The sequence below is a fragment of the Periplaneta americana genome, chromosome 12, assembly GCF_040183065.1.
Source record: "Periplaneta americana isolate PAMFEO1 chromosome 12, P.americana_PAMFEO1_priV1, whole genome shotgun sequence".
NCBI lineage: Eukaryota > Metazoa > Arthropoda > Insecta > Blattodea > Blattidae > Periplaneta > Periplaneta americana.
This window is the reverse complement of record NC_091128.1, coordinates 90,316,475-90,460,653: the sequence shown is the minus strand read 5'-3', so window position 1 is coordinate 90,460,653 and position 144,179 is coordinate 90,316,475.

The following is a 144,179-nucleotide window of genomic DNA, read 5'->3' as shown; positions in this document are numbered from 1 at the left end:
TAGGAGGTGAGTCCACCCTCCCCTCTTTTGACATTGTTTGGGCGCCCATGATCTATACCATTACTCCTATTACTTCTACACTATTACACTACTACTCAGTGATTTAGTTGTGAAAAAATGTTGCAAGAAATTCACCTTATCAATTTAGCTATTGTTTAATGGACTCGTACTGGGTATTATTATTATTATTATTATTATTATTATTATTATTATTATTATTATTATTATTATCTCGAATATGCATCTGTACTTTGAAACTTTATTACAACTACTGATTTGGCAAAACTGAAAAATATTCAAAGGAAATTTATATCACTATGTTCGTACAGATTTCTGCGTAATAACTCCGGGTATAACTATGGGGGAAAATGCGAGTACTCGAAAGTTGTATGCTAGACGTCATGAACTCGATTACTTATTCTTATGTAAAGTCCTTACAGGTGACATTAATTGTGAATCTTTTGGCGAATCCTCGGACCTCACCTCATCTCACTACATCTCGCCAAAATATTGTAAAAATTGCACAAAATTGTAAAAATTGTAGAAAATTACTGAATTGTAAAACTATAAAAATTTGTAAAAATTGTAATTGTAATATTGTAAAATTTTGACTTGTTCCACACCTTAAAGCTTCATTGCTCATGTAAGATTTATGGAATAAAATGAATGAATGAATGAATGAATGAATGAATGAATGAATGAATGAAACAGGTCAGCTTCCGTATTCCGATAAAGGACATGCACGAGACATCACAAACTCTTCTATGTTAGAAATTCTAAATCTTTCTCTTCGATCTCCAGATGAATTAAAAATGCTAACTTGCATATAGGTGATTTCGATCGATACAATGTATAGAAATATTAGCTTATGGCAATGTCATTTGCTTTTATATTATTTGCATAATTTTTCTACACAAACTCGTAATACTTTCTGTAAGATTGAAATCCTTACTATAAAATTTAAGAGTATTAATTGTGTAAATTAACCATTGTAATCCATGTTCTTCATTTTGTAGTTATTGTCACAATTATAGCTATGGTTATTATTATTATTATTATTATTATTATTATTATTATTATTATTACCAACTTTAGCACTTATATTTACAGTACTGTGGAGAGGTCAGATGTTCTGAAAGATTTATTACAATCTTGCAATTATTTGCCCTCCTCGATATCGACACATCTCTGCAATATTGCTCCATCTGACACTCTCCCCTTTGTTTGCGTCGCCTCTTGGAGAATCAACACTGGAAGTGTCCCCACTAGCAGCAGCTTCGGGTGATAATGAAATTACATTACTGGTAGAAGTGGGCTTTTAGAGGCGGCATCACTTGTGGGGCGCAAGGGGATTTGGTGCGGCAGAGAAGTGATGATATTGAGATAAAGTGGGTTACAGTGGCGGCGCCCACGCCTGCAAGGTTACGAACCGCGGCAAGTTGTGACTTTGGAAATAAGACTGGGGATCAGGCGTTCAGTTAAAATTAAAGATGGTTAATTAGTCATGGAAACCTCCGGGGATTAGCGACTCATCAAGGAAGAGACAAAATACTTTGTTTGAGGAAATAGAGAAAAAGAGGGAGAGAGAGAGAGAGAGAGAGAAGGAAAATGAAAATCGGACAGAAAGAAAGCGACAGAATAGGACAGAAAGAAGAAGAAAAGCAGAAGTGGAAGAGTGATCTTAAGTAATGACGAAAGTGGGAAAGAATTATACAGGGTGATTCAAAACCTCTGCGATAAAGTCTGAGGGGTGATAGATCTAATAATAAGGAATTCTTTTTGTTAAACAACCTATGTCTTTTGACGCATCGTTTCGAAGTTACCGTTGAAAATGTTTTTGCGCGGGCTTATGTCGATGTATGCGAATGTGTGCATCCCTGTTTGTTTGTTGAGATGTTTGTAAGAGACGAGAAGGGTTGTTGTTGTTTGTTTACGTTTAATGTTCAATACCTTTTCCTTTCAGTTCAGTCTAATAATCAATTGAGAATGGATGTCTACACTTTTCCCGAGTTAGCCGACATGGTAATGTGTTGTGGAGAGGCTCGCGGAAACGGAAGAAGAGCTCTCCACATGTACCAACAACAGTTTCAAAACAGAAATCACCTTCACCACACAATGTTTGCTCGACTTTATCAGCGCCTTCGATACGATGGGTCTCTTCGTCCCCGACGCATTGGTGGAAGACCGCGTAGACATCCATTCTCAATTGATGATTAGACTGAACTGAAAGGAAAAGGTATTGAACATTAAACGTAAACAAACAACAATAACCCTTTTCGTCTCTTACAGACATCTCAACAAACAAACAGGGGTACACACATTCGCATACATTGACGTACGCCCGCGCAAAAACATTTTCAACGGGTTTTGAATCACCCTGTATAGGTTTTGGACAAGGAGAACAAAATAAATATCTTAGACGTTATTTATACTTCCTCTATGTATTGTTGTTACTGTAATAAAAATGGTAATAATGACAATAATAATGATAATGATAGGCTTAATAATAATAATAATAATAATAATAATAATAATAATAATAATACCGTCTTTATTTTGAACTCATCAGCTTACATCCATTACGGTACAGCAGAGTCAATTGAACTGAGTAATGAGAAATATGAGTATATGTCCTAAAATATCCCTTGTTCATTAGATGGGGTAATTAAAGTAACTAACATAATTAAAATTAATATAACTGCTAAACAAATTGAGCAGCTGTCGAAAGTGCTAAAAATGAGATTAATTATGTACACGTAGATTGTCTGTTGTCCATATTCAACAATTATCGCTTTGTCTCCACTTTTGAGAGTAAAGTTAGCCTCATCTGTACACAGTATTCGAGAAAACCATTCCGGTTCAATTTTTTATTTGAGCTGGTACACAGAGTAGCGTATAAGAAATTATAAGTGTGGACAGTGCGAATCGCTACCTTTGATGTAACAGTGACTTATTTCAATGGCCTTCAAACCAGCTGTACCGGCATCAGCGTGAGGTTCTGCCTCTTTTCCCTAGAGTGTAAAATATAGGCCTGCTTTTGAAGAAATATTAGCATACTGATACTTACTTTGAGAAAAATAACATAATATTTCAATAGATTTTCTTACATAGATTTAGTGGTGTTTCTGAAAGTTGAAATAAGAATGAAGGTTCAATTGTTCAGCTACATTTAGAAAATTTATACGAGGGAAGAAGGATGAAGTTGAAAACCAAACAGAGAGAACATATTAGGATCTGGTACACTGTCGTTTAATGTTGAATAACTTCTCTACTCTTATTTACTTTGCTTGAGGGATCTAAACACTCGTTCTTGTTTCGTAATTTTAAGCACCTTCATCCTCTTCTCCTATTTATTGTGTCTTTAAGTATTTTTAAATACGGTAAACATTAATCGATAAATAACACTATGATTATCAATATATGTTGTTTTTTAAATGTTGCACATGTAACCGGTCCAGAGATTATTTCAAACAATTCTTGTAGATATAACTAACCATTTTAAAAATATTATTTTAGAATCACCATTTGTGGGCGTTTCTATTGCTCCTTCTGTGTTACATTCTTCACTTTTATTGTACATAAAATTTACAAAATATTCTTATTAGGCTATATATAGTAAAAAGATAAGAACGTAGGCCGTATAATTAGGCCTATTGTCATTACGTTAAATAATTACAACATATATAAAAATTTACAAAGTGTCCAACATTTACAAGTTGTTTAAAATTGAGAAGTATGGAAATATTTCTAAAAACCTACAACAAAAATTTGCAAGATATTCAAAATTGTAGACTAATAATCTTATCTAAATATTTTTAAGGTATCTAAAAATTTGTGAACTGTTTAAAACTTTTTAATACATTAAAAATTGTGTAAGATGCGTAAAACTTTGTCAAGTGCCCTAAACTTTGCATGATACCTAAAACTTTGTAAGACATCTAAAACTCTGTAAGATGTCTAAAACTTTGCAAAATGCCTAAAACGTTATAAGAAATCTAAAACTCTGTAAGACGTCTAAAACTTTGCAAGATACCTAAAACTTTGCAAAATGACTAAAAATTTGCAAGACGTCTCAAAATTTGTAAACGTCTCAAACTTTGAAAGACGTCTCAAGCTTCGAAAGATGTCTCAAACTTCGAAAGACGTCTCAAATTTCGAACTACTGTACGTCTCAAACTTCGAAAGATGTCTGAAACTTTGAAATAGGCCTCAAACTTTAAAATAACTTACATCTCAAACTTTGAAATACGTCTAAAGCTTTGAAATACGACTAAACTTTGTCAGTACATTTAAAATTCTGCAGTGTGTCTAAACTTTGCAATGCTTCTAAACTTTTAAATACGTCTAAAACTTTGCAGTGCTTCTAAACTTTTAAATACGTCTAAAACTTTGCAATGCGTCTGAAACTTTGCGATGTGACTGAAATTTTGCATTGCGTCAAAAACGTTTGCGTTGAGTCTGAAATTTAAAAGACGTCTAAAATGTCACAATACGTCTAAAATTTTTCAATATGTCTACGACTTTGCAATATGTTTAAATTTTTGGAATACGTTTAAAGCTTTACAACACACCTAAATATTTTCAATACGTTTAAAACGTTGCAATGGCTAAGCATTATATTTTACAAGCTGTCCAAAGTTATAAATAATATTCAAAACTCAGAAGAACATAAAATCGCAAGCACCTGCAATAGAAATCTTGAACATTCCGATTATGGAAAGCTTTCGCTACGGCATGACCTGATCTGTTTACACCTCGCTCTTCCAGATTTAGCTCTCCTTGTTCGCAGACATTTATAACTCCACAATCTCGCAGGATTACTTTCAGGTGAGTTTTTCTGACTTGTCTGTGCATCTCCATTAATAGAATGATTTTTCGGTGACTGTACTGGAGTGTGAAAGCCCGGCAGCAAAGCCAGTTCAAACACTCAAATATTTATCGGTGCGAACCAGTAATGTCATAATACCGGGGATAATTTGGTAGAACCAAGTGCCCAAGAGGGAAAGGGATTCCGAGATATTAGATAGAGCGAGTGCTGTGTGTCTCTGCTGGGTTATAACTCTTCCAGCTCCCGCCTAGCGCCGCCCTCCGAGGCCACGAGAACTCAGCTACATTCCTGCAAGAGCGGTCCAAGGCGCGGACCGGTTAGTCGCCGCTTGCACAACTTACTGACGGTTTCTACGTAAAGAGGCCCGAGCAATTGAAAGAGATTTTTTCGAAGCGACGTACTATCTCCAAGATTTGATGGTTTTGAGTTTAGTCTAGAAATTCATTTGGAAGGCCTTCCTTCGACATACTACAGAAGGTTCATTCCCAAAGCGAAATTAATTTCAGTTCCGTTCAGTTAACAGCCATAGGAAGTTACATTATTTCCGATGTGACGAATTTTGCCTTTTCTTTTTTTATTGGTTATTTTACATCGCTTTTTCAACTGCTATGGTTATATAGCGGCTGAATGAGGTGAAAGTGATAATGCCAGCGAAATGAGTTCAGGACCCAGCACCGAAAGTTACCCAGCATTTGCTTTTATTGCATTGAGGGAAAAATCCCGGAAAAAACCTCAACCAGGTAAAGGCTGGTTCACGATAAACCGGGAATGGAAAAGACAACGAGAACGAGAACAATTTAAAATAAATGTATTTAAATGTGAGCATTCACAATTAACTAATTATATATTTATTGTAACAATCTTTCCGTTCTCGTTTTCGTTGTCTTTTCCGTTCCCAGGTTATTGTGGACCAGCCTTAGCTTGTCCCAACCAAGATTTACGCTGTGTATAGTCACGTGATCGCTTAATGTCTCATGGAGGAATACTGCTTAGGTCATAAGAGAGAGAGCGAGAGAGAGAGAGAGGGAGAGAGAGAGAGAGAGAGAGAGAGAGAGAGAGAGAGAGAGAGAGAAGAAAATGGGAAACTATTTGATGTGAAGGAAATTATAAGGAAATTTGTATGAGTGTTGGCCATCCTTCCATGACATTATATTGTAGACCAGTGGTGGTTCTTCGGGGGAGGGAAGGGAGGAACGTCCTCCTCACATTTTCTTCTTTTGAAAGTAAATACCAAATAAAATATGTGCCTTGAAATTCGAGGAAGATTCGATAATTTTTAAGTTCACAGCTATAAGAGAAACTCGGTTGATCGAGTTTTAAATGACGCGCGCTCATGTGCTGTAGAAAACTGTGAGAAATATGCGAGATTGTCTGTGTGGAGGAAATGCACTCCATTCCTCTTCTACTGCAGTTAACACACATAGACAACAGCGCACTAGCGGCCAGAGAAAGAAGCAGAGTTTTAAAGGGAGTAAATGAACGGAGACGGAGGAGATCCTCCTCTGAATCAGCGCATGGGGGGGAAATATAGAAACCGACTGGTCGTGCAGTAAGTTCGCTACTGCTGCCGCCTAACGATGTTACATTCAACCGGACTATAACACATCTAGGAGGAGACACAACAAAAACAGTTTTAACGCAACGCTATGAAAGACACCATGTAAACTTTTTTTTTTAAATTATAAATCAAAAATATTATTCATTGCACTTTATATAGGCTATTATTCATGGTTTGAAACTTTCGTGGATATTTGAAAATGAAAGTCGGGTTTATGTAAAACAAAGAGGAAGTAGTTCTACGTAGTTGGCTCCTGAAATTCACTTCTATTCATTTTTACTAGACAGGGCAACAGCCAAGCTGTCAGTTTTGTACAAATATATTTGAAACTGAAAGTAGGTACTCCAAACTACATCATTTTAACATAAAAAATTAATCAGCCACCGGCAGCTTTGAACAATAATGATAGTATGACTTTACAGGAACTGATATTCTTCAAAAGCATGTGATACTGAACTTGTAAAATGTACATGTGGCAACACAGACCACGTGGGTGGGTGTAGTGTTCTCGCTTTCCTCAGATTATTTCCCATTCCCATTTCCGTAAAACGGTTCCTGTTACGAGTTAGTAGCTAGTCTCTTCCAACACATGTGATGCTGTAGTGTGCTCGAAAAATGCTACGAGGTTGTGAATTTCCTTGTAATTGTTAATTTGCGCAATTATCCAACAATGAATGGAAGTGAAAACATAATATATTTTGGACAATTTAGGAAACTCAGTTTACAAGAAGAGATTATTGCTATACAGAATGGAAGGCCAACCCCAACACTACCTGGTCTTACATGTATGCATGTAGGCTAATTTGTAGCATGTTTCATTCAAGAAGGTGTCATTTAGTGCTATTAGCTTCGTTTCTCCTCTTAAGAAATATGCAGGAGCCGCCACTGTTGTAGACTATGTTATTTATTTTTTTTGTTTAACTTTCTTTCTTTATTTTTAACAATGACAACTGTAAAAAGTGTTTCTTCTACAATGAGAATCTTAAAAAAAAAAAAAAAAAAACTCTGATTGAGGTTCTGGCTGATATGTAACATATCTACTGACAGAGGCAGCGAAAAGTTACCGCACTATGCAGGGGACGTCGGAAAACAGATTTCCGGCAATCCATTGCTCGACTGACCGATAAGCTGTAGCAGCGCGGGCGGGCGTTCAATTCATTACGGTAGGTCTAAATTATTAGTTAAGAGTTACCTAATGAATGAATGAATTAAGTTGAAAACTGATGTAGATCTTACGTTTCATCAAAGCAGCCGTTGAAAATGATGTCCAGCATTCTCGACACAAACGTTGCATCATGTTAAAACATTTAGAAACACTCGTATCTCCGCCTCTGAAATTTCAGATATTACTCGTCTGAATAACTTGGTTACGTATTGTCTGAAAGCAATTGCAGCGTCACGGAACTGACGTAGAAACTTGCGAACGGTACTGTCATACGATTTCTTCTTTAGGAGAAATGTCTCAACTAGAAATATCCGTTGTGCAATACTACACGTCACCGTACTGATAGCGAACACAACACAAATAATGTTCAATAACAAGTGTAGTAGTGCAACACTACGTAATAAAGTGCGCTCAACAAACAATCAACTCGTCAACTAAACACTCCGTACGCTTCCCGCTGTCCGCGCACTTCATCCCCACAACTCGGGAATTTTAGGCCTATCATAATGAAACTGAACGCCCGTCCGCGCTGCTACAGCTTACCGGTGAGTCGAGCAAGGAATTGCGGACAATCTGTTTCCCGATGTCCCCCGCATAGTGTGGTAACTTTTCGCTGCCTCTCTCTGTATTATAAGGCAGTACATCTCACTTCTCAGAGGAAGAACAATTGTTTGTATATATCCGAAGTCTGATTAGTGTAATATGTAGCTAGTAAGCGATGTATGGAATGGAGGGGGAAAAGAACTGGCCATCCTACCCCATTATCTCCTGGCTTACCTGCCTCATGAGGTTCAGACCTGTCTTCGGAGACAAAACAAGAATAACAACAATATTTAAAAACTATCGGTCTCAAATCGGCCGCTTACCGATGCGACTCTCTCACAACTGTCGGCGTCTACTTCCGTGAACTCACGGCGCCACTACACTTGATTGATTTTCTCCTACGTTCCCCTCCGTAATGTTACGGCAAACTACACATTAAATACATTTATTTATTTATTAATTCTGTACTCTTGTTACAGAAGATACTGAAAGTGTTGCCTATTTTGTGTGATGCATAGTCTACATCTTCTTGTTTCAGTTCGTTATTTTACGACACTTTATCAACTGCTATGGCCATCTGGCGTTGAGTGAGATGAAGATGATAATGCAAACGAGATGAGTTCAGAGTCCAACACCGAAAGGCACTCAGCATTTGCTCTTAATGTCTTGAGGAAAAACTTCGGAAGAAACTTCAACTAGGTACAGACCGATTATTTAGTCCTGACAGTTCAGCGACGCAAAAGAGGGGAAGTAATCGGAGGAGTGGGAAGAGTTCCGGAGAAGAGATAGGGCGAGCAGTCGGTAAAGGCAAGCGAGTGAATAAACCGAACACCCCTTGGCGTAACTAAATGGACTCGCCTGTTCCACGCGCACATCTCCGGCGACTGTCAGGACTAAATAATCGTACTGTAACGTGGCCCAACCAGGATTTGAACCTGGGCCCACTCAGACATGCTAACCGTTAGGCTTACTCCACAGCGGTGAACTGCATCTTCTTAAGAAGCTATCATATACACGCTTAAATTCCTTTACATTTATGGACCTTCTTTCATTTAGTTCTTCTAGAGCAGGGATACTCAACCTATCGATCGCAATCGATCGCGACAACTTTTCAAGTCGATCTTCAGTTGTCGAAGTTCTCTACCATCCTTAACTTTATTGTGTAGCAGCTAGTTGCTCTCGGGCGCGGGTTCGATTTCCGCTTGGGCTGATTCCCTGGTTGGGTTTTTTCCCAGGTTTTGCCCAAACATAAGGCAAATGTCAGGTAATCTATGGCGAATCCTCGACCTCATCTCGCCAAATATCATCTCGCTATCATCAATTCCATCGATACAGCGTCGTTAAATAGCAAAGTAAAAAAATCGTGCAGCAGCAAATTCCTTGTGGACAAACTATGAAAATGATATGAAGAGTCCACTGCAAGAATGATGGATGTCACTTTCTTATCGAAAATGAACCAAGACTGTCAATGCATAGCTTAAGACATATATAATGTACATAGAGAGTTATATGGCATTAACACTGATAGTCATTGTCCAGTAATGATCGGAAAATCACAGTTAAGCTTTGAGCACTAAGCATTTCAAACTTTCAATTGCTTCTCCTGAAAAATGTATTCCAAATGACATCCATCATTCTTGCAGTGGACTCTTCATATGCTATGAGTGACGCCATTAAAAATGTGAATTCAATTCGCTCTAGATCACTGCAAAGAAGGAAGTTTATTCTATAGTAGGCCCTATTATTAGAAGAGTTGAATATCCACTGTCGCACACTGAAGTCCGATGGCTGAGCAGAGGTGGGGTTCTAAGCAGAATCATGGAACTTCTACCAGAGATAAAAACATTTGTGTCTGAAATACAGGAAGAATACCCAGAACTGTATGACTTGAAGTGATGTCTGGATCTTGCATTTCTAACTTACGGGATAGCTAAATTAAATTATTTAAACAAGGAACTACAAGACAAAAACCAAACTACAGTATATCTTACGTCAACTATGAAAAGCTTTATACAAAATCTCGATCTTTGGGTAGCACAAGTATAGAAAGTTAATTTGAAACATTTCCCTCAAACTACTGTTGAGCTCGTACATCAGGATAAATCTTAGAAGCATGGAGCTGCAAAGGAGTGTGGAGCTAATCTCACTGCACTGAAACAGAATTTGAAACCAGTTTTTCTGATTTCAAAGCAACGGAAACTGTTATATCTTTCATAGTCCAGCCTTTCCATCAAATGGATGTGTGAAATCCCTCAAATAAAATTAAGTCTCAGTACTTCTGCAGTAAATCTGAACTTGAAAATGAAATAATTGGACTACAAACCGATAGAAATTTCATTAAAACCAGAAAACAAAGAAGACAACTTCTGAAGTTTAATGAGTGCAGAAAAGTATCCTAACATTTTGCAAGTGGCATCATATGTGTTGTCATTTTTCAGGTCAACTTTTCTTGCAAATCGACGTTTTCCGTATTAAACATTTTTAAATCTAAGTGTAGAAACAAATTGATTTTTACTTTTCAGACCGCGTTAGGTTGGCCCTGAGAAAGTTTTCACCAGATTATAATAAAGTTGCCTATTCTAAGCAAAGCCAACCATCTCACTGAATTATGTAGTCTGTGTTATTCAAACTGCAAATGGGTAAATACTCGGTGGCAGTAGTAACTAATTACACTCAATAATGTTAGTTAATAATAAACACAATTAATAATAATAGTAATAATAATAATAATAATATTAGTATAATAAAATTAATAAGGAGCAACCTAAATTAAATGAAGCACGATCCCTTAAAATAACATTTAAAGTAAATCTAATTTGTATCTTAACCCTAAGTTCGAACTAAAACCCACGAGTACGGGTATGATATGTTTATATATGCACAAGTACCTTTCAGCACTACACTCATTTCGCTGTTAACTCACTCACTGCACTGGTACTACGACACATTTCACTGATACTATCCTGATTTCACTAATATTTCAAAAACATTTCACTGTTCAAAGACTTTGTTCTACTACTAGAAACTATAAAACTTCACTGACATAAACACACTTTACTGACAACACATCAAATAACAAAACATCAATTACACCCTTTAAATAGTGTGTATAATATACTACCGTCTATTAGTAAAGTCTTTAAGCCTATTTTTAAATACATTTTTGGTTATTGGTAAAGCCTTTAGTAAGTCTGCAGGTAAAGCATTCCAGTCCCTGATAGTACGATTGAGAAAAGAAAATTTTCCAGTGCCCGTCCTCTGTCTTCTTTCCCTCAATTTATGTGAGTGGTCGTTCCTTGAAGAGTAATTTGGCGGCTGTAACCTATTTTTTATTTCTCTCCAGGCAGGCTCAGCAGATTATCATGGAATTTCATTTCATTTTGAAAAATGTGTAATACAACTACATCACATTATATTTTTCTGTTAAAACAGTTTGTAACATTTTAATATTAACATTATATTTGTATTTTTAGTGTGCTTAATTTTAATACATTGTAGAAAATTCCATTAATATTACGTTGGTGAAGCAACCTGTAAGCAGTTCCGAAACTCTGGGAATATTAAATCACAACACACGATAGAATAACGCAAATAATAATTCTTGTGGACACAAGTAGCCTACTGTCAAACGCTAAAATTTTGCTTGCTTTGAGTGAATATCGGCTAATTTTAACAGCGTCGTTAAAGAACCAACGAAAAATTAACAGAGAAACTTCAGTTCATAAGCTAACGTTGGATATCGTTATGTAATGTAGGCCTATGTATTAAGGCTGATTCTCAATAAACCGGGAACGGAAACGAGAACGAGAACGAAAATAATGTTAAAATATATGTATTTCCGTTCTCGTTCCGTTGCCGGTTTATTGTGAACTAGCCTATAGTGTATGAATGTTATGAATTTTATTAAATATTGCAATATATTATGTATTAGCGCATGTAGGCTACTTAGCACGCTTGCTTCCTGCTAACATGATATCTGCCTTTGACGTCAGAGCGGACTACATATGAGCTTTCAATATAACAAAGTTTTATTAACAAACTATACCAAAAGCCTTAAACCATGAAAGTTACCTAAAATCTGAATACAGATTTGAAAAAATCGTTCTTACTAACCCATTTCACTCTCAATATGTATTGACACAATTCTTGTACTTTGTAAGCGGCAATTGATTAAAAGATGGGGAGATGGGGAGTGTTGCGTGTTTTCAGTAATTACGTAACATTGTATGAAAATAATAAGATATTAGTTATGGAATAATTAACATCGGTATCCTTATGGATCCCAGATTCTTTAAAGTTTCCGTGGCTCTACGCCTCGATTGCAAAATCTGTCACATTCATAAATGTATCTGTGGCAATATTGTAGATTCATATGGCCACCATGCCTTAAGTTGTGTCATGACAGTCTTCGGTCTTGGGCACAGAAACGCATGAAGTTCAGAACGCACGGACGATAGTATTCTGTTGGTCGAGCGGAGTGAGAGATGAAGCGCGTCGTTACTTCGTGTCTCAACATGTAAACAGTCCGTCACAGTACGGCACAAAATATATTTTACCCTGTACAGATGCAGTACATACAATACATTCCTAGTGTAGACAATAAATGTCTACCATTAAAGTATTAACGTGAGTTGTAACCTTCAATCAGGTGTCCCTACGCCGAAGCCTGTTACACGTATCACAGCCAAGCAGCAATAGGCCTACACACAACAGTAATGCACATTACGGACCCACCTGTGCTGTTGCAGTGGGTGACTGCATACGGGTCATGACGTCATTTATACTCCGTGTACTCTAAACCTCATACTGGTTACTCTGTGTCCCTAGGCCGAAGCCTGGTCATGAGTAAGGGGCGTCTCTCTCGTCATTCATCGCTTAATGATATCATTAAAAGAGCATTAACATCCTCAGGGGTTCCATATCTTAGAACCTTCCGGGATCAGCCGTTCAGACGGCAAAAGACCCGATGATCTGACTCTAGTCTCGTGGCGTGTAGGTAAATCCTTAATTTGGGATTCCATATGTGTGGAATATCTTACAGATAATTATATTTTTATCCCTTTTACGGTTGAAACGTTTGGACCATGGTGTAGTGAAGCCAAAGCTCTTATTTCCACCATAGAAGTTTAGTGCAGCTTTCTGGGGACCCTCAAAGCTGTCAATATCTACGTCAGCGCATTGGTATCGCCATTCAGCGCGGTAATGCAACAAATATTCTTGCATCCTTCCCCGAGTCCTCTTATTTAGATGAAATTTTCTTTCTTTAATTAATTAATTAATTTACATCAATACACCATATTGTATTTTATTCTATATTGATTCTGTATACAAAAAATATATAAATGTAAATAGTAAGTGTAAATAATAAATGCTAAGATTTATAAGAATAAAATTAATTAAATAGAAAGCTCTTTATTTACTTTTTAATTTAGCCTACCCGTAGGTCTGTGTTGTGTATCTTTTCCTACTCAATTATTGGCATTTAACGGTATTTAACATTAAAAGTCTTCACGTAACAAGGCAATCTTAGTTCCTCGGTACAAAAGTGGTCAAATGAACAACTTGAATGAACACAAGAACGTAACTTATGTAAAACGTATTCTATGCAACTGATATTTTCAAGAATTTGAGAGGGAACACAACACAGATACATAGAGCAACTGCAGTGTAATTATTCGTGTTGTGAGCAATGTAAAAGCATCGTTTGGACAAAATTCAAATAACAGCCAATCACGACCAGAGATAAATTTGTAAGACTGATTTTTGCTGGGAGTATATTGGCAAAACTTGAGGGAGAGAACTTGTCCTTAAATCAGTTGTGTTTCTCTGACGGGGCAACTTTCTTTCTGTGAATTTTTCAATGGAAAATTCCTAGCCTGACCGGGATTTGAACTTGGACCGCCTGTATAACAGGCCGATGGTCTAGACCACGTACCCACTTCAGGAACTCCGACTTTATTATCATTCTTCTCTCTGATGACGAACTCTAAATAAAACTAGTCAGTTCTGAAAAGTCAAAAGTATTAATCATGAAATGTTACGAGCTCAGCTATGTGCCATGTAAATAACTATACCAGAGTATAAATATTATACAGTATGGACACTTCGCGTCGGTCGGTACCATTGATGTAGCAGGACTGATTTCAATGATCTTCAAACCAGTATGAGCGTGAGATTCTGCTTTCTCCCAGGAGTTGGCACTGACATCACACCAGCTAGCAGCCGACACAGCGGAAATATAACACATAGGGGAATTCGGGAGAATATGGGCACGTGGGCAATATGGGCAATATTACGTTTTCATGTCTAAACTCTAGCAACGAATTATGTTTCTTCGCTAATAACGGTTAGTATAAAGCGAGAGTATCGTAATGGTTGCTGTGGGAAGCGCGCTGTGCAGTATTGTCTCGTATTGTTGTTGAAATAGCCATCTAAAACGTGAGTATTGACTTCAAAGTATACTAAAATTTCACAATACTTATTTTAGATATAATATATGCAATAGATTACACATGAACTTTAGAAAATATTTAAAATCTAATAGTATACATACAGAATACACATCTTGAACTGCCGTTCTATTGCGTCAGACATTGTTTTGTGAATAGCTTACGGTAGAGCCAACTGTTGAAAGTAAACCCTACATGTCGGGGTAATATGGGCGCTAATGTTGGGGGGGAATATGGGCAAGCTTCACACTTCATAAAATGACTCTTCAATCTTAATGAAAATGGCCTACAAATGATTACAAGAGCGAAAGATGTCATTGCACCCAAAGAACACAAAGTGGTGCATTGTATTTACCCTAAAGATAAGGGAGAAACCATTACCCTTGTGGCCGGCTTCAATGCAGCAGGGAACTACTTTCCTCCAAGTATCATTATAAAAGAAATGAGGACAATAATGACTGAAAGAACAGCTGCCTGCTGTCAGTAAGGTTTACTTAAACAAGCATTCTGCCAACATTAACGGAGATACGAGGTGTGATCATTAAATTCTGAGTCCTGTCCCATAAGTGGAAATAAAATTACCTCATTTAAATTTGGCTGCCATCCCCTTCAAGGTATTCCTCTTGGGCAGCTATACACTGATCCCAATGTGTCTGCCATTTTTGGAAGTCTCGCTCTTGAAGCCTGTCAAGCACCTTTTGCGATTCGCGTTGGATCTTCTTACAATGCCAAAACGGTGACTCTTTAGCTTGAATTTCATCTTCGGAAACAAAAAAAGTCGCAGGTGGCCAAAGCTGGTGAATAAGGGGGTGAGGAACGACGACTATCTTATTACGGGTGCAAAACTGGAGTGTTGTGAGAGCTCTGTGAGCTGGCGCAGTGTCGTCGTTGCATTTTGTCTAGAGTTGTGGTCGTTCATATTCAAAATGGACGTGAGGATCATTATGCACAATTTGTCAAATTTTTTCGACATTTTCGCCAGTGTTGCACGTGTGTGGTCGACCTGGCCTCTCGTCGTCCTTCAGCGATGTTCTGCCATTTCTGAAACGCGAATGCCACTCAAAACACCTCGCCTGACTCTCTGCTTCGTTCCCGTAGGCTTGCTTCAACATTCCATGGGTTACGGTTGCCGATTTCCCAAAGAATTTGACGTTGGCTCTCTGCTCCAGTTTCGAGTCCATCGTGATTTCGCAAATGCGCGGATGCACGTGCTAACAAAACCTTGTGTAACACAGGTCTCAATGAATATAGCGCTTCGAAACTTTGTGTCGTGTCTCTTGAAGGTCGTCTAGTGTCACTGCTGCGCACGCGTGTCAATCACGTGATCCCTCGCCCACAGCAGATACAATCTCGTAATTTAATGATCACACCTCGTATATTTTTCTTATTAATCAAGAACTTCGTTGTTTATTTCAACATCAGTAAGTATGCACCTGCAATTTTGATTCACATAGTTGTAATCCTGACACTCTTAACTTTGCAGTAGAAAACGGATTATGCATGTTTTGTTTTCCTCCACACACCACAGGGCTGGCTTCAATCAGCAGATAGGGGTCTGTTTGGTCCTCTGAAGAAAGCTTATAACAGCGGTGCTACAGCTTTCTTCAGGCAACATAGGAGACTTTTTACGAAGGACGAGTTTGCTTCCATTGTCTAAGAAGCATGGAACAGATGTGTCAATGTATGTCTGGCTGTAAATGCCTTCCGAGCTTCAGGCCCTTTTCCACTGCACATGAGTTTCATTCCCGATTATGTTTACATTGGCACTGCAGCATCAGGTGACAAACCTACAATTCATACAATTTCTTCCACTGATTCAAATGTCTTAGAATCTCCAAACGTCATTCATCGCCAAAGAGTCACATATCTGCCAAAGGTCTTACGCAGTAACCATCACAAATTGCATATACAATATATAATATAGTTAATACAGTTATATTTTCAAGTATTTTAAATGCTATTTCACTTCTTTCAGTTGATTGTGATTCACATCGTTAATGCCCATTTTACCCCCACACTCGGGGGAAAATGGGCAAAACACATTAACTTGCATTTTCCAGTTTTACTTGCATACATTTAGGAGTAAGCAGTCAGGATTCTTATATAATATAGCTAAATTGTTAAGAAACGTATCACAGCTGTAAAATTAATTATTAGAAAAAACCGAGAGATATTGTACCCGAAATAGTACTAAGGTGCCCATATTCCCCCGACTTCCCCTACAATTAATACATCTAGGTACATTATGTACTCAAATAAAATAAATTGGACCGATGAAATAATAAATCCGTCATTAACTGTAAGGTCTAGACTCTATAGAGTTCCTTTATAATGAGAGTTGAGACGTTGACTCCCATCAACAATTAAAATATGTAATGATTTAATAGCGCTGAAAATGGAAAAACAAAACCCCTATGGGAAGTAAAACTATATAGGCATACCTATATTTTATTGTATACAAATATTAAACGAATTTAATGCATAATTTTATAATGTATTATATTATTTTATAATATAATTTATTATATATAAAATATAAACAATTATTATTACAACTAGTTTGTCACTCAGAAATAACGAAAAGCTATTATTAACTTGAATTTATTTGAAGCAAAGCGTTACTGGATTATGCAATAATGTAGGCGATGTTTGGATCCTGTGTCTCAACTCTATTCTCAATTATTATCTTAGCGTGTGCTCGATTACACTAACCTCTAACGCTTGAAAGTGGAACTAATCTCCGGAGCACAGAGAAACAAAACATAGGAAAATTCGCTCAGTCAGTGTCCATTCTTTGTAATCCCTATTCGCTGGCTATACTGTAAACCCACGATTTAGCGGACTATTAGGCGAAGGGATGTCCGTTAAGTTACTAATTAAAAGAAAATACTACTATACCTTTAAATTGGCAAAACTTTATTTCTCACACTAGTTTATTAAACCGTGTCGGACTGTAAAGAAAACAACTATCGCAATTTTCTGTAGCGATATTTCGTCAGCATCTTTATGGTGTACATTCAATTTAAATTACACTTGGTTCTATTTTGTCTGAAACCTGTTTATATAATTTTTCATTTGAAATTTTATTGTGAGCTATTCTGTGTCGCAGGGCAAACCCAAAATATTGGGTCAGACTACTAAATTAAAATTAAAATTTTATGTATTTGTGGTCTTCTGGCCTCCATGGATTGAGTTGTCTCAAAAATTCTCGACGATTTTCCAGACACGTCATGATTAACGACATCATTAAAAGGGCCCTAATTTCCGCTGGTTTTCCTACCATCCTAGAACCCAATGGCATAAATCGTTCCGATGGCAAACGTCCAAATAGCTTAACTTTAACACCATGGTCCAAAGGCAAATCACTTTTATGGGATGCCACTTGTTATAACACTTTCGCTTCTTCTTATTTGCCCAAAACTTCCAAACTCGCTGGGTCAGCAGCTGCATCTGCTGTGACAATTAAACGCAATAAGTATCTCGATCTTCTGGATCGATATAATTTTGTTGTTTTCGCCGTAGAATCTATGGGTCCATGGTATTCCGAGGCGAAGTTGTTAACTTCTGATATCGGCAAGCATTTATCAGCACTTAACGGTGATTCTCGCTCTACGGCTTTCCTCCGCCAAAGAATTGGTATTGCCATTCAACGAGGGAACGCTATGAGTGTTATGGGGACTTTTCCAGAATCTAAATCGTTGGAAGAAATATTTTATTTCGTGTAGAGCTGTAGACAGTTTTTCGCATCCTTTAGTTTTGTTGCTAATTTCTAGTTTGTTTCTTACTCAATTGTTTAATTTAATTTCAAAATTGTTGTACAATATTATAGTATTGTGAAATTTTAATTTTCGTACCAATTTTTTTTCTATTGTTCTATTAAAATTATAGCATATAGCCTATTAACCTTTTGTATCCTATAGGATACTTTGTGAATTTAAGGTTAAATATAACTATAATTTGAACATATTAATGTCAGGCATTGCAGTTTTGGTGTTTTGCTCAGTATACAACCACTATCCTTATTCCCAATCTCTGCGGTTGTTGGGTGGTCAGACCTTCAGCCTATGATGCAGGCGTTCCAGGTTCGAGTCCCGATCAGATAAAAATCCATAATGATACTTGTGGCGGACTAGGTCGCCGTTAGAGTTTTTCTCGGGGATCTTCCGTTTCTTCTACATTATTCCGTCTGCAGTGCTCCAGTTTTTCATAATTCCATTGCATACCCTGGACACCGGCTGCCGACTCATGCTAGAGGCTGGCCTAGGGACGAGTGGGTTGGCTTACTGGAAGCCTGGGTACGCTGCGAATTTTAGTGTAGTCAGCCGATGTGAGTTTGGGAATGCACCTAGCATGAGGGTTAGTGAAATAGATCGTAAAAGGTCGCAATGCTGGTTCACAGTGCCCCCTTCCGAAAATTCCATTCCATCAATAAGGTACACGTATCAAATAATGCCACCTTAACATTTAAGTCACTGTTGCTCTGGAAATAAATTATGTACAAACACAAAAATTATGACAGAGAAACTTTAATTTTATCTTTAGAAAATAGCACAATGAAAGTGGTGACATTATTTATACTGGAGAAGAAATACAACTCAAACAGGAAAACTTTGTGCACTGGCGTTATTAGGAACAGCTTGTTTAATTAACGCCACCTATTTTCTGGTAACCTATACACTTATAATTATTAATGAATTATTTCTCCTAAGCAACACAAATTGAACTGAGCAATTAAATTTGAGTTTATGTTAATAAAAGATACAAAATCACTCAATACTAATGAAATATTTTTGATCTGAAGCTGAAACATCAGGTGGATTAAGAAAATATGTTTTCCGGTAACTTCTTATTTTCAAAAAAAGAGACGAGACACAGTAGAAAGTTATAAACACAAAAGCATTAACCTTAGTTAAATATGAATGTTTTCCCAAAAGTAAAACAAAAAATTAAGAGTTTGATAAGCTGTTGAATCAATATCATCACTGTGCACATTCTGGACATTTGTAAGTTGAAAGGTTAGTGTTTTCCCTGATGTTTCCACACTAATCACGTAAATACCTCTCGCAATATGAATATAATAGCAATGAAAATACTATTATACTTTAAAGCCAACTGACGTTAAAGCGTTACTGACTACATTTTCAAATGTTATAGATAGCAAATACTTTCTCTGCATAAAAGAATGTTTAAGGATCACGAAAATATATAGTTTAATATAGATATTATTTGCTCAACACACAAAATAAAATATTGCCTCTTAGTTTGATATAAGAACAGCCTTTCACTATCATCACACAACAGCAAAATGGTGGAATATCATGTCACTCGTAAAAGTCAGCGGAGAGCTAGTAACTCATTTCATCACTGCATGGCAAGCGAATGCAGGCTACAGTAGTGCACTACCAAAATCTGGTCTTGTTAACAAGAATTAATAGGGTGGCATTAAAGATATACATGGAGTTGTTTGTCTCAGGGACCTTATTACTGTAGTTCTTAAGACATCCGTGAATTGATTAAATTTATATAGTTCTGGATATACTGTGAAATGTTAGTCAATTACCTGAGAAATGAGAGGGCTCATATTTCCAAGAAGAAATTCAAATTTTACTGTCCTGCATATTGCACAGTTTTAAGTAGGTCAACTCTATTAAAAATAAGTTCTACTATGCCAAGATAATAAGAAAAGAGAACTTCACTACACGATAAGTTACAATGATACCGGTTTCAGTTCTAAAACTTGTAAAATCTACTAATATCACGCATATCCAGTCAAAGTACAATAAACCAAGGATGATATGTTATATTTCATGACCGAAAAGAAAAGCGTAACTCACATTTATGGTGTTTATTACTTTCTGTGAACGCAAAACACGAGTTGAAGCCACGAGTGTTAGTCGGAAGAGACTTGAGGGAAAAAGACCTTTGGGGAGGTCGAGATGTAGATGGGAGGATAATATTAAAATGGATTTGAGGGAGGTGGGATTTGATGCTAGAGACTGGATTAATCTTGCTCAGGATAGGGACCGATGGCGGGCTTATGTAAGGGAGGCAATGAACCTCCGGGTTCTTTGAAAGCCATTTGTAAGTAACTAAATAAATAAGAATACTACACACTTACAGCTTAAAAAGTTTCAATTTTCTGCCCCGTAGAGGCTACACACTGTTTTTTTTTATTTATAAAATGTATAACTTTGAGCTGCAGCAACTCAATTGTAGGAAAATAATATCTATTTAATGAAATTAACTGTTGTCTGTAAGCAAATCAATCACCCTATCATCCTGTCCATTTTAGATGCATAAGTTATTGTATATAGGCCTACATTTTACAGGTTAGGAAAGGTGCCAAAGTGATTACTCTCAGATAATTAAAATCATTATTTCGAGTGTGCTGTTTGTTATCTTTTGAATAAAGGTTTATCTCCGGGAAGATTTCGACACTGTGTTTTGGGGAGATATTACTGTGTCGAGTTCTCCCTGATTTCGCTTGTGATCCTTCTTTTGTGTTTTTAGTCTTTGATGTCAGAGAAATAGGAAAAAAACACAACTTTCGATACAAACATGGGGAATCAATTAATGACTTACAGAAATCCTGATGTGCTGCAGGATAACATATTTGGGTGCGATCTTGTTCTAGAACAAAACTGATGTGAAATTCGCGTTGAAGAAGACATCACTCCCCACAAGAACACCAAGACACCATCTGCACAAGGACATTCAGGCTTGCCTAATCCCTGTTCTACTGATACTTCCTTTGAAGAATTGTCGCCAGTTCCGCTGCTAACACTTTCATCTGGTGGCAAAAGAGTAAGAAAACTGCAAGACTCAGACGTAATAACGTCTGAAAACTATAAGAAACAGCTGAAGGAGACTAAAGAGTAAAAATAAGTTAGGCTTTCCCACAGAAGGAAGCCGTTTAATGCTCGGCATGTAGGTGTAGGGAGCTAGTTCATCAAACAATCTGGACAATACAATCTGTTGTGCCGCGTGTAGTGGGTATTACTACAATGACAGTGCTAGAGAAGTTTGTGTGTTGGAGAATACCAAAAATGGTTCACAAGGGATGTGTGGAAAATGGCACCGATGAAAAATTCACATGTGACCAACGCGAACAAGAGTAATATTTCAGGAGCAAAATTTATTTGTAAATGTTGGGTTTTAAAGTGTTTCCAAGGTTTGTCATACTGTGTCGAAATCTCACCTGTTATGGGAAAAGTCGACACTTCGGCATCAATTTGTATTTTTTTAATACAGTGATATAACCAGATATGTGTAATGTACGGAAAATATATTAGGGAAAAGAATTAGAATAAAATTTGCATAAATTGGTCCCAAAATTAACATTTTTCCTTAGCGTTTCGAGATATCCCTAAACGACCTTATATGCATTAAACAATGACGAACATAAAAAAAAATGAATTTACCCGCATATGAGCAACGCTGGTATTGGGAGTTCAATATTGCACTGTAGATAGCAGAAAGAAGAATAAAAAGTAAACAATACATTTAGGTAACAGAAAATAGCGTAGATTACAAACAATCTCTATATATAATTTGAACTGGTAATGGAAATTACGGGAAAACGGCTGAACGGATTTTAATGAGTGACCCCTCATTTTCATGCCTGGCATCCAAAGTTTTTCGGAAAAATAGTAGTTTTCAGTGAAATGTCAATTTTCCTACATAATTTTCCTATTTTCCAAAATCTATCTGTTGTCAGTTTTGAGAACTAATTGTATTGAATCACGGCCGACTTGATTGAATTTCAGAACAAAACACACACTACAATAAAACAATAGGCTATTACGCGAAGGCCATGACCTGCAGGATTGCCGAGATATTTAGAGCTCAATTCAATTTGTTATTAAAAACTGATTCTGCAGTGTATAATTTTCTGAGTACAGCTGTGTATTGGATATTCAAATCTACGAAACTTGAGGTGGTTTGATGACATTATTACTATTATAAATTAAATATTATTATAGTTAATATCATGATGTGTCTATTTTTCATTAATTGTACATAATAATGATGCTATATTGATGACATGAAAGTGAAACGTTTTGAGGTTATGTAAGTAAATGTAGAGAATATCTTAATTTAGATCTTCATTTCTATAATTTACTGAGTGACTGCTATATATAACTACAAAACTTAAATAAGATAATAATATTGTTATTAAAAATCAAATATTTTTATACTTATTAACCCAGTGGGATTGGATCTTTTTCATATACTTAATGGCGGTGTAGTGTAGATATTGATATGTGTCACTGTCTTCAGTATTGGCTCGAGAGAGCGCAAAAATTACAGTTCCTAAGGAAAGATAAAAAGGTATTACTTACTGATAAAATGAGAGGCCTAGAAAATTTTGTAGTCTCCAGATAATTTCAGCAAGATCTCTTAGTAGGATAAAATGATTTTACGCTCTACATTTCAAGTTCTACATGCAACAGCTATACGAAAATCCTATTGTTCGAAAGCTTAGCAAACCTGACATTTTTTTAACTTTTGCCTACAATCCACAATGACCTGAAATAGCTACTGCTATCGTCCTGACATTGATACTTGCGTTTTCGCGTTGAAACTCAAAAACTGAAGTTGGATAGGTTCAAGAAAAAGTATTTGGCCTAAAAAAATCCACTCAGAGGGAGTATGTTTCATTATTATGGAAGCAAATAACTATCAAAAAGACAAGTATTCTTCATTGAAAATAAATCTGAAAAATTTTTATTTGAACGTCTAACGAACTTAGTTTGCAGCAGCATTTGCTGCACAAACCACTAGTAGTCTATAATTATGATGAACTAAGTAATTACAATTGGAATAGTTTATTTATAACTAATATTAAGGGAAGGCATAGGTGAAATTACTAAATCTTACACTTTTCAATCTATTGAGCTGAAATTTTTATCACATGTTACTTTTATATGTCAGTTACATTGTGCAAAATCTCTTTTATCTAGCTTTGATGGTTTTGTAGACATTGTAATTTTAATCAATTTAATTAATTAATATATAAATGGCTCCACACGTCGAAAATTAAAGAAAATCACGTTGAAAAAAATTCCTGCCATTTATTTCATCTTAATAAGGAAACGTGTCACATAATTTTATTCTGGTGTCCTTGCTCTTTGAGAATCGCATTTTTGTCACATTTTTGCCAAAATTTCACCAATGCCTTCCCTTAATAAGTAAATTAGATTAATAAAATACTTGTGCTATTCAAATTATCACGCCGTAATGACCAATAATATAAATTAAGTGCATTTATCTTTAAACGCTGTTTTCCGAAACCTACATTTTCCAAGTTATTAGTAAACTTTGTAGCAAAACTATTTAAACTAGACTTAATATGACATTCTCAGGCTATCTTATCTAATGCTAGAGAGAGAGACAGTAAGTAGCCTATATCACTTTGACTTGGGGGGCATTGCCTCCCATACATCCGTATCTCCGCCTGTCTTATCAATGTACATTTCACTGTAGCTATATTTATTAGACATGTTACGGTTGTTACATGGACTGAACATTTCATTTCTACCTTTTATTACTGTTCACTAATTTACCGCCAGAATATTATTTTATTCATGTAAATAACATCCGTTGAATTTCACTAAATTTCCCAAATATTGCCAGTAACACGACGAAACAGAATTTGTAATTATGAACAAAACAGCTGATTGACACATCTGAAAAGAGATGAACTATGGGTTATTTGACGGCCATAATACTACAATCTTTTATTCCACCATTTTAAGCTTAAGTTATCTTCTGTCTTTCTATACATTGGTGTATTTCTAAACAAAAAAATTGCCCTGGCTCTGGGATTTCAGTAGTACCGGTAGTAGTCTTCGCCGTCTTATCACCACCACCACCACCACCACCACCACCACCACCACCACCACCATTACTGTTTCCGCAGAATATTAATGGAATCTCAATCGAAGATACATGAATTCGAATCTAGATATAGAGATTGTTGGGTCTGCGGAGAATACATTATTATGAAATTGTTTAAGGGGAGAGGATAGTATTTTTTGGTAAAAAAAAGAGTATATTTTCAATTTTTTTTTCTTTAAAATACTGTGTGATATGTATGGAATACATTGCATAACATTTTGTGGGTATTTGTGACCTTATCGGGTGTTGAGACGCCATTTTTAAACTTCCTGCGCTCTGGATTTTTAAATCACATGCCCCTTTCGATTGTTGTTTCCGGTAACTTCATTTTTTTGCTACACTGCCAGACAAAAATGGATGTAATTTCTGAACTATTGAAGATACATGCATGAAATTTAGAACACACATTCTCTAGACTATTAGGAAACGTTTTTCTGTAACAGAATTTTTCTAATTGATTTCATTTTAAAAATATGTCTGACTGTTTGCAAAAAAAAAAAAGGAAATAAAAAAGTGTTATTAAATTTTAATTGTTTATTTGACAAATTTAGTGACTAATAGGCCTACCAAAATTCTGTTACAGACAACTTATAGAGCATGCTTTTACAAGTAAATTTAAAAAACTGTTGGAATTTATCTTTAAAATGGCTTAGATATAACGGTTTTAGTTAAAACCTGCATTAGGTACTTTTTTTTTTTCAAATCTGGGTCTCCAAATATTTTTTTTTAGTTACTGAAGTCATGAGCTCTCTACATAAAAAAAATTATTAGTTTACATCAAATAGGAAAAAAGTTAAAAAAATACCGTCCACTTCTCTTAAATATGAATAAAATATGACTTCTTATAAAAGCAAAATTTGACGATAATGTGAAAATCATAAAAGTGCTCTGGCACCACCCGGCATCGAAATATAGTACTATGGCGCCACCAGGGCCCGCCAGGCCGGAAATGCAGCCCTATTTCTATACTCTAAGGGCCGTATTCATAGACATTTTTAGCGCGGGCTTCCGGTGGATGATCAGCGTTTTTCGTATTCATAAACCAGTGTTAGCGATAGGATATGATTTGAATTCTGTACTAGTAACCAGTGGATAGCCGGGGCTAGCTTAGTACGCTAGTAGCGCGTGCTGCGAAATGTCTATGAATAGCACCCCTAAGGTTTATTCACTTCGCCATAATACTTGGAACAGTTCAATAGTAGCCTGGCAACAATGGGTATCGAACCCCGAGTCTTCCTAATATGAAACCAACACGCGTCACCACTCGACATAACAAAATTCTAGGCATAAGTGACAAGAAGTGATTATTGCAGTGACCGGAAACCAAGAAAATTATGACGGATATTTCAAGACGAGTGTCGCTTGATACTTTACGGTGTAAGAGCCGTTGGAAACCGGCAGACAGTTCAAATTGGCCCAGCTCTAAAAAGAGAAACGATGACAGCATGCTATAAGAATAGAAGGTTGATTGAAAGACGGAAATAATGGGAGCGTATAAACGGGGAGTGAAATGTTTATAGAAAAATGAATGAGTGCTGCTACTGAATAAAAAAAAGAATAACTATATATTGGAGCAAGCTTACCAGATGGCGGTAGTGGGCAGTCAGCCATGGTTGGAAGTAGCCTGCACGGCCGACTTCCGGCGGGACTCTCCACGATATTTGTAGCGAGTTGTACCAATCCCTATATACGTTAAGAGGAAGCTGTCACTCAAAGCTGCGGGTTCAGATTGTGGCCACTTAGCGGCGCCACTGTTTGGGCGAGCTGTCACTCAAACGAGCACTCTTATAAACGTGACGAAACAAACGATGCCTACCTTAATTGCGGGCCAGGTTTGATAATTCTAGGAAATATAACGGAAGAGAGGACATTCCACTGAAGTTCCGTAATTCTGATACCAGTACAGAGTGAAGGCTGGTTCACAATAAACCTGGAACGGGACGGGAACGAGAACGAGAACGAAAATATTGTTAAAATAAAATAATGTATTTAAATGTGAGCATTCACAATCAACTATTGTGAATGTTCACATTTAAATACATTTATTTTAACACTATTTCCGTTCTCGTCGTTTCCGTTCCCGGTTTATTGTGAACCAGCCTTGAACCGTAAGTAACGTGATTAATTCCAGAGGGTTATTCTTTAAGATATTTCAAACAAAAAAGTTCAGTACAATTTTGTTCGTTTTTGTTTCCTTTTCGAGTTAAAAATTGTTTTATATTAAACATTTCATAGCGTGTTTTGGGAAAGCCATTGATTTAATTCCCAATATGCTCAGTCAATTTAAGAGTACACTGTATTATGATAATAAATTATTGAAAAAATAATAATTTTGTCCTTGAAATGTGCAGAAATTTTATCCAAACAAATGTAACTTTTCGTTCTGCAAAGGAATTTTACAATGTTACAATTGTTCAGATAAATTTCTGCATATTTAAAGGGAAAAACTAAAATTATTTCAATCATTCGTTATCATAATTCACTGTTCTCTTAAATTGACTGAGCATAGGCTATTGTGAATTAAATCAATGACTTTCTAAAAACACGCTAAGCCCTATGAAAATATGTTTCATATTACAAAAAAAAAAAAAAAAAAAAAAAGTTATCTCGAAAAGGAAACAAAAACGAGGAAAATTGTATTAAATCTTTTTGTTTTAAATGTCTCAAAGAATAACCCCCTGAAATTAATGACATCACTTACGATTCACTCTGTATAGATGATCATTGGCTATATTGAAAAAGTGTGTTTTCATCTTAAATTATACTAGGGTCATTTCACCGTCACTCACATTACAATGTAACAACTCTCACCACACGTCCTTAACTGTACAGTTTCTGTTTTTAATTACATATTTTCATTTCATAGGTATTTCATTGCCCAATAGAAAGACTGAAAATAAGTGTATATTTATTTGCATTTATTAGTAAGGAAAAAAAAAAAATAGATGTACTGTCTCTCACATTACTAGACAAGGACATGGATACTGTATGCATATATAATAATGGCAAACGCTGCTCTTCTAAAAACTGTAGAAATATGGTTTATTCTGTTGGACATCACAATATAATAGTGCTCATTCGGTAGGGATATAATTCTTGTAGAATATATTTAAATTATGAAAATTCTGCTATATTTCTGTCACTCACATTACTTGGTCAGAATTACTTAGTAAAAAAATGATTTTGAAGTACAATTTCTGCAAAGAAGACATTACAATTTACAATTATACATTATAAAAATGAAACGTAAAGAAAAAAATCATACAATTTCTACAAATTTAAAAAGTTTATAATGTCTGTTTTAGTATAAAATTACCGATTATATTTATACCTCAGGGCTTTGGAGATACCAAATCTTAAAAGAGTTTACTTATATTATGATGATTAGAGCCCATTGTTAGGTCACACTGAACTGTAAGTTTATGCCTAAGTTCCCCACTGTTTTGTGTAACAAACGATGCGGCAGGGACCGAACTACTAATACTGGGCATATATAAACTTGTACAGTCAGATCACGAAAGAAACTGTTGCATTGATATGCAAGACACTCTTTTAAGAAATGATGATTGTTTATATTAGGGGCCTATAAGAAAAACATACATGATTGTTTATTATTTTTAAAAAGAAATAGGCCTATATAGTAAATTATAAATGTAATCTATACTAATAATAAATCTGTAGCCAAAATTTTTCTGGTAATTTTCGATTTTCCAAAAATAATTTGTGTTAACATGTATAATTAACCATCCTGAAACCGAAAATCGCTTTTTTGACATTTTTGTTTGTATGTCTGTCTGTCTGTCTGTCTGTATGTTTGTTACCTTTTCACGCGATAATGGCTGAACGGATTTCGATGAAAATTGGAATATAAATTAAGTTCGTTGTAACTTAGATTTTAGGCTATATGGCATTCAAAATACTTTACTACTTTAAAGGGGGGTTATAAGGGGGCCTGAATTAAATAAATCGAAATATCTCGCTTATTATTGATATTTGTGAAAAATGTTACATAACAAACGTTTCTTTAAAAATGATTTCTGATAAGTTTTATTATTTGAAAAATTTTGATAGGACTGATATTTAATGAGATAAATGAGTTTTAAAATTAAAATAACTGCCATCTAATGCGGTGTATTGAAATAAAAAACAAATGACTTCGTCTATAAGGGGCCTTGGACACAACAATCGAAAGCTATGAAACATAGCCTACAGAGAATGTTTCTGTGTTAGTATGAAGTAATATCGGAAGTTAAATTAACCGATTTGTATAATTAATTATTATTTCATCATTGGAAAGTGTAGTTTCTCTGGATGGACATAATGCTATAATGTTATTACAGTAACTTGTGAGTGAATTGAGGACAGGTAAGATTAAAATAGCTTCTTATGCTCAGAAAACTTGATAGGTTATTCTGTATATTCATTTCCTGTATTTCTTAAAATAATGTTTATGAACATATTCATTTTTATCTCAGAGAATTAACGAACAACGAGAGTGTATTGATTTAGTATGCAGTAATAGTACGTTAGCTTAGCAATCCATTATTTTATAATTCAAATTTTAACTATGCTCAATTGAATCGTGTTAAAATACATAAAATATATATGCAATAAATGCAATGCAAAAAAATTGGGTAATGAGCCAAGCAGATTATGTTGCGCTGTTGTAAAAGCTGTTCCTCCTGAGATGCAAGAGCTTCCACAACAAATTAAAAACTTTCTAATTCGAGTACATCCGGTATCAACACACTTTTTACATAAGCTTAGTATAATATAATATAATATAATATAATATAATATAATATAATATAATATAATATAATATAATATAATATAATATAATATAATATAATATAATACAATATAATATAAACATAATAATAAATCTGTAGCCAAAATTTTTCTGTTAATTTTCGCTTTTCCAAAAATAATTGGTAATAACAATTAAGAAACATGTTAAAGGAATTTTCATTGCACCATATGAGTGGTCTCTGGATCAAAATGATCGCATTTTAATATTTTAAATACAATTTAAATTAAGTAACAATTAAACGATTTATCCTTCTATCAAACACGAATGTTCCCTGGATCAAATGTCCTATTTTAATTATGTAATTACTTTATATTTATTTCTAACGGGTGCAGCGGAGCGCACGGGTACGGCTAGTAAAAAACAATAAATTTTACGACTGTAATATCCAGCAGTCCTCTTTGAATCCATTAAGTCTACAATGAATGACTATTTCAATCGAAAGCAATGTTTCTTCTTCGGGAAACTTATTTCAATTTCACAAGATGTTACTGGCGCACATATAAAATGTGATAGACTACATCTATGTGTGAATTAGTAATTTGGTAGGATCCTTGTACAACAAAAAATGCAAACCTTTACTATTGCAATCGAGTCAGGTCGACAAAAAGCAGTTTCAATGAGACTAATAATCGAGATTTAAGCGTGTTACCATCGCCACTCTTTGTCTGTTATCTTCTGCGCTGACTATACTGAAAGTGTCGTGTGCGTGTGCTATCATCTATACTCCATAGCACAGCTAACCTATTTTCTTCACTCGGTGACCAAACGCTGGCCTTTAAACATGATATAAGATAAGGAAACTGACCTTAAAATCACTGAAATTTTCATGAAACATCAAGCAGCAATAATTCATGACGAGAACTTGAATAAGGAAAAACAGTATCGCACCAAAATATCCTTGTAAATTGAAAGTACACAGTATAGGCAATGGTTAGCCTGAAATAAAAATTCCACCTCGTCTCATAATTTAAAAACTTTCATTAAACGTTCCACTCCTTATAGAATGACCCACAATGAATTAATAGTAATATGCGTTACAAGAGCGGTATGTTGAAGTTTTCATGTTCGAGGAAAAGTTTGAAAAAGCGAAACGTAGTTGAGCTGTTTTTAATTTCCGAGAATTGAAAGAAAACATACCGCTCGTGTATCGTACATTATTTTGTGCGAAGATCATTTATTACATACCTGAAAGAGGAATTTCTAATTAGTTGCAATGAAATCTCCATCTTGGTTTCTGTTCAATGACGGAAAATTTGCAAAACAAAAATATCTATCTTCAACATTGTTGCTTTACAATGTTTTCTGTGTTTACTATACTCCAGCAGGCCGTGATACACGTTTTTTTTTTTTTTCCCCCAGTCTATAAATGCGAACTTAAAACAAACGGTAAGGTTAAGTAATGATTTAGAGTTTACTTAATTTTTGCAAATATTTAAAAACAATAATTAACAGTGCAATTTAGGTGAAATTGCAGTGGTAAGTTTCCAAATTATAATTGTTACTATATTGAACGTCTCTAAAAATAATATGTTAAAAGCCTAAAGCAGTAAAATCAATATGTCACTTAAGCGGTAAGAAGAGGGAAATTGTTATGTGTGTTAGGTTGGGAATACTGAATGTGGAATTTTAGACTTTCCGCGGATTGGTTTTGTGCGGAAACCAAGCAAATACGCACGATCTCGCACAAAAGTATGTTTTGTTCTTAAGTAAGATAATAGAAGAAAAATTTTCCTATGTATGGAAGATTTGTATCTCAGGTATCTTCTTCTATTGTTCAATTTCTTTTTGAATAAATAAATAAATAAATCGATAAATCAATAAATAAATCAATAAATCAATAAATAAATCAATAAATAAATAAATGAATGAATAAGTGCATAAGTAAGTAAATAAATCAATAAATACATAAATAAATAAATAAATAAATAAATAAATAAATAAATAAATAAATAAATAAATGAATAAGTGCATAAGTAAGTAAATAAATAAATAATTACAACAGTGACTGCAACTTGCCGGTTTCATGTTGTGTAAGTTGGGTAGAGAGTCTTTTTTGTCCCAAAACTACGACGTTAAGTGAACATACACTGCATTCAACTGAAATAATATTGAAGGTGAAGCAATCAATATGCAACGATACTTGCAGGTTCACTGGGCTTAACAAACAATAGCTCAAAAGCTACTTAGGAAGATATGAATCTAAGCATTGTTCATGCTGCAAATGTAAATATACTGTATGTAGCTTATAATTATTTACAAGATACAGAGTGAGCCGTAAGTAATGCCATTAATTTAAAGGGTTATTCTTTGAGATATTTCAAACAAAAAAGTTTAATAGAATTTTGCTCGGTTTTGCTTCCTTTTCGAGATACTGTTTTTTTTATATGAAACACTAGCCGTACCCGTGCGCTCCACTGCATGTTTTTCATAATCAGGGTATCGTTCTGCGATCCTGAATGGCTTGAATTCTTCCCCATTTAGATCCTGACTTGGATGTTCAGAAGGACCTTCAATTATAAATGTTTTATCTGGAGTTAGGTTATTGTAGCATTGCATCTTTTGCGCTTGTCGCATCTCCAAACAACACTGGAATCTCGAACTTTATGCCTGGTATACATACTGAATACCCTTGATGTATTAGTTTCTCAAAGCCCTTAATACTTCGAATGAATCAAATTTGCCCTTCGTGATGCTCTTTCAGTACAATAAATTTGATAATAATTAAAATAAGCAAGAACATCATCTTACACATAAGTTAATTTTTTTTTTTTGCCAAATACTTATATGCGTAACCAAGGAATCAATCTTACAATGACATTTAAATCTCATTAAATAAAAAAAAACATTATTAAATGTAATCGATGACGAGACGCCGGTGACTAAAGTGTAATCGGTGGCCAGAACGCCGGTGACTAAAATGTAATCGGTGGCAAGAAGATATAATGACGACATCTCCCGTGACGAGAATTCTTAGACCCAAATTGTAAGGAGTGGATCAGGACAGCACGTTTGCACATCTCCTTTTTATGTTAGGTTAGGTTCTTTCCAAACTGAAATGACGAGTGAAAATTTTGTCACAGTTAAAATTACTCTAACCTAACCTAACCTAACCTAACCGTTTAATATGCATATGTTTTTTTTAACAAAGCAGGGATATCCGGATTGTATATTTTAAATTCTTACATATTTTTCAAGATGCTCAAGAACACTGGAAATATAAGATAAAATACTTTCAAAGCTCCTTTTTATGTTATGTTAGGTTAGGTTAGAGTAATTTTAACTGTGACAAAATCTTCACTCGTCATTTCAGTTTGAAAAGAACCTAACCTAACATAAAAAGGAGATGTGCAAACGTGCTGTCCTGATCCACTCCTAAGTTGTACTGCTTGCAGAATGAAGTGCAAGTATCCCTGTTGCATTTACGGCGAATCTATTACCGGAACCTTTATTCGTCTATTGATATTCAGTTCCTATCTACTACTATTTTCATTATATTATTCTGCACATTTTCGTAGCAAGTAAAATATTATTTCCGAGTACTTCCCTACTGATAACTGTCCATGAAAGCTGTAATAAGTTTACAAGTATTTTTCAATTTCATATTGAAGGTATACCGATAAGCTATCACAATTTGACTATAATTATGTGTGTGTGTTCCGCCTTTGCTTATCATACAATTAAAATGGTGAAACTAATAAATCATATTTTCATTAACGTTTTCGGTACCTATGTACCATCTTCAGATGTATATATATAATGCTAATTGATAACCAAGCCTCTAGGTGCATGTGTCGTAAACTTAAATAATCAGTGTTTTTGTGCGTACTGTGTTATATCGATGAAGTGTTGCCATGATTGAATAAATAATATTTGTTGGTGCAACATACTATCAGAATTAAAATTAAAATTAAATGTTTCAGTCAATATTTAAACACTATTTAAAACACTATTTAAAACTGTTTAAAAACACATGGTTTGTGCATCACTTTAAATATATGCAGTTGGAGATCACTTGTTGTGCGGTGTTTGCCGATGTGAAGTTGAATGCGGCAGTTGTGGTGATCTTGTTTATTGGCGTTGAGCTGGACGTGGTATCGTTGACATGGCTATGTTGAAAGTGATGTTGTGGCACTTCTATGATAGTTAATGGTATTGCTGTAATTTGTACCCATAGATGTATTGTTAGAACAAATTGAAGGTTGTCAATTCCATGGATTTAGTATCGCCTGGCGTGTCTGTAAACAATGATTAAGTATTAATTTTTGAATTTGAAATTGAGAATATTTGAATATATTTAAAATTGTTAATTAACAATTTCAAATATATTCAAATATTGTTATTGTTAATTAACAATTTCAAACATATTCAAATATTGTTATTGTTAATTAACAATTTCAAATATATTCAAATATTCTCAATTTCAAATTAAAAAATTAATACTTAATCATTGTTTACAGACACGCCAGGCGATACTAAATCCATGGAATTGACAACCTTCAATTTGTTCTAACAATACATCTATGGGTACAAATTACAGCAATACCATTAACTATCATAGAAGTGCCACAACATCACTTTCAACATAGCCATGTCAACGATACCACGTCCAGCTCAACGCCAATAAACAAGATCACCACAACTGCCGCATTCAACTTCACATCGGCAAACACCGCACAACAAGTGATCTCCAACTGCATATATTTAAAGTGATGCACAAACCATGTGTTTTTAAACAGTTTTAAATAGTGTTTTAAATAGTGTTTAAATATTGACTGAAACATTTAATTTTAATTTTAATTCTGATAGTATGTTGCACCAACAAATATTATTTATTCAATCATGGCAACACTTCATCGATATAGCACAGTACGCACAAAAACACTGATTATTTAAGTTTACGACACATGCACCTAGAGGCTTGGTTATCAATTAGCATTATATATATATATACATCTGAAGATGGTACATAGGTACCGAAAACGTTAATGAAAATATGATTTATTAGTTTCACCATTTTAATTGTATGATAAGCAAAGGCGGAACACACACACATAATTATAGTCAAAAAGTATTTTTCAGTTTTCAAAGGGAGTATCAGCTTGAACCAATATGTGACCACTCTCGATCAAGTTTCCGGTTTATTTCTTGAAACTGAAGAAGTAGACGGCATAGCATCTCTTATTCTTCTTTCGGGCTTGACAGTAATTTAACCTGGACTTTCTGCTTTCTGGTCTTATTTTTGTAATTGGTTATTTTAAGACGCTTTTTCAACTGACATGGTTATCTAGCGTCTGAATGAGATGAAGGTGATAATGCTAACGAAATAAATGAGTCCAGGGTTCAGCGCCGAAAGTTACCCAGCATATGTCTTTAAAGGGTTAAGGGAAAACCCCGGTAACTTGTCCCGCTCGTTTAACGGTCAGGCACAGTAACTTTGACTGAATTTAATGCCATCTAACCTGCACTGTGGTTAAGATTTCTGTGTGTGGAAAAATGTTAATAAACAGTCTTTTCTGGATGAACACTAGTGACGGCTTGTGTACGAAAAGGGATTGTACTGTGACTAGAGTTCCATTGCTTGACGTCATTGCTATAGTAGATTATTTATGTTACTAATATGATTCCTGTGTTTGGGTATAAAAATTTGCTTTCTAGAAATGAGATAAATCTTACGTGGCTGAAGATGTAAGTTATGACAGTGAGAATAAAATACAGTGCATACATTTTATTTCCCCTCACTTTCATGTGTAGCCTACAGCTATGCTGTGCACTGCTTTGTCCGCCCTACATCCGCGAGCGAGGGAAGACAAAAATTATGCATTGTAGCTACCTTAATTTTGTGAAAGAGTGCAAATGGGAAGATTATACAAATTGAGGATAAAAGATCAGAATTTAATTTCAATTACATTAATGATAAAATTAAAGAAAATAAATAAATATAACTGGAAAGAAGGAAAAAAGAAGTACCCGAAATATTATCAAAGAAGAAATGCAGGTATACCAAGATGTACAAATTTAAAAGAAAGTCATAGAAATGGGATGTAAAAGAAAGAAGACCCCAAAAATTGAAAGTTACAAGTTAAAAAAAAAACACCGCAGAAAGAAAGTGCCAAGGGAGGAATATAAAGGAAAATGGCAATCGAAGAAAGAATGTAACGGGTGCTATCAAAAATGTTATATATGTGAAATATACTTTCTTATTATACATATTGTACATTTCGAAATAATGTAATTTCCTATATTATCAGTTACATCTTCGTGTACTTTACGTTCCCACATTCTTACATTTTATTAAAGCTTATATAGCCCTACTTATATTTGATCTCCGATTCTTCACTCAACAGGCATACGCACGCTGACAAAATTTCGAAAGTATACGCACGCACACATAAAATCACATGGAACAGCAATTTATATAAAAAAATAAATAAAAGGGAAAGGAAAGAAACTAAAAACGAAAGTAGAGATGGATTCTTAACAATACAAATAAGACGTTCGCTTATCAATTTGTTTCTTCTCTAGCGAGGTTAATTAAATTTTAAAAAGTAAAGTAAGGCTTGCGTTTATTAGAATTATTTATTCTCTAGAAGAGTTGGCCATTTTTTAAAATACAAATAAGACGATGCGTTTATTAGAATTGCTTCTTCTCTAGAGAGGTTTCTTAAATTTAAAAAGACAAGTGAGACTGTGTGTTTGTTAAAATTGTTTCTTCTCTAAAAAGGTTGTTAAATTTTAAAAAGACAAGTAGGTCTAAGACGGTGCGTTTATTAGAATTGCTTCTTCTTTTGAGACGTTTGTTATTTTTTAAACAGTAAAGTAAGACATGTGTTTGTTAAAATTGTTTCTCCTCTGAAAAGGTTGGTTAAATCTTAAAAAGACAAATAACACGATGCGTTTATTAAAATTGCTTCTTCTCTAGAGAGGTTTCTTAAATTTAAAAACACAAGTAAGACGGTGTGTTTGATAAAATTGTTTCTTCTCTAAAAAGGTTGTTAAATTTTAAAAAGACAAGTAGGCCTAAGACGGTGCGTTTATTAGAATTGCTTCTTCTCTAGAGAGGTTTATTAAATTTTAAGAATACAAGTAAGACGTGTGTTTATTAAAATTGTTTCTTCTCCTCTAGAGGGGCTGATTAATTTTTAGAAAGATAAGCACGACTTGCGTTGTTAATAATTGTTTCTTCTTTAGAGAAGTTGGACAATTTTAAAAAAAGACAAATAAGACCTTGAGTTTAGCCTATTAAAATTGTTTCTCCTCTAGAAATGTTGGTTAATTTTAAAGGTAAGCAGGACGTGCGTTTATTAATATTGTTTCTTCTCTATAGTGACTGGTTAATTTTTAAAGAGAAAAGTAAGTCGTGAGTTTGTTAATCGTTTGTTATTTAGGATAATTTTATAATTTTTTAAATAGAGAAGTAAAATATTCGTTCATTAATTGTTTCTTCTTTGAAAAGGTTGGCTAATTGTTAAAAAGGGAAATGAGAAGTGTGTTTAATGTTTCTTGTCTAAGAAGTTGGATAATTCGATAAAAGATAATAGAAATGTGCTTTTATTTTATGGCTTCTTCTGAAGGGAGTTTTGGTTAATTCTTAAGAAGGGTTGAAAAATGCGTTCGTTAATTTATTGTTTTCTCTTTGGAGAAGTTGGCAAAATATTGAAAAGAGAACTAAGACATGCGTTTATTGTTTTCTCTTTGGAGAAGTTGGCAAAATATTGAAAAGAGAACTAAGACGTGCGTTTATTTTTTTCTCTTTGGAGAAGTTGACAAAATAATGAAAAGAGAACTAAGACATGTGTTTATTGTTTTCTCTTTGGAGAAGTTGGCAAAATATTGAAAAGAGAACTAAGACGTGCGTTTATTGTTTTCTCTTTGGAGAAGTTTACAAAATATTGAAAACAGAACTAAGACGTGCATTTATGGTTTTCTCTTTCGAGAAGTTGGCAAAATATTTAAAAGAGAACTGAGATGTGTGCCCGCCTAGTGATATTTGCTAATTGATAAAGAGATAACTGAAATTTTCTTTTATTAATTATCATTTCTCTAAAGAGCTTGACTAATTCTCAAAAGGAGAACTAATTTTTGCGTTTGCTTATTGGTTCTTCTCTAGGTAAGTTGGCTGGTTTGTGAAAAGAGAATTAATATATGCGTTTATTAATTATCTATTCTCTAGAGAGCTTGGCTCATTCTTTAAAATAGAACTAAGAGATTTCATTTATTAATTATTGTTTCCTTGCTATACAGTTTGGCTAATCTTTAAAGGAAAACTACTAATTGCCTTTACTCATAAATTATTTGTCTAGAGAACTTGTGGAAATCTTAAGATGATAATTAAAACTGCGATTATGGTTTATTTCTCTATAAAGCTTGTGTATTCCCACAAATATGCATAGTTTACTTAAATCGAGCTTTGTAGTGTCAGATTACGTTATCATTACTGTATATTTCGTGTAATGAGGAAATAAAACAATACGACCGAAACGATAGATAAGGAAATCAAAATTAATTACCATCGCAATACTATCCATTATCCCTCTGCGAAATTGAGTCCACCAGTGCAAAGTGCAGCCACAAACTTGGTCTACGGGTAGCGAGCGAGCTCGAGCTCCTAGCTGTTGGTTTGAATCCCGTTTGTACAGTACGATTATTTAGTCCTGACAGTCGCCAGCAATGTACGCCTGGGTCAGGCGAGTCCATTAAGTTACGCCAAGGGATGTTCAGGTTAGTCTGTCGCCTACAGTCGGAGCGATCGGATGTCACGCATGCGGTATAGCGTTGTGTTTCCAGTACAGTTAAGCTGTATTGCATTCCTTTACTGACCGCTCGCTCTTATCTCTACTCCGGAACTCTCCCCATTACTCCTATTATCTCCTCTCTTTCGCGTCGCTGAGCTGTCAGGACTAAATAATCGGTCTGTACTAACTCCTTGATTGGATCTTTCCTGTGTAACCTCATGAATAATCCTTGTACTTATCTCGTCAAAGTGTCATCTCACTACCCCCTATTCCTTGGAAATTATATTCCACGTAATTGATAATAGCGTTGTTAAGCAATCTGTTTAAAATCGGGTAGAGAAAGAAAAAGAAAAATGAAATAATGTATCCTTGAAATATCCCAAGAAAGAAGACAAACAAGCAGTATGGAAACTATTTCTCTCTTGAAAAATTGGCTAAAACAAAAGCAAAGCGGGAATAACTACCAATTATTTTGTGTCTTTGAAATGCAGTCTAAAATAAAGAAGAGTAAGACTAAAAAGAAGTCTTCGATAAAATGAAGTAGCGACTACTACAGCTGTCTCGGACGTGCTTCATGACCAATTTCAGAGAGGATTATCTTCCATTAAACAATGTCAACATTCGCATTGCCATCACACAATTTCGCTGATGTCTACATTTCTCAGCATGGGACCCGCACGTCTTCTAAATTATTTGACTTCAGGTATGACCATGGGCCATGTGACCTTCTATAGCGCATACATCTTGACATTTGAAATTTTCAAGGTAAAGATATCCATTCTAGACGTCCACCACTGTGGAGTAACGCTTAGCATATCTGACTGTGAAATGAACGGACTCGGGTTCAAATCCTGGTTAGGACAAGTTACCTCGTTGGAGTATTTTTCTGAGGTGTACTATAAGCAGTAGCCTAAGCTGCTACCAAAAAGTCAAAAGGAGGATAGAATGGCCAAGGAAGATTTTAATAGGAAAATGAGCATGTTGTGCGTGCCTCTGGAAAAGAACTAAGGAAGAGGCTGGTGAAGTGCTTTGTGTGGAGTGTGGGATCGTATGTGGCAGAAACATGAACATTACGATGAAGTGAAGAGAAATGACTAGAAGCATTTTAAATGTGGATATGGAGAAGAATGGAGCGTGTGAAATGGACAGACAGAATAAGAAATGAGGCTATGTTGGAAAGAGTGGGTGAAAAAAGAATGATGCCGAAACTGATCAGGAAGAGAAAAAGAAATTGGTTGGGTCACTGGCTGAGAATAAACTGCCTACTGAAGGATACACTGGAAGGAATGGTGAACGGGGAAGAGTTTGAGACAGAAGGATATATCGGATAATTGACGACATTAAGATAAATGGGTCATATGCTGATATTAAGAGAATGGCTAAAAATATGAAAAATTGGAGAAAGCTGGGTTTGCAGTGAAGGACTTACCCTTGGGCAGGACACTATGAATGAATGAATGAATGTCACACTATTACAGGCCTGCACAAACGGCGCTCATTGAGCGCGGCCGCTCCTTCGGAGTGGGAGAGCCGTCTAACAGCTCGCCGGAAAGGTATATCGGAATGACGTAGGCCTGCTATAGGTAGAGGATAGTCCACGCAGCTATCTGGTGTAGTGTGTATTATCAGTAGCTATTTCACCTTGCCTATCTACGGCTACGTAATGGAGGACTCTAAAAGACGGAAAAGTGATCATCAGGAAAATTCTTTCAATATTGAATGGGAAAATGCTTATTTTTTCACAGCAGCTGGAGTCAATACTTATCTGTCACAAATGTTTGAAAGAAAGAGGAAAACATAATATAATGCGTCATTACTAGTTCACACATAGAGATACGCTGGTTTTGTCGGTGAAAATCGCAGTAAAAAGGTTCAGGAGTTGAAAGTTGCATTATTACATGAGGTAGGGTATGTTAGAATTCATTAATCTTCAACAGTCTAAATATCTCTCTTCAGGGAAAGGGCCAGCTCATTGTTGATATGTTGAATAAATTACAGGATTTCAGTCGTAAACTTACACTTTTCGTAAGTCAGTTTCGGGAAGGTAATATGGCTCACTTTCCAACGATAGAAACTGCTCGTGATGAAGCTATGTTAAACGATTATGTGCAAATATTAATTGAAATTCAAAATGAATTTAATTCTATATTCCAAGATCTTGTCTTCATTGGAAACAAGTTTAAAGGTATAATAAATTCCTTTAACACCAGATAAAACAGTGTCATACGAGTTACAGCTTGAACTTATTGATCTTCAGTGTAAGCTAAGGGCTAAAGACCGTTTGAATAATACCTACTACTAGTCTGGTTGAGTTTTACAAGACTAAACCTCAGCAATAATATCCACGATTACACAAGTTGGCTGTGAAAATGATTGCTATGTTTGGCTCAACATTTATATTTGTGAGCAACTGTTTTCTATTATAAACTTTAATAAAGGCAGACATCGAACATCTGTAACTGATGTTTCATTACGATTAGTAGGCTACTGTTCCTTTCAGCTGCCAACAGCATAAAAATCCCATTGTGATGTAATGTCAAATAAAAATATAACAAAGTGATATTTTATATTTAAGTAGCTATAGAGTTTCTATTATTTCAGTAAAATAAATATTTCTTTATTAATTAATAATAGTCCCATTCCGAGGCTTATTTGAAGGATTCGTAACAAGCTGTTTTTTACGGTGATGGGTTGTTAGCCCTTCGCCCAACACCCAAGCTGGAGGACCATCCACTCTCACTTTGAGAGAGGAACATAGGTTAAGGATGTTTGAGAATAAGGTGCTTAGGAAAATATTTGGGACTAAGAGGGATGAAGTTACAGGAGAATGGAGAAAGTTACACAACACAGAACTGCACGCATTGTATTCTTCACCTGACATAATTAGGAACATTAAATCCAGATGTTTGAAATGTCCAGGGCAAGTGGCACGTATGGGCGAATCCAGAAATGCATATAGAGTGTTAGTTGGGAGGCCGGAGGGGAAAGACCTTTGGGGAGGCCGAGACGTAGATGGGAACGTAATATTAAAATGGATTTGAGGGAGGTGGGATATGATGATAGAGAATGGATTAATCTTGCTCAGAATAGGGACCGATGGCGGGCTTATGTGAGGGCGGCAATGAACCTCGGGTTCCTTAAAAGCCAGTAAGTAAGTATAGGCTATTGCATATTTGTAAAGCTATACCATCTCTCAGTTTCATTTCATCAAGTAATAATGCAAAACAGATCCCTATGTGGTGCGTAGCGAGATCGAAGTTTCAATTAAAGCAAATATGACCACGTTCAAAACATAGCCCCTTTTGTTATTAGCAGAAAAGCCACTATCTTCTGTTGCCCATGCGGCAGAAACTAATTTTTTTAACAGCCTGTCTTGGAGTGTTTCGAGTCTTCTGCACAACATGAACCAAAATTAACAGCATCACTCAATCTCTGCTTTTCATGGCAACGTACGAGATTACAGACACCGAAGAGGAAAAGAAGAAGGAATCTAAATTGAGTTGTCACGTGATGTAGCATTGCCATAATGGTGACAGATGATCATCGGCGTGCGTGATGGTTGCTCAGGGCACTCCTGCCCCCCTTCCCCCTCCTGAGCACATGCAGACGTAATAAATGACGCTACATACCGGTATTGTTGTACTGGTAACGATAATACAATGGTGCATGCTCTTTGCTCTTTCTTTTTTCGCTTCGCGCATAATGGATTTATTTCTGATATCGGCTCTGTGTATTAGTATGAACATAGCACACTAATTTACAAACAATAAGTACTGTGACAGAAACTTTAATTATCTGTTCAACTATACAAAACAAGCGAAACGTTATATTGTTACTAGAGTTATTTCTGTCCATATCGACCAGTGATAAATTCAGACTATTTCACTCGTGGGTGGGATGAAGCATTGGTGGGCGAGATTCAATGAAGTTCATAAGCCTTAAGCTATTTTCACATGATAATAGTTTGAACTTCCATTTAGGCATTATTATTATTATTATTATTATTATTATTATTATTATTGTTATTATTATCATTATCATTATTATTATCTAAAAATATATTAACTAACAGAAAAGATTGTATTAGGTACGTTGGTGTATTAATTGACAATAAATTATGTTTTCACAACCACATTGATTATATTTATAACCATGCAATAAGAATGTTAGGAATAATTCGGTCAATTACTTATTCTTTTTCAACACTTGACTCTCTTTTAATACTATACTATACATTAATGAGATCGAAACTCGAATATGCATCTGTAGTTTGGAACTCTATTACTAGTTCTGATTCGGCAAAACTGGAAAATATTCAAAGTAAATTTATTTCATTATGTTCGTACCGATTCCTACCTAATAACTCTGAGTATAATTATGATAAAAAATGCGAGCACTTTAAATGTCGAAGCCTGTATGCCAGACGTCATGATCTCGATTACTTATTCTTATGTAAGGTCCTTAAAGGTGACATTAATTGTCAATCTTTCTTAAACAGTGTCAACCTTCGTATTCCTATGAAGGACATGAGACATCACAAACTCTTCTATATTAGAAATTCTAAATCTTCCTCGCCGGTCTCAGATGTATTAAACATGCTAACTTACATGTAGGCGATTTCGATCCATTCAATGTATAGAAATATTAGAATATGGCAATGTCTTTGCTAATATTATTTGCTTAATCCTTATACACAAATTGGTAGTATGAATCAGCTCCTTTCCCTAATATTTTATAGTTCTAATTCTTGTAAATTAATTATTGTAATCTATGTTCTTTATTTTGTTGTTAACACTAGTATTTAATTTCTACCATAGTTATTCATTTTAACGTATTAATTGTTTCACTGTGTTGGACTTTTATTGGCCAATGGCTGTTGTCCAGCACATAAATATAGATATATAAATAAATAAATAAATAAATAAATAAATAAATAAATTAATTAATTAATTAATTAATTAATTAATTAAATGGATGGATGAATGAATGAATGCATGAATGCGTGAATGAGTGAATGCATGAATGAGTGAATGAGCGAATAAATGAGTGAATGAGTGAATAAATGAATGAATAAATGAATGAATAAATTGGGCTGCAGATTTTCTCAAAGTCGGTTCGTCCTAAATGGTTTTTAAAATTTTCTTTATAGGCCTATATATACCATAAAATGTAAACATGAATTTAAGAAATGTGAATAAAAAATAGCATGAAATAACACAAATAAATCGATGATGTTCTGGTAAAGGGGATTAAGTCATTTTTGTGCAAATGGAATTTTGTTCCCCAGGGGAATATAGAAGTTAAATTCTACAAGTGAATGTGCAAACAATGAAAGAATACTAGCACTTGATATCTTTATATGAATAGAAAATTATTTGCGATAGGGATCCGATGTTTAATTTTTATTTAACTCAAAACTCAATTTTATGACTCATCTCCCTTTACCCAAACACCATCTAAATTACAGATTACAGTATTATTATTATTATTATTATTATTATTATTATTATTATTATAATGGTTTACGATTATTGCAGATTATTGTTATTATCGAAGCAGAAGTGAGGCTACAACATCCCGCCATGAAATGAGACATTGAAACATTCTGAAGACTTGAGAAAACAAGCACATTCGTCTAACCGAATACAATTATTGAGATACCAGCTTTCACATGTCTGTTAATTATTAAAATTATAACAATTTGTGCACCATAAAGTTTATTTTAATATATATTTTAAGTTCTAATAAAATTTCGTAGTAGGCTACTGATGAGAACACATCTGTAATTTCATTCGAATGAATTATGAAAGATTTTGACGTAGTAGGTGGGCCTATGTGTATTATTAACCCAGTTTCAGTTATATAGTTGCATCCACTTCAATAACATAATAATAATAATAATAATAATAATAACAATAACAATAATTGCTGCTGAATCAGGAGTTTCGATGTATTATATCCGGTGTGATCGCCGGAAATTCCGTTGAGATGAAGACACGCTAATTCGTTTTGCATTAGGAAAGGAATTGAAAACTTCATTCAGATACGTATTTGAAATTCCATGAATGAAAGGCATTTCCGTTAGTAACACTCAGATGAGAGAACAATCAAAATAGACCGAAGAATAATATAATTTTAGAAGGTAAACATATCCAGTATGACTCAGGGCTGCAGCTGATGGCGAACATTTGTTGAACGGAAGTGAGCAGTGACCACCAACGAGTGGATGAATGATTTTTTATGTTAGTGAAACGTACGAAAATAATATAGTACAACGTTGGACTGAATTTTGTGAATTTAAGTGCAGTCTGTGGGGGAAAATGTAGGCCTATATCTTGTGTAAGATGGGTATTTATGTATACAGTAATCTTATAATGGGTAGATGGATGGATGGATGGATGGATGGATGGATGGATGGATGGATGGATGGATGGATGGATGGATTATTAGATAAATGAATTAATGAATAAGTTAATGAGCAAATGGATGGTTGGATGTATGGACGGATTGATTTTTTGTTGGATGGATAAGTTATTGGATGAAATGAAGGAAAAAATTAATTAACTAGTGGATGGACATAAAATACATGGATGGATAAATGATTGGATGAAATCAATAAAAAAAATTAACTAGTGGATAGGTGAGTAGGCGGATGGACATATAAGTACATAATGGATGAATCTATTGATGTATAGATGAAATGAATGAATACGTAGATGGATTGTTGGAGAGGAAATTAAGCAGATATATTCATTTACAATTGTAGTTTTCTGCCCAAAGTCAAGTTTTTCACTGCAAATTCAGCATTCTTCACTCTTTCCTATTTTCTGCCTTCGTCTTAGTCTCCGCATAAACTAGATAGGCCTACATAATAGATGGAATGAATGAATGAATGAATGAATGAATGAATCAGTCAATCAATCTGTCTGTCTATATCTATCTATCTATCTATCTATCTATCTATCTATCTATCTATCTATCTATCTATCTATCTATCTATCTATCTATCTATCTATCTATCTATCTATCTATCTATCTATCCATCTATCCATCCATCCATATCCATATCCATATCCATATCCATATCCATATCCATATCCATATCCATATCCATATCCATATCCATATCCATATCCATATCCATATCCATATCCATATCCATATCCATATCCATATCCATATCTATATCTATATCTATATCTATATCTATATATCTATATCTATATCTATATCCATATCTGTTGTCTGTCTATCTATCTATCTATCTATCTATCTATCTATCTATCTATCTATCTATCTATCTATCTATCTATCTATCTATCTATCTAATCTATCTATCTAATCTATCTATCTAATCTATCTATCTAATCTATCTATCTAATCTATCTATCTAATCTATCTATCTAATCTATCTATCTAATCTATCTATCTAATCTATCTATCTAATCTATCTATCTATCTATCTATCTATCTATCTATCTATCTATCTATCTATCTATCTATCTATCTATCTATCTATCTATCTATCTATCTATCTATCTATCTATCTATCTATCTATCTATCTATCTATCTGTCTGTCTATCTATCTATCTATCTATCTATCTATCTATCTATCTATCTATCTATCTATCTATCTATCTATCTATCTATCTATCTATCTATCTATCTATCTATCTATCTATCTATCTATCTATCTATCTATCAATTGGAATGGAATAAATGAATGAATGAGTGAATGTGTACAGAAATTAATAAATGGTTAGGCAAGTAAGTAGATATATTTGTAATGGGTGGGTGGATGGATGGATGGATGGATGGATGGATGGATGGATGGATTGGATGGATATAATAGGATAGAAAACGTTGAGAAGTGTCGAGTTTAAATAACTATACAAGAATTAAGAACACAATGAAATGAAATTGTCCTATTGCAGAATCACTCGGATAACCTAGTACAAATAAAATAATGTTACAGTTACGTACACTATAATGTGATTACTTGACTGCAGGGAAGTGGGCTTTGTGTAGTGTTTTCTTTGTTTCACTTCCCGTCGAGAGATCCGGGTTCATCTGTTTATTTTCTCGATTCATTATATCTAGATTAGCAGTGATTCACAAAGATGTTGCTACAGTTCGTCTTTCACACTTCCTGCAGCCGTCGTGACACAAACCGTACGTAGCATTTGTGCAAAAGTGATTTCAATACCATAGCTTTCAAGGATCAAAGTTCAGAGAATCAAGTTTGCTGTTCTCTCAGGTGAATTGGCTCCTACGTCCAGCATCACTGTCACAACAGAGAATCATTCTTTTCGGACAGGAAGAGACGCAAGCCCGAACATTTCGTAACTTCGCAATAATGGACCAGAGAACTCTGTGACTTATCCAGGTCAGCTCGGTAATTCTTAGCAGAACTACTTTTCGTTTAAATCGGAATTGCTAGCTTTCTGATGAAGAAGAAAGAGATGCAGGTTCGTTAATTTTTTTTCACTGTATTTCTTAATTACATTCACATTTTGTTATATCCATAAATTTTCCATTTTTAGGGAAACTAGATATATCTGTAACTAGTATACCTACCCGATATTCGTGGAGTAACAGATAAACGGCAGCTTGCTGTTCACTGTGGCTGGTTTATATTGCACTTAGGGCATACATGTTTGTCTATTGTCAACTGAAGCACAGTCTAATATATACAGTAGCGAAGCTCAATACTTACTAAATATGCAAACATAGATAGTTGCTCACCAACAGGATCGCTACTATCGCCTCATAACAGAATCTTTCCCCAGCAGACGATAAAATGTATTCTACTTTCGATATCGTATTCTTTTGAAAAAATTAACACGTTCCTTCCACTATTGAAATGTGAAATACATAAGGTTTATATATTATTTTCATAAAGTATATATTATATTTTATAAACTCACCTTCCTGGAAGAAAGATAACTCTGACCTCTTTTTCTTACAATGTTTATAGTACCAAAAACGTCTCCTTGTCCCATATTATTATTAAAATTATTGTATTTTAGCCATTTACAGTTATTACAACCAATAATAGCCATTTCACAGTTTACACAACTTTTCACAACAAAGCGAAATATGGCACAGTCAATGCCTTTTCGATGTAGACCAGGTTTTAATGTATGTTCGGGTTTTCTATTTCATTATATGGAGCTCAGTGAAATATTATATTATAACTTTATTGCGTATCATTGCTAAGCTTTATTTAGTGTAACGTGTCCATAAGTTCCGTTTACTTCTTGTTGCATAATATGTTGCAGAAATAATTATAAAACTGCGTTATTTTAATGTGAAGAGAATTTTACGTGTTAACATAATCTGTTCGCATCAACATTTTACGTTTAGAATGGAAGCTATTTTGAGGTTCAATAAAAACGAATCTATATTGTGATTTTAATTTAGCACATCTACCTTCCTAAATTGTAGACAGAAAATTTACCATATCACTCCTGTGAAATTAGTGTACGTACGATTGTGTTACTTCGTCTCTTAGGTAGTAGATAAATACAATAATTCAGTGCTCAATTGTAGTATTAAAATACAGACAAATAGAATGTGGCGGGTGTCGTACATGCCATTATGTTTAATTATAATGTCTAATTGCGAATATAGGAATATAAGTTAAATATAGTAAACATAACCTATAATGTCCATATGACATAATATACATATGTAGTGGCAGGGCATTGGAGACCACTAAAATTAGACAGAAAGGAGCAACTGGTACAGTTAACATAACCTATAATTTCAACATATCTAAATATTCGTACGGTGCAACTGAAAATTATTGAATCGTGCATAAAAGAATGTACAAGAATTTCGCAATATTTAATCGAAATAAAGGCAGGTATTACACATACGAACAACGTAATTTTCACACCAAAAATAATATTACACCTTAACTCGCAAGGAATTATGTCTGAAGTGTCCCCTAATCATTGTTTTAAATTTTATTAATGCAATTACACTACATTTTAGAGAAATATATGTTACTCTTTATGCATTCCAATTAATTTATATGGTTGAAACGCCGCCCTTCGTGATTGGGTTAAGCGAGTCACATGGTCTGCCTTACGGCCTTATTAGATCACGATGGCAGTGACACAGTCTATTGTTCCTAGTACACACAGCGCTCCAAGCGGCTAGCAACTATCGCGAGAAATGCAACTCGTTGGCAAAAAATCATTCCAAGCTCCGTGACTGTATATAGTAGACTATGGCTGAAGTGTTCTTCGAAGATCTGGTGCTGTGCCGATTCCTTATTCCTCGTATACCACACTGTGTCTATCTAATGTGAGGAAAGAGTTCCAAATATGCATTTCGTTGAAGGCAATTTATCCTACTGCAAGAACTAACGACTAGTGATACTCCAACAGTACGATATGCGCCAAAACAAAAAATACTGATACTCTCGCACTGATACTGCGCATGTACGTATGTATCCATGGTGAAGTTTATTTATCTGAACTCACTGTTGTATTGTTGATATATGATATAGTGAAGATTTGCTAAAATCCTTCTCACAACTGAGGAAAAAATGTTTATTGTAGAGTATTATTTCCGTTCATACGGGCTAGGACGCTCAAATAGCCCTAGTTTGAAACCAAGTTTCAGATGAGTTTCGTGATAAATTTCACAAAGCTCCGACGAGTAACGCGGTTATGTTACAGGTTGTTGATGAGTTTCACTGTACAGGAAACGTCCTCACTAAAAAAAAGTTTCGGGCCGCCTCCTCTGCCTTTGCTCCTCTATTAAACTCAAACAGAAGAATATATCGGAAGTGTTCGTTTTTTTCCACTTGACACTTCTACCTCTATAGCCCACATATAGCATAAACTTTCTTAAAATACGCAAAATTCAAGGCATATTTACAAACACAACACTTCAAATAACAAATGACAAACAATCGTCTAACAACGCAGTGCTGTGATGATCAAATGCTATGAACTTACGCATCAACCTAATTGTTCAATGTCTTCGATTGGTTATTTCCTTCTTTGTTAGGTCTTAAACTCACTGGACTCTTTTTAAACAAACTCGTACTACGAAAACTGAATGCTAAAAAATCATATTTCCTCTGCAAAGAAACGGAAATTGCAATATGTTATATAGAAATTAGGAAGTATCTGAGAATATTAAATCACTTCTTAGTGTTGCAAATGTATATAATTATCCAAGCTTAATATACAGAGTGGACATAAAGTCTCGATCCATTTCAATGAAATAATAGTTATTCGGAAATGAACTGTATATACGGCTATTCTTATGGTGTGTACATACGTAATTCATCGTAATTTAACATGACAGCCATCTATTTCACAGCATTGTGACCAACGTACAGTGTGCAATTTTCCATATCTGGGTGGACAAAAATCAAATTTCGACTTGTTTAGTTTTGCATAGGTGAATATGAAATCGGGTCCTTTGGTATTTGAAGAATGTTGTGAGTAATAGATGTTACTGATTTATCAACAGTAATCTCACTAGGCGTTTTGATTTTATCGATAAATCTGCGAGTGGAACACGAGCAGATTTATCTAGAGAAAATCAAAACTCGAGTGGGATTTAATTGACTATTACACGATTAGAAGAAAGTATATAAAGATTAGAAGTAACGAAGTACTCCAATTCAATAAAATATTAATTGACTTACGAAAATACAACTGTCTTCAAATGTATTATTGTACCATCTCAACATTACAAATATTACGCTAGATACATGCTAGATGGCAGTAGTGTCTTTATACAGACACTGTAATGATTACTATTCAATAAATCTTAATATTAAACAATCTCTGATACGTGACTATCCATAATATCATATAGCAGAAGTTATTTTTATCCTCAGAGAGCAGAAGCTATAACATAACCTAACTAATATACACAAGTGTTAGAAAAGTTTTAATTAACGACGATGACATAAAAAATAAACATGAATAATTTTAAAAGGAATAATTATTGAATGTACAATTTTCAAATTTGAATGTGGTTGGTGGTTCAATTGATGTTATATTGGACGTGTGCGTAATAGAAGTGGAACTCGTTGATTTAGGCCTACATGGTGTATTCAACTTATTCAGGATTTCCGAATGAATAATTTTAAAAGGAATAATTATTGAATGTACAATTTTCAAATTTGAATGTGGTTGGTGGTTCAATTGATGTTATATTGGACGTGTGCATAATAGAAGTGGAACTCGTTGATTTAGGCCTACATGGTGTATTCAACTTATTCAGGATTTCCGAATGGTGCTCTTCATTTATTTGTAAATCGGATTTCAGAAGATGCATAGGTATGATCAGTGATTTTTATTAATTCTTGTTCTTGAATGCCAATGCGAGTCATATTTGAAACTGCTGTGCATTGACTGGAGTGGTTTGTAATTTTATATATATTTTTGACGTCCAGACCAGCGCAGTTTCAAATGTTGGTACCTAAACAAAGAAACAAATGCTAGGGACGCGATAAAATTAAACAAATGCTAGGAACGCGATAAAATTGTGCGATAAGCAGCCATGATTGGTTGAAATACGTCCTTTCGTACCGTTTTATTGGTCAAAAGTAGTATGACGTAGTAAGAGTGTAATAGTCAGCGGAAAACTATATTTAGAAGGGTATGAACTTTGAGTTCTTCCTAACACTTCTAGCTCCGGTTCAGTCGTAGAGAGAGAGGCTTACTATGAGGGTGAAAAAGAGCGAATTGTTAATGATTTATTGTGTTGTGAAACATGGAATTTGTTCATAATGGAACGTTCTTACTAATGTAACTTCAATTATAAGTTTATAAAGTATTTTCCATCTTACAATAGGGTTTAAATATTACAATTGAAAAACTTATGTTTTTAAAGTTCTCCAAATATAATGTGAGATTTAGTACAGTCGGTCACGTCCGGTTACAGCAATTATTTTACCATTTAATACAACATCATTTAGAGTGTTGAATCTTTGTTTTAAAGTTTGCGCGTTCCTGCGCATTTATCAGTAATTAATTTTTTTTCAGTGTTGGGGCGTACGGTAACTGTTCCAAGTTTGGGTTAACAGCAGAAAAGAACCATTGACTAAGGAAGTTTTTAATCACTGTGATAGTGTTTTAGGCCTACAATATTATTCACATGATATACTGGGTGTTCATTTCAAAATGTGTCATGACGTCACTGTTGTTGGGTCACCGATTTGAAGCGAGTTTCAGTTTATATGTTAGAGAAGTTGCCTATTATTTAAGGCGTTCTTCAATCTGAACTTGAGAACGTGTACGGTATAACTTGAACGTCGTAGCAACAGATGGCGGTCTGTACGGTCTGTGTGCTACCATAACCTCTTTCGAACTGTGTTTTGCGCCGGCAAGTCGTACGCAGGGTATTTGTTATCATCGGTTGCGTACGGTAACATTCCACAACACAAATCAAATGCTCCGTGTCCATTTGACCGTCGAAGTTAATGTCAACAAATACGTAAGTAATCGTCGTAATGTGAACTGTTTGGAAATACGTACTGTCGTATCCCGACAGTACGTATTTCCAAACAGTTCACATTCCTGCCACTACCGGCGTTACCGTACGTATCGGCACGTACTCTTCAGAATGAACGCCGTACTTGCTAGCCAACTTCTCTGCCTCTTAGATTATACACCTGAGCTGCGGAAGTGTAGGAAGATTGAATTCTCTAGGCTCATCAGCTAGCCACATGACGGCATACAGCGAGCCATGACATATTTTGAACTGAACACCCAGTAGAATATCAGTTAAAAAATACATTGGACACATTTTTATTTAACCTTAACAAACGCACAGTGAATCAGAAAGCAAATCATTAGCTGGACAAAATTAATAACTTCCTTGCAGTCTAACGCATTGTTATGAAACTTTGTACATTACTTATAGGTGGCACATATGATTTGTGTACAAACTCTGATTATGTTTGCACAAGAAAAACTACCCCTTTATAGTGGGTGCATTTAGACAGAATTAATAACTTCTCTCCTATCTAAAAGATTTGTATGATATATTGAACGGAAGTTAACAAGTAGCGTATATTTTTTGTGCACAAACTATATTTACGGTTCCATAAGTGGAACTACTCCTTTTAGGGATGCATTTAAACAAAATTAATAAATTCTCTCCTATCTAACAGATTTTTATTAAACTTTATACAGAAATTTCAGGTGGAATATATTTTTTTGTCTACAAAGTCTGATTATGTTTTACAAGAGGAATTGCCTCTTTATAGTGGTGCATTTAGACAAAGTTAACGACTTCTTTCCTATATAATATATTTTTATGCAATTTTGTATAACTACTAGGCCTACAGGTAGCATAGAGATGTAATCAGAATTTGTACACAAAAATATATGCTACCTATAACTCATGTATAAAATTTCATAAAAGCTGTTATGTAGGAGAGAAGTTAATTTTGTGTAAATGCACCCCCTGTAAAGGGGTACTTCCTCTTTTGGAACTGTAAGTATAGTTTATGCACAAAAAAATATATCCTACCTGTAACTTCAGTACAATTTTTCATAAACATCTGTTAGATAGGAGCGAAGTTACTATTTTTTATTAAAACCACCCCGTATAAGGGGGTAGTTCCTCTCACACAATCGTAGTCAGAGTTTTCACACAAATAATATGTTCTATCTATAAGGTCTATACAAAGTGTTATAAAAATCCGTTGGAATGCTGAGAAGTTATGAATTTTGTCCAGCTAGATTTACGTTATTGCACACTGTGCAACGTCTGAATGAAGCCCTAAAGTCATACGTAATCATGTCGCCAGAGTTCGCAGCAGATGTATCTGGAATTCGATGCTTCAGGTCCTGTAGATTTCTTACTTTGATTTTGTACATTCCTGACTTGATAACTCCCAAGCAAATGGCGATACTTGTGTTGAATCTCTGCCTATTCATCAGTTGGAAAAGCGTTGGTTGAGGTATGTTCTCACAACTAAGGCAAAATGAGAGAGTCCTCCATCTTGCTGAAAGATAACGGTGTCAACAATGTCATTTTGCTGTAGCTATAACTCAAGAAATTATTCCGCATGTCCAGGTTAAGCCTTGTTTTTTCTGAACCGACGCATGCGAAGTGCGAAGTGAGAGGCCCGCCTCGCACAAATCCAGACTGCACAAGAGATAGTGAGTGGTTTCTATAACTACGAGATGAGATGTCTGCTCACCTCGCAGCTATAGAAACCACTCACTATCTCTCGTGTAGTCCGGATTTGTGCGAGGCGGCCTCAATTAAATCATAACACACTGCCTACGAGCTGCATAATCTTCGTCATCTAGTTTGTGCAACACCTGAATGTGATAAGTTGCTCTTTCGGTGTGAACTTCAAAACAGTTGATCTTGGCATATCTAGCTGATTACTTAAACGACGACTTGATGCTTGAGGTCTCCTCTCGATGGCTTCTCTAATACTTCCGCATGCTCATGCATAGAAGGTTTACCAGAATGTGGCTCATCGGCAACATTTCCCGTCCTCTGATATTCACAAGGAGTCGGATAATAACATATATCAAAATATAATTAATTATTTATTCCGTCTTATGGCTTAAGCGTTGATTACATATGAAAGAAAAGACTGATGTGTTACATCTTATTTAGTCTTAATACTAACGTTTTCGCCCTTTGTAGGGCATCTTCAGGTATAAGAGTGCACAGAACACTTAACAAGAATTTTACTCGCTCCATTGAAATTAGTCGTATTTGCTTTTACGACTCTACATTTAATAATATCAGGTTTTTTATATTTCCAGTAATTTATTGATTTTACTATGATCAGCACATTGATTTCTACTCTCTGTATGCTTCTCTATTCACTTTCAACAAGTTATTGACAACAGTACAATATATTTAGGACACCAATGTATTGGGATCTACTTTGTATGCCAACATCACGTATTCAGTATTACTTCGTAGCTATGCAAACTTACGTTGTTTTAATTTGTTTTTAATATTTGACATGATCTTTTAATGTTGTTTCGGATGATTAATATTGTCACTATGTCATATTTTTACTCTAGTTATGTCATGTCCAAATGTAAAGCAAAGTTTTTGTAATTGATTTTAGATTATATCTGTTATATCTCGTACCTAAAGATGCCCTACAAAGGGCGAAAACGTTAGTATTAAGACTAAATAAGATGTAACACATCAGTGTTTTCTTTCATATGTAATCAATGCTTAAGCCATAAGACGGAATAAAAAATTAATTATATTTTTTTATATATGTTATTAACAAGAGGCTTAGCTGACTATTTCTCAACATGAATTGTAAATTAAGGTGTCGGATGTTTGCTTGTGCTGGCGCCGGTTTTCGGAATTTACTTGTAAACTCCTGTTGCACCTTGCATATGTTAAAACGCGCAAACGAGCACCGACAATAGCCACCGTTCTTCAATACTCAGCGTACTAATAGACTAGTCTGAAACAATAAAGAAATTCCAACGTTTACTCAAAAATAGATCGAGACTTTGTATCCACTCTATATAAGACGAGTTTACGTAAAATGGACTTCAACCCATTCTTGATCATACATGACTAGCTGTTTGTACAACCCTGATTTAACAGTCGAGGTATGCGTCTGTTGGGGAAGAGAAGTCCCAAAGAAAGGATACGGGAGTGAAAAGGAAGATATCTTTAAATTGAGTTCTCGTTTTCGTATGAGTGACAGAAGCAAACCCAAACAAGGCAGACTCGCACGTCATGTTTCTAAATAGGGGCTTCAGCAGAGTCCGCTACCTCAGTTACACAGCCGTCTGGCGCCTACCACGCAGTATGGTAATCAAATATTGTTTAATTGGGACAGCAGACCACATCTTATTTTGAAGTATTAATCCCCATCACCTAGATAAATACGTAGACCTATACTAAAAGTACCTAGAAGCTAGGCTTCATTATTTACTTATACATGACTAAATAACTACAGGAGATGGTAGAAGCTGATCTTTTTCTGGGCCTTTTCCACTTGTTGCAGTCCATCTGAAATTGTGATGCTAAATCGAAAGAATTTTTTTTTTTCAGGAAAATATTGTCAATATTTTACAGAAAATTAAAGTGGAGAAATTCTGCCTGGATTTTGGGGAAATTTAACAAATGGAAAGAATGAAAGAAGCTTATATCCCCGGATCAATGATACTGACCTTTGTTTCTAGTGGTTTCCTCGAGCATAAAACAACTATACGCCTAAAGCGCCTCAAAAATCGAGCATCGCTCGGTAAAGACGGGCCGAGGGTGTAAATAATTTATATTTTGCTGAGTTATTTTCGAAGATTGTAATAGCAATTCAAAATCATGGTGATTATGACGAGTCAGAGAACTTTATGCCATGTAGCTGGTGGACTGCAACAGCCACTACTTTCTTTCTTCATGGTCTAGTTCTATTGGTAGAAGTACAGTATGATTGTTTTATATTAACGAATGTATTAAAAACTTAATTTTATGCATGTAAAATGCAAATCCCGTAATGAAAGTCCAAAATAAAGTGAAATATATCCGAGAAATTGGTAAAAATCCATGAAATTACTTCACAATCACGATATGTTCAACAAAAACAGGTTATATGGACAATTCGCACTACAAATGACTCTTTGTTCCAACGTGAAATTCTCTTCGTTATAAAATAGGGTTATAGGTCTGTAAGAATATTTCTACATACAGTATTTGATCGTTCAGCATTACATGCATGTGACATCAGCCAACGATGTACGCATGATTTTAGGGACTACTACTTGCAGAGAGCAGCACAAGCAGACGACTAGGTACCTTTAGTATACAGTACGTAATTCTCTTTCCCGAAATAACTGTCTTCGTAAGATGAAGAAGGCAGCGTCGTCATCCCCTCTCAGTCCATTGAAATTGAATTGTGAATTTAATTAATGATGCAAATAAATTTTCGCTTGACTTGACCATATACAGTATGAGAAAAAAGAAGAAGAGATGGAAATGGAATATGAGGAGAGGAAGATGAGATGAAACTGGAGCATAAGAAGAGGAAGATGAGATGGAAGTTGAGTGTGATAAGAGGAAGATGAAAATTGAAGTCAAGCATTAGAAGAAAAAGCGGGAGATGAAGATGGAAGTGGAGCATGAGAAGAGGAAGATGAGATGGAAGTTGAGTGTGATAAGAGGAAGATGAAAATTGAAGTCAAGCGTTAGAAGAGGAAGGGGGAGGTAAAGATGGAAGTGGAGAATGAGAAGAGGAAGATGGAATGGAAGTAATGTATGAAAAGATGAACCTGATGGAATAGGAGACGAATAATATGAAGATGGCTTAGACGAATGAGATCATGAAGTTGGAGGGAGAGATGAAAGGGAGAATTTAATAATTGGAGGAGGAAAGAAAGATGAAGATGGAGGAGAGGAAATGAAAATACAGGTGGAAAAAGCGAAGATAAAAGTGGAGGTATGAAAGAGAAGAAAGGGAACCCTGAAAAGGAGGGAGGTCAGGAAAAGAAAGTTACATCTACCAGTGTGATGTACAGTGCTGAAAAAGAGAAGTTTAATTTTAATAAAATAACTATATTCCTATTGAAATTCTCGTACATAACATCTTCAGGTCTTTTAGCAAAGTGCCATCCAAACTCTATACAGATTCAGATAATGTTATTTTACTCGCTGATCCTGAAATGTAATGAGTACTATTATCGTTTCCACAGTGTTAAGGCTTCGGCAAATTAGTTTAGAATGGGCGTACCCATTTTCATTAAACTCTAATCAGTTGTAGAAAGTTTTGCAAGACTTCGGTTCCCGATGAACGTCAGCTGAGGAGCGAAACGCGACACAATTGCTGAGTGTGACGTTCTTGTACACGAGCGACGCGGTCTCTGGGGAAAGCACCAAGGCTATTGTCAGCGGGAGTGAATCATGAGACTGTAACACTACGTGCAACTTTGCAAACAAATGGAGGAGAGAATAGGCAAATATTGTACAGAAAGAACCAGCAGTACGGTATTTCAAGACAGATTCTAAGATGAGCTGCTTTAGAGTCGCGTGGAGATTACGGCTTCCAATCAATTCGTTGCTTCATGCTCTCGGAGAGTTATGAGAGTTCCATCATATTATATCTGCCCAACGTCAGGCAGTGCTATAGTTGGAAACAAATTTTAGAGGGTACTGTTGAAATCTCCTTGATCAGACAAGACTATATGGACTCATACTGCACTTCTTTTCCAAAGTTATTTCTTCGTTATGCAGTCTCCTCTGCCGATCTCCTTCCAGATCGCAGCTATAATTGTACATAAGGCAAGAAATTAAATGCTGACACTGGTGGCCCAACACTTTTTAGGAGCGAAAACCTAGAAGCTCTTTTACTAGAAGAGTATCCCTCCAGTTTCTAAAGACTCCTTATTAATAGGCTTCGTATTCCAGCTACCTAAAGACTGAAGTTAAGAACACGTTGGGTATATATAGTACGCCGAACACAGGTAATCCAACGGATAAGGATATAAACAAACAGGTCGTCCCTGCGTGTTCGTGGATTACAGTCAACTCCCGACTTCTGAAGCTATACTAATAAACATATGATTGAGCCGTGATGTTTATTGTCGTCGTGATTTTTGCAGTGAATGATTTTATATTACAAGAAATTCTTTCAATATCACATGACGTTATTGGTGCATGATGTAGTACAAGATATTCCTATAGTCTGACATTTTTTCGTGTTTAATTAGGATATTGCATATATCGCCCATTACGGAAAACCACTAATTTTCGATGTAGGCCTACTTTTCTAGAAATGCCCTGAAATGTAGATTATTTAATTTATTAATTTTTGGGTTGTTGACAATGAACATCATGGTAGCCTACAAAAATCCATGCTAAACGTCGAGTTAATATCTTCATATTTTTCATATTATGATGGTACTGGTTCTTTTGGATTAACGTTCAACACACTTTCTGCGCCTTTTGGTATTGCCGTGTCTTTCAGTGCACTGTTTTTGTCACTTTTACGTTTATTTTACACAATTGATATGTAATGTGTCTATATTGACAGTGAAAACATACTTTCAAATATCCTCAACTATGTCCTGCAATATTACACTCTTGAGCGTCTTACCTAAATCATTTTACCTCTGTAATGAACCTTCAATCAGCCACAAAGATGTAGTTATTTAAATAATACGACTAATAAGAGGAGTGATCGATAAGAATACTCACTATGACTGCGTCCTGGTTTTGACTTTCTAGAGAAGAGTGCAGAGGATGCGTAACTATTTTGTATACGAACGTACCTGTACCTGCGCTGTGACGTCACATATACTTCGAATCAGGCAACCTCATTCCAGCTAATACTGGGTGTTCATTTCAAAGTGTGTCATGACGTCACTGTTGTGAGTCAGCGATTTGAAGCGAGTTTCAGCTTTTATGTCAGAGAAGTTGCCTATTAATCAAGGCGTTCAATCTGAACTTGAGAACGTGTACGGTATAACTTGAATGTCGTAGGAACAGATGGCGATCTGTAAAGTCTGTGTGCTACCATAACCTCTTTCGAACAGTGTTTTGCGCGGGCAAGTCGTACGCAGGGTATTTGTTATCATCGGTTGCGTACGGTAACATTCCACAACACAAATCAAATGCTCAGTGTCCATGTTGACCGTCCAAGTTAATGTCAACAAATACGTAAGTAATCGTCTTAACCCTCTCCCCATATCCCGACAGTAAGAAAAAAACTCACTTCAGTACGTGTTTCCAAACAGTTCACATTCTTGCCACTACTGGCGTTACCGTACGTATCGGTAAGTAATCTTCAGAATGAACGCCGTACTTGCTAGGCAACTTCTCTCGCATTTAGGTAATACGCCTCTGCGGAAGTGTAGGAAGATTGAATTCTCTAGGCTCATCGGCTAGCCACATGACGACATACAGCGAGCCATGACACATTTTGAACTGAACACCCAGTAGGTAGCTGGAATACGAAGCCTACTTATTACCATCATTCTTAATCTGTTCTGATATTGTATGCTTAATAGTGTTTTTTTATGTTTAATGTATCTTTATCCGTAGATTGGTTTACTGTTTTTCCTTAATGTTTCCGAAACTTTTAATATCACAATCAATCCACTCTTTGGCTGATTTTAAGCATGTGCCTTGGGATGGACCTAAGCCAGCTTATAAACTTGAACACACGTAGAACAACCAAATTTTTTCCATTACTTACAATCAAACAGCTGTTTTCTTTCTTAAAATAGACTAATCGTACTAATCTTCTGACCAACATTCTGGAAAATCTGTTGTTAAAACTTCTAAATTTTCACTTACTTCGTCTGACTCCAAAACAGCTTCTAAACAGCCAGCCATCCTCCAAATCTAAGTCTCGTTTTCTGGGATATTTTGTAGACTACATCTGATAGACTATCTGTTACTGTCATTTTTTTCATCGTGAACATTACGTTCTGTTTCTTTTCTTTTTCAATATTCAAGATTCATTAACGACGAAAAGTAATATTTCCCGCCTCTAGTAAACTGCTAGCATTATGCCTGAGCGAGTTTTAAAATTAGCGAATCGCTGCAGCAAAATTCTTGAGTCGCCACATCATAAGATTAGTGTTATGAGAAGGCGTCTACACAAGTTTTGAAATTAGCGAATCAGTGCAGCAGAGTTCTTGAGGCACCATGCCATAAAGTTGGTGTTTAGAAATACCGCAGCAGTATACAACTACTCCTGAAGTACCAGACTATGGTTAAAGAATGAACAAGCGTTTAAGCAAAAGATATGAGATGTCCGCCGCTACTTTTATGCAAGATATCAAAATCAAAATATTTTTCAAATAGCTAACATTGTCCATTTCAAAGTGTGTTAAGGACTAGTTAAACGTATATATTTTTTTTTCCGGTACGGTAACAGCGAGTTTTTATTTTAGACGGTGCGGTGTACCTGCCCGTACCGGCCCAGCTAGAGCACTGACGACAGGTCGAATCATTGTTAAAATTTGAAAATGATTAAACTCCAATACATAAAGAAAACTACATGATAAATACAAATACTTCGAACGAAAGTCTGTTCACCTGTCGTACAGAGTGGGCACAAAGTACCGTTACCTTCTATAATTACTTCAAATATAGACTACACAGTATTTATGTAATTTCGATCATAATGCAGACATACATCCACTTTATACTAACTGTGTGTCCTAAGTGTCCGAAGAATCATTATGTCCCTCATCATTCTCCTCACACAAAATAATGCGTCGCCAGGTTCGGTGTGACATCCGCCTCAGCATTGCTGGTGTAATCTGTTGGAAAGCTTGTCGCACGGCGTCCTGCAATTCATCAATGGTGTCGTACCGTTACTGTGCAACAATACTCTTGATAGAACTCCACAGTGCATTGTCAGTTGCGTCTGCAAACTGAAATGAAGCCCTTTCCAATTGTTTCAATAAATCGACACAACCTTGAGAATATCTGTGTCTGTGAAATTGGCGATAGCGAGATGGTGTTTGGCGAGATTTCTGATTTATTTATTTATTTATTTATTTATTTATTTATTTATTTATTTATTTATTTATTTACTTATTTACTTATTTATTTATTTATTTAATTTCCCATAGTACAGTAAGTAATCGCCTATTTGTGATATGCCATTCCCATCTAACCTAACCTCTTGTACTCCCACGAAGTCTATTCTATATCTAGCTAGTTCTTTTGCTACTAATGTTACCCCACCTGTTCTATAAAGACTAGTTACGTTCCATGTACCAAATCTTAGAGCCTCTTTCCTTTGCTGTGGTCGTGCCGGCCCATTCCGAGGCTTACTGTTAGGTTTCGTTTCAAGGATGAGAATGGTGACTTACTTGCAGACTCTCATTCAATCCTGAACAGATGGAAAAACTATTTTGGGCAACTACTAAATATACATAGGCCAAATAGAAATGATCAGGACGAAATTCAAATACAAACTGCTGAGCCATTCATACCGGAACCCACACTTTCTGAAGTCGAAATTGCGATAGACAATCTGAAAAAGTACAAGTCTCCGGGTATTGATCAAATTCCAGCAGAATTAATACAAGAGAGTGGAAGGGCATTATCTAGCGAAATTTATAAACTTGTACTTGCAATTTTGGAAAAGGAAATTGTACCAGAACAATGGAAGGAGTCCGTAATTGTAGCTATCTCTAAGAAGAGGGACAAGACTAACTGTAGTAACTTTCGAGGAATATCACTTTTGTTGACGTCGTACAAAATTTTGCCCAATATTCTTATGGGAAGTTTAACTCCATATGTAGATGAAATTATTGGGGATCATCAGTGCGGTTTTAGACGTGATAGATCGATTATTGATCAGATTTTTTTTTTATTCTGACAGATATTGGAGAAAAATGGGAGTATAAGGGTAGGCCTACAGTACATCAGTTATTCATAGATTTCAAAAAGTCTTATGACTCGGTTAAGAGAGAAGATTTATCTAACATTCTTATTGAATTTGGTATTCCCAAGAAACTAGTTCGATTAATTAAAATGTGTCTCAGTGAAACTTACAGCAGAGTATAGGCCAGTTTCTATCTGATGCTTTTCCAATTCACTGCGGGCTAAAGCAGGGAGATGCACTATCACCTTTACTTTTTAACTACTCTCTAGAATATGCCATTAGGAAAGTTCAGGATAATAGACAGGGTTTGGAGTTGAATGGGTTACATCAGCTTCTTGTCTATGCGGACGACGTGAATATGCTAGGAGAAAATCCACAAACGATTAGGGAAAAGCGGAAATTCTAGTTCCAGCAAGTAAAGCGATAGGGTTGGAAGTAAATCCCGAAAAGACAAAGTATATGATTATGTCTCGTGACGAGAATATTGTACGAAATGGAACTATAAAAATTGGAGATTTATTCTTCGAAGAGGTGGAAAAATTCAAATATCTTGGAGCAACAGTAACAAATATAAATGACACTCGGGAGGAAATTAAACGCAGAATAAATATGGGAAATGCCTGTTATTATTCGGTTGAGAAGCTTTTGTCATCTAGTCTTCTGTCAAAAAATTTGAAAGTTAGAATTTATAAAACAGTTATATTACCGGCTGTCCTGTATGGTTGTGAAACTTGGACTCTCACTTTGAGAGAGGAACAGAGATTAAGGGTGTTTGAGAATAAGGTTCTTAGGAAAATATTTGGGGCTAAGCGGGATGAAGTTACAGGAGAATGGAGAAAGTTACACAACACAGAACTGCACGCATTGTATTCTTCACCTGACATAATTAGGAACATAAAATCCAGACGTTTGAGATGGGCAGGACATGTAGCACGTATGGGCGAATCCAGAAATGCATATAGAGTGTTAGTTGGGAGGCCGAAGGGAAAAATACCTTTGGGGAGGCCGAGACATAGGTGGGAAGATAATATTAAAATGGATTTGAGGGAGTTGGGATATGATGGTAGAGACTGGATTAATGTTGCTCAGGATAGGGACCAATGGCGGACTTATGTGAGGGCGGCAGTGAACCTCCGGGTTCCTTAAAAGCCAGTAAGTATTTATTTATTTATTTATTTATTTATTTATTTATGTATTTATTTATTTAAATTTAATTGTACAGAATATAATTACAACAGGAATAGAAATAAAATAATACAATCAGTATAAAAAAGAGAGAATACAGTAATATTAACAAAATTTGAGGACCGAATGAGCAGCGCTCGTGTTCGGTCGCAGTTCAGATATATTATTAATAGGCCTATAAGAGAATATACAAAATGAAATAAAATAGGAACTAAAATTAAAATTACAGCTACAGGGAAATTATATAATTTAATATATTAATATAAGAGGAATATAGAAAATAAAATAAAATAGGAACAAATTAAAATTACAGCTGCAATGAAATTGTATAATATAATATTAACATAGAGAAGAATAATGTCGTGCGTGAATAAAGTAGGACAATTTATGAAAAAAATATCTATTCCAAAATTATAGAATACAAATTTAATATAGGCTGATTAATTCATACACGGAGGCTATAAATTTATTTAATCAAATTTAAGACATTAACACGTTTCTAATTTTCTTGTTATATGTTAGTGGGTTACATGTTAGAAGTTCTGGGTGTAATTTAGCTAAAGAATTACACAACCGAGGGCCAAAATTAATGCTATGCTTTAGACCAGCAGAAGTGAAACATTTAGGTTCTAGTAATGTTGAATTATTATTTCGTCTTGTGTCATGCTTATGTGCCTGTAATATAAATTTATTACGATTTTTATAATACAATTTTAACAGAGTATATTTATAAATTTGTTCAATATTAAATACATTAAATTCAGAATAAATTAATTTAGTTTGAAAATCAAAACGTTTCTTCAAACAAATTTTAATTATTCGTTTTTGTAGTAAATTTGACGTACTAAGATTAATTTTTGTACTTCCACCCCAGACAATAATACCATATTGAGTGATAGATTGAAAAATGGCCAATGAGTCTGAAGTTTAGTGATGGGATCACCTGACATAAAAACTCGGAAATAAACCAATCAGGTAATCAGCTCAGTCGGGGTTCAAAAACACGCCTAAGCGCAACTTTGAATCAAGAATCGATGTTCCTGTTATCTGAGCTATACCAGTTGCTTCAGGCCTATAAACTTAATACTTTGTATTTCATAACAATACTGGAATTTCTAGGCTATATAAAATATGGAGGTAGGGGTAAGTTAAACTCACATTGGTGCTTGAGGACTATAAACTTAATACTTGTTATTTCAAAAACCAACACACACAAAGACGCAATGTGTTGAATGATGCACGCAACAAAACAACCGTGAAACTACTGTCGGTGCAGATACAGTAACAACACTCACCCCGGGAGTCCCACATTCAACCTTACTTAAGATATTAAGCACGGCCTCTTGGAGAGCTCTCTCGCAGCAGGAACCCTTGAATACACGTCCGTAAGCATCATTATTCTCTCCAGCGTACATCAAAACCACCAACAGGGACTGAATGAGGCAAAGGGATCAAATTGGAAACTTTTTTTGAGACTAGGATAATATAAAAATTCTTTGTAAAGTAAAAGATGAAGGTTATTCTCTTATGATGTTTGAGAAATTAAATATTTTAAGGGCTGTTGCTGTAGAGAGATTCTTTACAATGCATTCCTTAGTTGTTTTTGTTTGGAGCTTGGTTCCTGATGTTGCGTATCGTAGATTCATGGTAGCAGAGATGTTCTTTTCAATCATCACTGTTTGTAGAAACTTGAATTAAGATATTGTTGTTACATTTATTTTGTAGTTTACATATCGAGGGCGTCATACCAGAAGAGCGTATCAATAAATGCAGCGTTATGGAAATATTTTAATGAACCTATTTATGTTTGAAAACAATCGTATGAGAATTACAGTGGACATGAGGAAGAATGAAAGAAAGTATCCTGTTAAGGGGTTAGGTACAGCAGTAAAATTTTGGAAATATTCAACATTTTTTTTCCGCCATTACTATATCTTGTACAATAATGAAAATTAGTATGTGTGAAACACTGTCCTTCTGCTATATGAAAAGATATATATATATATATATTTACGATTTTAAAAAATTATTTACATTTTTTTTTTCAAAATTCAGTTCACTGTGCAGTGATAAAGCGTTTCCCACTTAACTAAAAACCTTCCAACATTCTGTGATGAAATTTTTTGTGTGTATTTATGCATGCCATATCTACAATATGATGCAAGATAACTACTCTACCATTGCTAGATTGTTTGATAAAAAATAAATTCTTAAAAAATGGTCAAATACCAGTATGTCCTTCTAACACAAAATAAAAAAAAATATTTGTTAAGGAATGTAGTTGAAAGAGCATGATATTGTAAACATGAGTTTCAGCAATGAAATAAAAGAGGTAGAACATAGAATAGTTAACAAGTTTGTGAGTTATGAGGGTAACGCTTCATCACAGCACAGTAAACTGGCATCATTTTGAATTTTGAAAAAAAAAAAAAAAAAAAGAGAAAAAAAAAATTTTTTTTAATCGTAAAAATATTTTTTTTTCATATAGCAGAAGGACAGTGTTTTACAAATACCAATTTTCATTATTGTACAAGATACAGTAATGGAGGAAAAAAATGTTGAATATTTCCAAAAATGTTACTGCTGTAAGCTGTACCTAACCTCTTAAGTAGACAGGGATAGGAAAAATTATTCTACATTTAAATGACTCTAATGTAAGCTTACAGTTTTGTTGGTACGCCCTTCTGGCATGATGCCCTCGATATATTTTATATTAAATATAATTATTGAAATGCAACTCCGACTAGACCAGTGGTCGTCAGCATTCGCTGAAATGGATAAAGGGTAAGGAGTGTCTCGGAATATGCACTGTCGTGCAGAAGGAAGAGAGAGAAAGAATACCAGCCAACAGCCACGGATGCACGATAGTACAATGTCTTATCCGTGGTTAAGAGACGCTAGCCCGAGGGTGTACTGTGCTGATGACCGCTGGGTTAGACAATCATGAAAGCAGACCTCCTTCTATTTTTGGTGTTCGTGTTTTGTAATTGTTAGTGATTCCAGGTTTTAATGACAGAATATTAGGAAGATATGCTCAGAAAACTAAGCGAGGAATATAAAATGTGGATTAGGCATGAATATAATAAAACTGAATGCCTGGCTATTGGGAATGAAACACCCAGATAATTATAAATAAATTAATAGAAAAAGTAACATTTGCAATTCCCTTGTGATTACAAACTTTCAGGAAAGTTATGAACATAGGCTAAGTAGTCCTAATTTATGTTGTGACTGCCATCTCCAAATGCATGCTAAGAGGCGTACTTTGTTGTGTTCGAGACAAAGGAATTATAGGGCATAATTTGACATATCAGTACTAGAAAGCTGAGGCATACGTGCACGCATATCTTGCGGAGGACTGTCATACAAAATGGAATCAATAACATTGCCTTTTTTATAGTAATTAATTTTTCTAGGCTTAAATGTTGCACAAACATACGTACAGTTTTTTTTTTTTACTCAAGTACGTGAGTATTTCTTTCTGCAAATCCTGCTGTGCTGTTATCATAGAAGATTTATCCATCCCTTTGTTTACATTAGGAGTAAAGTTCGCTGGCACATAGAATAGTTGCCAGTTGCTTGTTGCGGATTGCTGCGGTGTGATATCTAGCTAAAGTCTTGGTTTTTCTGAACCGACGCATGCGATGCGAGGTGCGAGCCCCGCCTCGCACAAATCCGGACTACACGAGAGATAGTGAGTGGTTTCTATGGCTGCGTGGTGCTCAGACCTCGCATCTCGCAGCCATCGTGTAGTCCGGAATTGTGCGAGGCGAGCCTCGCACCTCGCACGTCGCATACGTCGGTTCAGAAAAACCAAGGCTTAAGTGTTAGACCATATTGATTTATTATGATCTCTAGTCATATCTTCAAAGGTTTTTCCCACCCATTTAAACCATTCGAAGAGGGAGTAATATTTGAGTAACTATGTCTTCCTTCAATTCTGTAGTCTAATCTTGAATGTAGTGCTGTTTGTACAACAGTTCTTGCAGCATATCCACATCCTGTGGAAGGCCCGACAGCATCATCCTACACTTCACAACTTGTCACGTATGTGAATGATCTCACAACGTGTCAGTAAGAATTTAACCGCTTTTATTTTCTCGTTCTCAAATTTCGTCTGTACTGGACTAGAGTTCACACCGTGCAACATACTTGACGGGCAGTTCTACGCGGAATATCAGGTCTGAAGCTGGTATTGGCGTCTTGAAAAGTAGCCCGGCATTGATACCGGGATGCTGTAACCTCCGATCCGTCATTGTGACAGCTCCACTTGCATGACAATGAGGAGTTCTCGAGTGCCTGCAGCCGGTAGCGCTACCCACATCCCATTTAGACGTTTAGCACAAGCGATGAGGCGTGATGATGATTATCAGTATTACTTTCTCATTATAAAAAACATGAGAGAAGGTATTGTGATGATACAAAAATAAAACTGTTTCTAGATTTTCTTGAAAATACATGTTTTAACCATCCCCGGTAATGAAAAAGTGGTTCTTGGACATGGTGCCTGTCTGAATACGTTTCTCCTAAACTATTAGTTGGATTTTATCATGTTCAGTATCTACGACTTGTCTGACGATCCGGAGATGCGTTCGGGCGCGGGTTCGATCTCCGTTTCAGCTAATTACCTGGTTGGGTTATGGGTTTTTCCGAGGTTTTGCTCAACCATAAGGCGAATGCCAGGTAATCTATAGCAAATCCTCAACCTAATTTCGTCAAATACCATCTTGCTATCACCACTTTCATTGACGCTAATTAACTAGTGTCACCAGATTCACATCGATAGAAAAGAGGATACAAAGCTTCAAAAAGGAGGACATTGTTAGAAAAAGAGGACAGAAAATATGTACTTAGATTTAGGCTTAGGCCTATATTATACTATAAATTACGTCAAATCTGTTTTCTTACAAAATATTTACAATACAGATTTAGGCTTATATCATACTTAAATGTATGTTAATATAACAAAATAATTATGATAAAACTTAATAATAATGATTTTACAATTAGCTACATATGAAAGTCAAGGGAACTATAATTATATTAAAGAGGACAGAAAATATATATTTAGATTTAGGCTTAGGCCTATATTATACTTAAAATTATCTCAATAACTATTTTATTACAGCATACTTATGATAAAACTTAATAATATAAAATTATTTTGTAGTTAACTACATGTGCAAGCCAAGGGAACTATAATTATCAAAATACTGTACATAAAAAGACCGCACAAAATGTGAATTTAATGTTACTTTGTAAACAAAGAGAGTTACGATCGTTGGCAAAGAGTGTATTCAGTCGGTGCTGCTGCCACCTACAGGTCAATTACTTGAAAAAGGCGTCAAATCAGACAATTTCAAAATATCAGGCATATAAGTTACGAAAAGAAGGAAATTAATTTTCTCAATTTTTTTTAATCCGCCCGGACTCCGGACAAAGGCCTAAAAAGGAGGGCATGACCGGATAAAAGAGAACGTCTGGTCACCTTAAATTAACCTAGTGTAGTAGTTGATACAGCGTTGTTAAATAACGAAGCAAAAAAAGAAAGTGTCTACGAGTAGATTTATCCGGGAATGATGGGCATTAAATACAATAATTTGTATTAAAAAAATGGAATATGGAAACAGAAGAAAGAATAAACAACGGAAAGAAAGTAATTGGCATGCTAAACTCTCTATTACGGAGCTGCAATATTATATCGAAAACAATAATGCTTGGTTACAAATTAATAGTGCAAAGCGTTTGTACGGAATTGAAACATGGATATTAATTAATAACAAAACATCAGATACGAGCAAATTACTCGCTGCGAAAATGGGCTTTTGAAAACGCTTAGCCAGAAAATCGAAAAGGGAGGGAGTTGACAACATTACAATAACAGAAATTATGGATGTAAAAGTAGATATTTTGGAAATACTGTAATCGAACAAAGAAGACTGGAATGGTATGGACATGTAAGAAAAATGTCTGACAGCAGATTGTCAAGAACAGTCCTAGAATGAGAAGTAGAAGGCAGAAGAGGAAAGAGAGGACCATCAAGGGATTGGAAGGACGAGGTGTAGGGAAGTATGCAGAAACACGGGCTTAGGAAGGAAGATACCGCAGAAAAAGAATTTTTGAGAAAGAAGATAAAACAATTTTAGTAGAAATTCGTTTCCAAACTTATTATGATTGCAAATTTTTTGTGTATGTATCTGATTTTTGACGGAAGTCTCAGCCGTGAGGGAACAACTAAATAAATCAAATAATTTGAAATTAACACATACAATGATGCTCAGTTTCAAGAATTGACAGTCGATTTTCTATTTATTTATTTATTTACTTATTTATTTATAGGTATATATGAAGGGTTCAGAACAATAGTGGGCCAAGCGCCGTTTACTAAAACCGCAGAAAACCAGGGCTAAAATGAAGTTATTACCATAATTCAATGGAAACATATCTATAGTGCTCGGGAAAAGTGACACAAGTCAGTTTCCACAAACCTTTTTTGATAATTTATTGACAACTTACGGAACATCTGTTCGCTTGGAAAAAAATACATAGGTATTCCTCCCATTACAATAATTCATACAGAAAAAAATCAAACCGACATAAACCAGTGTAAGTTGTCAATAAATTATCAAAAAAGGTTTGTGAAAACTGACTTATGTCACTTTTCCCAAGCACTGCTGATATAGCAATTGATATAAAGTATACACATTAAAACTAAATGCTATATCAATCTTCATTAAACTATGGCATTCACTTAACTTTAACCCTTGCTTTCTCCGTTTTTAATAAATGGCGCTTGGCCCACTATGGCTCTGAGCCCTTCATATATAGGTACATTCATTCATTCATTCATTCATTTACACTATAAATCCATAAGAGGACAAGGTGTTTTGTGATCGTAATCACGAGATACGGATATTACAATCCTACTATGCTAGCGTTCAAAAAGTCCCTCAGATGAACAATCTGGGTTTAACAAACATATCTTAATGCTACATAAATATTCAGTATTATTTGTTACATTGGTAAATGTTACTACTCTCTAGCTCTTATTAGGTTATTCAATCATTTAATGCAAGAGTCTTTTATCACTTCACTATTACACTTCACATAAGTTGTCTATTTCTTCTTTTCACTTTACACGTTGACGTCCCTCTCTACTCCATAGGCCGCCTAGTTGAATCTTGAATCATTTTGACTCTTTTTGCCAATTATCTAAGCCACTTCTTGTTTTTTTCGTTTTTGATCCTGTCTTTTAATTGTATGTGTAATAGTTTTTCCTTTCCATTTTACTTTGCCATGTCGGTAGTTTAGTTATTTTTTCTTCGCAAGGGACTAGCTTTGTACTCCGTAAACGACTACAGGTAAAATGCAACTATTGAAGGTTAACTTTTTGTGATTCAATTTATTTTCTACCAACCAAGATAGTAAAGGATAAACTGAGATTTTTTACCACGCTGAAGAGATCCTCTTTCAGTTTCCATGTCCATACTCTGTTGAAAGGATGTAACTCGCACAAGATAACTTCTAGGTCTACATAATAATGTGAAACTAATTCGATCAATTCGTTCACTTTTACTTAGTCTTCTGCGTGACTAGGGGCCATATTCATAGACATTCTTAGCGCGAGCTTCCGGTGGATGATCAGCTATCTAATGTTTTTCGTATTCATAAACCAGTGTTAGCGATATGATATGATATGAATCCTGTACAAGTAGGCCTAATCAGTCGATAGCCGGCGCTAGTTTAGCACGCTCGTAGTGCGGGCTAACAAAATTTCAATGCATAGCACCCTAGATATTTAATGGAAGATCGAGAATCGAATCGAAGCATAGGGTAAACTTGCCATCATTTCTTACAATTTCTATTAGGCCTATTACTTTTCACATATAATAATAGTAGACTAATAATATAACGAATAATAATAATAATAATAATAATAATAATAACTTACTTATGGCTTTTAAGGAACCCGGAGGTTCATTGCCTTCCTCACATAAGCCCGCTATCGGTCCCTAGCCTGATCAAGATTAATTCAGTCTCTGCCATTATATCCCAACTCCCTCAAATCCATTTTAATATTATCCTCCCATGTACGTCTCGGCCTCCCCAAGGGTTGTTTTCCCTCCTGTCTCTCAACTAACAATCTATATGCATTTCTGGATTCGCCCATACGTGCTACATGCGCTGCCCATCTCATACATCTGGATTTAATGTTCCTAATTATGTCAGGTGAAGAATACAACGCGTGCAGTTCTGCGTTGTGTAACTTTCTCCTGTAACTTCACCCCTCTTAGCCCCAAATATTTTCCTAAGAACCTTATTCTAAAACACCCTTAATCTCTGTTCCTCTCTCAAAAAAGTGAGAGTCCAAGTTTCACAACAATAAAGAACAACCGGTAACATAACTGTTTTATAAATTCTAACTTTCAGATTTTTTGACAGCAGACTAGATGACAAGAGCTTCTCAACCGAATATTTATCCTGCGTTGAATTTCCTTCCGAGTGTCATTTATATTTGTTACTGTTGCTCCAAGATATTTGAAAATAATAATAATAATAATAATAATAATAATACACCAAAAACTAAGACACAGCTATAAACTTAAGGCTATGAGTAAGGCAATATCGCTGATTCCGATGACATCTGATACGTGGATGATTTTCTAATGTTAATGTTACCTATATCTTGTCATAAGTGGGGGATCGACATAGTGATATTGGTGGTAGTGGTAGTGGTATTTATTCAACTGTACCCTTTAAACTGCAGAGGTTATTTACCTTCTAAAGTTCGACCCCATCTCACAGAAGAATCTTAATCACTCCATATGCCCTTGTAGAAAAATGATCAGGTTGAGAAAAGGAAGAAGTCCAGATATGGACGTGCTCCAAGACTTCGAAGGCTGTAAGCGCCATAAGAAGAAAAAAAGAGTGGATAGAAGAGAAATACACCTGAGATATGCTGCTTATATGATGACAGTGTGGAGTTTCTTTTGAATGACAGTGTTTAGAGAAGAGCTTTCTATCCCAGTTCATAATTCTAAGCCCTCATACTTGAAGAAACTTTGTCAAGAAGCCAGGTTGAAAAAACTCCGCTCTTGAACATCACTTGCCACTGCATACCCGCGCTCATTAGCTGCAATATTCTCATCAGACGGGCATGAGGGCGTATTTTATTTTATTTATTAACCTGTCCATAACAATAACAAATACCATTGGTTCAAAACCCGGAATCTGATCGTGACAGACTGATTAGATGTTGAAGCTGTATTCAGACACTCCAACAATCGAGTCTATTGAATTAATAACACTCCCAGTAGCAGTTCATGGTTGTGGCAGGTCTTCATAGTCTAAAGAGTTTCATTTTTTTACAAGCCCAGTCAAATTAAAGGAATTAGTCGAGTCACCGTCCAGAAGAAAGACGAGCTGGTTTCTGTGGACGTTTATAAGCTGTATCTGTATTGACAGCATTGTGAGCTGGCGTGGACGTACTGTACACATGAAGCTATTTTCTAGGAATTCAATAACAGCTTGAAAAAGAGGAAAATTGTTATTTTCTTGTTGTGTATCTTTATATGGATATAACAGTATACCATTGAGACGCTAGTCCACCATTTCTCATTTTTAAAATCTTTTATTATGCCCTTTTTGTCGTGCCACGATTATGTACTACGTTTAATAATGTAAAATAATATTCATAAAAATATAAGACCAATACGGAGGAAATGTCATATTTGTCTGCAGGAGAATTACAACTGAATAATGGAAAAATTAAAAGAAGAAAAGCTGTTTTTTCATTAGTAGAAAACAAGCTTAAAATATAATGATAGAGCTATCACATAATTAATAATTTTTATGTAGAAAACATACAATTGGGTAAATGGACTGAGCGAGTTTTGGGCTCACACTCTTCATTTGAGGCATTCAGAGTTAAAGTGGATCAAGTCACAAATTTTCATAAATTGAGTTTTATTCATTTTCTGATTATCTGAAGTTGGGTCTTTTCCGCGCAGTAATTGATCAAATCTTAATTCCAATTCCAGTCACTTTTGGCTCAGATTATGTGTTCACGGTTTGTGAGCTATAGTGGATCAAGTCGCCAAAGCGTTGCATCACTTTAATATCACAATCGTTTATATTTTATAAATCCAGAATTTGAGAATGGAGCAATAAAATTATTGCTAGTAAAATTAAATAATCCACTAGAGCAAGTTAACTTTAAGTCCTATTATCTCAAAACTACGTTTCATGGACTTGATCCACTTTAACTCTGAACGTCTCATTTATGTTTGCGTCAGTGGCGGAACCATGTTTTACTAAGCCATAAGCCAGAGAAGTATGTGTTCGTGCTTGATTGAAAACTGAAGGAACATAGCGGGGAACACAATTTCTAAGCTTTTCTTGAATTTTGGGACTAAAATAAACATAGTTTTTGAATAAATCAGTCTTCAGTCTTCCATTTTCGTATAACATGTTCCTATAAATATGCCTTAAGTTATTAGCATCCAAAGACGGAGTTGTCTTACGCAAAAATTTGTTTATTTCTTTATTTTAAATTTATTTTTCAAATAAGTCAATCTCTACTTTTTTTCGTTCTTATTATGCGTGTTGACTTTTCTTTTTACAATTAATTGCGTTGTGTGATTTATTTCACTTTGGTTACACCACTGAAACAATTCACTCGTCCTTAGTCCATCTTCACGCATTACGGTACCGCTTCGACTGAGAACCGGTTCCTCGTGATTCAAATATGTAGGTTATGCTGTTTCAATGTTGCATCACAGTGCAGAATACGCCCATAACTGTTTTATATTAAGAAAATTGATACTCGCAGTTGAGTATTATTAAAAGACAAATGAGTATTAGTGATGAAGTAGGCAAGTGAGTACTTTTTAGGGTTAGAAAATGGATAAGTGATTATTAGTAATTGAGGGAGTGGACAAAAATATTAGTGATTAAGTGAACGGACTGTTTTTTACAATGAGGGAAGAAATAAATAATTATTAGTGAGGAAATGAACAAATTTAGAATGTGCGTAAGTGAGTATATTTTTAGAGTGAGGAAATGGGTAAGAGAATGAGTGGATAACTGATTCAGTCATTGATTGAGTTGTAGATTAATCGATGTAGTGATATATGTGAAGAGGTGAGAATGATAAAATCCTAAGCCACACAGACAAAATTTTACAGGAGAGCGTGTTGAAGGTTTAGAGTCCAATGCTATTAGGTGCGATATCATAATTTTTTCGGTATATAACTTACTTACACCATTAATTTGTTGAGTGATCTTTATCAGTCACCCTCAGCACGATCCTGGGCAGCGGGCACATTTCACCTCCGCGGACAACAGTGAGCGAGCAAAGGAGGAGAGGTTACGTTGTATAGAAATAGTAGGACTATAAAGCCTTGGTTTTTCTGAACCGACGCATGCGACGTGCGAGGCCCGCCTCGCACAAATCCGGACTACACGAGAGATAGTGAGTGGTTTCTATGGCTGCGAGGTCCGCAGACCTCGCATCTCGCAGTTATAGAATCCACTCACTATCTCTCGTGTAGTCCGGATTTGTGCGAGGCGGGCCTCGCAACTCGCATGCGTTGGTTCAGAAAAACCAAGGCTTTACTGCATCGATAACAAGCGTCATAGTCGTACGATGCCCGACCTTGATTCGTTCACCCCGTGCGGGCAAGTATCTGAAGCCCGGTAGGGCTGCTTTCCTACTAGTTTACTTGTAGTCTCCCCACGTGTAAGAAATGAATCGCACAAGGAACCATTTTTGTTAGAAGTGTGGCTTTGGACTATCTCATTTTCACTCCTACTTATTATTGAATGACTGGCTAACTCTTTCTTCGTCCAACTGGTTCATTCATTCATTCATTCATTCATTCATTCATTCATTCATTCATTCATTCATCAATGAGAGATCAAGATATTTATATATATATATATATATATATATCAAAGAGCCTTTTACAGTATAGGCTATATTATGAACTAGCTGTCGTAGCGAATCAGACATGTTTTCATATTAGTATGATGTCGTCACTGACGTGTTTTATGTTGGTACAGTGTATATTATGAAGTAGCTGTCGTATCGAAACCGACATTTTTTTTTTTTTTTCATGTTGTTACAATATATATTATGAACTAGATGTCGTATCGAAACCGACATGTTTTCATGTTGGTATGATATCGATACTGACGTTTTTTGATCTTAGTACAGTATATGAACTAGCTCTCTCGAGTCACGAATTTACTCGTCCCTGCCTTATGACAGTCCTAAGCCTGCATAGAATTGGAAGGAAAATGATGATTTTCAACCAGTACTGCTCTGTTTTCGATATGGGACCGAACTAGTACTCTTAACTTATTGACCCGGGACCGAACTAGTATTGTTTAATTCTTGGCTCCGGACCGAACTAGTATATATATATATATATATATATATATATATATATATATATATATATATATATATATATATATATATTTGACCATGGAACCGAACTAGTAAACTCCGTGAGTGAGTGAGTGAGTGAGTGAGTGAGTGAGTGAGTGAGTGAGTGAGTGAGTGAGATTTTCCGTAGGCCTGTATGTTGTAATTTTCAGTGAGAAATTGGGGATTTTCCCCTGAGGTTGTCTTCCCTGATAAATGTGGTGTATGCCTCTTATCAGCAGTCGGGTGGAGGTGTTGAGGTTTGGTGGAAGGAAGATGTCTAATATCGGTATAGCTGTCAGTTCCACCGCCGGGCCACGATGTAATTGGTCGGCGGAACTCATTGTCTCACCGCGGGGGGCCTGGCAGCTATTAGTACAACATGCTATAGCCGCACGGACCCCCCCGCGGCTCTACCGACAAAATATTTGCCCTCCACCACAATGCCGGACACTCGCGGACACAACAAAAATTGCCACTGACAGACTTGCGAAACAATTGCATGTAAGGAACAGCTTCGCTCTTGTTTATTATTGTCGCGTTATTATTATTGTCGCGTTATTATTATTATTATTATTATTATTATTATTATTATTATTATTATTATTATTACTTAGCCTGGTTATTTAACAACACTGTATATATTTAGGGTCTATGGAACTGGTGACAGCGAGATGATATTTGGCTAGATGAGACCGAGGATTCACCATAGGTTACCTGCTATTCGTCTTACGGTTGGGGAAAACTTTCGGGAAAAACTCAAAGACGTAATCAGGCTTAGAAGGAATTAAACCCAAGCCCGAGCGCAATTCCGGATCGGCAGGCAGACAAAGACACTATCGCCTGAGCTACGCCGGTGGCTATTATTATTATTATTATTATTATTATTATTATTATTATTATTATTATTATTATTGTCATCATCATCATCATAATCAGAAGGACCTCCATCATCATTCATTCATTCATTCATTCATTCACACTCTTCTGCTTAAGGGTAGGTCTTTCATTGCAAACCCAGCTTTCTCCAATCTTTATTTTCTGTCTTCCGCGTGTCGCTAGATATTTTATCCTATCGAGCTCAAGATCACGTTGGATATATTGATTCTTCGTCTGTCGATCGCTATTGACTTCATTGGAATATGACTTGTAGTTTAGAATTTATAGACGCGACAAAGCTGGCCTGAAAATGTGTCGGTCGACTTTGTGGGATGGCACCCTAGTACAGGACCGAATTTGCAGACGTATTCACATAAAGAAATAGGGAAATGTTGGGTTCCAAGTTACCGTTGAATAACGTTATTTTAATGTGTAAATATTATTTGAATGTTATTAAAAATACATTATACACGTACATGTACTCGGCACCCTTGCTTCGCGCCGATATTTAATTTTGTTTAGGCCTACGAATAGGTTTGTGTTATCTATCTTTTACAGGTACTGAGTTATTTACATTTAATGATGTTACGCTGCAGAATGACTTACATTTTGTGGCTAGCGAAGACTCGCAAATACATTTAATGTTGTTCGACGTTGAAAACATAATTTTCGCTAGCATTAGGAGAAGTACTATATTATGAACATAGAGAATGTGTGCTCTCATGGTTCCTGCAGAAGACAGCTCTCAGTTCAAGTACTCTTATTTATAAAATAATTTTTGCAGTTATTCGTGGGTACACAAGAATTTCATATACATTTGCAGCGTGTCCGCATATTCAGTGTAGATTTTTCGTGTGGTGGTAGGGAACATCCACACGAGTATTTTAATACAATGAACCTTTGGTCGGAAATGCATTGGTATGGGTGTAAAGAAAATATGCCACAGTATAAGCCACTTGAGTCTGCAGTGCACTTATTTGTATGGAAAGCTGAACAGGGCTTTCCTCAACAAAAGATTTCTAGATAGGTGGATTGGTCTAGGTTAACCCGGTCTATGGCCACCGAGGTCCCCAGACCTTATACTATTGGATTTTTTTCTGTGGGGCATATGAAGTCACTTGTATAGCCTACGAGACTCCGGTAAACACAGATGCAGAGCTTGTAGCGAAGATCGTGGCGGCGGGCGCGGAAATTATGGAGCACCCAGACATAATACATAATAATTTGTATTCAACAATTTGCAACGCATTTTCACTGTTTACATCTATAAAAATGCATTTCTGACCCAAAGTTCATGTATTAAATTACGCGTATGGATGTTCTCTACCACGACACGAAAAATTTGTACTCATTTTGTGGACACCATGTATAGGCCTATATTCTTAATTATACAGAGCAAGACAGTTTTTATTTTGGGCTTCTTCCTTTTCTCCTCTAAACTTGTCTCTTTGATAGCCTGTTCCATTCTCAGACATCATTCTTGTTTTCTGTACGTAGTCTTGAGGCGTTCCACATCTCGAAGTCCTTATGGTTTATATTCTAGTAAAATAAGTTATTCATGTTGGTTTACTAAAATTCATATTCGTAGGCCTATACGACCTTTGTTCTTAATATAAAAAAGATGAATCTTTACATATCGTTGTATTGGGGACATGATCTTTTAAAGTTTAGTCTGATCTTAACAAAAACATTTCTGCCGGCTCTATTTTTATTTCTCGATTCCAACTAAGACCTAATTTATTTTTCTTACGTAAGTAACCCACCACAAGTTTATCATATTTTATCATGTTGTTCTTCCTGGTTTTAGTCTTTAAATTTGTCGCCCTGAGTGGCGCAGTTGGTATAGCGCTGGCCTTCTATGCCCGAAGTTGCGGGTTCGATCCCGGCCCAGGTTGATGGCTTTTAATTGTGCCATGGCATGTAAAAGAACTCCTGCGGGACAAAATTCCTGCACGCCGGTGACGCTGATATAACCTCGGCAGTTGCGAGCGTCGTTAAATAAACCATTTTTTTTTTCCTTTTAGTCTTTAAAGTGCTCTGTAATGTTCCACATACTCGCGCATGTTAAATCTTACATAATAGTTGTTGTAACTCTTTGTTATGATCATAAAATATTTGACATTGTAAACAGCCTAATTAAAGATGTGAATCTGCTCGATTGCTTCATCTTTTGATACTATTTGCAGCTTTCCTGGCTGTATTCCCCCTGTCATATCGCAATAAAGTTGCAGTTTCTAGTTATTTCTTATCACTGAAAAGCATCAGTTTCTAAACTGACTTCAGAATCTGAGAAAATGGCTTAGTTGTCAGTATTTAAAATCATCGATCATAATCTAAAGTTATTTCTTAGCTCTTCAGCCCGTTCATGGATATCTGCGTGTATAAATAGGCCTTTTGAATACAGTAGGAAATAAAGAACATTCTTTTTTCATTTCTTTAATTCCTTCATTTGATTTATTAGCACATATTATTGTTCTTGCGTTTGAAATGTATCGTTTATATCAGGCCACATTATGGCAAATAGTGCCAGTTCGGTGATGCTATATTTTCCGGAAACATTTATAAAATTCTCATCCAGTTCAACTATCGAAATGTTAGGCCTAAGATTTCAAATTATACACAAATTTTGCAAATCTGCAATCCATCACATTCATTAGTCTTCAAATTCGGTAAGTCCGATAAGTACCAATGAATTTAAAAATGGTTTAATGGGTAAGTTACTGATGAATTCTTACAAATTCAAGAACGACTTGGTGAAAGTGCCACGTCCACTAAATGTATTACAGGGAAGAATAATTAAAATGTACTAAAGAGCTATCGATTAACCTACTGAAATTTCTAGAGAAAATCAAAACTGGAGTAGGATTTAATTGATTATGATTATAAAAAAATAAAGTACTCTAATACAATGAAATATTAATTGACTTACTAAAATTCTATTTCACTAATGTTAGCTTCACCAAAACGTTTCAACGGAGCCGCCATTTTCAACTGACTATATATGCGGTAAGAAATGACTATAGCAAAGGATGTTTTATAGTACCGTAAAGAATTTTCAGTTTGAAATGTTGGCAAAGAAACAAATGCTAGGGAAATGATAAAAACAAATTCTAGAGAAGTGATGAAAATAAACAAATGCTAGGGAAGTGCTAAATTTATAGCGATAAACAGCCGTGATTGGTTGAAACACTTCCTTTCGTATCGTTTTATTGGTCAAAAGTAGTATGACGTAGTAAAAGTGTAATAGTCTATGTAGATTTATTTTGTATTGAAACTCTCTTTCAAGGGAGTGCTGTATGATATTTACATTGACTGCTCTTCTTTCATCAATAGTTGAAGACCTCCTCGGAAAAGGATGTAACATAAAATTAATGAAATATGTGACTTAGGTGGAAAAAGTAATTTTTAAGCATTCATTTGTAACAGTAAATAATTGCATCCAATAGCTGATAAACTTGTATCCTTTATTAGTCGAATGGTTCTGCTGGTAAATATAGGTCTAACGAAATATTCCCCTGGAATTATTTCCGTTTCTTCTGAAATTTGTAGGCCTATGATAGATTTTTTTGGTCACATCCTTATTCCCGACAGGTGTTCAATTGTGCTGTTTACCTTGGTTCTTTATGGCTAGAGATCGGCACAATATGAGAAAATTTTGCCACAATATGAAATTTATTTTTGCGGAATATAAAAATATGAAATAAATATTTCAATATTAAAATATCTTCGTTCCTAAATCATTTGGAGCGGATTTACATAATTATTTTCAAAATATTGCAAGACTTTAGATATTAATACTTTTGTCTATATTTAATATACTACGAAATAAAATACAATAAAATCTGCATAATTCAACAGTTCGTCTGCGTTATCAAATCCTAATCTGAATGCAAAAACAGTGTACTTAATTTTTTTGTGTAGAAGAAAAAAAAGCTCTTACATTGGCTACACTCAACACAGATTATGTGATTGCTATACAAGACAAGTAACTTTTCGATGTATTCAGGTAAAACATTAAATCTTCTGTCTGTTAATATTGTTTTGCATTATGAAAATGTATGAAGTTGCAAATATACAAAAGAAATTAAGTAGACAGCAAAATTATGTTTCAAACCTATTTAAAAATTACTCGTAATTTACACGTATGAAAGTAGACATGAAAACACTGTCACTGGATTTGAAAGAACAAGCAAAGGTGAACTAGGAATCACTTATTCTATTTTGACTTATCAAGTACATTGATTTTACGAGTTCTATGATTCTCAATGAGAATTTGAAAAATTTTGCTCATTCTATGGAATCCCTGAATGTTGGTTGAATGGGTGCCTTGGTTTTTACAGTGTTTCCTGGAAAACATATCTATTGTTGTTGTTTAGTCAACTGACGAAAGACAGGTCTGAATCTCACAAATGGCACCAACAAGGCACCACTCATGATGCAACTAAACCAGGAGATAATTGGGTAGGGTGGCCAGTTCCTTTCTCCCTCCATTGCATACAGCGCCGACTACAGCTATATATAACACTAATCAGACTTCAGATGTGTACAAACAATTTTTCTTCCTCTGTCATATCGTCAAGTGAGATATACTGCATGATAGTAGATGTACGTATCAGCCAGAACCTCAATCAGAGGTAACATATCTGTTGTCTCTTTATAATTATATGGAAAACGCGGTTCAGTGGTAGTTATAGAAATAAAGAAGGGAAGAAAATCGTGTAAAATATGGAAAAATATGAAGATTTCTTTAAAATATGAAAATTTTACCAAAATATTATGACATAATATGAGATTATTTTTGGCGTTAAAAGGGCGCAAATAGCCATAGTAGCTAATATTCAACATTTATTTCCTCCAATACTGTATCTTGTACAATAATGAAAATTGGTGGTGTAAAACACTGTCCTTCTGCTATATGAAGAAATATTTTTACGATTAAAAAAAAAAATTATTTATATATGTGTATATATATTTTTAATTCAAAATTCATAATGGTGGTAGTTCACTATGCAGTGATGAAGCGTTTCCCTCATAACTCAAAACACTTGTTAACTTCATGTTCTCTCGCTTTTATTTTATTGCTGAATCTCATGTTTACCATCATGCTCTTTCAATTACATTCCTTAATAAATAATATATTTTTTATTTTGTGTTAGAAGAAAATACTAATATTTGACCATTTTTATTAATGAATTTATTTTTATCAGACAACCTATCAAGGGTAGAGAAATGATCTTGCAACATATTGTAGATATGACATGCATAGATACACAAAAAAATTTCATCGCAGAATATTGGATAGTTTTTGAGTTATGTGGGAAACGCTTCATCACTGTACAGTGAAGTGAATTTTGAATATATATATATATATATATATATATTGGATAGTTTTTGAGTTATGTGGGAAACGCTTCATCACTGTACAGTGAAGTGAATTTTGAAAAAAAAAAAAAAAAATATATATATATATATATATAAAAGTAAATGTATTTTTTTTAATTGTAAACATAATTGTTTCATATAGCAGATGAACAGTGTTTTACACATACTAATTTTAATTATTTTACAAGATACAGTAATGGAGGAAAAAAATTTTGAATAACTGCTTTAAGCCGTACCTAACCTCTTAATTGCATTGCACATATCGTAAATTGTGAAAATTCTTGTTGCCAAACTACTATCAGGTGTTGTTCAGAATATAAAATTTCATATTTTGCCTGTCTCTAGTTATGTTTTCTGTTGTTGTTTGTTTTGTATTCTAGAATAGAAATACAAATAGAAGAGATCATTGACGAATAAAAAAGTGCCTATTTGGGCATTATAGTTCTGCCGGTGGATATGTCATGATTATGAAACGTCGGACAAACTAAATTCAAAGACACATTCGTAATCCATATTTAACTTAAATTTATATACTTTACAACCTACAATGTGAGATTATAAAATCTCCGCGACACAAAGTTTTGATAACAAGACTATGAAATCCTGCATGATAGCAACACCAGAATATTATGTCAGAAATGTTGGCGGAGGTCCATGTTCCATGCCCGCGACTGTACTTGAGTGATGGCCGCTGTACGGTGGTTTGTAATACCGTCGCTCCCGCAGAAACCACTAAAAATTAATAATGTTTCACGTCATGCGCGGGCTTGATTGCTCATTTACTACAATGCTTATTATTAGGGTGATATTTCATGTTAATGCGTAGTGGGATTGTCAAACATGTCGCCCAGTCAGTAACCGAGCGTTTAAACAGCAGATAGTGAATGTTGAACAACTTTATGTAATTAATGGGGATGCTATGAAGATTTTATCGACCGCTTGACATAGTCCATACTGAGAGATATGTTGTACCATCGATAGTATCAGAAACACCGTGAATATTAAGTCCCTCGGAAAGAGACCAATAATTTTTCTCACTAAATATGAACAGAAAGTGTTGCGTTGCTAAGGAGATCAATTAATATTTGCACGAAAATAATATTTTGGATGTCCTTGACGTTGAAAAACTAGTCTTTTGTTTTTCACCATATCTGTCTGTATTCCACAATTTATTTTAAACTATTGTATAGTTTTGTACATACCCTCTAAGATTCAATTGAACCAGTGAGTGTGTGTATGAAATATATTCACAGTCAGTTTTACTGCAAGATTAATATTTATATTTAAAAAATAACACAAAACAGTAATTTACTCCAAATCGACTTGGCGAGTATTCTCTTCATGTTTTTTTCTTTATGATATACTAGCCGTACCCGTGCGCTCCGCTGCACCCGTTAGAAATAAATATAAAGTAATTACATAATTAAAATAGGACATTTGATCCAGGGAAGATTCGTGTTTGATAGAAGGATAAATCGTTTAATATGTTACTTAATTTAAATTGTATTTAAAATATTAAAATGCGATCATTTTGATCCAGAGACCACTCATATGGTGCAATGACAATTCCTTTACCATGTTTCTTAATTGTTATTACCAATTGTTTTTGGAAAAGCGAAAATTAACAGAAAAATTTTGGCTACAGATTTATTATTATATATTATATTATATTATATTATATTATATTATATTATATTATACTAAGCTTATGTAAAAAGTGTGTTGATAACGGATGTACTCGAATTAGAAAGTTTTTAATTTGTTGTGGGAGCTCTTGAATCTCAGGAGGAACAACTTTTACAACAGCGCAACATAATCTGCTTGGCTCATTCCCCAATTTTTTTGCATTGCATTTATTGCATATATATTTTATGTATTTTAACACGATTCAATTGAGCATAGTTAAAATTTGAATTATAAAATAATGGATTGCTAAGCTAACGTACTATTACTGCATACTAAATCAATACACTCTCGTTGTTCGTTAATTCTCTGAGATAAAAATGAATATGTTCATAAACATTATTTTAAGAAATACAGGAAATGAATATACAGAATAACCTATCAAGTTTTCTGTGCATAAGAAGCTATTTTAATCTTACCTGTCCTCAATTCACTCACAAGTTACTGTAATAACATTATAGCATTATGTCCATCCAGAGAAACTACACTTTCCAATGATGAAATAATAATTAATTATACAAATCGGTTAATTTAACTTCTGATATTACTTCATACAAACACAGAAACATTGTCTGTAGGCTATCTTTCATAGCTTTCGATTGTTGTGTCCAAGGCCCCTTATAGACGAAGTCATTTGTTTTTTATTTCAATACACCGCCTTAGATAGCAGTTATTTTAATTTTAAAACTCATTTATCTCATTAAATATCAGTCCTATCAAAATTTTTCAAGGAATAAAACTTATCGCAAATTATTTTTAAAGAAACTTTTGTTATGTAACATTTTTCACAAAAATAAATAATAAGCGAGAATATTCGATTTATTTAATTCAGGCCCCCTTATAACCCCCCCCCCTTTTAAATAACGTATTTTGAATGCCATATAGCCTAAAATCTAAGTTATAACGAACTTAATTTATATTCCAATTTTCATCGAAATGCGTTCAGCCATTATCGCGTGAAAAGGTAACAAACATACAGACAGACAGACAGACATACAAACAAAAATTTCAAAAAAGCGATTTTCGGTTTCAGGGTGGTTAATTATATATGTTAGGACCAATTATTTTTGGAAAATCGAAAATTACCAGAAAAATTTCGGCTACAGATTTATTATTAGTATAGATAATAAAATGATAAAGAAAATTGTATAATCACAGTTTATGTCCTCAAGAACCTCCAATTAACATACTCTAATTTGAAACTTAGTGCAATTTTATTATGAATGTGGTAGAAACTTCACTGTCAGATTAACTTCCTGAGTCCTGAGACATTTGTTGTTTTATTTTTAAAGTTCAATATAATTTCAAACTAAAAATTGTTCCGGGGCCGGGTATCGAACCCAGGACCTTTAGCTGAGCCGGAGTCTGGTAGAGTTTCTGGGTAGCTCAGTCGGTAGAGCGGAACCGGAACAATTTTTTAACTCATGAAGTTTCGAAAGAGAAGTCCCTGCCATCGGTTAATAGAAATAGAATTCTCTAGCAACAGGACAATGCGAGACACCACACTCTTCGAACATGCATTCATTCATTTAGTATCCTGCCCAGGGGCAGGTCTTTCACTGCAAACCCAGCTTTCTCCAATCTTTCCTATTTTCTGCCTTCCTATTTGTTTCCTCATATAATCCATATATAGGCTATGAAGAGTCCACTGCAAGAATGATGGGTCACTTTCTTGTCGAAAATGAACCAAGACTGTCAATGCATAGCTTAAGACATATAGAATGTGCATACAGAGTTATACGGCATTAACACTGATAGTCATTGTCCAGTAATGATCGGAAAATCACAGTTAAGCTATGAGCGCTAAGCATTTCAAACTTTCAATTGCTTCTCCTGTAAAATTGATTCCAAATGACATCCATCATTCTTGCAGTGGACTCTTCATATCTTAATGTCGTCTATAATCTGATATCTTCTTCTGCCCCGAACTCTTCTCCCGTTCACCATTCCTTCCCGTGCATCCTTCAGTAGACAGTTTCTTCTCAGCCAGTGACCCAACCAATTCCTTTACCTCTTCCTGATCAGTTTCAGTAACATTCTTTCTTTACCCACTCTTTCCAACACAGCTTCATTTGTTATTCTGTCTGTCCACTTCACACGTTCCATTCTTCTTCATATCCACATTTCAAATGCTTCTGTTCGCTTCTCTTCACTTCTTTGTAATGTCTATGTTTCTGCCCCATACAATTCCACACTCCATACAAAGCACTTCTACAGTATTTTTCTTAGTTCTTTTTCCAGAGGTTCGCAGAAGATGTTCCTTTTTCTATTAAAAGCTTCCTTGGCCATTGCTGTCCTCCTTTTGACTTCCTGGCAGCAGATCGTGTTACTGCTTATAGTACACCCCAAGTATTTGAAGCTGTCCACGTGCTCTACTGCCTCATTTAGAATTCGCAAGTTTATCTTCTGTATTTTTCTTCCTATGACCGTACTCTTCATCTTATTTGCGAAGAGCATGGCCATAGAAAGAAAATACAAATTAACCATGGAACAAATCCAGGACTGAGGAGGAATCAAGCTCTGCCGTACCCGGTCAATAGCCTTGATCTTGCGCTTTCAAACTAGCATTCATTTCGATTTATGTCCCACTTCCTGCGTGGAAGAAATTTTTAAAACTTGAAGGCTATTAAAGAATAAACAAATAAATACCTAAATAAATGTTGGAAATTAAAATAATATAATAAATCACAGTAAAAACAAATTAATTATTTATTTATTTATTTATTTATTTATTTATTTATTTATTTAGTTTGCTAATAATTGTAACATAAAATACAATACAAAGAGATAAAATTTTAGCTCACCCCTAAAAGAGTAGAAAGAGTAGTTGAAATTGGTATCACCGAATTCTTCGCATCAAAAATCAGAAACTGGTATTGTCGCGGGTTAGCAAACCTCGCTGAAAGTTGACTCAAGGCCATAGAATCTAATGGTGTTTACTTCGAAAATTAGATTAGTTTCTTGTCAAAGCACACTCCATCGAAATTTTACTCCAAAACCAACGTTATTTTTGAGAAAGTATCTGTATTCTATAACAGTATTGCTATATAACAACATTGTTATGTATTTTATTGAATATATAGATCTATTGAAGGGTGGTAAAATGCATAAAAAGTATAATTTAGTTAGAAAAAATGTGTCAACAACGGCAAAGGCTACTGTTTTGAGAACCGCTGAAATTACATGTTTAGTTTTAAATTACTCTTTCCATTGGATTACAGATTATTAAAAGAAACAGAAGGTGACACAAATTTCCAAATACCAGCAATATGTCTGAATTGGCTGTTGTCGCAATGCATTATGGTACCCTAATAAAACCTGTTTGTAGGCAACATACACTCCATAGCAACCAAACAGCATCGATGTCAGACAGCGATCCTAGCGGACATTTTTGTAAGAGTAAAGAGTCCATTGTTGCGGAAGAAGTCCTCGCTATTTCTATATGATAAAGTAGACAATGGTTACATAAAACAAAAGAGTACTGCGAGTGGCGGCTGGTCAGCAATGCGGGTGCGCCGCTCCGTCTCTTAGCAACAAGCTTGTGGTGACGTCGTGATTACGCCTCATTTAAGATGCTAAGCGAGCAGACGTCGACGTCCTCCCTCATTGATTGTGTTGGCCAATTACACCCGGCCTGAGATCATGTTTACATAAGTAATCAGTGGTGGGAAGAGACAACGACAATGTCAGTGGCGGCTAGTAACCGCAGCTTCTCAGTCGCGAAGCGAAATAATTTCACAGCCCAAACTTTCGAGTGTCAAGGACTCCTTACAGCTCATATTTCATTCTGGCGTATCCCCTGCATTATTTTTCATAATTTAGGTCGGTAAACATTTTCTCATCATTAAACTGTAGCATTATTTAATGAATTGAACACCATTAATTAACGGTCAGCTGTCTTATATTTTAGTTTTAATTTTTAATGAGTTACAATCTGAAAATACACGAATACCAAGTCATTTTACACCATATTAGGCTATATATTTGCTATGAAAAATGAAAACAGCTTTTTAGACTTAAAATAAGTTTGACAGTGCTTTGATATTGCCTTGAAGATGTCAGTTTTTCAAAGTCCGGCAATATTGTAGAATAGGCCTACTTATATGTTTGTTCTTCAAGAAGACTATTATGCAATATTATGTTGATGTAAATGACGTAATTGGTGTTGTATTGCAGTTCGGGAAACACCGATACACAGTTCGGGCATGCAACAAAAATTACAATTGTCATTTAGGAAACACGTTTTTTAGGCTCGACTCAGGAGATAATTGAAGGATTTAGAGCTATAGTGGGTCACATATTAAAACCAGAGAAAATAAGGATTGAAGTTAAGTGAATACCATAATTCAATGAAACATATAGCAAGTAATATAAAGTATACACATTACTACTAAATGATATGTCACTCTTCATTGAATTATGGTATTCACTTAACTTTAACCCTTGTTTTCTTCGCTTTTAATAAATGGCGCTTGGCCCACTATGGTTCTGAACCCTTCAATTCTAATAAATTTTCTTCTTCTTTGATAGACAAACTATTTTTTGTCACCAAGAAGCACTTTTTGGTCCAGTTGTTTCTTTTTCGCAGCAGAAAAGAAAGTATTCCCTTATTTTTAATGTCAATGAATCAATTGGCAAGTCAGCGAGAACACGAGTTTAATTTCTTTACCGTTGTTTGAGTCTTATTCTGAGCGGTAAACACTGTCAAAGCTGGACACTGAAGATTAGAGTTTGGACAATTTAAAAAGTTAAAAGTGGCTGTTAAGTGAGCAGAATATGCATGCGAGAGAAATTATAAAGGAAATCTCTTTCCTGTTAAACTCTGAGTCTTAATAATTTAAGATAAACAGAAAAACATTTCACGCTGGAGAAAAATCAGATAATGATAAAATATGCATAATTAAAATAACATTTGAAAACATATCGTGCTTCGCCGGAGCCCCAGGAAGTTTGCAGACAACAGATTTGGAATCTGTGCCATAGGCGGTAGCCCAGACGATGCTCAGTCAACTGTTATGAGATTCTGTACAAAGAAGGGGTACGCGAAATTTTTTTTACGAATGCTTCGGTTTCTGTATAAATCCTATTATTTTATTCCTCCATTAACGCTTCCTTGGTGGTCAAGTTTCTTAACATACTAGCATGTGAACTCGGAGACGCGGGTTCAGTACATGTAAATACCGACGGATATTTAGAATGAAACATTTCCAACAGAGCTCTGGGCTTCCTTTGTTTTCTTCATCCATGTTTTTGGGCTTCCTTTTTACACGTAGTTTTGAAAATTTTAGATTTTGGTGAATAATCACCTTGAAGTGTACCACCCTGTAATTTTAGGGCAAGCAAGAGAATTGCAAATCTGGCTTTCAGGTAAAGCTCCCTGTGAAGCAAACTTGAATAATTTCAAGGGAAAAATTGTTCCGGGCCCTGGTATCGATCCCGGGACCTTTCGCTTAGCGCACGAATGCTCTACCGCCTGAGCTACCCAGGAATTACACCCGACACAGTCCCAATTTTTCCCTTTATATCCACACCTGAAGTCAGATTTGCATAATATATACGTCACTGTAGGTACGTTAACAGAAAATCACAATTCAAGTCACACAGAATTTGTGTTCACTCAAAGTTGGGTTTCTGGCGCCTTGTCAGCCCACTTGAGTTGTGTGGATATGAAGGGAAAAATTGGGACGGTGTCAGGTGTAGTTCCTGGGTAGCTCAGGCGGTAGAGCATTCGTACGCTAAGCGAAAGATCCCGGGATCGATACCCGGGCCCGTAACAATTTTTTTCTTTGAAATTATTCAATCAAGAGAATGTTTCTAGTTTGCTGTTTCTTCCTGTCTCATTCTTTGTAAATACGAAGCATAGAATATTTTAAATATTGGCTATAAATTCTTGGAACAATCCAAGTTGTGTTCTGTACTTCATGTAACGAAGCTATAAATACATTCAAAACAGTTCATATTCCATTTTCATACTGTAACATTTAAAAATACGTGTGTGGACAAGGTTTTCAAGTGAACAATATTGGGCTTTCGCTGCAAAGAAGGATAGGTTAATAATAATAATAATAATAATAATAATAATAATAATAATAATAATAATAGTAATAATAATAATAATAATAATAATAGAAGTAATAATAATAATAATAATAATCGTTAGCGTAACTTTCTTCGAAAGGGAAGGAAAGTTGAGAGTTCAATGTCGTAAATTATACGACATTTAAAAGGATGAGAGAAATTCATGCAGATTTCCTAGCCATTTCTGAACCGAATCAAAATTAATCTCTGGAAGTAGCTCAATTGGCATATGTGCATGCTATAAATATTCGTAGAAAATACACCAGTCGAACGAGTTATCAATTTAAAATATTTGGGCTATACGATAAACTTGAATAAATTCGGTGATGTTGGAAACACTGTTGTTACAATCAGAGCGAGACAAGTGGCCAACAGGCTTGGAGTTCACATAGACAATTCCTCTCAGCCCCAATTTCCCTTGCAACGACGCGTTTTCGCATACATTTTATGTGTTTATCCTCCATTTTCCCCATTGATTGATTGATTGATTGACTGACTGACTGATTCATTCATTCATTGTACCACTAGTGACGTCATAAACCTTTTATGGCAAGGCGTTACAATTTGTCATTCCTTGTATGTCGAATAGTCTATATAGGCCTACATTTCATGTTTTAATTGATTATTTTACATGCTTAATCAATGCTATGGCTATCTATTTTCTGAATGCCAGCAAAATGAGTCTAGGGTCTAACGCCGAAAGTTACCAGCATTTGTTCTTAATGGGTTGAGGGAAAACCCCGGTGAAACCTCAACCAGGTAACTTGTCCCAACCAGAATTTTAACCGGGGCCCGCTCGTTTCACGGCCAGACGTGCTAACCGTTACTCCACAGTGGTGGACTTACTTCATGTTAATATGGCCTAATAGTGGGTTGGTGAAATACAAAGAAAACGGAAAAGCCCTAAGAAAATCTGATATATCACATTCCCCGACGATCATAAAATGCAATTGAATTTACCTGGATTCAAACTCAGGTTTAAAGCATGGAAAAGAGACATTTAAGCACATTGACTAATGATAGATCTCACTCGGCTGTTGTCTTCACATTAGTTTATCGTGTCCGAAGTTAAGAATAACGTCAAGTAAAGGAAAGTTGCTAAAATAAAGAGAAGACCTTTGCCCGCAGTGGTCACAACCCGCCACTGATCGCCACAATCTACATTCTGTCATGGCGGGGGGAAGGGTGCGGGGTACATTTTAAAATCTCTCGTAGCGGAATTAAGTGTACGCACTGCTGTCTGCTGCTGATGTTACTAGATTTTGAAGGAGAGGGGAAGCAGGCAAGCGAACATTTTGCATATGGACGCCAGATGAATATTAAAATACTCCAACCTATAGCTGCAACTTTTGCTGAAGGAGCATGTAAGGGGGACAGACGGCTGATGATTTCCGGTTAGCCGTAACGATGATGTGCCCGTGGCATCTGCGTCGCAGCAAGCACAACAATGGACAGCCTGCTGCTCAGCCAATTCAAGCCTGTTCTCAACACGACCGGGTTTCGATCCTGGACTGATTCTGTGAATATTGTGAAATCGTGATAGATTTATCCACGAGTACTTTCCATTCCTTCGACACCTTATTCTACATTTGCTCTGCAATCACCGCTACATCTCACTGACTGGCAAGAATGAACTGACTAGAATAGAATGGACTGGATACACTACAATGGACTGACAGCACAAGAATGGACTGATAACACTAAAAGGAACTTTGTACACTAGAAGGGGCTAAGCATACTAGAAAGGACTGAGCATACTAGAATGGACTGAACATACTAGAATGGACTGAGGATACTAAAATGGACTAAATATACTAAAATGAATTCAACATATTAGAATGCACTGAGCATACTAGAATGGACTGAGGATACTAGAATGGACTAAATATACTAAAATGAATTGAACATATTAGAATGGACTGGCCATACTAGAATGGACTGAGCATACTAGAATGGACTAGAATGGACTAAATATACTAAAATGAATTGAACATATTAGAATGGACTGGGCATACTAGAATGGACTGAACATACTAGAATGGACTGAGGATACTAGAATGGACTAAATATACTAAAATAAATTGAACATATTAGAATGGACTGAGCATATAAGAATGAACTGAGAATACTAGAATGAATATATTAAATGAACTGATCATATTAGAGTGAACTGAGCATACTAGAATGGACTGAGCATACAGTATTAGAATGAACTGAGGATACTAGAATGGACTGAATATATTAAATGAACTGATCATATTAGAGTGAACTGAGCATACTAGAATGGACTGAGCATATTAGAATGAACTGAGGATACTAGAATGGACTGAATATATTAAATGAACTGATCATATTATAGTGAGCTGAGCATACTAGAATGGATTAATTATACTAGAATGGACTGAATATACTAAACTGAACTGATCATATTAGAGTGAGCTGAGCATACTAGAATGGATTAATTATACTATAATGGGCTGAGTATACTAAAATGAACTGATCATATTAGAGTGAGCTGAGCATACTAGAATGGATTAATTATACTAGAATGGACTGAGTATACTAAAATGAATTGATCATATTAGAGTGAACTGAGCATATTAGAGTGAATTGAGCATATTAGGATGAACTGAGTATGCTAGAATGGATTAATTATACTGGAATAGGCTGAGTATAGTAGAATGAACTAAATACCCTAACTGGACTGAGTAGAATAAAATGGATTAACTAGATTGCACTGAACTGAATACACTACAATGGACTGAGTAGAATAAAATAGGTTAATTAAATTGCACTGAACCGAGTACACTACAATGGGCCGAGTAGAATAAAATGGATTAACTAGATTTCACTGGTCTGAGTACATACAATGGACCGAGTACAATAAAATGGATTAACTAGATTTCACTGATCTGAGTACACTACAATGGACTGAGTAGTATAAAATGGATTAACTAGATTGCACTGATCTGAGTACACTACAGTGGACTGAGTAGAATAAAATGGATTAACTAGATTGCACTGATCTGAGTACACTATAATGGACTGAGTAGACCAGAATATACTGACTAGACAAGAATAGACTGAGTAGGCCAGAATGGACTAAATAGATCTGAATGTACTGAGTAGACAGGAATGGACTAAATAGATCAGAATGTACTGAGTAGACACAAGTAGACTAAGTAGACAGAATGAGTGAATAGATCAGAATGTACTGAGTAGACAGCAATGGACTGAGTAAACGAGAACGGGCTAAATAGATCAAAATAAACTGAGCAGATAAAAATGAACTGTGTAGACCAGAATGGACTGAATAGATCAGAATGTACTGAGTAGGCAAGAATGGACTGAGTAGACCAGAATGTAAACCAGAATGGTCTCAATAGATCTGAATATACTGAGTAGACAGGAATTGACTAAATAGATCAGAATGAACTGAGTAGACAGGAATAGACTCAGTAGACGAGAATGGGATAAATAGATCAACATACTGAGGAGACAAAAATGAATCGAGTAGACGAGAACGGACTGAATAGCTCAGAATATACTGAGTAGACAAGAATGGACTGAGTAGACAAGAATGGACTGAGTAGACAAGAATGGACTGAGTAGATCAGAATGTGCTGAGCAGACCAGAATGGAATGAGTAGATTAGAATGGACTGAGTAGATTAGAATGGATTGACAGGACTACAATTGACTGAATAGACTAGAATGCACTGAGCAGACTAGAAAGGACTTAGTGGACTAGAATTAACTGAGTAGAATAGAATGAATTGAGTAGATTATAATTGACTCTATAGACTAGACTGACCGACTGATACACTGACGGTCTAACTAAACTGAAGAAACTAAGATCCTGACTGCCTGGCTGGATTAATTGACTGACTGAACACATTGTGTGAATATCTGACTGGACTGGATTATTGGATTGGCACTGTGTGACTGGACTGACTGGAGTGGTTACGTTTATTGTTGACATAAAATATTATTATAGAGACTACTGGACTTCTGACGTTAGAGTGGAACTGATCAAGTGGCACAACTCCAAGAATGCTACACGATAAGCTCACTGAATCTCATAGTCTGTATTATTGAAAGGGTCACAAACATTGGATTAAAATGATGTTTCACAAAGTGATAGAAAGTGAGGTGAAATGTGGTGTCCGAATGTTTATGGGAGGAGATAATACCCGTAGTAATTAGTAATGCATAACCTTGGTAGAAGTATGGGACTGTCAAGACTTAACAAGGATAAAGAAATTAGGAAAAGAGAGACCGTAGAAGAAATTATGGATCGGTTGGGGAAAGAGAAGTAAATTGGTGCGGTCATTATGAAAATGAAAACAGATCGTAAATCTATAATAAGGCCTCATATGTAAGAATAAAATTAATTTCTTATTGCAGGCCTTCACAGCTGAACCGTAGCTAGTACAGTACGAACAGAAGAGGAAGAATTAGTTAAGTTGTTAGCACATTTCTGTTAAAGAAGGAATGCAGTACATAATAAGAATATTGGAAGAATTTTTTCTTAAAATAAATGTGAATAGACTGACGAAAAAAATCTTATAGGTACAGTCTTCCGAAGGAAGAGCTGCAGAAAGACTAAACCAACGTTAGGGCAGAATAAATACAGTATATATTATGCCCGAGGTATATCGAAAGAGATTTTTGTGTTATCCCATTTTATGAGTGAATTGTGAAAGCAGTATAATACAGGTTTATGTACTAATAATAGAATGGAATGATTCCTAAACGAAAAAGAACAAAGAGGAATAATGCCATAATAAGGAAATTACGTGAAATATCTACCTCCAAGTAGAAGATTTAAAAAAAAAAAAGAGAAATAATGACTTCTAGATATAGAAGAGCGGTGGTGAGCTTTATAATCCCGATACAGACCTAAGTGGATTTCAAAATTAACATATTGTGCCAAAATAAATCCCGTAAGGCAGCATTTCTCAACGTGGAGGGTTATCATCTCTATTGAAATCGTGGTTGCATACCAAATGGTTGTCGAAAAAAAATAACTTAACGTTTATCAAAGGAATAAATTAGATTTCCTGAGAAAAACGAACACCACATTAACCCTTAAATTCACAAAGTATCCTATAGGATACAACAGGTTAATAGGCTATATGCTATAATTTTAATAGAAAAAAATTGGTGGAAAATTAAATCTAACCAAAATTTCACAATACTATCACAGTCTAGTATATACAGTCACGAAGCTTGAGTTGTGACGGTACTAGAAACAATAGACCGTGACGGTACTATTTCGCATTGTCTGTGATGAGGCGATAGAAGCGATCCTAGTGGATAGCAACTATCTACGGAGGCATATTCCCTACGTATTGAGCTTCGTGACTGTAGGTACTAGACTGTGATACTATAACATTGTACGACATATAAAATATGAACATTGCGATAATTGTTTTCTTTACAGTCCGACACGATTTAATAAACTAGTGTGAGAAATGTTTTGCCAATTTAAGGGTTAAATATAAATATTATTTGTAGCTAGTAAAGCGATAGATTTGGAAGTAAATCCCGAAAAGACAACGTATATGATTATGTCTCGTGACCAGAATATTGCACGAAATGGAAACATAAAAATTGGAGATTTATCTTTCGAAGAGGTGGAAAAATTCAAATGTCTTGGAGCAACAGTAACAAATATAAATGACACTAGGGAAGAAATTAAACGCAGAATAAATGCCTGTTATTATTCGGTTGGAAGCTTTTGCCATCTAGTTTACTGTCAAAAAATCTGAAAGTTAGAATTTATAAAATAGTTATGTTATCGGTTGTTCTGTATGGTTGTAAAACTTGGACTCTCACTTTGAGAGAGGAACAGAGATTAAGGGTGTTTGAGAATAAGGTTCTTAGGAAAATATTTGGGGCTAAGAGGGATGAAGTTACAGGAGAATTGAGAAAGTTACACAACACAGAACTGCACGCATTGTATTCTTCACCTGACATAATTAGGATCATTAAATCCAGACGTTTGAGATGGGTAGGGCATGTAGTACGTATGGGCGAACCCAGAAATGTATATAGAGTGTTAGTTGGGAGACCGGAGGGAAAAAGACCTTTGGGGAGGCCGAGACGTAGATGGGAAGATAATATTAAAATGGATTTGAGAAATGTGGGATACGATGATAGAGACTGGATTAATCTTGCACAGGATAGGGACCGATGGCGGGCTTATGTGAGGGCGGCAATGAACTTGCGGGTTCCTTAAAAGCCATTTGTAAGTAAGTAAGTAAGGGTTAAATGTATTTATTCCCAGAACTGTTAAAACACATTTATTTAAAACTACAGTCTATAAATTGTTTGAGATGGATACATTTGTTTTTCTTCCAAATTTTGTTCATTCGTGGATCCGATTAAATAAATTATATTATAAATATCTGTCGTAGTACAATACCTTCTTTTTATTTCCTGATTCACCATATATAAACGACCCACTTTGTTTTGTCACACATTTATCCATTTCCTATTTGGCAATTGAAAATTTATATATATATATATATATATATATATATATATATATATATATATATATATATATATACACATGATTTGATTGGGCGTACTCTGAAAGTTCAAACCTCAATTTACATTGAAATAATTACACTTCAAATACTGAATGAAAGCACCACCCGTAAACTCTAAAGTGATACTCTATCTCCTTTTTCGCTTCTTTTAAAATAGATACTGGTAAACAAGGAGCGATGTTGGCCTACTCAGCAAGTCGAAACTCGCACACACTGACATGTACAAACATGTCGATTCAAATAACAAAACAGCTAAACTGTTTATATTAGTCGCTCATCTGAGTTTTTACTATTATTCTTACTAAGCTTTTTCACAGTATTGTGAAGTATTAATTTCATTTTTGTTTTAGACCTACGTTTAGGGGATTTGCGTGACTAAGAAATTTGAGAAACACTGCTGTAAGCCTAATATATTTACTTTGTTGTGGAGCATCCTGTGTAAGATTGTGCTAAAAACTTGACAAGATGGTGACAGTGTGAGTAATCCATCAGACTGATGGTGTGTGGTCTCCATGACAACACGTGAAGACTGTCGGGAGAAACAAACAAACATCGGTAACGGATCCCACAGAGCAGCGATAGCAATGCGGGTGGTGTGAGTTTCACACTTAAATAAACATATTCTGAAAAATTTTGGGCCACACATTACTTCCGTTTATTCTCTGAATGTCACGAGCCTGCAGAGTTCATAGTCAATTTTGTGAAGGTTCCATTTACTTTTCCCCGAGGGATCCTGTATTCATTGCCCGGAATACAGTAAAGCGCTGTAGTTTATCGTTGATTTTAAACTGGAATTTATTAATACAAAGGAAACTTGCTGCAATTACTGGTCCACGATGGAGGCCCATAAAAAGTATGACTTTTCGGTCCGTTTATCGTTGTACATAGTTGCTTTAATACAATCCTTTCTAGTATTATCAAATACGTAGTGGAAAAAAGTGGTGACAGAGATATCTATTGTTTTAGTTTTAGAAGGGCGTGAGTCATTGACTGATACCTCTTTAAAAATACTAAAGTTGTTACTTCACTATAGAACTTCAAAGATTAGACTTAATGATGTCCTTTAATGGTAATCAGTGCATATATACAGAGTGCAAAATAACCTATTACATTAATTCACAGAGGTAACAGATCAAGTCAATGCAAACAAGTTCTGTCAAATAAGTTTTTTGATACGTCCAGTAGTTTTGATATTACGAAATGTAACGCGTTGCAACGTTGTAACGCTCCTTGAAACGTTTTTGTTTACATTCTCCTTTTGAAAATCTTGAGGAGTGAATGATTACTCACCCACACTGCGGAGCAAGGACCTGAAGTAGCGTACAGAGTTGCAACGTGTTATATTTCGTACTGTCAAAACTATTGCACGTATCAAAAAACTTATTTCACAAAACTTGTTCGCATTGACTTCATCTAGGCCTATTATCTCTGTGAATTATTAATATAATAGGTTCCCTTCCACCCTGTTTGTTTGCGTATTCTCAAACAACAAATAACTAAAAATCACCAAATTGTTGACTGACGCTCTTTTAAAAATATAAATTCAATTACCCTTAGCAATTAAAGTTTTTTGTACTCTAAAAATTGTTCATTAGTCTAGAATTATTTGTAAAGAATATATTAAACTAGTGTCTTGTGCAGCAAATGCTGAAAATTTAGTTAATTAGAAGTTCAAATAAAAGTTTTTCAGATTTATTTTCCATAAAGTTTAACAGACATTTTGAAAGTTATTTGCTTCCATCATAATGCAGATGTAACATTTAAAGCAACGTAATAACTCAATGCAGTGTAACCCTGTCAAAATATCTCTTTTAAAAAGCCTCCCTCTTAATTTTTTTTATGTCAAATACTTTTTCTTGAACACATCCGTCTTCAGTTCTTTGGGTTTTCTCTACAACAAAATGTAGGCTTGGCAGCAATCACAGATCTAATCGATTAAACCAAAGGAATAATATTAGATTATTTTGATGTAGTTTAAAGACGCAACTAAAATAGGAAGCATGACAAAATTACATATACATCTTTCACATTATTTCACTAATCCTAGGAGAATTAGAGAATCACACATGTAAGTATCTACACCGCTCGTCTTTAAATATTTGAAAAAGACTTACACCACACCACTTCATTAATTTAATAACAGTAAAAATATTTAATTTTTAATCACAATACTGTTATCTTAAGTTTTGCAGTTTTCAGTAACTTATATTGTATACTGTATAGCCGTTACTCAGTAAATTATAGAAATTAAGATCTAATTTAAGATATTCTCTACGTCTACTTACGTAGAACCCCAAAAGGTTTCACTTTCATATCATCAATATAGCATTAATGTATGTAATTAGTGACAAATAGCCTGCTCACATAATTGCCTTAACTATAATAATATTTAATTTTTAATGGTAATAATGTCATCAAACATTCTTAATTCTTGTAGTTCTTAATATCCAATACACAGCTGTACTCAGAAAACTACAGACCAGAGAATCATTAAACTACACAAACACACTCCCACAGGAAACAAAACATAAGGCGCCAAGACCAGCAACGACCAGCTCTGAAGATGACCAATAGCAGGTCGAAACATGTTAACAAGGTAACATAAAAATTTAACACGTGAAAGATATATAATACGTTTTCCAAAGAGAATCAGACCTTTAAGTCTTGAAGTTTGTATACGTTATTAAAAAGTTACACAAATGAAGATCGACATATTGGCATTATGATGTCAGGGAATCTGAGCCATCTGAATTCTAAATATATCAGCAATGCTCCAAGTCATGGCCTTCGTGTAATATTGTTTATTATAGTGTGTGTTTTGTTTTATTCTGAAATTCCATTAGTTCTCAAAACTGACGAAAGATGAATTTTGGAAAATAGGAAAATTATGTAGGAAAACTAACGCTTCAATGAAAGTTACTATTTTTTCTGAAAATCCTTGGATGCCAAGCTTCAAAATGACGGGTCAGTCCTTAATATCCGATCAGCCGTTTTCCCGTAATTTCCATTACCAGTACATATATATATATATATATATATATATATATATATATATATATATATATATATATTTGAGCAGAAAATTAATTCGGAAATTAAGTTTCGAATTTTATTAAATTTATACTAGTGGAAGGTACATATACACCCGTAAATATCTAGCCAAAAATTAAGTGGAGCGATCGTTTTAAATATGTCTTAATTAGCATCTTTCTACAGGAGGAATAGACTACAAGCGCTCAATTGGAACTAAACACGGCATTTAAGTCCAGTCTTATTGCGTGCCCTGATTGCCGACCCCTGTTTGAGAAGTCTGCGGTATCGCAAAGTCTTGTGTGCGTGCAGACATTAAACATGCACAAGATTTTGGAAAATGAAGTTTAATTAAGCGCGTCGCTGTATCGCACCTTGCAGCCTGTGTGCGGGGCTCTGTTTGCATTCAAAACAGAATTTGGTTAAGTTGGTCGCGGGAAGTGTAACGGATGGTTCTCTTGATTAACCGTGCCCTGTGTTATGGTTTGCCACACAGAATGCATGAGCAATGTTTTGCTTCAAGATTAGCCTCCCTTCCCTTTACTTTAGAGAACCAATATCCAGCAGTAACACTCCCCGAGCGGAGACGACTCAGGGGCGCCCAGCACTCCAAGTCCATCGCCCTCCTGAGCAATTATTACTGAAGAACAAATTTAAACTCGTCTTGTTATTACATGCTTTGGGTAGGGTTCTGCAATCTAAAATTGAAAAAGTAACTCAGTATGAGCAAAAATCATAATGTTTACGAAATAGTTGGACATTTTGTATGAAAATAAGAGGAGCATGTGCTAAATATGATCAAGCATTTTCGTTTCAATTAGTGTTGGGTCCTACGTAGGTGCTAGGAAGTATCGAGAGTCATCAATACTTTCGGGAAAAGGACTCGACACAATTTCGGCACTTCTTAATTTTCAAGGAGTTCTCATTTTCCTATCTTTCTTTCTTTTTTTCTTTCTTTCTTTTTTTTTCTTTTCTTTTCTTTCTTTCTTTCTTTCTTTCTTTCTTTCTTTCTTTCTTTCTATTATTTAAATAAATATAAAAAATGTACAAGTTATATCATAATTAGACATCGGATTTTTAGGCACTAAAAATTGCAGTTTTAGGCGCCTAAAATAAGCTCAAAATTTGTAAAATTAGGCTCTATTTTAATGAAAATAGGCATTTTAGGCACATCAAGATATCATACTTATTTCTTTCACTGAAATTTTTAGTTATACACTAAAATACGCACAAAAAAGTATGTTTAAACATTAAAAAAGAATACTATATTATATTTATAAACAGAGCTGCACAAATTTAATATATTGAAACTAATGAAATAATGATTATTGATATCAAGATTACTCATTTTAAGTTATTGAAATTCAGTTCCATGCTCAGACTTTATTATAATTATCTGCACAGTACACCACCAGAATTTTTTCTAAATTCTCCACAGTTAACCTTTGCCTTTTGTCACTGAGAATCATTTTGAAAGCAGAAAAACTTCTTTCAACCGAAACTGATGTGAGAGGCGCAAATTTTAAATTAGGTACAATAGAAACATCAATACTTACTGGAACATTTACACTTTCCCCCGATATCACTCTTGATACTTTTTCCAACAATGAAAATCCTACATTCTTATTTAATACGTTGTCCCACTAATTTTTAACTTTTTTCCCAGTTTCGCCCAAAGCAGAATGTATGTTCACTTGAGCTTCCTTTACTATTGCTATTTGGCTACAAAGAGATTGTTTTTCACGTTCTAATTGTTCAATGCTTGCAGGTATAAAAGAAAAGTTTGATGTTATGTAGGCAATATCGTTTTTCACTCGTGAGTCATTCAGACAATCTTTCACTGCTTTCACACACGCTGCACTATCAGTTTCAGGTAATTTATCAATAACTGTGACCACTTCTTTAAAATACTTAGAATAATACACCACTGACTGAATCCAGGTTCCCCATCGTGTAACAACCGGCTGAGGTGGGAGTGGGATATCTGGAAAGTTCTCTCTGAATATTGAAATCCTGGATGGGGCTTTACAAAAACATTTTTTTGTGTTAGAAATAAACGAATTGACAAGAGGGAATTCATTCCGGATTGTTTCAGAAACCCTGTGAAGGACATGTGCTAGACAGGTTACATGCGTGAGGTTAGGATAAAATGTTTTAAGAAGTGGAGCTGCAGCAACCATGTATGAGGCAGTATCAGTACAAAACAACAGAAGTTTAGAATCGTCTATATTACCTGAGTATAAAGACTGTAGGCCTTTATTTACAAAATAAGCAATGGCTTGGCTATTCACTTTCGAAAGTTCCTTAACACATACGAGGTGTGGAATCGAAGGTCCATCAGGACTAAGTTTTCCTACTACCATATTTGCTATATACCTATTCATAGGATCTGAGGTTTCATCCACAGAAACCCATATGTAAGAATCACTTATATCCTCCCGAATGGAAGCTAAAGTTTCATTGTATATTCTGTCTAAGTAATTTTTTCTTAGGGTCGACTCAGATGGGATATTTTGTTTGCAGTATTTTTGTAAAAACTGTCTTAAAACCGGATTTTCAATTGCATTCCAGGGAATGTTAGCAGCAACAAACGCTCTGGTTAAATCAGCATAGAAATTGCTGCTGAGATTGGATGAAGTAGGCTGTGTTAGTAAAGTTTGTTGCAGTTGATTTTTCTGCTGAGCTTTAGCCTTATGAGCCGCTCCTTGCACATGCTGCTTTAGGTGGCACTTCTTTTCTTGCGAAATCTAAAAATGTAAAGTAAACTGAATTAAAATAAAATCCTAATTGTTGTATTGCCGTATTTCTATCACAAAGTTAGTGGGTTCGAACAATCAAAATTTTAATGACCTGCAAATGCTTTTAACTATCGGAATTTAAAAGGTTAAAGTGTAGTGGTCTTAAAAAGAATTATACCTCAGGATAGCTCAGTCAATGTATAAATATTATAGGCCTACTCATTAAAATTAATAGAATTTATATATTTCAATTATTGTTACATACCTGTTTGCTACAAATCTTGCAGAATATTATTTTTCCATCATAAGTGAATTCTGAATATTCTGTTAGTCATTGCCGGATCAATGTAGATTTTGCACTTATATTTTTCGGCATTATCGCGTTAAACTTCACAGGAAAACGTCCTACCGCTCAAAACTTCTCAACACAAATAAGGTGAGGGAAAGAGCAACTGTTAACGAGCATTCAAATGAACCGTTGTTATTGAGATTCAATTGGACAAAAATACAAAGTTCCACTTATTGTTGCATTTCCTGGTAGTGTTAACACTAGGAGGGCCATTCTTTTAAATATTTTGTAACGGTTTACCCTACTAATTCGCAGTTTTACGACTTTTCATAAATATTTCAAAAACACTCTTTCTCCAAAAATTGTGATTTTATGACACTCTGAAGGGCAGTACAGCTAATCGGTTTCAGACCGAAAACAGTCATTTTTATAGTATAGTATATCTCTGAATCGGTAGCAGCACATGTTGTGATTGTTGCCTGCTTCAAAACTAAGGTTGGTTCTTTGTCGGCATTTATGCCTCCAAACATGTTAAATTCGGTGAAATCTATTGCGAGTGTCGTGAGATTCAAAACATTTTGTTTCCTTTATCAGTGGTTTCATGGCCGGTGTGAAGCAAACTTTCCACTTTTTAAATGCCTTAAATTTCGCAGTGAATGCATGTATAAATTATAAAAAGTAAGAGTAAAATGCGAAACTTTACAGTAAGTTAGGCATTTTTAGGCGAATATTAACAAATTAGGCTCTAATAACCGTTTTAGGGCATTTTAGGGCACTATAAAACTCTTTGAATACCTTTCAATTTCCATGAAACACAAATATTAATAATTATTTTTACTTTTCTCCTAAAGAAACAAAATAGGCATTTGCCCTAGAATCCGATGTCTGATCATAATATACTGAATTTCCGCTATTTATTACACAAATGTGTAATTTACTGAGGTTATTTTTGCATTTTCATATGAGGCGTTTAGTTGCAAAATCAGATATATCACTAAAACATAACTTTTTAGTATGAAGGAAAAACATTTGCAAGGAACCAAAGATTTGCAACCAATACTATTTTTCATCACACAAATCCATGTGATGGAGCATAACAATGCTATAGCAGTTGCAGAATCATATGAAGATATGAAATGTAACATTAACTCATTTCGAAAAAAAAAGTGATGTATCTGATTTTGCAACTACACGCCTCATATAAATTATTTGCTATTCAGAGTAATTGCAATTCAGGCAGCCATAGACCTCCCGAAACTGCACGGACTGCAGACCCTTTACCCTCGCCATCGCATTCAAAACAGAATTTGGTTAAGTTGGTCGCCATGATAATAAATCATCAAGCTGTTGCAATGAAATTCAATCAACAGGACAAGAATTAAATACATACTTACACAAGGACTGAGTTATCTTCATATATTTTGTGTAACATCAATCTTAGTTCATGTATTAGAAAAAAGACAATCTTCTGCAGACCTCTGGATAAATAAGTAAGGAAGAGGCAAGTGAAGTGCTTTGTGTGGAGTGTGACATTGTATGGGGTAGAAACATGGACATTACGGTGAAGTGAAGAGAAATGACCAGATCCATTTCAAATGTGGGAAGGAAGAAGAATGGAGCGTGAGAAATGGATAGGCAGAATAAAAAATGAAACTGTTCTTGAGAGAGTAGGCTATGGGAAGAAAGAGTATTGCTGAAACTGATTAGGAAGAGAAAAAGGAACTGGCTGGGTCGCTGATTGTAAAGCAAATTGTCTACTGAAAGATGCACTGGAAGGAATGGTGAACGGGGGAAAAGTTCGGGGCAGAAGATATCAGATGATGAACAACATGAAGATAGGTGTATGGATCCTATGCGGACACTAAGAGGAAGGCGGAAAATAGGAAATATTGGAGAATGCTGGATTTGCATTGAAAGACCTGCCTGTGAGCAGAAAACTATGAATGAATGCATGAATGAAAATATAATACAATACTAACTTAATGTTTTATCTTCTGTTTTACAAACATACAAAACACAAAACGTTAATTTAAAAAGAACGAGTATGAAGCTCTTTAGTTCAAGTCAATTACTGTACAGGGGTGGGGGGAATAATAATAATAATAATAATAATAATAATAATAATGCTTTATTTATTCTGGCAGAAATACTAACTTTGGAATTTTCAGACTGTGATGTAAAGAAAGAGGTAAGAGTTGTCTGCGTCTGTTTGCTCTGTTGATCTTTAAGGAGGTCATGAGTCATGGGTCCATGAAGCATTATTTTAAGACAAGATAAAATATCTTATGGTTCGCGGTATGGTCCGCAATATTCAATTAACGTATCTAAATGAATCTTATGTTGGATAATTTGAATTTATCACCACATTTTTCACTCTTTCCATTCACTGCAGTACCTTTAATAGCCTATGTGCAATATTAATCTCCAAACGTTAATTTAAAATAATATACAAAAAAAGAGCCCTCCGATCGTCATTTGTTTACAGCATAGACAGTCAAAATGAAAATGACGGCTCCGTTCAAACGTTTTGGTGAAGCTAACATTAGTGAAATAGAATTTCAGTAAGTCTATTAGTATTTTATTGTATTAGAGTAGCCTACTTTATTTCTTCTAATCTTTGTATACTTTCTTCTAATCTCATAATAGTCAATTAAATCCCACTCGAGTTTTGATTTTCTCTATATAAATCAAAACTTCTAGTGAGATTACTGTTGATAATATCACTCAACGTTTCGATTTTTCCTGGATTAATTTACTCTCAAATAAAGTTGTCCGTAAATTTATCGGTAAAATAAAGAAACTCTCATCGAATTATATAGGGTATACGTTGATGACAATGATGATGATGATAATGATGATGACGAAGACGATGGTGATTAATGTGAAGAAAAATAATATATAAGCTGATTTATGTTAAAGGACGCAATTTCAAGAACTACAATTGATATGCAGGTACTGTGCGATATATATGTAGTATTATGTATTTATATGGGGAAAAAACGCCAAAATTTGAAAAGTGCCACAACTGTATGTCTCGTACGATATGGAATAAAATCTCAAAATCGTTAATATTCTGCTAAATGTAGGACTTTTGAATCTCTAGATATCGGACTCCAGTGCTGAAAAAGAAGATGAGAAATATTTAAATGCAGACATTCTTCTGATGGTATGTATTACTAATAACAGAATAAGAATGGCTCTGTCCACAGCACAGAGTTAGCCTGGATTCAAAATTCCGTGCCTTTTGTTTCAAAGGTGTCACATAATTGACTACTAGGATCGTTGAGATGATGATAAGAGTGACGAACATTTTTCACATGTACCAATTCACCAATCCGTTGAAATTCACCCAATCAGAGCCAATGACTGTAATATTGTAAATTTTATATTTTCTAATTTTTCTGTCGCTGATGATTTACAATTGTTTTCTGCTTTGTAGGCTAATTTGAAGATAATTGAAATTGTAATGTATCCATACAAATTAATGAGAAAAGACCATAATCTATCAATAAACTCAGAAGAGTTAAACATCGTCAATTTCCTCAGCATCAAGAAATTTACTGTTACGGAATTTGTAGATGTAATTAAATTTCCATCTTTTTAAATTAAATCGCGTTTTTCTTATAAAATAATGAATATTTCCATTCTTTTTTCATTCATTGTCTGTAGAGCAGTTAACACTAGCTGAACACTAAAAATGTCAGCATACTTAAAAATAACATAAAGTAAAGAAATCCTTCTTCGAAAAATAAATAAAAATAAAAATTAATATTTGTTTCCTAGAGGAAAGGTCTCTAATACTGCATAATACAGATAATAAAATATACATTGCTTGAGATACCTTGATCTGTTACCTTGAAAATGCTAGTTCGTTTTGATAGAAGAAAAGCACTTGCAAAATAGCAACGTAGAAACAATCTGACCTTTTCTGAAATATGCAAACCGTTGAACATATTCATGGTAAACAATAAGATTAAAATTTACTTTCATCTCAGTTTTCTCATATCATTATGAAGATCATTCAGACGGACTCTGCAACCCACTCCTACGACATCTTCATACTGAGTATTGTGTTATGTTTTATAATGGCGCTCTAAATGGTAATAGCTTTTCCACAAACTAAACACTGTCTCCCATTTTTACGTAAATACATCTGTAAATTCGGTCTAGTACTAGGGTGCCATCTCAGAAAGTCGACCGACACATTTTTAGGCTGGTATAGTCGCGCCTATAATTTCTAAACTACACCACATATTCCAGTGAAGTAAACGGCGATCGACAGATGAAGGATCGAAATAACCGATATGTTTACTCTCATTGCATTGAAGATGGCTATACCCAGGAGTCCCAACGCAGTGAAGATGTACTGGTTTTTCAGGCTATCTGGAAGGAAGAGGTGTCACTGTTGACGTTTACCTTAACAGCAGTTCTCTGACTTGCGGCTATCTCTACAATACAGCTCACCCTGTTTTCTTTTACCTCCGAAAATGAATAATCACGTCCCCAGAGGATTCATATGAGAACTTGAACGTCGTTTAGTATCATTCGTGCTAGCCATACTGTAACTGACACAAAAATATCTGTTCATATAGGGTGTTTCAAAAGTTATGGTCAATAATTTACACATAAAAAGTACAAACTAACACAAGCAAGAAAGCTCCAATACACATTGGTCTAGATCAGCCGTGGCGAAAATGTGATCGTGCGCCGGAGCCACTGTGTAACCTTAGCACGTTGCAGAGAAGGGAGGCGGACACCCGCAGGGGAATTGAAGCAACAGTCTGACTTATTAACAGATTTTCAATTTTCCTTACGTCAAGCACTTAAGTATAATTTTATACAGTATAAGGTTACAAACTAATGTTTAGTACGTGTAACGAAGAAAGAAATGAATAAGAAAACATAGGATACATTATCACAATGTAAAATTAACTGTCTTCAGAATGTCTCTGCCACAAAGTTTCAATATCAGGAATTGTGTCATTTACTGGCAGTCGTAGTTGATTACGAAGGTATTTGTCTGTCAGTTGTGATATAAATTTGGTTTTTACTATTTTAGTTGTTGAAAATAATTTTTCACAAACGTAAGTTGTAGCGAACATGGCTTCAACAGAGCAAGCAAGCTTCAGATATTTATTTTTTGGAAAAGATTTGAAAAGTTCAACATTTGTCAAGTCCTTACATCTAGCTTTCATTTAACATCACATTGTAAATCTGTGAGTTTAAATTGAAGATCTAACCGCATCATTCGTATATCTGCGAAATGGATCGACGTATAGAGATAATAATAATAATGATAATAATAATAATAATAATAATAATAATACAACCTTTTAATGTTTCATGAGTGACAAGTAGTACAATGCCATTTTATGTTATACATGCGTTTTCCTCGTAACACTTGTGAACAAATCATACATTTAAATGTTAAATGTTAAATTAGATGTTATGTTTTATTTAACGACGCTCGCAACTGCCGAGGTTATATCAGCGTCACCGGTATGCCGCAGAAGTTCTTTTACATGCCAAAAAAAACTACTGACATGAACCTGTCGAATTTAAGCACACTTAAATGCCATCGATCTGGCCCGGGATCGAACCCGCAACCTCAGGCATACAAGGTCAGCGCTATACCAACTGCGCCAACCAGGCCCACTCATACATTTAATATTCTCATTATATTGGCAGCAAAAAAAAATGCGTCCTCCCATCCTACTTGAAACTTTTGTTTTCGTAGCGGTACATGGTTTCGAGAGAGACATTGCGACGATACGCCACTCGCAGGTCAGAGACAAATACAAATGGAACGGAGTTTGACTCCAGTGAGTGAGAGGGTGGGGGTTGGGGTAGGTAGGAAACAAGAGAAATGCATAGCTATCATTGCGAGCCACAATGTGCTCGCGAGTCACATTTTCACCACGGCTGGTCTAGATAATGCGCATTTTCTGTTGAGATTCCTCACTGACTAAGAGCAGACGTGCAGACATCCCTAACTAAATTCTACCTAGAGCAGGTATTAGAAATACTGTCCATGCATCTGAACGCAACGTTGTGCTCTTCTCTGTAGAGAGTTGCAAATCCTCTCAGGCAGTCCTGGATAATTCCTTATTAGCTGAAAGGTACGTTCAATCCGAAACCGCAATCCCGAAGTGTGTTGATCTCAGAAGTATAAACCAGGATATTTACATGACCTCAAACACAGAACTCTATCGGATTTATATCTGGTGATCTAGGAGGCCACGGCATAGGCGAATATCACATGAACGGTTAATTTGCAGATCAATGTTTATTGGAGCTTTTTTGTTTGTTTCAATTTGTACTTTTCATCTGTAAATTATTAACCATCACTTTCAAACACTTCTATACATCGCTGATTGATTACATATTTTAGTTCCCCTTTTCAGTGTTTTCAGTTGATGTTATTCGATGACTGACTTTAGCGAGACAAGAAAATTAACAGTGCCTAGAGGTTAGGCAATCTTCAGAACAATGCACACGAGAGAAAGGACTCAGTAACGCTGTGTAAATGCACACGGATGCCCATCTCAGCTCTGTGTGAACACGTCAGCTGCGTCTGGGCCAATTGCGACCGGGGGTCGGGTGATGTGCAGCCCTGCTGTGCGGATCAGCACGGGAGATGCTGAAAGCCGCGAATGGGAGTCATGAGAACCGGAGCACGTGTAATAAAGAGACTCAAGCATGATCAAGTCAAGATGAAGCACACTCGCTGTTTTGTTTAAAACAGATAGAGAGCTTCTGCGGAGTGTATGCATTGTTTTCATAATGCCTGATAATACGACGGGGACATGAGGAGAGGTCAACTCCTTCCTCTTGCACCGACTAGCACGAGTGAGTTCCTAAGGAATTAATGAATAAATGAATGAAAATGTATTATAGTAAACTCTTGAAAAATATTTACAGAGCTATAATTCAATAGAAGGTGCTTTATAATATAGAAATGTAAGTAAATTACTTAGGCCTATACAGATTAGCTATATATTGATATAATAAGAGCCGAATTTTGTATAAATGTTAAGAAATTATTTGGAATTCCTCAAACGTAGGGACTAGTTAAGAACAAGGTTGCCAGAATGTGATATTAGCAGCCGATCTGCGAGTTGCATTTAGGCTAAAGTCGCCTTAACTTAGAAAGCATGATGGAAATATTCAGATTGTCAATTAATATAGATAAACACAATATAATATTTGTTACTCAGTCAAATGACAAATCAATGTAAAATAATGACTTATATTATATGGTCATTAAGTTTTATATACATGAGCTACAAATTGCAAACGTTTTCGCCCATTGAGGCCTGAAGATGCCTGAATGGGCGAAAACGTTTGCAATTTGTAGCTCATGTATATAAAACTTAATGACCATATAATATAAGTCATTATTTTACATTGATTTGTTATTTGACTGAGTAACAAATATTATATTGTGTTTATCTATAAAGTCGCCTTAATTGTAATCCGAAAAGTTGTATCTTAAAAGAATACCTAATATTTAGGAATAAATTATATCGTCTTTAATTCTTCGGATTTGGAATTGTAGGTCTTTGTAATGCAATAGGTCTCATCCTATAAAACTATTTTGTCACTAATAACACCAGCATAATAATTATACATGAATACTTTTACTTACTTTTAAATTCAGGAAATTATCCCAGGCTTAGTGATATTGTTTCTCATATTTGCCGTGTTTTTCCATCATTCCATTAATATTACTGACAACACTACCAGAGTAATAACAGACTACTATAATAAAATTGTTATATAAAACAAACGAACCGCGATAGATAATAACGTATTTTGCAATCATATGACATTACGACTGAGAACGGTGACTTGCTTGTAGATTCTCATTCCATTCTGAACAGATTAAAAACTACTTTGGGCAACATCTAAATGTTCATAGGTGAAATAGAAATGATAGGGACGAAATTCAAATACAAACAGCTGAGCCATTTATACCCGAGCCCACACTTACTGAAGTCGAAATTGCGATAGAAAATCTGAAAAAGTACAAATCTTCAGGTGTCGATCAAATTCCAGCAGAATTAATACAAGAAGATGGAAGCACATTATCTAGAGAAATTTATGAACTTGTACTTGTTATCTGTGAAAAGAAAATTGTATCAGAACAATGGAAGGAGTCCATAATTGAGGATATCACCCTAACAACTGCGTATAGCGCCATACGCCCTTTTTAGGGCGATTACATTTTCTTCATCTACAGATGTTCTTTTATCAGTTGACGAAAAAATGTAAAGCCATGGAAAGCAGCAAGACTTCTGTGGTTTTACGTCTTTAATGTACATCTGCATACTAGAGATTCTAAGAGCTACATGTAGGCCTATATATTTTTGGAAACAGAAGGAAAAAAGAGCGCTGATTCTGTTATTTCATTTATGCTCCTAACTCTAGTGAATTTGATCTGCTGACAAAACGTTTTTATCTTGTAAAAAATTTAATGGTATTTTGAAAATTTAAATTTTATTGCATTTATGTAATTGTCGTTGCTATACATCAGTCCTGGGCATAGAGGAGAACTGAAGGGGAAAGAAGATACCTCCGCCCATGTCATGTCCTTTTCTCTTACACCGCCTTAGAAACAAACGCACAGCAAGACAATGTGCATCAGTGGTAGATTTTAGGCGACCAGCGAGAGCCAAAAGTTCGCAAAAGCTATATGCCTGCCGTATACAATCCGTCGCTGAGTAATGCTTATCTTTCTGTCTTACTTACTTACTTACAAATGGCTTTTAAGGAACCCGGAGGTTCATTGCCTCCCTCACATAAGCCCGCCATTGGTCCCTATTCTGAGCAAGATTAATCCAGTCTCTACCATCATATCCCACCTCCCTCAAATCCATTTTAATATTATCTTCCCACCTACGTCTCGGCCTCCCCAGAGGTCTTTTTCCCTCTGGCCTCCCAACTAACACTCTATATGCATTTCTGGATTCGCCCATACGTGCTACATGTCCTGCCAATCTCAATATCTTTCTGTCTACTCGAAACATTACTGTCTCAGCCGGGGAAGGTGGAGTGGGGAGTTGAGGGGTAGTCTGCAATGACTCGATTGAGATATTAGCGCCCAGACCTGCTAAACATTATAAGTGTCACTATAAAATTTCAACTACTAATACTTCTTTAAAAAGAACTTAATTTGAGACGTCTACGAACACTCTTTACAGGTTCAATTTTAGATCTATGCTTGAATGTGGGAACTTCCATGACTTAGAATTTTAACAATGAATCCTTTCTGACTTTTTCTTTCGATGTTCTGATGATCGCACTGTTATTAGAATTCTGTTAGCCTACAATTTTAGAAAATGACACAATATTTTAAATATCCTGTAAATCTGATCTTATATTTTAATTTTAATTAATTTATTAATTTAATTATAATTTGTTTTAAACATTTCAAAGTTTTCAACATTAAATAAATTTATTATTAATTTATTTTATTAAAATATTTTCACAGAAATGTTAATGAATTTGAAAGGCATATACATAAATATAGAACTAAAAATACGAATTCTCTGCGTTTGTCCTAAATGTAAAACCAATGCAGCTTTTTATCATAGGATCAGTCAAGGTCCCAGATTATTAAACAAATTTTATTCTAATATTATTTTAACCACGAATCCTCACCAAATTAATAAAGAAATAAAAAATTGTATTGGGTTTAAACATATTAAACACTTTTTAATCTTCTGTATTCACTCTCAATTTTAATGTTATTTTTGTCTGCATTCTTACTGAGTCTTACTCATTCAGGAGTTGGCTAGTTTGTCTTACATTCTATTAACTTGCATTCATTTCAAACTTACTAGCAATAAAATAAATAAATAAATAAGTAAAATTAAATAAATAAATTGTGATGTCATTAGTTTTTGTTTCTTTGTAGGTCTCTCTCTCTCTTTCTCTCTCTTCCCGTGTGTATGACTAAGCTTATTATAATTATTTTGTTTAATAGCTGGTCACTTTCTTAAATTAAAATATTTTTTTTCATAACATTATTCATATTATAAATATGTCAAAGCAGATCACACTGCAACATGGACCAACTCGTTCTTGCAGACTACAAACAACTCCTTGACGCCACGTGTGGAATGGGAGCAGATGAAAAGAGCAGCGAGTGTAGCGAGTGACCACTCCACGCAATATTGCCCACTGTTATTTTATTATCTCAGGTGTGTGATGGTCCAGCTGATGATGCTGTGAGGATGAAATAGAGGTTCCGTACCACTCTCTCATTGCCCATTCAATTCACAAGAATATGTTGCCTTGGTAACAGAAAAAAAAAGTTAGAAAAATACACTTCATCACGTTTTAGCTGCTGCATTTTCTTCTCTGTTCGTTTTGTCCCCACGAGTAATTCTTGTTCCTTTCTGCCGTCATGCATACAGGAAGACAATAACTTGTATGATGCAAATGCTGCAGGAGCCACTGTTGTATTTATAGCGTGAATTTTGTACTTTTGTCTCATTTATAATTTTGCCTCAATAACACATTCAGTTTCTTGTAGTGCCTTTTCAGATCTGTGAGATAATATTATTGTAATTTTTTAAACCTGAACTTCATTTCCCGGCGAATTCCGTGAGATTTTCGTGGACAAACGTGCAAACACATGGTTTTCTTGAGGCCATCGGCTTCCGGAAAGATCAATGCTGTAGTAAATACTATAAAAACATCAAAACAAGTAAATGCTGGTCATAACGTTGCAAGTCGAAAGGTCGCGAGTTCGATTCCCAATTGGAATCATGGATTTTTTTATTGATATAATCCTTCCAGCCGCACTATTCACCTGAGCTTTACTCGGCTTTTAACAGAAATGAGTACCAGGGACATTTTCTTGGGAGTTAAAACGACACACACATAGGACTAATATCTCTACTGCCATTAACTTGCTGATTGTCTGTAAAGATGGCAGCCTTAACCTCTCGCCCAGCTCTGGGCCGATTTTGCCTGTCATGGGACTTTTAGAAGTTATGTGATGTAGAATAATTAAAATTTTAAGTAGAAATTGAGAAAGAAACAGTAGTTGAAAAAAATTTAAAAAAATCAATATCTATGTAGGCCTATCCACATTAGAAAAGTTAAACAATGGATAATTGTAGAATAAGTCAAGGTTTTCCTAATGGAACTTTGATCTAATTTTCCCGCAAGCTTTATGATTCAAATGACGTCACCCAGACTGAATTCAGGAAGATCAGTGCAATTTGTGACCGATAAATCGGTAGAATTAAGAAGTTACCTCGGTAACTCTCCCATAAAAATACTATCAGTTCTTCTTTTTCATTCCGTAGTAATTTTAGTTAGTTATTTAATGACATTGTACCTACTAGGTTATTTATCTCTCATGAAATTGGTGATAACGAGATGGTATCTGACATTGAATTCACTGTGTGATTACGTAACTTTCGCGTTAGGCCTATAGTTGAGGAAGATCTTGGAAGAAACCCAGTCAATTATCACTCCACTCAGGAATCGAAATCATCGAGTGGATCTTCAGGTCAGCAGGAAAAAGAGCTACCGCCTGATCTACGTACGTGGCATATCCGGCCTTACCAACTATCACTGTTAAATCAAATCTGGGATATAGGCTAATAGAATTTTAAAATTTGCTATTTTAAGGCGATGCACTACTGAAATTTCTAAAATCCAAAATCTTTATTGAATATACATATTAATATCATAATCACACATTATAAATTTCGGTCTTTTCTCATAAACACTTTTTAAAAATTAAACTTGATGAAAATCAAATTTCTAAAAAAAGAAATATTATTGTTTAAAAACCTAATTTTTTTAGAAGGTAGCACTGCATTTTGTGCAATGGAGCATTAGTAATGCCCTACTCTAATTTGTTCATTTGTAAAATATATAGACCTGTAATGCCTGCAATTTTTTCTGTGTTCGTACATTAATAACAAAAATAATAATGTTTTACGTAGACTATGCTGAATACAGTCATACGATGAAAGAGTAATGGAACGGAGAAAAATTTTCTCCGGTGCCGGGATTTGAACCCGGGTTTTCAGCTCTACGTGCTGATGCTTTATCCACTAAGTCACACCGGATACAACCCCGGCGTCGAACAGAATTGTCTCTGATTGAGTTCCAACTCTTGGGTTCCCTCTAGTGGCCGCCCTCTGCACTACATCATAGATGTCTATGAACATAGGACTGAAGTCCACACATGTGCTGAGGTGCACTCGTTATGAGTGACTAGTTGGCCGGGATCCGACGGAATAAGCGCCGTCTTAAATCACTTCGTGATTTACGCATATCATGTATTATTTCAATGTACCGAAGTACATATGATATTTCCATGCAGATATTCTGCGTCATCATACGATGAAAGAATAATGGAACGGAGAAAAATTCTCTCCGGCGCCGGGATTTGAACCCGGGTTTTCAGCTCTACGTGCTGATGCTTTATCCACTAAGCCACACCGGAATTTTTCTCCGTTCCATTACTCTTTCATCGTATGATGACACAGAATATCTGCATGGAAATATCATATGTACTTCGGTACATTGAAATAATACATGGATACAGTCAATCAAATGCTCCATTTCACAACACAGATGTTAATGAATAAGTATGCCAAGTTTCAACACTCTAGCTTTAACCACTGAGAAATAAAATGAATACTTGTCGTTGAAAACTTAGATGACTTCTTTTTCGAGATAATTAAATTTAAAGTTTTGGTTACACATAATCGTACATTAACACACCTTCTACCAATTATACAAAAGTGTACTTATAATTAAGATATTGGGATAAAATTTTCATGAAACCGTACATTTTTTAGCACGAAAATGAAAAAAATGATAAAATTTATCAAAATTGGACCATTTTCAGTAACGCATCGTTTTAACTAAACAGATTAAAAGATAGATGTACAATGAGTTAATAGCTAGAGGATTTCCCAATTTGTCCAGTGAAGTTAAGAATAAATCATGACACATTATTTCTAGTTTATGAAAAGTTATATTTAAATACACTTTCGCAATGTAAAATATTAAAATGGATTTGAGGGAAGTGGGATATGATGGTAGAGACTGGATTAATCTTGCTCAGTATAGGGACCAATGGCGGGCTTATGTGAGGGCGGCAATGAACCCCCGGGTTCCTTAAAAGCCAGTAAGGAAGTAAGTAAGTAAGTAAGTAAAGTAAAACGGAAAGTTAACTTAGTGTCTCGTATGTGTATGTGTGTGTGTGAGAGTAAGTAATTTGTAACTCTGATGTAAAGTATTATTTTGCATAGACTAGATTGAAGCGAAGAATTTCTGTCTTTATCTCTTCGCCGCGTCTTCCTCGACCTGCTGAAGTCTTTCTCCCAAGGACCGCAGCAGATGGAGTTGGTCAATGTGGCATATCTGTAGCAAACATCTGCACAGCCAAGTGTTGGTGGTGGCTGCAAATATAGAACCCTATCAAATAATAAATCTACCCTCTTTATTAGGAAAAGGGTTGCGTTAAAAATATTTCATTGAGCATAACAAAGAACCATCTGTAGGGGTGAATTTGGTGAGTTTATTCCCAAAAGAGACGCTGCCCACAACAATGGATGAAACATGAAGAGAGCAGCGTTGTATCTTGGCAAACAGCGGGTGTTAATGTGTTCCAAGGCCTGAATAATGCGGACGGGGAAATCTTTGGAAACAACGATTCAGACAAATATTCCAGCAATATGTGCGAGTAATAATTATGAGCGGATTTTAGTAAAATTGCGGAAAAGTATCCTTTTCATAAGTTCCTTACTTGTTACAATTATTTCATATTATATTATAACACCGGCGTTCAATAAAATTTTTCATTCAAGAGTCATTACTAGAGAGCGGAATTTTAGGCCCTAAAAGTGGCATTTCAGGCGCCTAAAATAGGCTCTTAAACTCCTTTATTTAGCCTCTATAAAATAAAAAATAGGCTCTTTGTTAAAGAATGTCACTAATATAAGATTTAACATTAAAATTCTAGAATTAAAAGAAATTTTCACACATTTCACATTTTACAAGGGTAGGCTATACATGCAAACACAAAATGAAGACATTCTGTTTTAAGTTACTGGTTTTCATTCACCAATCACATTTCCATAGTTTGCTTCACAGTAGATGATGAGCATCTATTGTGGCTCTCACCGCTGTACTTACAAATGGTGAGAAAAAAGGAAGGGGTTGTTATCTGTCTACAACCCAGCGAGTATGTGTTAAATTGCTGACAGATAGAGGAAGATACAACAATAATAATAATAATAATAATAATAATAATAATAATAATAATAATAATAATTTGTTCTTTTACATGCCAGTAAATCTACTTACATGAGCCTGTCTCACTTAAGCATACTGGGCCGGGATCGAACCCGCAACCTCGAGCACAAAAAGCCAGCGCTATACCGACTACGCTACCCAGGCCGACTGAAAGTTGAAATTTTAGGATTGAAAGATTATAAGAATGAGAAGGGGTGACCCCGAGGTACTTCTCTATTGTGTTGTTCACTGCTGGGAAGGAGTTGTTATTCGTCTTGGAATGTAAACGGTACAGAATGTTAAGGAAAACAGTAAACAGTTACGAAAAAGATGCAAAAATAAAAAAAAAATAACAAATAGGCACTAACGTCGAAATAGGCATTTTTAGGCACTAGAAAACCCATTTATTTATAGCTGTATTTCCATGAAAAATGTAAATATTAAATCTGAAACCTGTATCAAGAAAAAAAAATAGGTATTTGCCAAAATTCTTCTCTCTAGTTATTACAGAAATAACTTTCGCCCGTTTCTCTCTCACACCCCAAACACCCACATATCTACCTAGTTTCCATGGTAACTGTTATGACTGTCTGGAATTTATTGGTATCAGCAACTGTGATCATAAAGCCATTTAAAATGAAGATGAAAAAGGAAGTAACCTGGTCCTTCAGGTCCCCCACCTGAAGGACCAGGTTACTTCCTTCTTCATTCTTTACAGCATGCTGGTTTCCTCCCACATAAAGAATCTTACTCTTCAGTTTCACAATGAAAGTATTCGGAAAGCCCCGACGAAACGACTTGATTTTAGGAGTACATCTTTAAAAACAGTGCCGGTACTGTTCGCAGATGACCAAATATATTTGCAGATTCAAAAGATAATTATCAAAAAGCAACGCTTAAATTATAAATTATAAGAGAAAATAGGTTATAATCTTACAATTTCTATTGATAAGAAACAATGGGCTTTAAGGGCTCCTCTCATGTGGGAACAAAAATCGTCATATACTGGAAATAACTCTCGAGTTTTAACTATTTAGGGTGTATAGTAGCATTAGGGGTGTGATTCTATGGTGATTACTTTACCTTGATTTCGGTGATGAAAATGATTTGATTGCGGTAAATATTTCGTAAAAAACACAAGCAATTTCGTGCATATTTTGCACCCTATAGAAACGTAAAAAATAATAAAATTACATTTTTTAAATTTTTATTGAACAATAATTCTTTTGAAAATAACAGAAAGTTTATTGTGTCATTAATTAAATTCATAATTAAATTTCATTCGACTGTGGGGGATGGGGTGACGTCACCACTGCCCTCTGATCAAACGAAAGCTGTTGTTGCGAGAAAGAGAAATGACTATTGCTTCCTTGTGCTGCTCCGTGGAAATAGTCCCTGAAACTGTACGTATTTCGTTGCAAGATACCACACGTATGAAATGCTGAACAATGAAATGTGTAGAAATGTTCATGCGTATTTTATAACGAAGCAAATTTTCATTTTTTATTTGAAAGAAAGAGTCATGTTGCATGAGAATTCTTAAAAAAATCTATTTATTGTTGAAAATATCGTGATTATGAAGTAATTTCGTGAATTTATATTAATTTCGCGAAAATTCGCGGATATATTTTATTTAATGTTGAACTTTCAATAAGGGATTTACATTTTTCGTGTATAACATTTAGTTTTTAACATATTTCACGTATAAAGTTTATACTAGTACCATAAAATCACACCCCTTAGTATAATACCGGTACATAAATGATATAGGGAATAAATTAACTACATTTAGGCAATTATTAGGTAATCTTAAACGAATAGTATTCGAAAAAAAAGTGCTTCCTGAAACAATTTAAAAATTGTATAAAGTTATGATTATTCCAGTGTTAACATGTGGCTCTGAAATGTGGACACTTTCCATGGAAAAAAAAAAATCAGCAATTAATTTAGAAGCAGAAGAGATGAGATTACTGCGACTTTTAGAAGGATATAGGCCCTACCACGTTGTACTGCAAGAGAAGAGACATAATAAATGAACTAGAAGTCAATAATATAAAGCTAAAATATTGCGATATACAGGCAATAAGATTAGTTTATCAATATTTTGCATATTATGGAACCATGTAGAATAAATACCATTACAAATAGGCCCTATATAATTATAAACCTGTTAGAAAACGAAATGCTGGAAGTGCTATAAAACGTTGGAGAGAATGATTTTAAGCAAGATTTAAGATCTGTTAACTTAACTACATAATAAGAATATACTTTCCGCGTAATTCAAGGGATTTCATAAATCTCCTGTCATTTTTTAATTAATTTTATTTATAGTCGCTTTAACATGAGGTCGTTGCGCGACTGACGACATAGGCCCTAGTACTTATTCTAGATTGCTGCCATCTGCTGGTCCGTTTGCGAACTGTGTACAATCAGGAAGTAATAACACAGTATACAGAGTGAACCGCAAGTAATGTCATTAAGTTCAGGGTGTTATTCTTTGAGATATTTCAAACAAAAAAAGTTATGTTTTATTTAACGACGCTCGCAACTGCCGAAGCTATATCAGCGTCGCCGGTGTGCAGGAATTTTATTCCTTAGAACTTCTTTTATATGCCAGTAAATCTACTGACATGAGCCTGTCGCATTTAAGCACACTTAAATACGATCCACCTGGCCCGGGATCGAACCCGCAAACTCGGGCATAGAAGGCCAGAGCTATACCAACTGCGCTAACAAGGCCGATTTTCAAACAAAAAAGTTAAATACAATTTTGCACATTTTCGCTTTCTTTTCGAGATAAAAATAGGTCAAAAGTATGTGTTTCTGTCGTCATATGAGAAATATACATTTTATGAATTCTGTGCTCTAAAAGAATTTGTTTTGAAGCAAGATGAAGCATTTTTCCTGGAAACAATTGATTTTCAGTGCAGTATATTTCTTGAGCAGGTTGTGAATGTTAAGTGTTTTCAATCTTTGCTGTATATATTATGTATGCCAATTCTTTTCTTCAATAATTGCACATAATTCCAATGTTGAAAGGGTATTTTCACTAATATTAGTACCCAATGGTCAGATGAAAGGAACAGACTATAGTACTGTAGAAGCAGTAAATGATATTGTAACAGCACAATATAATTTGAAGCATTTTACATGTAAAGAATTTCACCACTTATATATTGAAATATCCAGAGCTACTGGAGGACATTTCCTCTTCACAGAAGTATGAACAGTGAAACTGTAAGATTAATAACAATGGATAGCTTTGGTGCTGTGTTTGCCTATTGTTTTTATTGTCCTCAGTGAATGAAAGGAAATTTAATGCGTTGTCAGGATTTTTTTCAAGATGTCCTCCTTTTCTCCTTCAAATGTCCTGGTGTTGAACATTTTGATCTGGTTACCCTAGACCTGCAGTACATATAATTACAGGTTAGATAGCATTTCAAGTAAAATTCGGTACATTTCACATTGTTCCTTCATTTAAATTTAATATGTCAGACAAATAATAATAATTTGTATATTCTTCTTATTTAATTTTATATATTTTTTCGTTGTGATGTATTTATTTTCCCAAGTTAATAGACATGGTGATCATGTAGTTATAGTTATTCGCCACCACAAGCGCTAGTGATGCTCAGCAAACAAGTTGTCTTAGCACTGTTAACACATAGCTCCTTACTCTATTAATACATATAGGCTACTGTGGTTGTAATGTCTCAGCGGTACATTACCTGTAAGTTTATAGAAGAAATGAAAACCAATTCGGCATTTACCTTTCAAATTACTAAATTCTTAGTTATTTCATGATGCAGGAAATCCCAATTCAGATTGTTCGGCCTCGGGATTTCAAACCGGGATATCTCGAATGCAAGTGTAATGTTTTACCACTGAGCCACTCTACTCGGTGTTATTATTATTATTATTATTATTATTATTATTATTACTAGATCTAGGATTTTGATGACCTATAAATCATGAAAAAAGTCCTAAAAACAATGCATTTATGACCAAAAATCTAAAAAAAAAATGCCCTTAAAATGCCCTAAAAATTGATCTTACATAATTGGCTTAGTAGGAAAAGAGGTTTTATACTACTTAATATTTAGACTAGTAATTAAATTAAATTTTACATAATTTTTTCTAAGTAGTACGCTAATTATATTTTACCTCATGTAGTTTCCATGTATGATCGTTCACCTCTGCTTCGGCATGTGGACGTGAGGTCTGCAGTCAGCTGGTCGGTCTTGGCCCTTCATGGACTGTAGCGCCATGGATTTACTTTACTTTTAGTTTCCATGTAGTCTACCACAAGGCCACTCATCCGAAATTAGCAGGTATAGAGGAGTCTTTATTGAAGGGGTGGTTGGACATCCATTAAATGAAGTGTGCTACGTTAAAATGGCAATATTTATGTACAAAAACGATTAAAATATTATACAAAATAATGGGTATTAATGGACAAAATATGTAAAGAAAATATCAAAGGAAATAAACATTATTTTACATTAATAATGGGGATTTATGGCCAAAATTAAATGAAAAGTCTAAAAAATGACCGAATAAAACAAAAGATGCTCTTATGAGTTGAAACAGACAAAAAATGAAAAAAAAAAATGCCCAAACAAATATGTCTTAAAACACTCAGTTTGTCACATAACATATAAATAGTAAAGCAGCTATGTTTCTGGCTTACTAGAAAAAAGATGCAATTTCATCAAAATCCTAGCCCTAATTATTACTATTGACACAAGGAGCACAGACTTCTAAGGGGTTTGTGAACGGAAATGATCTGTAACTCTAAGAACATCACGCTCTTCTGAATGCTAGCCGCATAGCCAACATTTGTAAGGAGATGCTGAGTGGCTGATTGAATGAAGTTGTGACAGCAGTATTATCAAGCACAAGGTTAAAAATGACTGACAAAAAGTGGAATTCCCAACACGTCTAATTTATGGGCAGGCCGTGGGAGTTTGGGAAGGGAGAGAAAAGAAGGGGTAAGAAGGTGTGAGTGAGGTGTTAGGAAAGTAACGAAATCCGAGACTTTTAAAACACAACTGCGAGCTGGAAAACAGGATATTACCCAGGGTGACGATACACAATTTGAGGTTTTTGCTTACTGGTGACGGTAACAAGACAACACAATATCTACTGCTGGAAAACTTGATGCAGAAATACCACTACGACGAAAAACTGCTGAACGAAGTTAAAAATGTGTTATACTATGTTATACTACCAGATTAAATAAGTAAATAAATAGACCTAATGAAATATTCAATGCTTTATAGGTTAGGTTACGTGATATATTATATTATATTATATTATATTATATTATATTATATTATATTATATTATATCATATTACAGGGTGATTCGTTTGGGTATGAATAAAATAAAAACACCGTAAAACATTTACTACTGAACTTCATTTGTTGAAATTTTGTGCATACAACACTGAATGATGGGAGATTCCTCAAAGCTCAACATGACCCCCATTGCGCATCCTGCACAACTCATAACGGTGATGCAATTCAACCCATGTCCGTTGTAACATAAGAGGGGTGATTTGTTGAAAAGTTTGAGTAATTTTTACTCTCAGCTCATCAATGTTCCTGGGTTTCTGCGAAAGACATGTCTTTAACAAAACCTCATACGAAAAAGTAAGGAGGAGTTAGATCTGTGGAGTTTGGGGACCAAGCCAAGAGATAGCTGCTTCTCGTACTGGGTTTCGCTTGCGACCTCCTGCATGTTTTTTTAACACAGAATGTGATTCTACAAATGTTCGATACCACAACATTATGAAATCATATTTAGGTACATTACACACATCATACTCACGTCGAAATTCCCTTTCAACTCTTTTAACATTCCCAAATTTAGCATACCAAAGAACACATTGTGCCCGCTGTTGATTTGTAGTAGCCATTTTAATCATCTACAGTTTTCATTTGTCCTTTCACATTATGTATTGTTGATTATCATATATAGAAACTCTCATCTTTTAATCATAGTATAACCAGCAAGAAATTATAAATTAATATTAACCATACCCAAACGGATCAGACTGCATATTATATCGTATCGTATCGTATTTTAATTAATTTATTCATTATTTTCTGCTCAAGGACAAGTCTTTTACTACAAACCTAGCATTTTCCAGTTTTCCCTCCTTTTCGCCTTCCTCTTAATCTCCCCATATTATCCATCAATCTCAATGTTTATCATCATATGTCTTCTTCTGCCATTATTTTTTCCTCGTTCACCATTCTTTCCAGTACAACCTTCAATAGGCGGTTTCTTCTTAGCTATTGACCCAGGCAATTTATTTTTCGCTTTCTGATCAGTTTCAGCATTATTCTTTCTTCACATCTTCTTTCTAGCAGAGCTTAATTTCTTATTTTATCTATCCATTTCACACGCTCAATAATTCTTCTCTATATCCACATTTCAAATGATTCCAGTAATTTCTTCCTCTTAATGTCTAGGTTTCTGCCCCATACTATGCCAGATTTTACATAGAGCACTTCACTAGTCTCTTTCTCAGTTGTTTTTTCAAAGGCCCGCAGAAAATGTTTCTTTTTCTATTAAAAGCTTACTTTGCCATTGAGGGTTTGTGCTGCTCAATGAACAATATTTCACCACTGATATCTGTCCTGACAAATCACTTTCCAGTCATCTTTCACTTTTAGAATTTCAATATCTATTTCCAAATTGTCCGTATAATAATATTAATAGAATAATAATAATAATAATAATAATAATAATAGTAATAATAATAATAATAATAATAATAATAATAATAATAATAATGTAACTACATACGTCTCACGCAAATCAGTCGGCATAGTGGAATTTCAATCATAAGCATGTAGTCTTTATATAACGAACTCATCCTCAATTATGTTAAAGACTTATTTAAATATGTATAGGCCTAATTCGTAAACTTTTCCAATTTGGAAAATGAATTTGGATCCTCACTATTTTCACTATAAAATTTTACAACTGTGGGTTAGTCAACATTAAAACTCGCACTTAAGAAGGGTAAATTGAAAACAATAAGATGTTGGTTGTAAATATTCCTTAAAATAGGAAATAAACTTTCAATTTATTTGAAAAGACAAATAATGCAAAATAGTCACTTTTTCTTAAAGCAGGCAGCAAGAGCTTAAAATATGCAAAATAAAAATTGGCCATATCTCTCCGTAATACCTCGAAATAAATGTAATACATATACGTTTGACAAATGTCAACCAAGTAATAAGAGGCATTTTGCCAAACATCCGAACTCTATTCATAATCCTCCACGCCAATAAAATCCGTTACACTTCCGTAGAAATAGGCCTACGTGCTGTGAGAAGCACTGTGCACCAAGCCAAAGACGAACATGTACCTTACCTTGACAACGCAAGGCCAACTTTACCTACGTAAGCCTACATTGCCAGGTGGAGTTGCAACTTGTGAATATCACAGTGTGATAGGGAAAACAACACTAAATAAAACTTTAGGTAGGTACACAGTAGGTAGAACTTAAAATGAGAGGGATTCAATCCGGCATCGGAGCTTGAATCCGGTGTAGCTTAGTGGATAAAGTGCGAGCACATATTGCTGGAAACCGGGTTCGAGTCCCGATGTCGGAGGGAATGTTTCTCCTTTCTAACGATTCTTCATCAAAACTTTGTTGGCTTTTACCACTAATTACTAGGTGACCATTTTCTATGTGAAACGTAAACAACGGCACTGTGATATTTTATTGTTACTCTGTGGGAAAGAGAAATACATAGTCTATGACTAGAAAAAGAGAGCGATCGCACTGCACTGATGATATAACAGCGGCGCGCTATGTAATAGTACAAGCAACTGCCGTTCCACAAACAGAATTCTCGGGTAATATATGAAGTATTTTCCGGTCATAAATATACAACGCAAATATCATTGCTTTGGATCGCGAGGCACCACTTATGAGGCAACTAAGGCAGGAGATATTAGGGTAAGGTGGCTAGTTCTTTCCACCTCCACTGCATACGTCGCCGTGTAGCTACATATTACACTAGTCAGATTTCAGATCTATAAAAACAATTGTTCTTCCTCTAACACACATCGTCAAGTGAGATGTACCACCTGATAATAGATGTATAACTTATGAGAGTTTCACAACCAGAGTGGACCAAGTCCATCTGGAATAGTTCTGAGATACTGAGTCTTAAAGTTCCTGGCTCACGCTTAGTAACCTTTACTTTCTATAGGAAATGCTGCCCTCTGTGGAGTAACAAATGAGTTATGGACTTTGTTTGTTAAAGCAATGAATAAATCTAAGTTTTCTTCATCCGAGATTGTATTAATCCAGAAACTGATCACTGGTGGACTTGGTCCACTCTGGTTGTGAGCCCCTCATATATCAGACAGAATTTCAAACAGAGGTAAGGCCTACTGTACCTCTAATGTTTACGTAACATCATTTCTGATACACGATGTACCATAAGAAGCGGTATCATAAGAAAACTAAACTAACAGAGGCAACTCTGGAATTGGCTCGTGGAATCAGAAAAACGTTCGAGTTAAAAGAATAACATGATACTGAAGAGAAATGAGTAATAATGGAGAAACTGTGATGTCAAAACAGTAATAAAAACATTATAGCTAGAAAATTATGATATAAGAAGAAGACAGTTACACACTTTGTAAACTGAGCTGTGTGACTCAATATTAAAATACTAGTCTCTCATTCCAGACGTCCCGGCTCGAATCCCAGTCAGCAAATATGATGGTAGCTTTTAGTGGTTTTCTCCGTAGTAAATAGCCGGCAATCTAGTTATTTAAAAGACAAATGCCGGATTTGTTCCCATTTCCACTACAAACAAAGATATAATACTGATTCACAAGACTTGAATCCATATTATACACGGTGAATATTTCTGCAGAGTATTCAGATATATTCACTAGGTGGCAATTTATGATTAAAAGTAAGGGAGTTAGAAAAGCGACCAATAGGTGGACAGAAAATCGCCGAAAGCTGGCATTCTGAATCACCGCTAAACTGGCTGTTGCTTCCCCATATCGCTTTTCAAACGGCGACGTACTAATCGAAACCTGTTTCCAGACGTTCACCTGTTACATGTGCAATATTTTAATGTGAGACCTACATTCTGAAGGAGAGGCATTCACAAGAAAATGTATATATGCATTCATGTAACTTTGGATACATGCCAGCAGATGGCAACTCATCGCAAGTACGTCTGCGTCTACGGACTGACAGGTAAGAGGCAGCAAAATGGAAACCAAATATATCAACAATATAATATTCCTAACAGTACCGATATGACCTCGCAGTTAAAGTGATTATAAATTAACATTATAAACAAGAAAATTATGATGAGGATGAAGAAATGATCAAAATAAGAAAAAAGAAACATGATGGTAAAAATGCATGAAGAAAAATAAGGAAAGGAAGATTTTGATGAAGAACAGATAATTTATGGTGATGATAAGAAGATGTTAATAACAAAAATCCTGCGCTGTATTAGGCATGTAAAATACACCATCGATTTTCGGGACTGAAACTACAGTTGCGCTAGTTTGAATGTTTTGTTTTTGTTTCGGCATACAAAATAATAGAGGCTACGGGTTTATGATAAGAGAAGTAATTAGTGAAGGGCATGCAACATGTATTTTATTCGCATAAAGCGACACTTATAAATTAGTCCCCGCTCCCATCAAATTTTTCACCATAGTTCACTGAAAGTATATCATGTGTATCTATTATCACTTTCATATTGAATAACTTGCGATTTTAAGTCAAACAAGTGATCTCATAAGCCTGTAGCTACTCTCGATGCCGAGGTATTACTGAGAGAGGTCGAGCTGTACGACTAATTTTATACGCAAGTTAGACGCCCTCGTGCCCGTAGCGAAGGGGAGTTCGTGTCATTGGGAACTTTAATAAAAGTTTCACTAATCCGTAGTGTAACTAATAATACCATTAGCATTCGGCTGTCTCTGTTATGTTGTTACAGTAACTTTTTGAAATTCTGTGATTTTTGTTTGACTACGGATCCCAGAACAGGTGACCATACTTGATCGGGAATAGACGTATTCAACTTTAAAAAAAGAAGACAATGATCACAAGGAAGAAAAAGATAGATGAAGAATAAGTTACTAATGATGACATAGAGAATAATAATAATAATAATAATAATAATAATAATAATAATAATAATAATCATAATAACAACAACAATAGTAATGCTATTGAAAATATAGTGAATAAAAATTATTTGTTAATAAAGGAGAATATACTTACTTACATATGGCTTTTAAGGAACCCGCAGGTTCATTGCCGCCCTCACATAAGCCCGCAATAGGTCCCTAACCTGTGCAAGATTAATCCAGTCTCTATCATCACATCCCACCTCTCTCAAATCCATTTTAACCCCTTTACTCCCACTGTTCCCAAATGGGAACATGCATTATTTACGGCGTAAATGATTTGAGAGGACCAATAATCATCTTATTTTGTTTCTTATGTGTCAATAAGTACGAATATATAAGAAACACCAACATTTTTAATAAAAAATAATTTGGGCATAAATGGGTTAATATCAATTCTAAAATATTTATATTCCAATCATTGAAAGTGTCTTGGGATCAAGTGGGTTAATATTATCTCCCATCTACGTCTCGGCCTCCCCAAAGGTCTTTTTCCCTCTGGTCTCCCAACTAACACTCTATAAGCATTTCTGGATTCGCCCATACGTGCTACATTCCCTGCCCATCTCAAACGCCTGGATTTAATATTCCTAATTATGTCAGGTGAAGAAAACAATATGTGAAGTTCTGTGTTGTGTAACTTTCTCCATTCTCCTGTAACTTCATCTCTCTTAGCCCCCAGATATTTTCCTAAGAACCTTATCCTCAAACACTCTTAATCTCTGTTCCTTTTTCAAAGTGAGAGTCCAAATTTCCCAACCATACAGAACAACCGGTAATAATGCTATTAAATAATAATGAAGATATGTAGATGTAATGGTGACAGAGATGTAGATGATAGTGGTAGGTGGAGAGGTTACAGTGATGTTGGCAATGGTAATGGAGCTGAAGATGGTGGTAATGAATATGATGGTAATAGTGATAGTGGATAAGTCAATATGATGAAGGATTCGTAGTCATTTTTTTTAAATTCCTTTTTTCGAAACGTTTGGAATTTCCATCGTAGCTATAGCCTGAGTTCCAATAGTCATTTGCCTAATTCTCTTCCCCCACTCCACTTCTTCCAATTATTTTTTTCCAATCTACCTTTTCCAAACCGTTTTTCTCAGTACATTCTTCCCACGAAAACCTACTCGACCCTCTGTTGTAAGTTTCCATAATAACAAACAGTGTTAAATTGAATCGTCATAATTTTTTTGTAAATTTACTGGCAATATCATGCCGAAATTGTAAATTCTCGGGATTTGGAAAAACTTTTACATGTTGATCGATATTTCTATAACAAAATTGTAAATAAATAAATAAATAAATATATGTATGAATGAGTGAATAGATAAATAGATAAATAAATAATAAATTAAATAAATAAATAAGTAAATAAATAAATAAGTAAATAAATAAATAAATAAAGTATTGGAATTGTAAGGAAAACATGGTACGTTCAGCTAGAACGATAACGATATTTTGATCGAACAGGGTCTCAACACCTAGATGCTCCAAATCTGGAAGAAGTAAACAACGTATTTTCAACATTGTTGAAAACTTTGAGGAGTACAGAAAAAGAAGTAAAATTTTATGAGCAATTGGACACTATATGAGATTTTAAATATAATGTGGTATCATACACAATTGGAAGTCGAATACATGTAGTTAAATTTCAAATGCATGTAATGTATTGACCTAATGCATAAATTACCATTGGGAAATGAATAATTAAGTATCAATTTTGAATAGGTTTGGAAAATGAAAAGTTGTAAAAAATAAAATTCGGAAGATTTTGAGCTTTGGAAATGAATAAGTTAGGAAAATATAACATTTGGAATTATTTTCTTTGGGAAATTATATTTACTAGAACCACGGGTTTGGTACTATCTGCTAGTGGGAAAGTGGATTGGGAAAAGTTCCCAACAACGATGATGAAAATAAAAGAAAATGAAGTGGAAGAGAAGGAGTATGATGTTTATGAAGAAGACGATTATAAAAATTAAGAAGAAAGAAGACAGTATTAAAAAATTTAAGACAGAAGAGGAAGGGTATGATGACGGAGAAATTTATTTGCATAGGCTAGTGCTGAAAGAGAAGAAGAAAGATGGGAAGGAAGAAGTTGATGATAATGACGAAAGAAAAAGTAAGCTGTCGACGATTAAAAAGTAAAACAATTATTGAAATAAAGCTAATGATGATACTGCTGCGACGATGATGTTAATGATGATGATAAGGATGAGAAGGATAAAGAGTTCAGGGAACATGATCATGAAGTCTGAGAAAAATTAGATGGTGTGTAATTATTATGTTAGTGTTAGCTGTTGAAGAGCCTGAACAGCTTCTGCATTACACGGAGGGTCGGCCGGTGATCTCAGCAGGTTCCACGACGTGGCATCAGGTTAGAGATCCTTTTTGTGTGCTCAGCAGAGAGAAAAAAATAAAAGTAGGAGCTGGCTGTGTTGTTAAGGAGTCTTATGCATCGGGGTTGACTGACCACTCAGTCCTGGTGTGAAAATCCCAACAGGTTTTGTGGTTTTAAGGGTGAATTGTGGAAGCCGTGCATTGTGAACTGACCTCAAGGATCACGTGTTTATGAAGTCGTTTAGCTGCCGTGAGTCGATCCAACAGATGTAATGGCTGCGCGCACCTGCCATCTCATTGCTCAGTACATTGTCATGTACATACATAGTGCAATTACTGCCTAACAAAGTGACGAGTACTGCCATTAACTGCCAGTGCTTAGTCTTTTTCCTATTTTAAGACTTTCATATTAGACGGTCAAGTAACATCTTCGTAATCAATGCAGTGAAGACGCGGTCGGAAGCAATTTTGGGTGGAGCCAAAATACAATTTTGGATGTAGCCGAAGACGGAAGGAATTTTGGATGAAATCGGAACTGGAAGCAATTTTGGATCGAGTATATAGCCTATTAAAAGTAATTTTGAATGAAGTTGGTTGAGTGGAGTCGGAGCCACTATCAATTTGGTAGAATCAGAATCAGAAAAAAAATGTTGGACTCCACTTTGGATAGGGTGAGAGTCTCGGAGTCGGAAGGAATAATTTGAAAAAAGTTGGGGTCAAAAATAATTTTGGGTGCTCTTTCGGGCTACAATGCCCAATGTAGTGTAAACCTTGTGTATTAAATAAATAAATACATTTGAAATTTGAAGAAAATTGAAATTTGAAGTCAAGAGACGGAAGTAATCTTGAATGGAATCGGAAACGGAAGTAATTTTGGATTGAGTCAAAGTCGGAAGTAATTTTGAATGGAATCAAAGTCGGAAGTAATTTTGGACGGAGACCGAGTCGGAAGTGATTTTGGATGAAGTAAAAGTTGGAAGTAGTTTTGGATAAAGTCAGAGTTTTCGGTAGTACTTTTGGGTGGAAACAAAGTTAGTACTAATTATTGATTAAGTAAGAATCGGAAGTAAATTTGTATAGATACAGAGTCGAAAGTAATTTTGGATGAAATTGCAATTGGAAGTGATTTTGAATAAAATACGAGGTAATTTTATATGGATCGAAATAATTTTTTGGTAGAGTCGGAGTCTGAAGCAATTTTATATGAATCAGTCTGAAGTAATTTTGGATGGAGTATAAAATAGTTTTTGATGGAGTTAGAAGCAATTTTGGATGAAGTCATATTCGGAAGCAATTTTAGATAGCGTCAGAGTTGAAAATATTGTTGGATGGAGTCAGAGTCGGAAGTAATTTTTGATGGAGTCGGTATAGAAAGTAGGCTAACTTATGGATGCAGTAGGAGACGGAAGTTATATTAGAGGGAATCAGAGTCGGAAGTAATTTTGGATGGAGTCAGCGTATGAAGCAGTTTTGGATAGATCATATATTATATTAAGGATGCCTGATGATCGACTTCCAAAAATCGCTATGAAAGAAAAACCTGACATCCCAAAATCTTTAGGACGACCTACAAAATTTTGGCAAGAAGGCTGGTCATCTGCCTCTCAATAAATTAGCGAAGTTAAAAAGTACAGGATTCAATCGTAACTTATGAAGAAGAAGATAATTATTTTGAACATAGACTGCCATTTTTATTCTTATAACTACGTTACGCAGACCATTCATGCAGAGTGAATCTTACTCAACACTTTCTTTGTTGGAGCCAAAACATCATTGCCATGACAGTGGTTAGGGACACGTAACTTCACAAAATTTATTTTTCTGATTCGTAGTTTTTTCGTTGCACCCTCTGAAATGTGGCCAGATTTTTCTGTCTGTTTCATATAGGAATCTAAACACTGAAGATAAGTCATTTGTTCTGAAACCAATATAATTCATTGTCATTTCTGACTGAATAAGCATTCTCTCTTAAACGTAATAAATAAATTCGATTAAAAAAAGTGACAGATATTTCATTGGGTACCATCCATAATTATTATGATTGCCTGAAACTTTTATGCTGTTCGAGCATGGTTGGAATTGTGAGGATGTTTGGGGTTTGATATAATTGTGGTATTAATTCATAAATTAATCAAATTCTCTATAATATATGCATTTATTATAAATTATTATTAATTACAATTTCAAGCAGATTATTGACGTCATATTCATTTGTGAACCGTTTCAGTTGCATTGCCTTGAGACTAGGTCTCATGCAATGAGAAGCAGTTGAAGCAATTTAACGGAAGACTCAGCGTTGTTAAATTTAAACGCGGAGAATATAAGTACAGAAATGGAAAGAAATATCAAAATTTTAAAAATTTTAGAATTAGGCTATGCTAAATTAACTTTTTCTGTCTTTTTACTCCCCGCATTTATTAGTCATCCTATTTGTGTTTCAATAACAATTTTTAATAAATTAAATTTAATATTTCGTTCAGCTTTTAATTAATAATAATAATAATAATAATAATAATAATAATAATATTATTTATTTATTCATTCATTCATTCGTTCGTTCGTTAATTAATTCATTCATTCATTCGTTCATTCGTTCATTCGTTCATTCGTTCATTCGTTCTCGTAGAATTACACTCTCTTAACTCTACCAGGTCAAACAGTATACAAGTAATGGAAATTTAACAAAAATTTAAAGAACAGAATACTAACATATTACAATAATAATAATAATAATAATAATAATAATAATAATAATAATAATAGCATAACAAAGTCGGCACTAAACAACATGAAATTAATACCATAATAGAAGAAAGAAAGTAAAATACAGATCTAAAGATTGGAATATAATAAAAGAAACTCGGTTAGTACAAATAGATAGCCTAATAGGGAAAACGTAAGGAAGAATACAACAAAATGGAATGTAGTAAAATAATAATAAAAAAAAAGAAAAAATACGAAAATTAAATAAAATGCACAATAAAAAGGGTATGATAATAAATTCATCTGGTGATCAAGACAACAATAAAGGGGAAAGGAAGGAAAAGAAATATATATATTTTTTACAAAACTATCGCACAGAAAAGGGCTTATAATTGAAAGAAATCTGAATTGGAAAGGAATCTGAATCTGAATTTTACCTTTACGTTAAAAAATTAATAACGATGTCACTTTTATTTTTATCACAACTAGCTGAATTCGAAACTACTGTACTGTAAGTTACTTCGTTTTAGACACATAGTAATTTCAGCCATTCAAGGCCTCTTATCAATGCTGTCATCGTATTAACAGAAAGTGTGTCCAGATTTCTGGAATGTCAAACACGTACATAAGAGTTAAAGCTATTAAAAGTGAGAGAACTTAGTTTAGCATATTGGCACCAGGCTTGGGAAACAAGACTGCTTCTTTCTTTTGTGACTAAAAAACTGAGTGACCAGATAAACATTACACTAAGCTGGTAATTCTCGTCTGTCAAGCCGGCAATCCATCACGTCAGTGTCACTAATTCTATTGACAGAGAACATCTTGGGAGTTTCCGTTGTAGAATTGAAAGATTTTTAGGTTATTCTATGCAAATCACTGCATGCTTGAAAGGGTTTTCTGACGTCGTTACTTGACTCAGAGAGGGGAAAGAAGCTGGAAGCTGGGAAGAAAAATGAACAAATTGTAACGGAACACACAGTTCAAACTGGTCACAGATCCACTCTCTTCACCGGCCTGTGGGATGACCTTCCACCTCTGCATGCATCCTGTACGTCACTAGTTGTGGTTCATGGTTCCCGTTGCATTTCAGACTCTTTTCGTGCTGTTACAGTTAAAATTTCTTCGTAATATTGAAGGAAGTCTAAATGATTTGGTAGCATTAAACATTTTATGTTCATAATAAAATTATTGACGGAAAATTTGCATACATGTAAGTTAATTAAGGACGTCAGGAGCAAAGAGGTACAAGTGATATTTCTAAGAACATGAGTTACGTGCATGCAGGGCAAACTAAAACATTAAACATTTTAGTGGCAAAGAGATGCATCTTTTAACCACACCACACGCTAAAATTGAAATATAAAATTTCATGGAATTTACGAAATCTTAAGTACTTTCAATCACATTTTCTCACAAATAACTTGAATGCACAAATGACTTTGCTTCTGACCCCCTCAATTGAAAGAATAGATAAGTCATTTTCTATCATCGATACAAATTATCAGTTTTATGAATTAGTTATCTGTCATAAAATTTGTAAACACAGTAAAAATGGGAATAGTTAACAGAATATTAGAATCTTCCGTCATACAACGACACACAAGAATAAGATCATACGAGAGCTGGAGTATAAGTAATGGAAATTATTTACATTTCTGTGAGAATGCGGTCAAGGTTCGACATTTTTAAATATGCAAATGAATGACAGAGTATGTGCACTAGGAGGATAGGTTATGGTATGGATCAAATATCCATAAACGACACAGCATCAGACTGCACTTCAACCACTATCTAGTATATACAGTCGCGAAGCTTGAGTTGTGAGGGTGCTAGGAACAATGGACTGTACTATTTCGCATTGTCTGTAATGAGGCGATAGTAGCGATCCTAGTGGTTAGCAACAATCTATGGATGCATATTTACTACGTATTGAGCTTCGTGACTGTTGTACTAGGCTGTGCTTCAACTTAATCCCATTTCCGGTGGCACCGATAAGACGGCACGTCGTGTCAAGGCCCGCTCCCACTTAGCGGAATAAAATCGAACAGAATTTCTCTTCATAATGTATTTAAATGGAAGATAGCAGAAAGCGGCGCGTTGAATCGAATCGAACAAAACAGAATTCAGGAGCTAGAATATTTATTCCACTGCCGGAACAGAATTTCTTGTTTCGGGTATGATCCTAAGTTCTCGTAAAGCCTTCGTGAAAAAAAAAAAAAAAAAAAACAAATGAACCATATTCACTCTTGGCGGCTTAATTCATTTATTATTGAAAGTTATTGCTGAAATAGTACGTATAAAAAATCACAATTTAATATGAACGAAGAAAAAGTAATAAATCTTGTGTAGAATTATCCTATTTTGTATGGAAAAACTCAAAATTACTGTTCGGTTCGATTCCACTAGATGTGAACGGCAGCAGACTTTTCGTATCGATTCAATTCTGTTCGATTCCGCTAAGTGGTAGCGGGCCTTCAGTCCGGCCAAGAAAGCAGGTAGGATTCCGAAATGGGACAGTTTCTCAAGTTATTTTTTGGACTGCCATTTTTATCATCAAAGATGTGAACAACTGTTTTACAGATAATTTAATACCAATGCAACCAAATGACGCAAGGGTTCAACATTTCAAGGAATTGACCCTATTCATGGAGACTAAATTAACCGATGGCGCTGATCCAGTCTATTATCGCCATGTTAGTATGAAATGAATGAACTTGTACAGTGCTTATAAATTGAGGCGGTAGCCGGAAAATGGGCCCATAGGTTTATAGGCCCTTTTTTCGGGAGAACGTTTAATTCGATTCTCCGTCTTAAAATCTACTTGTTTAATTAGTTTTGTTTCAATATCTTATAAACAGAGGGCAGGGTAGCTAATTTAATGAACCCATGCATCCTTGCGTAGTTACGGAACTCAGCAAACATTAGTGGAGATGATCCTCAAAGTGAGTGTGATTCTATCCCGGATGTGCATTAAAATGTAAACTGCACGCTGAAGATAAACTTTGAAGTGAGTGTGAATCCATTCTACTCGTAGATTAATACTAAATAACCTGTAATCTATATTCTCTGCTTAACAGAATATTCTTTATTTTCACGTATTCGGTACAATTTATGACGTAACTATATGTAAGGATATAATTTTACTAAAATGATTATGAACCTGTAAACCTCTGTAATGTGCACTGTTTAATGCTGATGTTTAATTTCTGCTAAAATGTAATCATGTTGAAAGTATTTTGATAAAATAAAATTGTTCTCTGGAAAAATGACCTATAAAATGCTCCAATAAAATACATAGCCTATATTTATAACACTATTGAAGTCGGAATGCATTATTTAACAAACACTTGTAGACAGATATTATTGTAACAGTATGCAAATTGTTATTTTGATAAAAGTGCATTCAAATCGCAATTACATAAAAATAAATCTTTCAATCATTGTTTTCTCGAAACGTGACTTTTGCTTATGAGCCCTTTTTCCGGCTACCGCCTCAATTTATTTTGATAATAATAATAATAATAATAATAATTATTATTATTATATAATAACAATTATTATTATTTACTTATTTATTTATTTACTAATATTTAATGTGCTGTACAAGATCCAGGGGCCAATAACAGTTCAGCACATGACAATAATAATAATAATAATAATAATAATAATAATAATAATAATAATAATAGTAATAATCGCAAAATTAATTAAATCTCACCAGATCATGCAAGTAAATCCCAGTAGAATATGAAAACACAACTAAACAGTACCTACCTAATGTTTCAGTTAAGCAGAACGACACCGGACCCTACTGATATGTTGTCAAAGGATCATGTATGATAAGTTGACAATCATCAGTAGATAGCCTTCTTTTCTACAAGACTTATTAATTTATTACACATGGCCAGCTACATGAAATTCCACTTTCAATGTTTTATACATGATTTCTTACATAAAAGTTCATTCCCTATGTAGCGTACTATAGTTTGAAATACACATGGTTATGTATGTATGTATGTATGTATGTATGTATGTATAGTATGTTAACGCGCAAACCAATATGTGTAAAAATATATGTAAGCGCAAGGAAGTACCTTATTGTTACATAAATCGTAATAGTTACGTCAATAATGACATAAGAAACTGAAGTATATTTATATTTAAAATGTCCTTGGCTGAGGGATCAATTACGTATTTGTACAATATAAGTTTGTAGGTCTGATACGTCTGGGCACCAGAGAAAGAGACATTGAAATGTTGATGGAGAAAAGATTATGACTCCTCACGTCTTTTCATAGGGACACGTAAGCTAGCATTGTTAAGGAATGATTCGCAGTTTACGTTTCCTTCAAAGACTTTAGAAAGAAAGAGAACAACCAAATACTGTACCTATAGGGTATATAAAATAATATGATTCGTTATGAAATCACGAATTTTTTCATAATATTACTGAACAGTTTGTCGCATAAATAAGGTTTTTGAGTACTTAGAATTACTAGAACGATTTTAACATGTAGCAATGACAGCACAATTAACTAAAGACGAAAAATACTTTTGAATGCCTCGCTCTATAAGATCCATTTCAGGGGTTTCCAACCTCTTGAATATCACGACTCCTTAAAATTGAAACTGTTTTCCGTAGTTTTGGTGGGTAAACACGTTCTGGTCTTTAAATATTTGCATGATTTAGTGAATTATACTTTCTTAATAAATTCATGACGATAATGGGCTAAATTTTAGTTTCAGCTTTTGAATGTAATCCGAAAATACTTAAACACAAAATTACTTTACTTTATATAATGTCTTTACTTTGAAAAAAAGGGAAACAGTTTTTTTAGACTTGCCATAAGGTCGTCAGTCGGATGGTTGATGTTACCTTGTAGCTGTCAATTTCCCGAAGACTGGCTCAATTTGTAGCTAGATAAAGGCTTATGCTCTAAGCCGCAAGTCTGGCTCAATATTAAGTCCAAAGCAGTAAACGTAAATTGACATACAAATTTTGATACAATTGGCATTAAGAGTTGTACTGCAATCCGGAAAACATTGGGATACACGAGTCGTACATGCAACCAAGTTTGCAACAGCTTTGTTGTTGTTGTTCCATTGCTGGAAGAAAAATAATCCCTTAATTGTAATGTTAATGAATCGAGATGTTCTTTATATTTCCAACTATATCAGAAGGGAATTCACCATTATTTGTTGCTAGACAGTCACGGAAAGCGTGAAGGGAATAGAATTCTCGATTGAAAACTCAACGGAACCACATGTTTAATTTCTTTATCATTGTTTAAATTTTCTCCTAAACAGTGAACAATGCTAATGTTGTACCCTGAAGTAAAATTGAGAGAATTTGAAAACAGAAATAAAAAATCAACAGAATAGACGATTCAACTAATCTATGACGTACAGAGGAAGGTACGTTTTCGTTCATTTCCGTGAGAAAGCTTTCCAACAGAAGACAAGTAGGTGAGATATGTAAGTCAACCTAAGTTCTTCAAGCGATCTCATTCCTTTAAATTCTGAGGTAAGCAAAAATTATTCTAACAAGCTGACAAAAATCAGAGAATATAGTAAAGTTAAGCTTAATTTAAATACCGTTTGTAAACACACCTTGGTTCGAACATTTGCTATAACTTGCAGACTCCAGGTTGTGAGAATCGTTGTTCTATTTCATGATAAATTTCGCGCTCGTTTTATAGGAGCTGAATCACGTTACCCGGTGTGGAGAGTTAAAATAGGCCTACATATGGATTTCAAGTACGAATATTTGTGTTTATATTGAATGATTGCAACAGCAGGCCTATTATAGTGGTTGAATATTAAATTTGTAAGCGACGACATAAATTAAATATAACAGTAACGAAACAGAATACAAATAGGCCTACTGTTATTCTCATTCATTGTTAATACATAGCCTAACTGCTTTCAATAATTAACGAAAATAATTGACATTTGTGTGCAAAATATTGCTTCTGTCTGAAACTGCATTATTATTATCAATATTGTTATTATTCCAGAATCGAACATAAGTCCGCTATATTCAACATTTAAATAAAATCATATCTACTATCGCAAAATGTGGATAAACTGAATCTACCTACAGTGCGTTCGGAAAGTCGTCGTACACTTGTATGACCCAGCCAGAGAAAATTTTATTCACAATCGTTACAATTCCAAAGTCAAAGCCACGTTAATTCCTGAATAAAATTATAACTATTATTTTCAAATGTTTCAGTTGGTAACCATGCGTTCCGACAATAATATTGTCGTAGTTGCTGCTTTCTATCCGTTAGACGCTATCGATCTTTGCAGAAAAGAACTTGTTTTTCTTATTAAGTGTGTCTTTTAGGAACGCGATAAGTAGGGTAAACTAGGGTCTGTTGGACAGTCGGGCATGTTGGACACTCTGTACTTTAACGTGTTACTTCGCCACTTGTGGGCACCACATTCTGCTAGAAGTCAATGACGGAAGTAGCCACGAGTGGCTACTTCCGTCATTGACTTTTAGCAGAATGTGGTGCCCACAAGTGGCGAAGTAACACGTTAAAGTACAGAGTGTCCAACATGCCCGACTGTTCAACAGACCCTAGTTTACCCTATATGAATTTAAAACAGCAGAAATTTTCTGGCAAATTTTCAGAAAAATTTATAGTTTGTGCAATTATTGAAAATTTTTTGAAACAAGTCCAGAGGAAGAAGCTGATCGTATTGGGAGATTACCTAAACTGACCGAGAAGAATCTACTCGATATTTCTGACTCTATGACGGAGAGCTCATAAAAGTTAACACTACAGAGGTATTTGTCTTGCTACAACTCAAAGCCGTTCGAAAACTCTTCCCATATAAAGTAATGATAGTAGGCTTCAAGTAGCAACAAGTTCTGAAAGCAGGTGACTACAGAAGACGATTAAGATACAGCGAATGACTTCAAAATTCTATTCGACAGAGAATTGTTAATGAGTTTGATATTTTTTTTTACACGTACGAGGCATTGTTTCACCTACCCGGCTACACCAATTCACAGAATACACAATAATTATTGTTGTCGAATAATCGTCAGTTTACATGCCGCACCATTACATGATCAGAAAACTGGAGATTGAGTTAGCATTTCCAGACATTGCATTGTTGGTTCTATTGTTTTTAATAAAACTATAAATAACGAACGTTATTGCTGTGTCAGTCTGTACAATTTCATTTCCCAACTTGAAGATGAAATCAAGTACACATGGTTCTAATAAGACAGAGCCACTGCACACACAGCTGGCAAATTTTGACTGAGGTGTTTGGAGAACGTATCAGCCGTAAACGTATATGGCCCCCATACTCTCCAGACTTAACACCACCACACTTTAACTATAGTGAGCAGAAAAATGTACTGCATACACTTAATGAACTGCAAGCTGCAAAAACCTCAGAGAGAGAGGGAGATATTTCACAACAAGAACTGATGTAATTGTTTGAAAATAAAATAAAACTAGTCCAGGCCTGTACTAATTCTCGTGGAATGGAAATCTATTTGTAGGAGTAAGTTCTAAGTGGAAGTGTGAATTCACTTTGAGAACATCCTGTGTATCCATTTTAGCACTGTTTTGGTGTAGCAATAGTAAGCAGTAGTAACATTCTGGTATAACGCTTTGAAATGCAGAAGTTATTCAGTATCGAAATTTAATAGGGCGAAAATGGGCAACAGATTTTGCCTGGAGCCCTTGATTCATGCAAGCAAGTAAGTTTATCTTTCTAGCAAACACAATATCAATGCAAGAGTCTGATACGTTCCTAAGCAACTGAAATCAGAACAATGACATACTGAATGCCGTTGCTCATGTTGCCAAGTAAGTGACGTCAGATGATGAAATTTCCGTAATTTTTTTCCAATTGACTCTCGAGCATAAACGTTGCACTCTAAAATTATCTTCTACAGTACAGCGAGTGTTGATAGTTTTACGGAAATTTTAAGTGAGCTTAACGAATGTTTGTTGTTATGATAATTATTTCGAGACCGAGCTCGAGAAATATTATTTATCTAATGAGAACAAACATGAGCTTAAAAAGCGAAATTAAATTATCTGGGGATAACTATTATCATGAATTCTATTCGGCAAGATAATTCCAATGCGAACAACTGTAATTCTGAAGAACTGAACATTCAAAGTTATAGTAATAAGATCCTGAAAAACAGTCGAATGGAAGCAGAGATTGCAGGAATAAAAGCTCCTTGGAATAAAAACAACTGAACTTTTGAGGTTATAACAACATTTTTTAAACTCTTTTATCACTTGCAGTGTAGGCTTTCACGGCCGGAGTCTATAGATCTAGATTCATTTTCCGGGCTGAGAGGCCGTGGTCTATTGGTTGGTTTTATACCAGACGTTTCGTCTGCAACTGCGGCAGACATCTTCAGTGGAGTGGTATCCGAGGTCGCAAGACTCTTCTCGGCGTACCTGAGGCAACTGGTAAGCCGAGAAGAGTCTTGCGACCTCGGATACCACTCCACTGAAGATGTCTGCCGCAGTTGCAGACGAAACGTCTGGTATAAAGCCAACCAATAGACCACGGCCTCTCAGCACGGAAAATGAATCTAGATCTTTTATCACTGTTTGTCTACAATTTTGAACATGTTTAATTTTACTGTAAAACATTTTTACATACAATAATTAATTGTGCAATAATTAGTGTAGTTAATTATTGTTCCATGTTGAGGCTTCAAGTCTGAAATAATCGTTTGATTGCTGATTCATCGAAGGAGAGACGATACAAATAAAACAAATGAACGAAGGAAGAAAAAATAGCACTAATTTTGAACATCATGCATTTTAATTATCATTGTAATTCGATTCTCATTGGTCACTTTAGCGTCAATGAGCTCGTTCATTGGCTGAGAAACGTTCGCTTGGGATTATCTCAATAATTTAATAGGAGGGTACAAGAATAAATGAAGAGGATACGTAGAATGAACGGAATCACATTGGTTACCATAAAAACTCCTTCATTACAAACTAGATGCAGGGAGTAACATAGGACGGCCAAGAAAACGGTGGTGAGAGAAATTTTAAATCTGAATCCGGAACAAGACTTCAAGCTTAATCTGTATAGCAGATGATGATGATGATGATGATGATGATGATGATGATGATGATGATGTAGGGCACACTTTCTAAGCTATTGTGCTATCGGCACTCAATTCTACTCGAACCTTTCCTTCGGAAGATATTTTGGCATTAATTTTACTTGTTACCCACAAGTGGCCAGTAACTCCACTCATTAGTTCCTTGCTTGATGGCTGTCGTAGTGTTATAATATTACTGTCTATGGGAGATATTCCATTAACATTAATCAGCGACTGTACCGACGTGGATTGAGTGGTTCTCGCCGGTAGTGACAGGTGGGAGGCCTGCATCCCGTCTTGACGCCCTTACATCCCTTAATATGCAACCCTCGGTTCACACCTTCCCTTACAAGATATCAGATAGGGGGATAAGTACATCGTCCATTATTGTTCGTGCTCCCTCCAGACTTGCAGCTAGTCACTGTTATCTTCCCTTATCGCGCCCTGGTCATCGGGCCCTCCTTAAGTACCTTCCCGTCCCGTGATGCAAGATATTGTGTGCAACAAACCCCTTCTGTAACACCCTCCACTGAATTCCAGATGTATTCACAGTTACTTGCCAATAGACTATATTTTTCCATGATAAATTTCCACCTTTCGCATTTTGTAACACTTAGTCCACTGAATAAATATTGTAGGCCTACAATGCAGTACAAATGTTCAAACCAAAATGAATATACTGTACATACCAATATTATTATTATTATTATTATTATTATTATTATTATTATTATTATTATTATTATTAGTCCCTTAAGAGCTATTATGTGTTCATGAATCTTATGTCTAAAGAAAATATCCTGTACATCCGAAGATAGTCTTAAATAACATTACGGAACAAATAGGATGCTGCTTAAGGTACTACAGTGCATATTATATTACAACAAACTCAATAAATTTTAAATGAAATGTAGTACAATACATATAACTTTGAAGGAAAGCAATAAAAGATGCAGCAGTAATGTTATACGAAGTTATGACCACAGCATTTGTAATGTTCTGAAACAAAACATGAAATTTAACAAAACGAAATAAATAAAAAATAGGCACTGTGGAAATTAATTTTTATTGAATATTAAGTGCCTCACTTCACAGCAACAACGGTTGGGATGTGATACCGATATGCAGAGATTTGTGTAAAAGCTAGAAAAATGTTTGATGACAATTTAGTCAAGTTACAAGCCGAGGTCTGTGATACATAGCCCCAAAGTTTGTAACACATAACACCGAAGTTAATGACAACCTCGAGGTCTATGGCAGATAGCACCGAGGTCTGTAGCAGATAGCTCCGATGTCTGTGGCAGATAGGCCCGAGGTCTGTAGCAGATAGCCCCGATATCTGTGGTAGATAGCACCGAAGTCTGTGGCAGATAGCCCCGATATCTGTGGTAGATAGCACCGAAGTCTGTGGCAGATAGGCCCGATATCTGTAGCAGATAGCCCCAAGGTCTGTAGCAGTTAGCCCCGATGTCTGTGGTAGATAGCACTGAGGTCTGTGGCAGATAGGCCCGAGGTCTGTGGCAGATAGCCCCGATGTCTGTGACAGAGAGGCCCGAGGTCTGTAGCAGATAGCCCCGATATCTGTGGTAGATAGCACCGAGGTCTGTGGCAGATAGCCCCGATGTCTGTGGCAGATAGGCCCGAGGTCTGTAGCAGATAGCCCCAAGGTCTGTAGCAGATAACCCCGATGTCTGTGGTAGATAGCACTGAGGTATGCGGCAGATAGCCCCGATGTCTGTGGTAGATAGCACCGAGGTCTGTGGCAGATAGGCCCGAGGTCTGTAGCAGATAGCCCCAAGGTCTGTAGCAGATAACCCCGATATCTGTGGTAGATAGCACCGAGGTCTGTGGCAGATAGCCCCGATGTCAGTGGCAGATAGGCCCGATGTCTGTGGCAGATAGGCCCGAGGTCTGTAGCAGATAGCCCCGATATCTGTGGTAGATAGCACCGAGGTCTGTGGCAGATAGCCCCGATGTCTGTGGCAGATAGGCCCGACATCTGTGGAAGATAGGCCCGATATATGTGGTAGATGGCACCGAGGTCTGTGGCAGATGTCCCCGATGTCTGTGGCAGATATCCCCGATGTCTGTGGCAGATAGGCCCGATGTCTGTAGCAGATAGCCCCGATATATGTGGTAGATGGCACCGAGGTCTGTGGCAGATATCCCCGATGTCTGTGGCAGATATCCTCGATGTCTGTGGCAGATATCCCCGATGTCTGTGGCAGATATCCCCGATGTCTGTGGCAGATAGGCCCGATGTCTGTAGCAGATAGCCCCAAGGTTTGTAGCAGTTACCCCTGATGTCTGTGGTAGATAGCACTGAGGTCTGTGGCAGATAGCCCCGAGGTCTGTGGCAGATAGCCCCGATGTCTGTGACAGAGAGGCCCGAGGTCTGTAGCAGATAGCCCCGATGTCTGTGGTAGATAGCACTGAGGTATGTGGTAGATAGCACTAAGGTCTGTGGCAGATAGCCCCAATGTCTGTGGTAGATAGCACTGAGGTCTGTAGCAGATAGCCCCGATGTCTGTGGTAGATAGCACCGAGGTCTGTAGCAGATAGCCCCGATGTCTGTGGTAGATAGCACCGAGGTCTGTAGCAGATAACCCCGATGTCTGTGGTAGATAGCACTGAGGTCTGTGGTAGATAGCACTGAGGTATGTAGTAGATAGCACCGTGGTCTGTGGCAGATAGCCCCGATGTCTGTGGTAGATAGCACTGAGGTCTGTAGCAGATAGCCTCGATGTCTGTGGTAGATAGCACCGATGTTTGTGGCAGATAGCCCCGATGCCTGTGGTAGATAGCACCGAGGTCTGTAGCAGATAGCCCCGATGTCTGTGGTAGATAGCACCGAGGTCTGTGGCAGATAGCCCCGATGTCTGTGGCAGATAGGCCCGATGTCTGTAGCAGATAGTCCCAAGGTCTGTAGCAGATAACCCGATGTCTGTGGTAGATAGCACTGAGGTCTGTGGCACATAGCCCCGAGGTCTGTGGTAGATAGCACCGATGTCTGTGGTAGATAGCACCGAGGTCTGTAGCAGATAGCCCGATGTCTGTGGCAGATAGGTCCGATGTCTGTGGCAGATAGGCCCGAGGTCTGTAGCAGATAGCCCCGATGTCTGTGGTAGACAGCATTGAGGTCTGTTGCAGATAGTCCCGAGGTCTGTGGCAGATAGCCCCGATGTCTGTGACAGAGAGGCCCGAGGTCTGTAGCAGATAGCTCCGATGTCTGTAGTAGATAGCACTGAGGTATGTGGTAGATAGCACCAAGGTCTGTGGCAGATAGCCCCGATGTCTGTGGTAGATAGCACTGAGGTCTGTGGCAGATAGCCCCGATGTCTGTGGTAGATAGCACCGTGGTCTGTGGCAGATAGCCCCGATTACTGTGGCAGATAGGCCCGATGCCTGTAGCAGATAGCCCCAAGGTCTGTAGCAGTTATGCCCGATATCTGTGGTAGATAGCACTGAGGTCTGTGGCAGATAGCCCCGAGGTCTGTGACAGATAGGCCCGATGTCTGTAGCAGATAGCCCCAAGGTTTGTAGCAGTTAGCCCCGATGTCTGTGGTAGACAGCACTGAGGTCTGTTGCAGATAGTCCCGAGGTCTGTGGCAGATAGCCCCGATGTCTGTGACAGAGAGGCCCGAGGTCTGTAGCAGATAGCTCCGATGTCTGTAGTAGATAGCATTGAGGTATGTGGTAGATAGCGCCAAGGTCTGTGGCAGATAGCCCCGATGTCTGTGGTAGATAGCACTGAGGTCTGTGGCAGATAGCCCCGATGTCTGTGGTAGATAGCACCGATGTCTGTAGCAGATAGCCCCGATGTCTGTGGTAGATAGCACCGTGGTCTGTGGCAGATAGCCCCGATTTCTGTGGCAGATAGGCCTGATGCCTGTAGCAGATAACCCCAAGGTCTGTAGAAGTTAGCCCCGATGTCTGTGGTAGATAGCACTGAGGTCTGTGGCAGATAGCCCCGAGGTCTGTG